The sequence below is a fragment of the Acinonyx jubatus genome, chromosome C1 (assembly GCF_027475565.1).
Source record: "Acinonyx jubatus isolate Ajub_Pintada_27869175 chromosome C1, VMU_Ajub_asm_v1.0, whole genome shotgun sequence".
In the NCBI taxonomy this organism is placed as follows: Eukaryota; Metazoa; Chordata; class Mammalia; order Carnivora; family Felidae; genus Acinonyx; species Acinonyx jubatus.
In genome coordinates this window covers 133671788-133815966 of record NC_069381.1, presented here as the reverse complement: position 1 = coordinate 133815966, position 144179 = coordinate 133671788, and the positions used below count along the sequence as shown (strand labels likewise).

The window sequence follows — 144179 nt, the reverse complement described above, 5'->3', positions numbered from 1 at the left end:
CACGTTCTCCTTTTTTGACTTGAGTGTCTATTGATTCTATCTCTACCTCAACGTTGTATGTAGGGATGGGGAGCAGAGAGTACATAGCCCTAATTGAGTGGATATAATCCTGGAATACACACAGATGTAATAAGGGGGTGAAAATTTGCAAGTCTTGGGAGGAGATGAAAGTATTTCCTATGTTGTAGAAAGTAAATAATTTGTGGCCAAAGGATGAATAGCTTAGATTAGAGATAGTCATGAATTATTTTCTACTCTTTTCATTGAAATTTCCTTCCCCTTAAATCAGGTCAGACTCCAGTGATTTTTCAGCTCAATAGAAGGTAGTTGAAATGTCATTCAACTACTTCTGAGACTGAAGCAAGATCATAAGAAGCCTTTCAGCTTCCTCCCACGGCTCCATGATACTATTTGTACCATGATTTGCCATGTTTGACTACCCCCGCCCCCCAGGGACATACAACTTGGAAAGGTCCTCAGATTACATGGGAAATGAGAGGATCCCAATTGAGCCCAACCTCTTGGCCATTTCCATCAAAGCACCAACATGTAAGTTAAACCATTTTGAAACCTTCAGACAGCCAAGCTATCAGGTAAATATTAACAAGTGAAACCAGTTTATGAAATATGGAGTAGAAGTATCATCCACCTGATCTTTATATGAATTTCTACCCACAAAATTGTGAGATAAAATAAAATGTTGTTTCATACCACTAAGTTTTAGGATGGTTTGGTAGGCAGCAATAGATAACCAGAATATCCATAGTAGAAAAATACTATGCTGTCTTAAAAAAGAGAAGACTAAGGGTCTTATAATGAGGTATAATCATAAAGCTAACCACTGGAATATAAATACAAACCTTATGAAACATCAAAGCCCCAGTGAGAAAAAAAGCTAAGAAAACAGACCACAACGTGAAAGGCTTAAAATGCACACGTATTACAAACAGACAGTGATTTTGCAAGGAATATATGTTTCTGGACAGCAATTTGCCGATATGTATCAAATTTTAAAATTCACAATATATAGTTTGATCTGGCAGTTACACCAGAAAAAAAAAATCTTCCAAAATACATCATGAGAAGTGGTTGTAAAATTTTATGTATAAGGTTATTTATTGAATGATCATTTATGATGGTAGAATTTTGGAGTCATCATTATTGCTTCAAATGTGAAATGATTTAATAAATTGCAGTCCATCATATAACAGAATAATATATGACCACTGCAAAACATGGTTTTGAGAATATTTAATAGCATGGAATCTGCTCAAACTATCATGCTAACTGCAAAAGAGCAGCAAAAATTATAGAATCCCATTTTATAGGAAAACAAAACACAAATTGCAAAAAACAGCAGCAAAAACTATAGAAAACCATTTTAGAGGAAATAATGTCATTTTATGGGAAAACAAAACGCAGATGAATATATGTATATCTATATATCTATGTATACATCTATACACACACACACACACACACACACACACACATATTGAAAAAATAGAAAGAAAACACCCAAATGTCAATAATGTTCAACTATGAGTAATGAGAATAAATGTTTATTTTATTCTATATATTCTGGAGATACCTCTTCTATTTCCATACATTACATTAATATTGTGAAATAAATTATTTAAAAACATCAAATAAATAAATAATTTTATTAAAATTTTTTTAATGTTTATTTATTTTTGAGAGAGAAAGAGAGAGACAGAGAGATCGGGGAGGGGCAGAGAGAGAGGGAGACATAGCATCTGAAACAGGCTCCAGGCTCTGAGTTGTCTGCACAGAGCCCGAAGCAGAGCTCAAACCCGCCAACCGCAAAATCATGACCTGACCTGAAGTTGGATGCTTAACTGACTGAGCCACCCAGGTGCCCCCAAATAACTAAATTGTTAATCAAACTAATGATCTGCCGTCTTCTGCAGGGTGAACCTCTCCACCCTCTCTTTTATAGTTATGGAGAGGATTCCAGAAGAAGTAATGGTAGAAGTAACACAATTAAAATTCACAATTTATGGGGCGCCTGGGTGGCTCAGTCGGTTGAGCATCCGACTTCCTCTCAGGGCATGATCTCTCGGTTTGTGAGCTCGAGCCCCGCGTTGGGCTCTGTGCTGACAGGTCAGAGCCTGGAGCCTGCGTCAGATTCTATATCCCCCCTCTCTCTCCACCCCACCCCTGCTTGTGCTCTGTCTCTCTCTGTCTTTCAAAAATGAATAAACATTAAAAAAAATTAAACAATAAAATAAAATTCACAATTTATAGCCTAAGGAGATATTTTTAAGCAAACTTCTTAAGCACAATTTATTCTCTAGATTTCTGGAATACCTATTGTTCCTGACGTGTCCATAGATGCTAGAAAGTTTTTCTTTAAATAACTACATATCATTTACATGTATTTTTGCTTCTTCAAAATCAAAACCTTGCTCCTTGCTCCTGGAACCATCATTTAGCCAGGTACCACTTCCTGCTAGACATTGAAATCTGAACATGTATCACTCAACTACACGCAGCATGGAAATATCTTACCTCTGACAAACTATGTGATTTCTTTGATCAATGGTGCCTAATGAAACCAAGATACTTTGAATAATACCACCAAGATCCTTAAACATTAAAGAAAGTAAAAAAGAAAGTTTTCTAAAACACTATTCTCTCTCTTGTGTGTTTACTTTGTTTTGTTTTTAATTGTTGGTTCAGGTCCCTTTTTGTACATTAGGTACGTTTGTAAGCTATATTAATTATTTTAGGAAGTTGTGTTACTCTTCTTTTTTTTTTTTTTCCTTTCCATTCCATGGTCTCCTGGGATCATGAAACAGTTAAATTCTCCTCCGAAATCATCATATAAGAGCAATGTCCACAGCAGGAGCATCTGCTCATTATTAGATTATGTGGGCACTAGTCAGGGTAGAACTCTGAGCAGACTAAGGAATAGCAGTGGAAGCATAGTTGTGGCAAAGCAACCCACAACCTGAACTGCCAGGACACAAAATTACCCTTTGGTCTTGGCACGGAGATTGCCTCCATTTTTTTTTCTGTGCTCTCTTTTTACTTCACACAAAAAAACATTCCAACTCATTACTTTACATTACTTTCAGTCAAGGAGCTGAAAATATGAAAAGATTAATTTCTAAATGTCTAGATATTCCATCTTCCTCTAGTTTTCTCATACCCTACTTTCCCACCCAAAAAGGAAGAAGAAAGTGCTTCGTATTTAACTGGGCCTGAAATCAGGAGAGCCTGAGTACCACAAGAAAGTCCGCTGTTTTGATATTTTTGGCGAGCACCAGGGGCGGATGTTCTAGAAACGTGGCCAAATTTTCAACCCTATTTTGCCGACTAACTTGTGAGGTTCTGAGCGTTTGGAAGGAAACAGATAAGCAACTGAGCATCGCGTTTTATTTAAGTAGGACCCGATATTAAGGGCCTTCAGGTTCAACAAAGGTGACATTTTTGCAGCTCGTAGAGTCTGATTGCCTGACTCCATTGACTAGTTAGAGGTGAACGCGCGAGCAGCTCAGATTACCCACGCTAGGCACGGACATACCGCAGAGCCAGAAGTGGATTTCCTGGTGGCTCAGTGAGGCTAGTAAACGAACCCCTGCTCACATCTACACTCCACATCAGATGGTTGATAATCCGGCTCCATGCTTGCTTTTTTGAGAACACAAATGTGAATATGACTTAACTTTTAACTGTAACTGTCCTTTTCATTAAATAAGTATATTCTTGTTAGCAGAACACACACACACACACACTAAATAGGAATTATAGGAGTGTGTAGAGAAAATAGTTGATTCATTTTTTCTAAATAAAACAAAAAAATAATCCTAAAACATTTTGCACATTATACGTTTCACTTGAATTGAGGAAAAGAATGAGGTAATTCTTTCATACATAGAGGGGCAACACCATGCTGAAAAGTGGGCAACTGTGTACTTTCCATGAGTTGAGGATGACTTTTCCGAGACTGACTCCAAACTGCCTCCCCATCAAATTTGTCCTCATACCTGACTTCTCATTGAGATATAATTCAACTTTTTTTCTTCAGTAGCTACTCTGTGCTTCCTTTAACGTGTAGCATTTTGAAATGGAGGCTATTAGGCTACTAGATGTTCAAAACATTAATTTGGACTTGTTCTTTGGATCAGCTAGCAGAACACAGGGAGTAGATCACTGAATAGATGGAAGTTTTTATTTCAAGGAAATAAGGTTTAGATACTTTTTAGATCAAGGTGTATTATTAGCTATAACAAGTGGAGGCATGGTCAGGGAAGTCAAACTTTAGCTTGGCCCTGCGTTCGTATATGTATTTACAAAGGTGAGTGACTTTGTGGTGAGCACAGAAAAATCAAATAAAAGATAGGTAGATTCAAAATAGAGATTCAGATTAAAAATAGGATGTATTGGGGCGCCTGGGTGGCTCAGTTGGTTAAGCATCCGACTTCAGCTCAGGTCACGATCTCACGGTCCGTGAGTTCGAGCCCCGCGTCAGGCTCTGGGCTGATGGCTCGGAGCCTGGAGCCTGTTTCCGATTCTGTGTCTCCCTCTCTCTCTGCCCCTCCCCCGTTCATGCTCTGTCTCTCTCTGTCCCAAAAATAAGTAAACGTTAAAAAAAAAATAGGATGTATTAGCAAAAGACCTAGAGAGTCCAGGAGGTGGTGAAAGTTAACCGAATATAAAACAAATACAAGTATAGTGAATTAAACAGCAGGAATTGCCAATATTGACTCATACTTGTCCTCTTGTATTGCTGAATTGTTTACCAAAATACTTCCAATCTAGAAAGATGGAGCTAAAGAAAGAAAGAAGGGATTAAAAGCCCCATCGCAGATATCATGATACATAGATCTCATCTTTTATTGTATTTTGAGTGAAACCAATATAGTTAAAAGACCTTGGGGGTACTCTTACTGTAATTCAAAAGATCAATAGCATCTAACATAACTGATTATCTTTCTTCCTTAACACACTATTCTTCCCTCACTTTCTTTGACACTTCTCTCCTTCAATTTTCCTCTTATGTCTCTAAATGCTTCTTCTTCAATGTTTCTTTTATTTACTATGCTTCTACCTGTGGTAGTGTCCAGAGGTCAAGCCTTGGATCCTCTCTCTTCTTGAGGTGATTCCACTAATTTCATGACTTCATATAACATCCATTTGTTGACAACTCGCACATATGTCTGCATTCCTGATCTCCCCCTAAGCATCAGATGTAGTATACTATTGCCTGTTAGTGATCTCCATGTGAACTACAAACCCAACTCCTTAAAAACATGCTTCAGACTGCCCTCTAAAACACATAACCTTCCTTAGCCTGCTCCTACATTCATATCCACTCCAATCTCCCATTCTTCTCATTGCTCAGGCCAAACCCATGACAGGTATCCTTGCCTTCTTTCCCACAAATCGCACAACATGCACTTTGTCAACATATCCTATGGGTTCTACCCAGAGGTATTCAAAATCTATTCAGAAAATGTCCCATTTTCTTTTCCTCCATTGCTACCACACTCATACAAAACCACAGTCATTTCTTTCTTTGAGTTTTTGCAATTGACTCCTGACTGGTTTCCCTGCTTCCACCTCTCTTCTTAGTCCCACTCTCTGTTCTTCTTAGCAGGCGTACCCTTTTAAAATTCAAAGTAGATTATGGCATTTCCTGACCTAAATTTTCCAGTGACTTCTCATCCTTTTTGGAGTGAATGCCAAAGTTCTTCTGCTCTCCTATAAAACCTACAGGATGTGGCTCCTTATCCAACTGTCTGAGCTCATCCCCCTGAATTTTACAACTCGTTTCTCAGCCCCCATCATCTACACTGGTCTCTCAGGAACACCTCTAGCCTCAGGGCCTTTTCACTCACATACTGTCTCTCAGGGGAACACCACTCTTTTTTTTTTTAATATGAAATTTATTATCAAATTGGTTTCCATACAACACCCAGTGCTCATCCCAAAAGGTGCCCTCCTCAATACCCCTCACCCCCCCTCCCCTCCCTCCCACCCCCCATCAACCCTCTGTTCTCAGTTTTTAACAGTCTCTTATGTTTTGGCTCCCTCCCTCTCTAACCTTTTTTTTTTTTTCCTTCCCCTCCCCCAAAGTCTTCTGTTAAGTTCTTCAGGATCCACATAGGAGTGACATACTTCCTTTAGGTCCTGCTTTTCTGTAGTACTATCAAAAGGCTTCCTTGACTACTCAATGTAAAAATAAAATCTCTCTCCCACTTCTAATTCTAATAAGGTTGCAAGATTGGGGGTGGAGGAGCACCTAGTTATAGTTATATTTATATTTCATATAAACAATAAATACTTCATTTTTTAAGCATAAATATATCCCAAATAATACACAAGACATACTTCTACTAAAAAAGTTAATAATCCCCAATATTGCACAGGACATGCTTATACTAAAAATTTACTTAATGTCTTGTGAAATAAAAATTGAACGTAATGCCCTGGCAAGTCGAAACCCATCCCAATACTTCCTCTTTTTTTATTTTGCTTTTTCTCCATAGTAGGTATCACCACATGACTTATGACATCGTTATTTGTTCCTTGTCTGTCTCTTGAACTAGGCTGAGGGCAGGGACTTTGTTTTATTCAGTATTGTATCTTATTACCAAAAACCATGCCTGGCATGCAAAGATTTGTGGAATTAATGAATGAATGTTGATACATTACTATGTAGAGCTTGGGGATGTGGTCTGCTTGCTCTCTGATCATCTCCCATGTTTTTCCTCTTTATACCTACCCAGCTCCTACTGGTCCCTTCCCAGAAAAGGGTCAGGATCTCAAGGCCTGGTTCGGCAGCTACGGGCTTCTAGGAAAATTCTGCCTTAAGCCTTCCTGTCCTCTGCACTGTCTTCTTTACCAAGCCTCAGCCAGCCTGTTTTAGTTTCTCATGCTTGCCTGGTGTCTTAACGCAGGAACCAAAGACGAGGGGATGCTTGGTGGGCTGTGTTTTCGGAAGGAAAAACCCTGTTGGATAGTGAATGTCACTCTGAATTCTTTAGAGGTCAGGGCAGAGCTCACAGAAAGTCATTGTTTATGTCTGAAACAAATCTTTATTATGTGATTGAAAATGTTCTCAGTTACTCTAACTTACTTTTATTAAAAAGTTTAATGTGTTTTTATTTCTTAACGGCAGTAGATAAAAAGGTGTCATACAAATATTGATTTAAAATCCTAGCAAGTCTGCCCTCTTTTCTAAATCTTTTTTTGCTCTTTGAACACAAATATATGCATTCATGGACCTGTGTGTTTGTATGTGTGTGTGTGTGTGTGTGTGTGTGCGTGCACATGCAAGTTAAGAATACTTTATGTAGGAAACAAATCACTGTTCCCTTTATTTTAAGGAAAAAAACCCTTATTTCCCAGTTCTATGTTAACAGTGAAATGTAGCAATGCAATGTATTGTCTAATTTATTGAAATTAGTGTTAATAACGGCACATCATATAAAAGTGTGCATGAACTCAACTATATCCCCTGAGAAAACCTGCCACACAGAAATTATAACACATGAAATTCTACAGCTTGAAAATTTAACCAGAAACAAGGTTAAAGTGAGAATATACTTTAATAGTATCAGAACCATTTTACAGGTAAGAAAATATAAGTTTATACACATAAACATCTACTACAATTCACAAAACTGCTGTAATATTTTAATTACGAACTCCAAGTTTCTCAAATTCCAAACAACAACCAGCACTGTAAAGTTGACGATTACAATTATAAGTGCTAGCCATGACATTTCGTGAGAAATAATCTGCTAATTGTGTTCAGTGGTACTTCAACGGCTAAAGTGAAAACTCCACTAATTCGTTCATGACTTTACAGACAGCCTGTTTCCTTGCCAGATATATTTTCCAGACAGTGCTACCAATAGTACTTCTAGCCCTTCAGCATGTCTTGCTTTCATTCTTCACTGAGGGCTATTCCCAAACTTGCTCTTTGAGCCTCACGACTAACCTGATCCCCATCCTCGTCTCCAGGAACCTCATTTCACTTCTTAATTTACAGACCACAAAGAATCATCCCTCTACTTTTAGTTCTACCACATGTAGCCTTCTATAATCTCTAGGCATGCTTCCTTCTTTGAATTTACGTAGCATATTGTCCTTATAATAAAAAATAAAGTAAGCGAAAACTTATTAAGTAAGTATTGTATACCAACTACTTTTCTATGCAGCTTACCAATAGTAACTCATGGAATCCTAATATAGCCTCCGGCATAGGTCCTATTCTTACCCCTATTTTTTACAAAAGGAGACTGAGGCTTAGAGACAGTAATCCAGCCAGAGCATAGCTCCAGAACCCTGGCTCTCACCTACCAGGGCTCCTTCCCTGACTCTGTGTATATGTGTCTCCCCACCTGACTGGGAGATCCTTTAAGTTCAGTGGCTGTTTATTAATAAGTCTTGCATCTCTAATGCCAAGCATGATTCCTACATCATAGTAGGAATGACTTAGTTTCTTGCTAAATTAAATGAAGGAAGGAAAGAAGGAAGAGAAGGAGGGAGGGAGAACTAGAGGGGCACATTACCTTTTTTTTTTTTTAACAACGCACTTGTTATGTTAAACTGTCAGCATCTTCTGAGCCCTCACCCATTTATTCTACCAAAGAAGCAAACAGACAACAAGACAAAACAAATCCTCACACAACCAAAGCAAACAAACAGATGAACTAAGTCCTATTTATGCATAATTCATTTCTTGTAGGATATTGAACACAAGACATACTGAAGTTTAAAGTACTATTCATTCAGTCAACCACTAATGTAATAAATGTTTATTAAATACGTATTTAGCTACCCAAATCCCAGGGTTGGCGGGGGAAGAGCTTGCCCTGTTGTCTTTCTTTCTTCCTTCCTTCCTTCCAGAAAAAGTCATCTTCTAACATATATGATTTACTTGTTTAGTTATATTAATTGGTGTTTTTTAAAGTTTATTTACTTATTTATTTTTCCTTTGGAGAAAGAGAGAGAAAGCATGGGCCAGAGAGTGGCAGAGAGAGAGAGAGAGAGAGAGAGAGAGAGAGAGAGAGAGAGAGAAAGGGAGAGAAAGAGAGAGAAAGATTGAGAGAGAGAAAGAATACCAAGCCGGCTCCACACTGTCAGTATAGACCCCGAGACCCCGATGCAAAGCTCACACCTACAAACCATCAGATCATGACCTCAACCAAAACCAAGAGTCGGATGCTTAACTGACTAAGCCACTCAGGTGCCCCTAATCATACTAATTGTTTATTATTTGCCTTATCTTTCTGCAACGTAGTAATGTCCACTACTTTGCTTTATTCCCTGGTGTATCCTGGCCACATACAACCATGTCTGACACAGATAACACATTCAACGGATATTTATTAAATGAATGAATTGGTGTTGAAAAAAAGCATAGAAGAGCATGAAAAGAGTATGGTGCATTTAGTAAGGAAAAGGAATTGGCAGGACTGGGGTCAAACTGGGCACATATAGGAAAATGTATATTCAAGAGTCATTGAGAAATATGAATGATATTGCCATTAACCAAATATATAAGAAAAGTAACCTAAAGTTTGGAAGGAAAAATTGAGAGTTAAATTTTGATAAGGTTTTAGTTGAGTTGCATGTAGAACATCCATATGAATTTGAGTAGGCAACCAAAAATTCCTAGCTACCTAGGACAATATGCTATGGTAAATTAAAAAAAAAAAAATGATGCTTAGAGATTACAGAATTACTAGTATGCAAAGCCATAAGGATGAAATTATTCAATACCTAATTATGAAAGCCAGTATTTGTGATTTATTTCATAGTTGATTTCTTGCTTTTTAGCCTTCTGTTGCAAAAATATAAATAGGTTGGAATACAGGATTGAAACTAAAAATGAAATAAAATATATTTGTTAGAACTTAGTATGTGTATATGTATATGTGTCCATCTGGCTAACAGTAAGATATTTGGAGTATGATTTGAATGGTCTCTCATTTTGCTGATAGGAAGATTGAAAGGAGCCAACTAATAACTATTCTGTCCTATACATTAGGATTATGTTCATTAATGGAGAAATGGAAAGACTAGTATTGCAAGAGACAATAGATAGGTAGAACAGGTCCTGTAATGAAGAAAATTATGGAATCCAGGAGCACGAATGGAAATTTAAATTTTGGCAAGGAGGAGGGAAAATAAAGAGCAAATATATAGAGATCCTTTAAGGAACAGTAAAATATTGATGGAGTATAATTTTATGATTTTGATATTCCAGGGCAAATATAAGGCCAGTGTTTCAGTCAGGGTTCTCCAGAAAAACATTTCTATATTTCCACCATTTGTGTGTGTATGTACACATACACACACAATTATATTTCAAATAGATGAGACCCATCTCCATTATCAAGGATAATCTGCTTTGCTCAAAGTCAACTGATTATAGATATTAACCCCAATCTAGCAATACCTACATTTGGTTCTGATTAAATAACTGGGCACCATAGTCTCACCAAGTAGGCACATAAAATTAACCATCACAGAAAGATCCTATGCAAAATTCAGGTTGAATAGGAAAGCAAAGAATACAGCTGGTCCCAAGCAGCTCCCAGTACATATCTTACCATTTGTTGAGAAAGGTAGAGGAGGAAAGAATGGAAGAGTAGGAGACAGGACAAGACCCTAATTGAGAAGACAATGGCCTAGTTAGAGTATAAATCAGGACACAGGCATATTCTGGGAGGCTCACTGGACCAGGAAACAGAACACCTGGTTCCCAACTTTACATTTAGTCGTGGTTTAATTTGGTCATACACAACACCATTTCTCTAAGCCTAAATGGAACTGATTACACCTCCTTCTCCTGCATTAAAAGATCATTTTTCAAGTCAAATAAGATAATGCATATGAAAGACTTTAAAATATAAACATCTTTATATATACACATGTATTATTTCTATTATTGCCAATATAAAATGTTATGAGCTGAAGTCTGTCACTCAAATAGAGGTGGAGCTGAGTGAACATATGAACTCAAGAGATATAGCAAATTTAACATTGAAAGGAGATTGTCACCAATGCCACTGTCCACCTTATGTTGCCTATTTTGTTCCCTCAGTCTTATCTTTTGGAGCTGCTCACTTAGAGACCACTGTTGCTATAATAAAGCATCAATATCCAGTTTAAAGTCAAACTGTGATGTGAGTGAATATGTATTGCTTTTACTAGGTTATGGTGATCAATATGGAATTAAAATGTACAAGTTCAAAATGAGACTTAAGTCATTCTCTGAGTGAAGATTTAGCAACAAAGACTGCCAAGTATTTAATCAAAAGGTGATTCATAGTTTTAATCCTATGTTATTATTCCTTCTCCTAGCTTTAGGAATGTTTTAGTAATCAAAATGTCTACACAGAAGACAAATAATTTGAAAGTCTTGAGTTATTGGATGTTCACAAATTATATAAGCAAACTGCATTTAAGCATAATTAATAGCATATATTGTATTGTGATTAATGGGTGAGGGAACAGCAGAAGAAAAATACTTATTTTTTCCCAATAAAAAAGAAACTTCTATGTGTATATACTACTTACTTTAACAAATCTGTGGATCAGGGAAAAGCATTATCATTACTATGAAAATGGGAACACAATTTCTATGTTCAAGTGAAGGGCATTAACAACAAGGATTAAAATCTATATAAACCTGACATAACAAAATGATAATCCAAGATAAAATTTATGAAAATACACATGCTAGCAAGTAACTGTGCTGTGACTAGCAAAGAAATTCTTTCTTTCTTTTAAATGTTTATTTATTTTGAGAGAGAGAGCACTAGAGCATGAGCATGAGTGGGGAAGGGGCAGAGAGAGAGAGAGAGAGAGAGAGAATCTAAAGCAGGTTCCATGCTGTCAGAGCCCGATGCAGGGTTAGATATCACAAACCGTGGGATCATGAACTGTGCCGAAATCAAGAGTCAGATGCTCAAATGACTGAGCCCACCAGGTGCCCAGAAATTATTTCTTAAATAGTTCCTTTAAATAACTACATTGCTAATACATTTGAATACTTATTTACAGATGATTCTTTGGTATAAAAGCTGGAAGATATCCTAGGTAAAATGCTAAAAGAGTTAGAAGACTATGCCAATTAAAGTTTGACAACAAAATAATGAGAAACCATTTCTAAAACCGAAATGTCAATCAATGAGCAAAATACTGTTTAGAATGTTTTGATACCCATAAAATTTCAGAAATATCTTAATTGGGTAAAGTCAATTCTGTGAACCCATATCAACCCAAACAAAATTCTCCTTCACTTGGGTTCTTCCAAAAAGCAGCCTCCTGAAAAGGGTTTTAGGTCAGGTCCTTTATTTCGGGAAATTCCCCCCAAAGAACAATAGGGATGGGAAGTGGAGAAAGCAAAACAGACAAGGGGCAGGAAAAGTAACAGGGAACTGATTACCACTGTGGAGACCAGGGCTCAGTGTTGTGGGGGACGCTGAGGGAAATCATGTCGAAGTAGTTCACCATGGGATTGCTTACCGGAGGCCAGCGGAGAGGAGAGTATTCCTTTGTGGTTCCCACGCCCTAGTGGTCAAAGTACCCTTGAGGATGTGAATTGCCTACACTTCCAGATGTTCACAAGCTCAGCCTTTAACTTGAAGGCTGTAGAGAAACCCTAGGGTAGCAAACAAGAGAAACAGGATGCAGCTGAGGCCAGATATTACCAGGTGCACCTGAGCTAGCTGGCTACCACGGCAATGGCAGATAGGTATGCTGCCAGAGAATGTGAAATAGGGCACCGTGTTGTAAGATTCCCCTTCTTCAAATATTATTGACACAGTTTAAAATCAATGTCGATGGCAATAGGTTTTTCGAAAAGGCCATTTTTTTTTTCAGAGAAAAAAATCTGCTCCACTGTTTTGAGCAGAGTTAGCTGAAAAGAGTCACAGGACTTTAGATGAAAAGTTATCTTGGAAGTCTTCCTGTCAAGGCATAAGCCCTTCTATATTATGGAAAAGGAAGATCCTAGGGGTTTTAATACCACATGACCCCGAGCAGGACAAGACCTAAGTTGTTTTTTTTTTTCTAATTCAGAGCTTTCTGGTTTTTATTTCATACCTGAGATGCATCCATTTGTTCAGCAATAATATTGACTTCATTCCTCCACACACTACATACCTGATTCTGTTTATCTGTCTCAAGTTAAAATGGTATCATTAGACATTTTTTTAGAATCTACCACTACCACTAATGGAGCCAATAAAGAAATATGAATTCAGTTTTACCTCAGGATACATAGCAATTTATTAGTTGTATTTTCATTTTCCTCCATATTTTTAAATAAAGTATTTTATTTTATTTTATTTTATTTTATTTTATTTTATTTTATTTTATTATTTTAGAGAGTGAGAGAGCATGGGAGAGAGGGGCAGAGTGAAGGAGAGAGAATCTTCAACAGGCTTTGGGCTCAGCTCTGACCCATGACCCTGGGATCATGACCTGAGTGAAACCCAGAGTCAGATATTTATCCCGCTGAGCCCCCAGGTGCCCCTTTTTCCCTCCATCTTGAAACATTCTCCTACCTCCGTATGACAATAACATTATACTTTTTTTCTTTTCCTCCCACGTTCCTGACCACTTGGTTTGACTTTTTGGCCTTTACCTCTTTCTTATAATTTCAATATGTGCAGTGTCCTGGGCAGACTGTGTCCCCCTCCTCTTTACCCTCTATCCTCTCCTTAGGCAACCTTATCCACACCACCTGCACACAAAAGCTGTGCACGCGCTTATCTGTGGTCTAGCTCCCTCCTCTGAGCTCCAGGCCTCATTACCCACTGCTCTCTGGATATTTTCATTTGGATATTTCAAAGGCCATGGGCCATACCACACATATGGTTTTACTCCAATCCTGGCCCTCTTCCTCGGCTCCTGTCTCTTTCCTCATTGAAGAGCATCACAGAGTACCAATTGTACAATCAATGAATCCAGGGCATCTTGTTTTTTAAGATTATGCATTTATTTATTTATTTTGGGGGGAAGGGCAGAGAGGGGCGGGGGAGAGAATCCAAAGCAGGCTCTGCACTGTCAGTGCAGTGCGCAGCCAAATGCAGAGCTCGAACCTGCAAACCGTGAGATCATGACCTAAGCTCAAATCAAGAGTCAGACACTTAACCGACTGAGCCACCCAGGTGCCCCTCAGTGGCATCCCATAACATGTCCTCTCCCAAACTCCTAATCCAAATCAAACTCCCTGAATAGTATATATGAATATTTATATTAATAATAGAGATATTGCTTATATTTATAAATAATAAATCAACATTTGTTGTTTATAATACACTAATATTATTGGTTTATTATAATTTTATCATAAATAATTATGTATTGACTCCTTTCTTCTCTCTTTTTTTTCCACATCATCATCCCAATACAAACTCTTATTCCCCTCCTTCTTGGAGTACTGGAGCAAACTCCTGTTAAAAGTACTCGTTTACAGTCAGTGTGGTTTCCCATAGCACAATCAGAATGTTCTCTCCGAAATACAGCTGAGGAATGCCCTATTCTTTTCTTGTGTCCTTTCCCCTTTCTCCTGATTCAGATGTCAGTGGCTGCCCATTGCATTCAGCATGAAGGCTAAAACCCATAGCCTGCCCTCTGCCTGCTTCTCACGCCTCACATTTCCTCATCCCAGAGTTGGGTCATTGCTCCTTCCTCCTGTCCCTCAATCTCCTTCATGCCAGAACTCCTACTGTTCATTTAGATGTCAGTTCAGTCCTGACTTCCTCTGAGGAGTAATTCCTGACCTCCCTAATTAGGCAATACTCTCCTAACATTTTCTTCTTCTCCTTTAAAGCTCTTATGCCAACATAGATTGATACTTTCTTATAGATCTCTGTAATCCTTTGAAAAATGCTGTCTGCCTTCTAGAATGCAGGTTCTCACATCAGGGGGTCTTTTTCACTCACATTACATACATGCGTGTATGTGCACATGCATGCACACAAGACACACACGCGCACACACACACACACACACACACAGGCTCTATTCTGTCCTTCGGCCTTCTGATCCCACAGAAGTGTTAGGTACAGAATGGGCCATTAATACTTGGTTGAATTAACGAACAATATACAGACTGAATTCAAACATGAATTTGATATCAGCTTGTTCTCCTCAACATTAAATGAACCTAAGTGAATTAGATTTTGTTCACAGTATATGTAGATAGTGAGGATGAGTGGAAGGCAGTGGTATATGCATTCAATTCAGCCCAAAGTGTGACTGAATATTTCCTGACATAAATCAAACACAGATTTTTCTGATCCCAGTCCTAATCAAAATTTTTAAAGTTTAATTAAAATAATTCAATCATAAATGCTGGCATTTCTAACACCGTATATCAAGGCTAAGACTAGAGTCAACTTTGTTTAATGGGATTTGGTTATAATTCTAGCCAAAACAAATGTTCTTTACTTTCACCACATAGAAGACATAACGCATGGATCTTAGTGATCTTGTCATAATTATCAGTATGAATAACTGGATTTTATATCCTTGGGAAAAGGTCAAATGTATCTCGTAGCTTCTCGTTTCAATCTTTTCCCCATCTCTTAATAGCAAGAAAAGTAAGTGCCACATGTTCAGAAGGTTGAGTGGCATTATTTAAATTCCATTTAGATGTGCACTACGACAATCACAGATTCCTGGAGCCGTGAATATTAAAACTAAAGTTCTGCTGGTTGCCACTACTTCAGCTCTATAAGTGTGAGGGGAGAGAGGGGAAGGGGGCAGAAGAAGGGAAAATTTTGCAAAGAAAAAAAAAGGTAATGAACAAACTAGTAGAGATTTCAATACACTAGCAGCATATGATTTCCCTGATCTTGAAGATAACATTTGACAAGGCTCCCCTCCAAAGATGAAGGCCTATGATCCTTGGAAGGAAAAGCATATGAGCACACCCAATTCAAAGAGAATTTTTCATTATTTTTTTTACGTGGTCAGCCCACAAGGTGATACTTACTTTCAGCTGATGATAAGGGTTGCAAGTGTGCTCTGGAAATCGTAGTATTCTTATAGGCATGAAAATAAAAGAAAGCAATGCAGGAAGGAAGGGAACATGCCTTATTAAAAACCATCCACATACCTAAAATAGATGCTTCAAAAACCATGGCTTTCTTCTTGGCTTTTCTCTTTCAAAATTGGAAAGGCAGGACAAATGCCCATAACAATAGGGAATGGTGAGGAAACGATAATATAAATATGTATTTTGTGGTCTTTCCTAAAACCTGCATTTTGAGTTGTACTTCATGGTGACTGCTTTAGAAATGTCAATGCCACAACAGACTCAAACTTTTCAAATTTGATCTGTTGCTCAAGACTGACGTGGTGTTCATATAACTATTTTTATTTCTTTTAATAAACTATTACTGATTGCTTCTGCAATTTAAAGTATTCCAAATATGAATGAATAATTAGTATACTTTTCCCTTTAGAGGAACTAATGTGGGAAAGATATGCAGGAATTTAAAACAATGTGGCCTTTTCCCAACACTGAGAAGAAGCCTCTGGAATTATCCTAACACATAAACATCAATAGAAACATCCAGGGAAGTTTCTCCTCTGCATCTACTTAAGCTGTAGTAAAGGTACTAGGCAATTATTTTAGGAATACCAAATCATGTTGACTGACTTCCTCTGTAAATAAAATTTATTTGCTGAGTCCTCAATATCCCACCTGATTTTTTCTAGACATGAGCTTTCAACTATATCAAAGAACTATCAAAAAGAAACTATCAAAAAGGAAAGTGGAACTTTGACTTGGTATTTAATAAATGTTGACTAGCTACAGTTTTATCTAATGTGTGTTCAATAAGTGTTTAATGTTTTTTCAAAGTTGTATTTTATATTATTTGATCAAGTTATGCCTTGATGATGAAATTGACATTTACCTTGAGAGGAATATCCAAATTAGATCCACATTAAAGGAGCGTAAGCAGCCATCATTTATGCTGGGGGATCTATTAAAAATGCACCTATATTCTGTTGCTGCTAACTATATCACTTTGATGCTAGTTATATAGATTGCCCCCGTACACACACACACACACACACACACACACACACACACACACACATGCTTGCATACACACACGTACACACATACACAATCTGTATCAATCTACCAGTCTTATCTCTAGGGAATAACTGACTAGAATGGAAATATTTTTCTCTGTTAATCTATATGTTCTATACAGTTGGAAGAAGATATTAACTCTAGTTTTCAGTTTCCAGAACTGAATGGCTTTTTTTGCAGGGGTGATAATACGTGGTTTAATGACCTCTGTACACACACACACACACACACACTTGGGTGACACACGAGAGAAATCTCTACAGCCTCTATTTCTCCCTTCAGCAACACACCTTGAACCTCTGTTTAGGTCAGTGAGAACTCCAGACAGGAAGTAGGGCCTGAGGAGTAGGAATCTGTAGCAGGTAATTTTTATGGAAACAGACTTTAGAGAGCAACTCAGAAGAATCAAAGGTGAGTTCACCTTCAACCTCTGCTTTGATCAAAGAATAAAGTAAAAACCTTAAAACATTCTTTTTTTAAAAAAAAAACCTTACTTTATAACTAAAACTCAATACTAAGAGCAAAATAAACTTCCGTGAGTCCTCATCTCTTATTTCAACCTTGTGTATCTGGTGCAGTCAGACTCAAAACATTCGCAGGACTCTAGACCAATTTGCCAGAAATTCTTCATTAATTGAAATGACTAGTTTCTCTCAAGAGATATGTTCAAATCTCACTCAGATCAACAGTGGTTTAAAAAAAAAGCCTAACGGTCTAATTTTGTATTTGTAAATTTCACCTCATTTTGTATTAAGAATGTATTAAGTTTGCAAAACCAGGGAAGAAAGAAAAGGCTCAACAAAAATTGATTGCAACCAGTAGTTTTCAGAATTAGTAATGGGTAAAATAAATCACCTAAGTTTCTTCTTGAGGAAATGGCAGGGCATGTCACAGAATAGTAACAGCATTTTAGGTGTTTTTTATTTGTCGTTTTATTTCTTCATTTATTGAACAGCATGTACTGAGTAGTTGGTATGTTTCAGGCAATGTACAAGGAGCTAGAGACAGAGCAATAAGCAAAAAGATATCTGTGCTTTTGTCCAGCTTATATTTTATCAGGAGGGACAGCATTAAATGAAACTGCACAAATAGTTGTGGTGGGATATTTTGAAATGCTAACTCATATTTTGTATATATTTTCCTGGGGCCCTAGGGTTTTTCTGACTTAATCCATTAAGGTCATCTATGGTTTTACTTCTGGGAAGGTATGCCACCACAACGTAAAGAAAAAAATAATGAAACTAAACAAGTCTATTCTTACATTTTCCTCAGGATGAAGCAGCTCAATAGCCCCAGATAACAGCGGCTCCTGGGTGGCTCAGTTGGGTAAGTGGCCGACTTTGGCTCAGGTCATGATTTCAGAGTTCATGGGTTCAAGCCCTGCATCGGGCTCTGTGCTGACAGAGCCTGGAGCCTACTTCAGATTCTGTCTCCCTCTCTCTCTGCCACTCCCCCACTCATGCTCTGTCTCTCTGTCTCTCAAAAATAAATAAACATTAAAAATCAAAAAATAAACCCCAGATAATAGAAAATGTATTCACTCATGAGTTAGAACCAAGATATCATATTTGAAGTTGAAAGACAAAATTCCCTAGAGGATTATAGAGTATACTTTAAAAGCTAAGATATGAATGGGTGCCTAAGACAGATTTCCATTTCCCTTTCCTCCTCTACCCAGTCAGTTTCTAGTAAGAAAAGGACAGCCTACTCCTAGAGTAGGCTGGGAATTAAGTGTGGGGAGACCAGTGCCCTTTCCAGATGGAATCTGAGATGTCAGCAGACCACAGACTGAGAGGTGAGGCCAAGCAGGTGGACCCAGGTCAGCTCAGAAAGTTTTTTGCATCTGATGACAGTAGAATGATTCTCATGTGTGTGGCACCTGGGAGACTCAGTCATCTATAAGTGGTGGGATCGGAGCCCTGTGTTGGGCTCCACACTAAGCATGGAGCCTGCTTGGGATTTTCTTTCTCTCTTTACCTCTGCCCCTCCCTGACTCACACCTGTTCTCTCTCTCTCTCTCTCTCTCTCTCTCTCTCTCTCTCTCTCTCACACACACACACACACACACACAGACACACACACACACACACACACACAAACAACAACAACAAAATAATAATTCTCATGTGTTTAAGTATAACCAAAGCTATAGCAAAGGGCCTCTCAGAGATTCCCATGACCCCAGTGGACCATGGGACCAGCAGGACTGCGTTCAGTGATCTGAGTAAAGGCTAGAAAGAAGTTAGAAAGAGAAATTCGGAATTTCGGAATGGGCTTGGCAGGCAGGACTCAAGCAACTTGTGTGAACTTGGGGGACAAAGATTGAGACATGGGACATCTCAGAAGTTCTCTTCCTTGATGAGACCCTGGTCCTCGGGACCCTGGTCTGAAGCCTTGGATCTGTGCAAGCTTCTTGATACTTAGACTCCATCTTGCTTTGGGTTGTTGTCCTACATTCCCTTCCTCTTACACATCCTGCTTCCCACCTACCTACAGGCGGCCAAAGAGACTGGGACATGAGTCTTTTTCTTTCCCTGAGATCCTCCTATCCTAATCTCTTAATGTTTACTTTTCAACTTTCATTGTGCCTGAGCCTGAGACAGTTTTATCTAATGGCCAACAATGCAGCTTGGCTCTTTACTTATCAGGTAGTTTTTCAATTATTTTGCTCATGCCCTGAGTTCTCTCTGCCTCTCCCAAGGAGTAGGCTCTTGAAATTCAGAGGCTAATACTTTACTCATTTTTCCTTTGCATTTGATGTGTTATCTCTTCTCTGACTTTTCTGGAAAAGGCCAAGGTGTACAAGGAAAAGGGAAAGCATCAGTTAATATTTCAAAACTTCAGCCAACCACATTATTCTTTATACACAAAGTAATAAGCCATGAATATAATTATAGAGTTTACACAGGGTATAAACTTGTGTGAAACAGATTCAGTATTATGAAAGAACTATAAGGAAAGAAAGAAGGAACAACAAAAAAAATCAAGTAGAAATTGTGTATATGTGTTCAAATATGTGCATGGAAGAGATCTGTATTCTTTGGTGTGGCACTGAGCAAACACATTTGGTAGTATAGACCATAAAGTTATCTGAGATAGATCTCAGTGTTGGAAGAAATCATAGAGGTGCCCTATTGTGACCTAGGAATTATTTTGTTATGTTTAAGCACCAAAATTTATGATGCAGGACAGTTTTTCACATCACTATATAAATACAACGTTTTAACTGCAGTTAGAAAAAACATTGCTGAATGCAATTCTAAAATCTTCAAAAAACTTCCACGAAGAAGAATACCCTTCTGTCCCGGTTCTAATCTTCTTCAAGGGTTCTTTCTCCAAAGCTCACTTAGTGTGTTGGTCACATGGCATAGATGAAGAAGTAGTGTACCCAGAGTCACTAATGTTTCACGCATTTTCATTTTACCGAGTTCACCAGTTGTTAAGGTAGCAAGAGAAACACGAGTCCCAGTAAGAAAACACGAGAGTCCTGTTAACTGTCTCTTGATAAACATAAGTCATTGAAAACTTGTGTGAATAGATGACATTTTAAAAGGCAAAATCTTAAGTATTCTTAGCTGACAAATTCTTTGGAAGCTTCTTAAAGGAATAAACTGGCAATGCTCTCGCATTTCATCTTTAAAATGAAAGGCATCCCTGAACTTTCCTTCTTTAGCAACAGACTCCCTTAACCCCTTCCCTCCCTTCCATAGACAAAACAAACAAACCAAAACAAAACACAAAAACAAACAGTACAAGTTAAGATCTTCGGGGCGCGTGCGCGTGTGTGTGCACACATACACGTGCACATATCCACCTCTTTGCCTAGAGCAAGGTATAACCTGGAATATGGATTTACCCTTCATATCTCATTAGTGAAATTATTAATACTTTTATTTTCCTCCTTCGTTTAGATTGCATTTTCGCATGACAAAAATGGATGGTTGGAGCTTAGAAAATGAGAACCTGAATCAGCCATGAACTAGAGCAAAGTTGAAGACAATTAAATATCTCGGGAGTATTTTCGGTAACCCCATGAGCTTTCCTGACAGTTGGTCACTGTACCCTCACTGCATCCTGTGGTGTTATGTTACACACCCAAAGTCCGTGATGCAACACAGCACACCTCCAAGAGTAGTGGTAGCTTTCCTTTTTCTTCTTTCTTTCTTTCTTTCTTTCTTTCTTTCTTTCTTTCCCCCTAATTAAGTGGTTTCTCCAAGCAAGTCGAATGATTTAGTCGTGTGTTGTAGTTCTGGAGCTGTGAGTTCATTAAAGACATTTGGGGGTATTGTTTCTGTGAAGCTGAGCTGCATGTGGCCATTGGATCACATATCCACTTCTCTGCCATGTAAGAAGAAAACATCTTGGAATATAACTATTAGTTGGCTTTGTGGTGTTGGGTTAGTATGCCAGTCTGAGGTTAGAGCACAGATGAGATCCCAAGCCCTGGGCTTTGTATTATATAGTATTGTATTTTTGATGTTGTACTTAAGGGTCAATTACTGTTTCCATTATAAACCCTGTTTTTCAAAGGTTTATAACTCACCAATTTTCATTTTGGTATGCAAGCTGCATGAATATACAGGTTTTAAAAATAGTTTAAATTGAGCAGTGCCATTTTTAGATATAAAGAAGTAAAATGCACTTCTCATTGGTTTCAGTTTGTTTTGGAAGTTTCCAATCTAAAAGTTTATTCCATCTTAAAATGCAACAAGGCTTGTTTTTTTTTTTTCTCTCTCTCTCTCTGTGTGTGTGTGTGTGTGTGTGTGTGTGTGTGTGTGTGTTTTAATGTATTTTTGTAACAGCTATTCACAGGAAAGATGGTAAAAGGAGGTCAGGGGAGATATCAAATGAAACTTCAAGGAGGAAAACAAAATAGATTGTGCACATTTGTGGACAGATGTCATTTTAGTCAAAGTTCTCTAAAACCAAGAAACTAATCTATCAATGTTCCCTCAGCATGGACGCTATTTCATGCTACTATTCTGGCAGGTACCGTGAGGACTAAAAGAGCTCCCTGCCTCAATGTGCTCAAAATCCTAGTTAGAGAAAAATAGAAGGACAGCAATATTAAGGATAACATCAACCTACGTTGAAACATCGGAGTGATAATCATGTGGCTAAGATTTTAAGAGGCAAAGGCAAGGCCGCTTACAGAGTTGTGCAACCCACTGGCATCCTGCAAAAAGAACGAGAGATTCCAATGTGTGGGCAATTGCCCAGATGTGGAAATTTACCCATCTCGGGTCATGCAAGATTTAGAACTCTTTCCCTGGTCATCGGAATTAGAAAATCTCTGCTTAAGGGCAAAATTGTTTTCTCTGTCATTCTCAATGTTTCCAGATGATAAAAGCAAATTTCCCCTTGTATTAATCTAAGCTAAACTTCTTAAAATGGTTGTCTACACTAGCTTTTTTTCTTCTGTCACCCAGCTGTCACCCCTCCGTCAATTCCAGTCTGGTTTCCAGCACCACCACACTGTTCATATTACTCTTGCCAAAGTCACGGTGACCTCCTTGCTGTTGCTGCCAATGAAGAAGTCTTTGGGTTTTTTTCTCTTTATCCAAATTTATCTCAATTTATAAGATGACCGTAGTTTTCTAGCTTTTGTCTCATGATGATATTTGCCATTTTTTGTTCTACCCAGTACCCACTCCCCTCTCCTTACCAATGTTTCTATTTCCCTTTTTGGGAATGTTCCATTGGAATGGAGTTTGGGTGGCAGTTAATTGTCACTTCCCATTATGAAAGTTGAAGGGGTATAATGTTTTCTTTTCCCTAGCACAGGGAGTAGAGCTGTAAGCAGGGCTCAGCCAATCAGATCCTTTCTTCTGGGATTTCAAAGTTTGATCAAGTCAGGCTATAGGGATGATTAAAAGTCATATTCATGCACTGACAGTGACAGAAGACCCCCTCCAAACCACCACCAATTTATGCTTATTCTAGTTTATGCTATCCAGCTCTCCATAGCTTACATTGTTAATGTCCATTTTCCAAGCCTGGTTTTCCATGTTTTCTGCCTTTGTATTATCTCCAGATATTTTTTGATATGTTTAAATTTTGCTTAGGATAGATAGTCAGTCTCTGTTGCTTATAAAAAGAATATAGATTGCTGTAATTTCCAATTCTCTGGGTCCTCTTTTTTATAGCTTTTGGAGATTCATTTTCCTCTGCCTATTCCTTACATATAGTTGCAATGCTTTCAGGTACTTGTTAATTTCCCTCCTCATTCTTCCCTACACTAACTATCCACCCGGGTTATTTCAATTAATTCCTTGACTTCAACTGTCACCCACATGCTACTGACTTCTAAATCTATCCGGCCATTCCAAATCGCTCCTCTGATACTCATAGTTCTTTATTCATGCCACTTGCACTTTTGTTTATTCTATAAATGTTTAGTGAACTTCATAACTTTGGAGCAGATATGGTAGGCAATGGAGTAGCAATTAAGAAACAAAGTATGAGTTTTCCATTTCATAGTGGTCAGTCTAATAGAGTCCATAAGCCTGTGAACTCCATAATTCCATAAAACTCTACGTGTGATTTCATAGGTGACATCTAATATTCAATATCTCCACCCAGACATCTCAAAAAGAGTGAATTCGTTATGTTTCTCTGACATCTGCACTTGTATATTCCTCCTACTGGGCTCCCTGTTTCAATGAAAACATTCAATTGCTTACACCAGGAACCTGAGCTTCAAACTAACTTTCCCTCTTCACTCCATCCCCATCTCTGCACCAATCATTGAAGCATATTTGAGCAACTTTCTCAGTACCTCTAGAATTTGTCCACAGTTATCACTTCTGCTGCCATCCTATGTATTTAGCCCTCCATCCTCCTTCTCTAGGACCAACATGACACAAGTCTCGCCTTTGGTGTCCAAACTGCAGCCAGAATGATGTTGACAAAATCCAAGCCTCTTTGTGATCACATTTTGATCATAACCTTTCACAGACTCCATAAACAATCTCAAAGTTATTGATGTAAATGAGTCAGCAAATGAATTGTGGTCTCTCTCTATGCTCCTTCTACTTGGCAGATCCTTCCAGTTTCATGTGAATGCCAACCAGGCCAGCTCCACTCACTCTTCAGGAAACTTCATTTTCCCTAAGCAGCTTTACTCTTCCTGCAAAGACCAGGTTATGTCCCCTTTTATGGGTTCTTAAAGCATCTTGTTTCTCCACATCCTAACATGCATTACTCTGCATCATTAATTGCTATGTTTTCTGAGTAGATTTCATTAGACTGCAAGGCATTTGAAAGCTAACATCATGTGTCTTTCTACATTGCTTTATCTGTAGCACACAGCAGACCAGGAAACATGGGGTAAAACAAATGAATTTTAGCATTTACATGATCAAAAACTCAATGCCAAACTGTGAAAATATGCGTGTTGCTTTTTTTCTAGGCTTTAAATACTTTGGGTAGATTGGTTTGACTGTTGACAGATGTAATGATATACATCTGATAGTTATGGCATTTATGTTTATAAGCTGTGTTGTATGGCATCAAGTTCTCAGATGGTGAAACAGTAATAGGTTCTAGATTTATCCTTCAATCATACCTCAGACATACCACACGGCACCCTATGCACACCCTATTTGTTTTAAAATTAGTATGTTTGTGAAAATAGTTTAGAACCCATTAGGACTGGCTATTTAAGGCATGAAACATAGCAATCTGGAATCCCAGGTGTGTGATTTTGTTCCTCATAAGGATCCCAGAATGCTGTTTTTTCTCCCATTCCCATTTTCCTCTCCTTTTCTGCCCTAACCTTCTTCAAGGGCAAAGAGAAGTGACCTACAAGGAGACCCAGAGTGAGATAATATTCTTTCCTGCATGAAAAATCATCAGGATCTGCAGCTATCTGAGCCCTGAGACACAAATCTAAAAGATTTCCTTTGAGCTAGAAAAGAATAATTGGAAAAGAAATTATATTGAGTACCTAATATGTGTCAGGTGTTCCACTGAACTCATTGTTTGGCAGGGGGGAGGGAAATGGACCCATGAATTCAACACATTCTAGAGCAATATTGTGATACACGAGGCTTCTTGAGGCCTCCTGAGAACCTTTCAGGGGGTCTGCAGAATCAAAAATATTTGCCTAACAATATTAAGACACTTTTGCCTTTTTCACTTCCATTCTCTCTGGAGTCTACAAGGGGGTTTTCCAAAGGCTACATAATATTTGAAAAGACAACTAGCTTAGTGAAGAAGCAGATGGGAGAACCTAGATATTAAAGAGATTTGCTAAAATGTAAAACAGTGGCACTCTTCTCACTAAATGTTTTGTTTTGGAAAATGTAGCTATCTTTTATGAAAAGCCTATTTATGGCACAGTGATAGATTCATTATTTTTTTTAAATAAATTGATAAGTATTTTTTTAATCTCAGTTTTAATTTTTGGTAGGGTAAATATTGATAGATATGATACCCAACTGTTAAATGTCCTCAATAACTTTTGTGTGGATCAGAGTTCTGGGACCAAAAAATTTGAAAACTGCTGACATGGATAATGAAATAATCCAAAGAAGAGGCATCTATTCATCAATGATATTGCACTGAACATCCCTGGAGCTGAAATAAGTCCAGGTGCGGGCGATGACCAAGTGTGGGCCCCATTCTGCCATGTGTCAGTCAGTCTTCTAGGACTGTAAGTACTAAGATAAAGAGAGGCTCATAACCAGTACATCCATGTAAATATCAGGAGTAGGCTTTCTCTGAGTGGTTGAGGACACGCCTTGCAGGACATTCTGTTGCCTCTTTTTCAGATCATTGATTCAAAGAGCATCATCATTTAAAAAAATTTTTTTTAATGTTATTCATTTTTTTTTGAGAGAGAGAGAGAGAGCAAGTGGGGGAGGGGCAGAAAGAGAGAGAGATACAGAATCTGAAGCAGGCTCCAGTCTCCAAGGCGTCAGCATAGAGCCCAAGGCGGGGCTCGAATTCACAGACCACAAGATCATGACCTGAGCTGAAGTTGTTCTCCAATCTTTTTGCAGCTAAATCTCAGCAGTTGTTTGGGTATCATGCCAAGCAGGTATGTGATCAATGGTCATAAAGTTACCAACTGATTGATCAATGATCTTGCCTAAAGACTGGCAGAGAGCATGACTTCATTGTTGGTCGACTAGTCTATTATCCACGTAGCAAATTACTTCTATGAATAAAAGCATTCAGCTACTCTCTTACTCAATGTAACTGTCTCATATTCTGAAAGAATGAACACAAGGTCAGTGCAAGTGTCCTCAGTGCCTTGGGAGAGGATTTTAGGGTTTCTCTTTTTAATAGACTTTTGCTAAGAGTAGCAAAGGCACCATAAAAAGAACAGTTAACGAAACTTGTTTTCTTCATTACCAAACTTAATATAAATACTTCAACATGAATGTTCTTCTTTTTTTTCTTTTTTAAATTATTCATGAAGTCTTTGCTTGGGTTGGGGGGGGTTGGTGATATACAAGAGAAATCTCAGAAATGATTGCCATAGGAAAGCAGCAATACGATAGTTTTGAACCCCAACTAATATAAGGATGATGCATAATCCAAAAAAATATATATAAGAAAATAAAACTAAGAATGCAGGTTAGTCCTTAATTTGACCTACATTAAATAATTATCATGTAGAGGTAAAACCATAGCTAATTTCAAGGACTCCAGAAGGCTTCAGCTTAAGTAAATGAGATCTTAGATTTTACACTCTGACATCCCTTGCTTTTATTTTTCCCTCAGGTGCAAACTCACATCAGGACCTCTTTCTGTGCAATTAACAAGGTAACTGTCTACCTAGCTGGCATTGCCCCTTTTCATTTTGGGGTCTGCAAGCATTTGCCACTTACACTCAGATCATGTTTTTGTGAGAGGCCACAGAGTGACTTTCTTTAAAGCTATCAAAGCCTTCCTCATTATCCTTTATGGGCTGTGCAGAAAACATCTCAACTATTAGGCATTTCACCGAGTGCAGTAGAATGGGGTTTCTGGCCCCCTCCAGTTCCTTGGGTAAAAGCTCTGTTCATAATCAGTTTCTGGTTTTGTAAATGACCCTCAAGAGGTTCCTTCCGGTCCCACTTCAGTTCCCTTTTTAGTGTCCCATTGATTTTCCAGACTTTAGGAACGTGTCCTTAACTGCTGCTTTTCCACTGGCTCTCTCTACTGAATGCTAAAGGAACACTTTGTTACTTCATACACTGAGACTGGAATATCTTGAAAACTAACACACCATTTATAACAGTACAGTTTACAATAGCATTTCCTGCAGAAAGAAGGTGCCTTTCTCAGAAAGAGAAGGACAATTTCTGCACCCCATTTATTTTCAAAACTACAAGCAACACCCTTGTTTCTTGTCAATAAAAAGGAAGATAGACTAGAGCAGCAATCACAATACATAAATGATATTATTTGTCCCCAGAGTACATACCAAATAGTAATTCACTCAAAGAGCTTGCATGAATTATAAATGGCAGGAAAGCACAGAGAGGGAATCTTGGTCCAGACCCACTCCACACTGCTGTTACCCGAACATTTTAAAGTTAGACTAGCCACACCATATAATGAGCTTGCAAAGGTATACGATTTACTTTTGATTCCCTTCCTGTCCTAATCTCTTTTAAATAATACAGGGACACTATAGAAGCTGTGAATCCAAAGATACATTGATTAAATTTTAATATCGAATAAGCTAATCAATATAGAATCTGAAAAACCTCTTGAGAGTGGCGGGATTTTCAAAAAGATGTCCCATTGGTCTGACCCACTGCTAAAATAATAACAAAAACAAAATCATCAAGAGAACAACAAGAGAAAACCTTGGATCTTTAACTATATGCAGAAGTGGAAGACACAGAGATAAGCTTGCAGAAAACTTGGGCATTTATGTAGCATTTGGTAATGTAATGATGTGCACTGAAGGACTCTGCTTTGACCTGACACTCGGGGCAAAGCCATTATTGTTTCTGTTGCTGAGAAAAAAAAAGAGTATTCATGTTGTAATATAACATATTGTTATATTGTCCAGTTCTTTTCTAGCCTCTATAATAAAAAATCGTAGTCATTTTCCAAAGAAAAGTCGTAGAACGATCAGACCATAAGCTCTATAAATAAAAATATCCCAGAGAATTTCAGTCTTGTCTCAGAGTACAGTATTCATGTGTCCTATTTTCTTATTTTGTCCCTCAGCATTTTCCTTGAGGTTCCTTTGAACAAAATAATCAGGGGGAATTGGGAAGGTAAAAGGGAAGAAATCTTTTCCTCTTGCAGAAAAGAACAATTGTACAGGAGAATTTCTTACACACACGCACATGTGCACACACACACACACACACACACACTGAAAAGCAATAGTTCAGTTGAAACAGAATCATTATCAGAAAGCCTGTGTTAGGAGAAAGAAAAAAAGATATAAAGCCAAAGACTCATCTGAATGATCCTAGTTAAGGGTCTTACCAAAGAGACAGCTTAAGTTATCTTTGAAAACTGGTGAGTTGCCCTGCTTGGCTGAGTTTGAATTGAATGTTCCCAAAGTAACATTTCACAAACAGGGATACCCTTCCATTTCACACTGCTCTTTCTCGAAATAGCAACACCATTTAGCAATATTTCATATCAAGACAATTACATTGCAGAATTATTATAGTCTTAGTGCTTCATTAAAATTAAAAAAAAAGTTAAATCCCTGTTTTGTTGAACACAAGAAATGAATAGTAAATATTGATTTAGAATGAATGCAAACATTTCCCTAGGAGTGGATAATTACTGCCTTTCTATGCAAAACACTTATATTTGAAGAAGCACTTCACTTACTTTGCCATGCGGTATACATTCTTTAGTACATTGTAAATTATACGTTGTCCTGGACAGTGTCTGCTCTATAATTTCTTATGTCTCTACACCAGAGTCAGTATGTAATTTTAAACTACAAAGTTTCTGCCAACTAGGAGAATAGGCTTAACTCTTTCTCTTTGCTGGGTTCTCAAATCCTTACATGAGAAGATCTGGAAAGCCATAGAACAGATGATCTCAGATCTGGGGCAGTTTGGTCTCTGTTTTTAGACTAACAGAAATGCCACTAGTTAACTGGCCACAGACTTACAAAGTAGAGACTAAATGGAATATAGAATGTAGGTACCTAAGCCAGTTTACAGCCTATCTAGAAGACATTAATTAAATAATTAACATTAGAAATGTGGAATGAAGTGTTTCAAATACTTGTTGCAGAAAAGGTTTAATTAAATACGGGGCTGTCGTAGTTAAGAATGTCTTTTGTCAAAATCTTTGATCTTCATGGTTTTGTCCTGCTGCCAAGATATTTGCAACATAGCACTATTGAAATTATGTAAACGATTATATTTTAACCATTTCAATATCATCTAGATAGATGGCAATTTGGTTCAAAGGTTGATGTTAGAATACTTTTAAATGGATTTCTTAATGTAGAAATACTAAGTAGTAAAAAAATTACAAACGATCGTGCACATCATATCATTTTTACCTATAAAATTACCCTTCTCTAAAGTAATAAAATACTCACAAAATAACATATTAGAAAGATTAAAGTACTCACCATTCAATTCCCAGTTTTTATAAAATTGGTTTTTGTTTATTTGTTTGTTTGTTTCTTCCACATGTAAATGATACCATACAGTATTTGTCTTTCTCTGTCTTACTTATTTCACCTGCCATAATGCTCTCAGAATGATGGTTGCCAGGGGCTTGGTGAGGGGAAAATGGGAAGATGTAGGCCAAAGGTTACAAACTCTCATTTATAAGAAGAATAAGTTCTGAGGATCTAATGTACAGTATGGTGATCAGACTTAACAATATGATATTGTATACTTAAAAGTTGCTCAGAGTAGATCTTTAGTGTTCTCACTATACACATGCAAAGAGTTAACTGTGTGAGATGAAGATATGTTAATTATCTTGATCTTGGTAATCATTCCACTGTGTGTGTGTGTATATATACATTACATATAATATATATTTTACTCATATGTATACTCATGCTGTACATTTTATTTTTTTTTTAATTTTTTTTTCAACGTTTATTTTATTTTTGGGACAGAGAGAGACAGAGCATGAACGGGGGAGGGGCAGAGAGAGAGGGAGACACAGAATCGGAAACAGGCTCTAGGCTCCGAGCCATCAGCCCAGAGCCCGATGCGGGGCTCGAACTCACGGACCGCGACATCGTGACCTGGCTGAAGTCGGGCGCTTAACCGACTGCGCCACCCAGGCGCCCCTCATGCTGTACATTTTAAATACATACAGTTATGTTTGTCAATTATCCCTCAATAAAGTTAGAAAATATATAATTTTTTGAAAAAGAAACATTAAGATATATAAGGAAATAAAGTCAAAGAAATGCAAAATTTGGAGTAAAGTTACTCTTTAGGAGATAAATGAGATGAAACCAAGTACTTGTTTATGTGTGTGGGTACAAAAGTACATCTCACTTCTATAGAATCCTCACGTTCAAATCCTGTGGGATTTAGTTATTTATTCTCTCTGGTTTCAAACTTCATATAATTTTCTACGTCTTGGACATATTAAAGTTTACAATATAGGAAAGAGAAACTACGAGGGCAACAATAACATTTCAATAAGATTATACCATTCATAAATGTGTTTGGAAAAGGTCGATCAAATTTTTACCCGTTTCCATGTCATGCAGTATCTTGTGGCATCCATTGAGCTCCTATGTTTATACCCTCTTCCATTTTTGGCTTATTTTAGACCAACTTGCCTGGTCATAAGAACTGCCTGGGGAGTTCATTAAAGAACAATTCTCAAGACCTTATTTCAGAAAGTCTGACCCGATGAGTCTGGAACCGGGCCCAGGAAACTTTCTTTTTTTTTTTTTTTTTAATGCTCCAGATAATGTTTTATGATTAAGTTTACTAAGCATGATTCTAGGCCTTCAGCTAACTTATCCTCAATTTTATGTTTAATCAGTGTGAGCAGTATTTTCACTAGTTGTGCTTTAGGGGAGAAGGGGGAACGTCTTCTCTCCAGCATGCCTGTTGCAGCATTAAAGGAAAGCACAGCTAGGATACAAAAGTAAAACTAATTAACAACAGATCTGTTCTTCAAAGAAGGTATTGACAGAGGTGTATGTCCAGAAAGAGGAAGATGAGTTATTCAAGTGCAGATTGAAAAGGAAGTAGACACAATAAATGAACACAGAACTCAGGGGGCTGGATGGAGAGAAAACAGCTAAGTCAACCATGTCATAAGTGAGTCTGAGCTCTGCTCCTTGCAAATAAACTAATTCCTACAGTTCTCTGAGAATGAACTTAATCTGCATAAGATTAGGTGGATTTTGAGGATGTTAATTTTTTTAAAATGCAAATGACAATTTCATAATTCCATAGAGGGGTGCCTAGGTGGCTCAGTCGGTTAAGCGGTTAAGCGTCTGACTTCAGCTCAGGTCATGATCTCACAGCTTGTGGGTTCGAGCCCTGCATCAGGCTCTGTGCTGACAGCTCAGAGCCTGGAGCCTGCTTCAGATTCTGTGTCTCCCTCTCTCTCTGCTCTTCCCCTGCTCGTGTTCTGTCTGTCTCTTTCTCTCAAAAATAAATAAAAACATTAAAAAAGTAATAATAATAATTCCATAGAAATTATGAATAGAGACCGTATTGACGAATTTACTAGCACAGAAAAACTTTTAAATGCCAGATTTGATCAGAATCATGTAAATCAAGTCCAACCTTGACTGTGTCTCTGTAAGTGGTATCAAGAGGTATTTTGGAAGAGAGCGGGGTAGATGTCCTAGATGATGTCAATTCTAATGTAAGTGGCATTAGTGAACATCAAAGGTATTTTTAACAGTAAATAGTCAAATTTTACAAGTTGTAAAGGTAACAAACAGGTATGTTACTGTGTTTGATTTTGTCCATTTTGTCCCTCCACATTCCTAACCACTCTAATCAGTGAATATTGTAGAATTTTTTCCCTTCCTTAGGGTGCTTATTAATACATAGGCAGTAGAGGAGGTGTGGGCAACACATCAAGGTTCTTACTAAAGGGAAAAAGCAAAAAAACAAAAACCACCGAACAGGATCTGGAATCCAGCTCTTGACAGCCCTTGACTCCACGTGTTCACTGGCTTTAGGAACATTTCCAAAATGTGAAAAGGTAAAAAAGAATGTGCATCTTAGAATCAATAACATGTAGAGCACCTCAAGTAAAACAAACAGATCGGCAGCCCCCTGAGGTTTTAAAGATGTTTATCAAAGAAACTCAAAGACTGATAAATAAAGGTCTAGGAATGGCCAATCCCCAAGTCAATCGCCAGGACGCTGATACCATGTCCGGGTGACCTGAGTTGCTTGAAATCACTTTGCCATAACAGGAGAACCTTTGCCCTCTCAGATGAGGTCTTGAAAGACAATGGACAGGAAGCATATCTCAGAGTAGCCAGACTGGGGCCATGAAATGCTTTCTACCACCAGAACAAAGGGATCCTGCTCCTCCAGTCCAACGGAATACGGTATATGCCAAAAACTCTTGACCACTCCTTCTTGCCTTTACTGAATAGTAATCTTAGTGAATTTATCCACTCATTCCTTCTCCAATGTCCACGGAGTTGGTAATTGAAAATACCATTTAGCAATTGTCATTAGGTTATGAAATTGCCACATCTGTGTCAGATTCCAGGCAAATACACATCCCTCAAATATCCTGAACCTGCATTTTGGACGTACTAAAAAAGTAAGGTGTGGGTTTGTAACTCTTCTGAAAGGGGTGAATATGTTTATAGTATAGAGGAGGGTTGCATTATTTTAGGCAAGGACATTACAAAATTGTTCAGATATGAAAAAGAGCATATGTAGAGAAAAATGGCCCACAATTGGTAACTGGTAAGTGTATATCCACTAGACATATTTGGAGGAACAATCTAGCCTTCATTATGAGAAGGCCACATCATTTTGATATGGATCCTCTAGGAATTCTAGCTGTCAGATCACCTACACTGGAGAGCATATTTGCCAGCATGTGTAGACAGCCTCCTAAAATGAATCCATTGCAGAGGAAAGTAAATCCTGGAGAGGAAAGGGAGATAGTAAAAAGGAAGGGGAAAGAGGGCAGAGGGGAAGAGGAGATAACAGGAACCCATGGATCAGAATTCCTAGAAACATGAGAAAATGTAAGAAAAAGTGTGAGTTGGTTTCCTGTCATGGTCAATTGAAAGAGGCCTCATTAATACAGAATAAATTGGCTTTTGATTCAAGTTTTATAACAGCTTTGCAAAGGTGGGGTCAAATAAGAAAACTCTCATTGACTCCCTGTCGTTAAGTCAGTGAGAGTAGAAAGAGGAAGCAGATTTTGTATTTTCACTTCCACAGAGAAATGGATCTAAATTTACCAGGATGTACAACCAGGAACTATCCTGTTAATGAGGTCAATACCAAACAGCCATAATAACTAGCAATTATTGAATTCTTATTATGGTCCAATCATTACACAACATTAATGATATATCTGTATGAACCTTCCCATCCCCTCAACAACCAAATGAAACAGTTTTACTTGCTCCATTGTACAGACAAGAAAACAGACCTAGAGAAGAGAGACAATTTGCCCAAGGTCACACAGCTAGCTGGGACTGGAACCTGGGCTCCTTGCCCTTACCCATCTATTCCCTTAACCACCATGCCCAACTTGGGACAAGTATACCAAATGGAATACTTCCCAAATACCAATGAAAGTCTTGTATTTATCTTTATCTCCTGTCCAAGTCCAGAATGAGAGAAAAAAGTGTTTTCCCTCTGCCAACAATACCACTAACATTGCTACATTGACATTATTCAGCAAATAACTTTCACTCAGTAATCATGGTGAGAACTTTCTGCCTAAACATTACAGACTGTTTTCCAGTAAGCACAAATCCAACTAAAAATAGACCCCCCAAATTCAAAAGTAGTAAAAGAGGTGGCATTTAATTGCTATTAATTCTACTTCATGATTTACTTCAAGACCTGACTGACTGTTGGACACTAGAACAGAATGTAATTTGCTTGGCTATTACTCAGCATTGATGTTCAAACTTACCCTACTTCTGTCCTTGTGGCAGGACACCATTTCAGAAAGCTGAGTGTTCAAAGGAATGTTACTTCTGCAAACAGCGTTCTTAACGTCAGAGGATAAAGCATCACAGTTATGGGGAAAGTTGTGCATCTATCAGGAAAATATTCATCGGCCTACCCAGTTGGTCATTCCCTTTCCCTTTGGCTATCTGGATATATTTTAGTCTGTATTAAAACATCCGTGAGATCTCCAATCTTAATTATAAACCTTGAGGAAAAAAAGTCCAGTGCAAGTTACTTTCAGGTATAATATTAGAACCTCCTTCTAACTTCTTTGCCTCAAGATTTGCATAACTGTGAAGGCAAAGAAATCAAATCATAAAAATGCCAGATACTACAGATTCGAAATGAAAAGTAAACCAGCCCCATGCCAGTTTCTTCCTACAAGTTCCAGCGGAGACCAAAATCAACGTGACTGAGAGAAGATGTAGTGTAGAGAGAAAATCTCCCAGGATAATCAAGGGATAGATTTCCAAGTCTATTTCCCCCCACAGAACTGTTTTGTTTTCTCACATCAATGAGCTAGAATAAAATGTGGATCCCATGATCAAGCTGGCAGAAGCCATGCTCCCTACCTGGATGCTCGCAAATTGTAAATCACAACTTTACAAGGATTTAACTTTTCCCTTTCCAAAATAATCAAATGTTGTGGTGAGGGGGCCACTAATCATGACAAAAAATATACTGCAAATTCTTTCTTTTGGTGCCAAGTCCAATAAGTTCCCTGAGTGAAATTAAATGCACGATCTTATTCCAAACCACAGCTTCCCTTGGGGATGTTCAAATCTCAAGTGGGGGCTGAAAGGCCAGTTGTATCAAAGCCCAGGGTTACACCCATTTTTTTCAAGTTTTTTGTTTTTTTTTTTTCCTTTTTTAACTACTGCCTGTAGTGTAAATGGCTCAGGCCCCTGCGCTTTCCAGCCCTTACAGTCAGATCAGCGCTTCATACTTTCCATACTCTGCCACAAAAAAAGTGGGCCGGTCACTGACTTCTCTTAGTTTCTCACAGTTCTTGTTTATTTTAAGAGATTCTCTGTTGAACCCCAGGGACAGGGGGGAAAAAGAGGAGGGGGGGGCGAGGGGAGACAGAAATCTGTTATGTTGTAAACAATCACTGGCTACATCTCTTAGATCTGCAGTATCACAGGAATTAGAGATGGAAAAGACCCATTAGCTCATCCTGTACACCCTATGCCAACACAGCACTATTCCCTACTGCAGATTATCTCTTCTGAGAGCTTTTAATATGTTTAAAGGGCAGCCAATGATAACATAGTTCCATTTTATTTCTTTTACTGCTTTGTTCTGTCCAGTCTACAACATGCCATCTCTAAGAATGGCTCCAGGGTGACTTCTCAAAGGACGTTTGACTGCCCATGAAGAATTAAAACAATATTTGTGCTATCCAACAACTATGTTCCATAAGTTCAGCATGGAAGCATCCATAAAAACAAATTTAAAAGAGCCAACATTTAGTCCCAGGGATGGAAATGTTACATGAAAAGCAATTTTGCCATAGACATAGTCTATATAGCTAGTACATTATACCCCAAATACACTGTGTGCATTTGCATATATGTTCACATAAAGTGCACACAAATACTCCTCAGTACCCTGGAGTGTTTCTGTTTCCGAAAGTTTGTGCCAAATGCTGCATAATCCACGAAAATGTGATCCAAAATATTTAAGGTTATGTTTCTCACAATTTTCTTCTTATCTCTCTTAAGTCACACATTTTAAATGTCAACTTGTATGGAGAAATATTTAATTTCAAGGATACTCCTCCATCAGGAAAGTCTTTAACTCTTTCCTAAGGAGTTTTGTTTTTTCTTCTTTGTTCTTACCTTAAGATAATACAGAGTTGCGGCTTCCTTTTTACATGTCAAGCCCTGGTATCCTTACATATTAGACTACCAGTCCTATACATCAGGGAAAGAAACATGAAGTGAAGGAAACCTAGAATGATGAGCGAATGGCTACCATCCCAATCTATTGTCTTTGAAGGCTAATTGGAGATAAATCAATGTTAGTGTTTGTAAGCATACCATCTTATGCTAGTGATGAGAATCCATCCTAATAGAATATGTATTTTTATTATGTTACATTCTAAGGTATATAGTTTTTTTGGTATAATGCAGAATACATTTTAATTTTTAATACATTCAGTAAGTTTTACCATCTTTGATACATAGAGTAGGAAAATATAATTTCTTGGTAGTCTACTAAAAGTCAGGATAGTTTAGTAATCAGGAGTCTGGAGCATGAATTCTTTACAAGTTTTGTGATTGTGGGCACTACCAGTGACTTTCCTATGTGAATTTGGCCAAGCTATTCATTATATTTAATCAGTTCTGAGATGTCATGGACTCTAACACTGAGGATTATTTTATGTACTATCAAGAAATTAAAAGTGATGCTAATTAAATGATGACAGTATGCATAGAATTTTTTAATGCAGTAGCATTATATATGTCAGAGGAATACTGATGCCATTTTGTTTCTTTAAGAGGGTTATACCATCGCCTCTTTTTCCCAAACCACTTGAAATCAGTCTGTAAGTTTTGATTTTATGATTTTTGATCTGAACACAAGGCATAAAACAGCAAGTTTTGAGACTATAAGCAGGAAAACACTTTATAAAGCAATTACAGGAAGGTGGGTAAAATCAGTAAAAGGGTTTAAGAGGCATAAATATCCAGTTATAAAATAAATAAGTCATGGGTATATAATGTACAGCATAGGGAACACAATCAACAATATTGTAATAATTTTGTGTGGTGACAGATGGTAATTGGACTTATTGTGGTGATCATTTTGTAATGTATAAAAATATCAAATCACTATAATATACACCTGAAACTAATATGCTGTTATATATCAATCATACTTCAATAAAAAATAAAAATAAGAAGCAATTAAACTAAACATATGTAGTTGCAACAATCCACATATAACTCAAATGAAGTAAAACAATATAATTATCTATGACCAAGCACATTCATAAACAAACAATAAAAACTATGCCATGACAACAAGCAAACCAATTTTTTTAAACATCAGAACATTCAGCAAATTAACAGGGGGAGTTATGGGAAGAAAATAACTGAGCAATTTTTGAAATCATGCAAACCAATTTTTTTTTAAATTCAGGGGTTGCTACTAACCAGTTGAGTGGTCTCAGGAAATTTAATCTCCCTGGTCTCAATGTGTTAAATTATTTAATTATACAACCTATTGAAGTGTGAGACTTAAATGAAATAAAATATATAAGGGTCTTCCCCTGAAGCTTGATACATAGCAAACACTAGTAAATACTAAATACATTTTAGTTTAGTTTTTTTTTTTCCATTAAAGTGCCAAGGATCAGTGGTGGTCATTTATAGCAAACATGATTATTATGAAGGTGGGAGCAGCAAGTGTGGTGATAGAAACAATAAAATAAAAGGAGCAGAGATTAAGGACAAACCTAATAATTTCTACAAAGGCCTTTATTAAAAGGCAAAGGTCTGTTTATAAAATCAGTGATTGATGGTTTATACAGTACTCCAAGAAAAAGAGCCTCACTTATTCCCAAACAAATGTATATGATAGAGAAATTCAATGTACTTTTTGTAGTTTCAAGAACAGAATTAAATTGGAGAACTTTGGAAGAAGAAAGTTTAGGCTCCATAAGATCTTCTCCATTCTTATTTTGGAGGGCTTTGAGGTTGTTCTTCCCTTGACAAAAGCTCTTCTGATGGCTGGTTCCTAGGAATACTCCCACCCTTCAGAGTCCTCCCTGACCCCCTGGCTAATGGGGCTCATTAAGCCTTTTGCAGAACCCTGCTCATTTTCTTCATAGCTCTAATAAGAATCAGTTGTTGTGTTGTTCACTTATTTGTTTAGCTGGTGACTTAAAGAGTGTCATGGTGGTAGGGTGAAGAGCATGGGCTCTAAAACCATCACACCTGGCTTAAATCCTTGCTCTGCCACTTATTAGCTGCTTCTCTTTGGCAAGTTACTCACACTCTCTTCCTTACCTATCTATGAATGGGGAAAATAACACTTCCTACTTCACAGACTTGTTATGAGGAATAAATGAGTTTATACGTATAAGGTACATGGTAACAAACCTGTAGTATGGTCCCAATAAATAGTAGGTGCTGTTGTTTTGTATTATCTTCCTTTGTGTTCCAAAGCAAATCTTAATGCCTGGCACATAATTGGCACTCAATAAATGTGTATTAAAGAAATGAAAGAATGAATATTCTGAAGAATGTTCCTTATGAGGAGATTTCCAACAATGGAAATCATTGCTCTTTGACAATCTAAGTCTGTCAGCCGACAGAATTGCTGAAATAATTCTTAGAAAGGTTTTAGACGTCATTCTACAATTATGTTGGAGATGTAACTAATTAATTACTAAGGTCTCTTCCAACTGGAAGATTCTGATATTGATCTAAGATAGTGCTCTTATCCCTTCCTCTGTTTGGGTGCTAGTTTTCTTAAAGGTAAAGTTTTTTGACTAGATACTCTCTAGTGTCCATCCTATTCGAACATTCTATGTAAGCGAGTTGAATCTGTTATTACATTTTTCCTTCAAAAATTCCCATAGGAGAGGAGTTTTTCATTTGGCAACTCAAATAACTTGGTTCAATTAGCACCTGGGACAATTTTTCTACCCCAGGAGCAGAGAGCCCTGGCAACTTGTGACTGTGCTGTAGTCACTGCCATTTGGTGACAGAAACATGAACAATCCATTCTCCATGCCTCCTCTTTCCATTACTGGATTCTCCTTTACTTCCCACCTACCGAAGCAATATAGCCTCGTCTTATACGAGCAGCTCGAAAGCAGAGGAATTTCACCCACACAGCTCTGCAGAAATCAGAGCCAGAAAACTCCAATTAGGTCCCTCAAGCCACATCCCTTCCAGAACAAGAACATCCTCTTCAACTGACATTTCAGATCTTCTTCTGGCTCCAAAATAGGGCTGTGCTTCAGTGGTTCCTGTATGTGGTTTGAATAATAGTTTATAAGCATTCTGGGATCCTTCAAAAATAAAGGTTCCATATAAAGTGATATCGCTGTTTTGTTTGTTTTAAAGGTTTGTGAGTGTGTGTGTGTGTGTGTGTGTGTGTGTGTGTATGCACGCATAGGTGTGTTTGCTTTATCTTCCTAGGAATAGTCACAAGCTTTCTCAAAGAAGAGAGTGTACCAGCAAGTCTTTGACCTGCTTTTTTGTCAAACTTCTGATGGTCAGCCATTCAGAACCTGGCTGATTAATGCCCCAATTGCCTTGCTGTCAATGTACAACAGAAAAGTTAGTTTTGTAAGTAGTTCAAATATTATTTAAAGTATTACATGATAATTATTGCTAATATATTTGCTCACATTTTTCTCATCTTAAAGTGTGTATTTATTTATTGTCAATGTGAACTCTGCTTAATTTTAATTACATAACAATACTTTATTGCCTTTGGATATGAAGGCTTGTAACTGTTAATTTGCTGAACATTCAACATTTAAAAACTCTGCTTGTTTCACTGTGCTGAACATACAAATTCAACTTAACATTACTCCAGGTGACAAGAAAGTCAACTGATTCACACAAATGTCAACTACCATTGGGGATGCCGCCCAAATTCTTGGCTGCCATCCAGCTTCTCTTCTCTCTCAGGGATAATTTCATTACTTTTTTGTTAGGAAAGAAACATGAGGATGGGAAACGAAGTCCAAGATGACATGGTAAGTGCTACCTTGCATGCTCCTTAGGGCTTTTTTCTCTTGAAGAACTTAAGGCAAATAGCCTAGAAAAAATATTTCTTTCTACCACACGCACAAACAAAATAAGCAACATTGCACCCACTTTACAGAGATGAAAGCCTGATTGTGGAGACATAGGGTCACTGGTCATTGTAACTTAAATCATAGTCACAGAGACGGGAAAGGGCCAAAATCTGTCTCCTAAGTCCCAACCCATAATCATAGCCAAAAGACCACATTTTCTTGAAAATCACCAGAAATAGAAACTACAAAGCACTCTCCAAAATGTAAAGTGCTACTAAAAGGTATGATAGTGATAAAGTTCTGAACTGGGAGAGTTTAGGCCCTCCGTCTGAAACTATATTAAAAAGAAGAATTATTGCAAGGAGTAATGCGATATATTCTTAAGAAATCGCTATTATTTTGGATGATACAATAAGTTACATATTTATCAGGGACGTTTCATAAACTAAAGATAATTTCCTGATTTTAAAAAGCTGCTATTCACATCACAAGGCTCTGGATAACAGCCGTCTACTCTGACATGTAACTAATAATGCAGAGAAACCCAATTGTGACCCATAGTTGGGAATGAACCTCAACTTCTAAAACATTCCAATTAAACAAGAGTTCAGAGAAAGAAACAGACAGATACAGACTACTTGGAAATTGCTAATTTCAAGCTCTGAACAAAGTAGAACAAGTCTTCAAAAGAACAAACAGAAAAAAGGGGAGCTCAGGGATAAATAGCTATTGAAGAGAACATTGGGAACACAATTTTTGGATCAGTTTAGAAGAACAGACACTGGGTGTAAACTAGCAGAAAGGTTATGTTGAATAAGGGGCCAAGTGAACAACTAAAGGAAAATAATAGGTTCAGCAGTTTTAAAACTATAACAGTAAATAAATAAACTAGTGTGAAAGGATATCAAGATTTCCCTAAAAGGAAGGATTCCTCATAGGAATACAGTCATCGAAAGTAACATTAAGACACAAGCATTGATACTATCTTCACCAAAATATGAATTATTTTTATCTGTCTCTCCGTTTAACACATCTTCCCATTTAAACTCAGACAATGCCTCAAGGTGGGAAAGTATTAATCCAGAATTTTTGCAATTTAGGGACCATCGAGGTGCTAATAGAGTCAGTGAGTCTCATTTCAAGTTCACTTTGAGTAAGGAGGACCACAGAAAGGCTGCTCAGCTCACGGCATTGAGAATTCAAAAGCCTCATATTGGCTTAGCAGGAAGTCTGTAATCAATTATTGCTGCCTACCATGGCCACGGGAGTGGGGGGAATCCAAACCCACCTGCCATTTGTTTGATTTTCTGATAGTCCAACCCTCTGAACTTACCGTTGAGGAATCTGAGACATAGGGAACTTGCATTTAAGAAAAAAGAGCTGAAGTAATTGGCCTAAGGGTATATAGATATTGGGTTTGTTATTCTTTACTGAATGCAGGTACACTGATGTCTAGTTCCTTATCCCTCCTTTCTTCCACTGCATTACAAATGCTGATTATTTGGCATTCTACAGGAGATATAAATCATGCATAGTTATACTTCTGTAATAATATAGTCTTAGTTTATGCTACTATAAAAATCTTAATGCTTAAATACATTCTTAAATTTTTTCAAGCTACTAATATCTATCTTTCTGAAAAAAAATTCTTACTAAAACTTAATTTCTCTCTCTAGGACATTTAATCCAATAAGTGTACTGATTTTCCTAGGTCTTGTTCCTTATTTTTTTTTCTCTTTCCTTCTCTCTGTATAGGGAGTTTATAAATCTAACTGACTTAATCCCATTCAGTGTGATACTAAAACTAGTAATGAAGTGTAGAGGAACCATTAATATACCAACTTCCTCTAAAATGCACAGCAAGGTGCCCTTGAGTAATCTCAAATTACTAGCCATATTCCCTTGAAGCTTACAGCAAGAAGTATGGAATATCCATTGGCCCAGCACTTACCTTCTATAACCATACCCAATATAGAATTACTTTTCAGAAATCCAAATGAAATGTTATGGGTAACCAAATCGTTATTATAATTATAATAATTGGATATCTCATATCCATACCAACATAAAATAATCCAGTACTAACCCAGTTGTTCATCACTTAAATTTCCCCACATCATTTGGGTTTTTTTTTTCACTTTGTGTATAGGTTATATTTATTACAAAACTTACTTGAGTGCACTTGCAAAGACAAGAAAAGCAAATTTCTCTACAAAAGGCTCCCGGTGAGAAAACACACAGACACTGTGAAGATGGGTTGTAACCGAAGTGCCTTATGTGCACTTAGATTTTTTTCAGCATATTTTTCTGTCTATCTTTAGTTGAGTGGTCACTGGGAAGTTAATGGTACGTCTCTGGTATGTGAGCCTTTCTCTGAAAAATCCTTTAACCCAGGCTACCCTTTATAAACTATAGCAGGGGATAGGAAAGTTATAGAGCGTATTTTATGACTGTTATTGCTTTGTCTTTCAGCTGCCCATTGAAGAGATATTTTGGCATGAGTTTACCTATCATGGCAGCGTGGGCCCATTGGGAGGTTGTGATGAGGGGCTCCATTAACCAGTTTCATTATCTCAGGAGACCCAAAGGAATGACACACTCACCAACAGTAAGGCTGGTAAAGCTAGAATGTCAAATTACTTTGCTTTGGGGTCAAATCTTATCAATTTCATATGAAAACCCTTTCTACCTCATGCTGATCAGGGTCTCTGATTTGCAACTGTGTATGTGTTTGATTAATAAAATGTGAAATAAAAATGAATGGATTATTCTGTTTGAACATTAAAATAGTTCAAAACACAGAAAAGACTAATTTATATTAAGGGCTTAAGAATCAACCTAATGTTTTTCATAATGATGATGACGACAACGCACTAGCTAAAACTTTTATAGCATTTACTAAGGCATTATTCTAATGTCTAATGTCTAATGTCTAATGTCTCAGGCATTGTTCTAAGCATTATACATACACTTATTCATTCAATCATCACGACAACCATTACAGGAAAGAACAAGTATTAGCCCACAGTGGAGCTATAAAGTAAGAAGTGAGAAAACAGGGACCATCAAATGACATTCCTGCGGTCATGTGGACGGTAAGTGCTGAAGTAAGCATTTGAACCCAGGCAGTGTGGCCTTAGAAACCATGCTCTCAACTTCTACAGGGAAGTGCTCTGCTTGGAGCCTTACTGGTTTGCTTGTTTGTTTGTTTGTTTGTTTGTTTGTTTGTTTGTTTGTTGTGAGAGAGAGAAAGAGTGAGTGAGAGAGAGAGCACACCTATGGGGAGGGACAGAGAGAGAGGGGGAGAGAGAACCCCAAGCGGGCTCTGCACTGACGCCCAACACAGGGCTTGAACTCATGAAGTGTGAGATCATCACCTGAGAAGACATCAAGAGTTCTATGCTCACCTGCTCAACTGACTGAGCCACTCAGGCATGGGGTCTGATTATTAATTACACCAAAGATAACACAGCATGGTGACTTCCTTACATGTAAAATTAGGGATATTGACAATAGTTTTCTCAAGAGTTATTGATAAGATTTAATAAGTTTTTATTTGTAAGATTATACACCAATACTTGGCACAAGGTGAGTTCTGTGAGGTGTTTGCCAATATTAATAGTAATACTCTTTTAAACTACAAAGCTTTTTTTCTTCACTTGAGTGCAAATCAACCTTCTTACTGGTGTTCAGTATGGGTAACAAATTAACTTTTAAATGACTTTGCTTTTCTCTAGCTACCGATATGCAAGGAAATTCAATTGACTGCCTAAAAACAAACCGTTAACTCACTGTATTGATAAAAGTTCAGGTGAAACACTCCCTTTGCAAGCAGGGAGGGGGAGGGGAAGGGGAGAGGAGGCTATACATTGAGCAGAGGTGCCTGTCACCAGGGGCCTCGATGCTGCTAGGGACTCTTGTTGAGTATTTTTTTCCCCTACCTCATCACAATCACTCCTGTGAGACTGGTAAGTTACCACTAAATCTGTGTGCATAGAAACAAATTCTTAAACTATAACATCCACCACATGATCTATACATTCTTTGGGCTAGCCTATCATTGCATAATATTATGCGGTTTTAATAAAACTCCACCCTTTGAAGCTTTGCTGCGGAGGAGAATAATTCCACAGCAGCTTTGAAGTATGCTCCCTCAAATAAAGGAAGAGAAAAAGCCATTGTTTATTTCACTACTATTTAAGAGTTAATGAGAGATTTGCACCTGTACAGCTGTTGTGGACTGAAACTAGCTCACAGAGTGAATGTGTTTTCTGCTTGAGACAGTTGTAAATGCCTTGAGTAAAAACACTGAGGACTGCTAATGGATAGGTTTATTTTAAAGCATGCCATCTGCTATCAATCATAGAGAAGTATAGGAAGCAAGTTTGGCTGGGCTCCCTCCTTGCGAGCCTGATAAAGACAGGGCTCCAGGACTCAGGAACATTGAGTCCTCAAGAGAATAAAACATCAAACCTACTCAGCAGCTCCACTAACAATAATAAAAATGCCTCTGCCTAAAGGTGACATTCTGAATTTACGATTATTTGTGTCTATAAAGTGTATTCTTTGGCTCCTGACTCATTCTGACTGTCTCACTCTGAGAACAATACATTAAGCCTGCCTGGAGTAAATGGAAATCCTATCCTTTTATTAAACCAGCAGCCAGTACCTGAGACGATCTAATGCCCTGTACGATCGCAGAAGATTTTCAGCTCTGTTCTGTTGCTTTTTTTCAAAATTTTCAGTAAGAAAATTACAAGTGAAATCTATGTCAATGTACAGAAATACATAAATAATGTAGGCAATTTGTGTTTCCTAAAAGACAAATAAAATGAGATAAAATAAAAGAGTGAATTGGAAATCATTGTACTATTCTTATATCATGTGCCTATGACAATGCCATTGGCAAATTACATATTAGAGATATGTGTTAGTAACATTTAGAACCGGTTGCTTAGAGTTATTATGTTTTGTATGCCGTATGGACCAAGTATGTTTTCCAGAGGACAAAACATTATTTTCTCGGAAATTTTCCAGCTGTGGAATCGTAACCAATATTGCTTTCAAAAATGGATCCCAAAGTATTCCTTGAAAAATGTCGAGCCTGGCTTATTAAAAGTGCTGCCTGCTGAAATCCTCAGTGGATAAAATGAGTTGTAGTGGCATTGGAACCTTCCATAGCTTATAATGTTAGATTCTGCCTCAGATCTGTAGCTTAACTTAATTCTACTGTTAGCCTGGAAAACAGAGTTGTGGGTATTTAGGGAAAACCCACCTGGCCAGCAAACTCATGAGCCTAATTAAAGTTAATAGAGAAATTAAAAGAGGAAAACATTGGCTCAGCAGTGGTAAGAAGAAATGTATAAGGCAACAGAAATTCAGGGCAGCGACTTACATTTTTGTATTCTGCATTTGGTAGAGGCATTTCTTCCTAAAGACATGAAAGAGGAAGTGATATTATTTGACTTAGTATGTTTTATGCGCGATCTCTTACAGTTCAATAAATAATTTTCATGCTGAAGGAAATTAATGTTTTAGGTTAAATAGTAAAAAAGTGGAAATACTGATTCAATCAATGAGTACACTTGCAGATCCGCTGTGTGCCCAGCGTTCTACTAGGTTCAGTAATATGAGGAATTTTAGTAAATTAACACTAGTTTATTAGCAGTAATATTAGTAAAAATATTCTCATTATATGTGATATTAGTAAAATGCTTTATCCTCACCCTTTGTGGAGAAAAATGTCTAGCTTTGGACTGGATTGAATTCCAGAGCAATACTATAGTGCCAATCTTAACTAAATTCTTAGACACAAAGCATACTATAAGAGTTCAGAAAAGGGAGAAAAGCAAAGTTTGCAGTAGCCCGAACAAATGGGTTAGGAAGCCTTGTATCATTTCCTTAAAAATAGAAAGAAGACATAACGTGAATAAAAAAGAGCCTATAATTTATACTTACAAGGACATAAAAGATAATTACCTACTGAAATTTCAGCATACTTTCTGATGCAATAAGGGGTTCGATGTTGAGTCGAGTAACAACATACACCTAGGGCAGAAGGAAGCACCGACAATGCTTTAGTCCTTTAATAGCAGTAGAAAAAAAAAATTCAAATATCCATACTGATGAAGCTGGAAATGTCTGCGTAAAGCAGGTGAGGTCAGAGTCAGCACAGCCAGTAAAGGGCACCTGCCTCATCTACACAGACAGGTGCCTCTACCCAGCACACACCAATCCTAGGGTTACCAGATCCTGCAATGTAGCAAAGGAAGCTAGATACCTGGCTTTTAAGTAATACTTCCCTCGCGGCCAAACTAAACACCTTACCACTGGGAGACAGTTCCAGGAGTCCTGCTCGGGGCCCTTCAACAGGCCATGACATAGAGACTCCTGAATGGTTAATTCCAAGAATCCTGAACTTGAGTCTAACTGCTACTAAAAGCTCCTGTATTACATTTGATGTCCTTCTACCCGGTGGACTCACCTAACTTTTCATGAGGCCGGCCCTCATGAATTATTATAGAGGAGCCAGTCTGTTTCTGAATGTGCTGAAGGTTAGTGGGTTTCTTACACCGAATTTCGAATCCCTGACAAATAATAGAGGGGAACACCAATGAAACCAGCACTGTGGTCGAGCCTGTGCTACCACACTTAGACTTTAGTGGCCATATCAGGAAGAGAAATACCTGAAGATCAGTGCACCAATTTGTTTCTTTAAACCCAAATCATTTAATCTCTTTTCTTGCTAAAGCAGTGGTCAATGAATACGGTAAAAGAATTAAAACGACATTCATCAAGTGATTTCTAAAAGATTTTAATGTTTCAATAAAAAGAATGGAGGAAGAACTCATTAACTTAAATATCCCTACTAAGAAATTATAAATACTCACTGAATTATAAGAAAGTTAGGGGCGACTGGGTGGCTCAGTCAGTTGAGCATCTGACTTCAGCTCAGGTCATGATCTCGCAGTCCGTGAGTTCGAGCCCCGTGCCGGGCTCTGTGCTGACAACTCAGAGCCTGGAGCCTGCTTTGGATTCTGTGTCTCCCTCTCTCTCTGCCCCTCCCCTGCTCATGCTCTGTCTGTCTCTCTCTGTCAAAAATAAATAAACATTAAAAAAATTTTTAAAAAGAAAGTTATAATACCAGGTAGGTATTATGTGATGTTTTCACAGTTAATATTTGCAACATAATATTTGCAACATACACGGTGATAAAGGGAAGAGTTTAAACCAAAAAAGAAAAGCCACTCTTGAGTGTCTGGAAATCTTATTTTACTATACTATTTAAAGAAAGACCTATGTGAATTATTTAAACGGTAATGCCAGTTCTAACTACATATAATTCTATGGTATCAGGAAAATGTTTCCAAAAACATTGTGCATTTATTAATTTGGTCAACAGCTAGTTAGTGACGCTTACAAGGTTTTGTATTTGGTGCAGGAAAAAAAATACCTAACTAAAGGATCTTTGTGTTACTGGATTGGAAATCATTTCTTTTAGTTTATTTCCCTTGCATTTAGTCTCAAGTTCAAAGTCATCTATGTTAAAAGTGAGATGCATAAATAGCAACAGATTCAAAGACAGAAGCTCTTGCTGCACACCAACACTTATCAGACATTGTCTACACAGCATGCTAGGCTACTATTAATATTGTGACAACCTTTTCCAATTTAGAATGTCAAACCACCCACAATATGGAGAAACAGGTGACCATTTGGGAGGTAAATATGCCAACCAAATAATCCAACCACAAGCAAAATCAATGACCTACATGTAAACAAAGAAAGAACATTAACAATAAAATGCCATCCGTTGCCTATTGGAACAAGCTACGGGCTAAGGCTTGTTCTAGCTCTATCATAAAGTTACTATAACCTTGATAAAAGAGATATCACCTCTCTGTGTTTCTTGTTTCTCCCCTAGGAAAACAGAGAGAGAAACTAGGTGATCTCTTACCCGTCTGCCCTATCTAAAATCTCTCATTTGTTTCAAGCTATTTCTATGTCTGAGATGGTTACACTAATGAAAAACTTTTTTAAACTTTGATACGGATGTTTTCATAAATTATATTACTTACAGATTAGGTAAGCATTTTTGCATCTAACAAAGAGCATTTTCCTCCTCACAAAAACAGTTTTACCTATATCTACCTAATTATCTACCTATCCATCCATGTGTCCATCCACCCTATCTGGAATGCCAAGCTACAGAGAAAATCACTGCTACAATTTTGGTGTGTTCCCTATGGATCATTTACTTGTGCAGTTACGCATGTATGTATTTATACAAAGCTGTCATTAAACAGTGTCAGTTTCTTATTTTTCTTTTTCCTCCCATCTACATTATGCCAAAAACCCTACCCCCTATCTTCGCAGACTTTTTAAAAACACGACTGCAAAATCTTCCATTAGATGGACATATCACAGCTGATGAACCACTTCCCAAATGTTGGACATTTGTTTTCACTTTTTATTTTGCAGTGAAAAAGCCTTGCTAATAAATCTTAGTGTACGCTCATGAACACTTCCTTAAGATCAATTCCTAAGTACAGACAGACGATTTTTAAAGCTTTTAACTTGTAATGCTACACTGCTACTCAGAAAGTTTGTGTCAATTCACTCTGCCACCAGTGCAGAAGTTTGTCTACTTTTGATTAACACAGTGGTGCATATTGCATCAATATGATAGGTGGCCCATGACAAGAGACTTTACGCTGCTTCCTGGGGAGCAACAGGGGAAGGAGTGCCATCTTCATCTCTAATTTTTTCAATCACCATCTTTGAGTATTCTTGAAAGCTTAAAACTGGGCTCTGTGCCCACCCTTTACACACACACACACACACACACACACACACACACACGCATGAACACACAGCTCCCGTGGTCATACATGTAAGATGAACCTTCTGATGACAGCAAACAGACGCCCGCTGACATACACAATCAGGGGAAGGGAGGACTTTTCTGAGACCCCTTGGTTATAAGCCAGCTGTCAAGGGGCCATGGAGAGGCAGAGCAAGTCTTTGGGGGGATCCTGCCTAGTTGAGAAAACACTTTTTAAGATGATAGGAGTGTTATATGGTGTAGATGGAAAAGATCTTCCCCTTTATCTACTAGAGAAAGAAAATTGTTGCCAGGAAATGAAGTATTTTCAAAACCAACAGCAACAACCAAAAAGAAAAATTTGTGAGTTTTGCCAGCTTACACAAGGAACTCGGCCACCAGTCAAAAGGCTCCGTATCCAACTCAGAACTGGATTCACTTTAACAAAAATTTCCCTCTTCAGCCACCTAAGTGTCTGTTGAATTAGGCAAGAAGCCAAGCTGGGGTAGAAATAGTCACTCACATGAAATGTCCGTTTCCATTTGGATCTCTGTGGCCCTTTCCCATGTCATGGTGAAAAAATGCTTCCTCTGCTTGGATGCTTTCAGGATGCCTTGGTTTGAGGAGGAAGTCAGATCTGCTGTTCAGAAGGCATCCACAGAAGTGGAAGCCACAGCTCTGCATGCTCAGACCAGGCTGTCCACGTTTAAAAGAGAAAGAGGGAAGGGAACGGAAAGGAAAGGAAAGGAAAGGAAAGGAAAGGAAAGGAAAGGAAAGGAAGAAAGAAGAAGGAAGAAAAAAGAAAAGAAAAAAAAGAAAGAAAGAAAATTTTTCCTCGCCCACTCCTACCCATGGTTTTGATGTTGAAAGAAACCTGTTGTGGTTTAAATGACTCGGTCAGTTCTTTTGGGATTTTCCAAAGTTTCCTATAAAAAGAAATCTGTGGGAAATGAATGATTGCATAATCACTAACATATGCCAATTTCTCAAAACCTGTTATCTTTTTGGTGTTTTGAATTGTATTGTCCCAGCTAGTGAATTACTGTCTTCTAATAGTTTTAAGCAGTGATGCAGACTGGATAGTCCTCTCTCTCTTTCTCTCTCTCTCTCTCTCTCTCTTTCTCTTTTTAACCTCTGAAGGGTACCCAGTTAAAGAAAAAATAGATACCACAAAAGGTAAGACCAGGTTGTTTATGCAGCAAAACAAGTGGACAGGGTGATGAAGGGTGGAGAAATGAGGCAATTATCGAGATATATAGTGGGTGGAGGGAAAACTTGATTTCTTCAGTTGCCTGTGTACCTTAAAGAATATTATTTTGAGCCTGACTTAAGAGAATAAATATTTTCTTCTTTGGTAAGTCTAGACTTGGATAAATAGTAAAATTATTTTTTTTATCCATAGTAGACATGAAATTTGTTCACTTTTGCTTAAAGAATATTAAAGTGTCTGGGCCCAGAAAACAATCTTTAAAATTAAAGAAAAGTTGAGGATAAAGCATAAAGGCCAAGGTGTCACACAGAAAGGAGCTGGTGAAGGAACGAAATGGGTACTATTTACTTTCTATGAGGATGAAGATCACTGATGTCTGATATTCAATTGATTAAACGAGTTATAGGTAAAGAATTCCAGAGGCTGCTGTTCTGTTCCTGTGGCTGTACCACAGAGAATCTAACTCACTGCTGGGACCACAGAAATGAATGCTAAAAGTAGACCCATTCTTTATTCTTTATTACTGTTCCTTGTGAAAAGTTGAAGACTCAATGAGATACTGACATTTAGCCAGAGGGACATGTGTCAATACCCTGTAAACTAAGGCTCCCCAGCAGGCATTCAGTTAAATTGGGGACCAGTGGCTCTCAACCCTGGGTGTATATTGGAATTACCCGCGGAACTTTGAAAGTACTAATGCCTCAGGTCTATTCTACGCCAGGTAAATCGGAGTGGGGGGCATGAGATCAAGGCATAGGTTTTGTTATTTGCTTGTTTGTTTGTTTGTTTGTTTTAAATCCTTGAGTGATCAAGGCATAGGTTTTGGTATTGTTTATTTGTTTGTTTGTTTTAAATCCTTGGGTGATCAATGCATAGGTTTTGTTATTGTTTGTTTTAAATCCTTGGGTGATTCTAACATGAAGCTAGGGAAGGGAGCCATTCAAATGCAGTTAAGGCATCTATGACTTCTCTCTCTTAAACCACACCCTATTTGATTGTGGATACATTTTGAAATGTACTATCTGTACAACTAGGTTGGGCTATAAGAGAGTTCATTTGCTACTTCTATGCTCATAATACTTAAAATGATACCTGATTTATAATTAAATAAATTAAATAAATAAACAAATAAATAAAATAAATTAATTAAATAAATTAAATTGAATAAATGTTTATTTAATTAAACATTAAATAAATGTTTAATGCATATTTACAAATACTAGTGATGAGTGATTACAAGACAACATTTTTAAACAGTGAATGATTATTTTAGAAGTGATGAATACATTATAAGAGGAGAGTTTTGGCATAGGACATAATCACAAAGAAAACTTTGTGAAAATGCTGAATCTTTGAAGGCAGTGTGAAATGTGACATGAAAAACTGCATGAGCAGAGATTGAAAAGCCAGTGTTAAGCATTTTGCAGGATGAGGAAACTAAATTCCCGCTGATATCTAGTATTGCCCTCTGCATTCATACCAGAATATTTGAATATGTGTGAATCTACTCAATTTTTTAAAAAGTCTAGAAAATATCAAAAGCTAAATGTGTTAGAAAACATAACGAGCAGTCGCATTAAAGAAGGAAAGGACAGCTAGAAGTTAGCAAATATCCACAGGTAATAAATAACATTTCAGTAGCCTAACTTCATTTTATGGAAATGTTTCCAGTTTAGGGAAAAGCAAAAGAATAATTTATCTTTGTTCCCATCAGAAATTATACATCATTTCTTCACTGATGAGATGGAGATTTGGGTTAAGTCATGGTACAGTTAAGGGAAGTTGTATCTTATTGAAGGTTTCACATTTCATTTGTAGCATAATAATACTGTGTGGCCAAAATTGCCTTTGAGATTGTTTTCAATATGTCTGTCTGTCTCAGTAAGAACAACACGGCTGGTTTTTCCCACAGCTATGTAGCTAATCATTTTTTCTATGAGCATTATATGAAGTGGTTGGCTCATATTTACAAACCATATTGTATATCCCCCCAAATTTTTAAAAACTAGAACCTCACTCAATCTGACAAAACGATCAAACTCAATGAACATTAGGAATCCTATAAGAACTGCAACCACAAGGCACACATCACTTAAGCAGAATGAAGGGGAAGAGCCTCTACTATGTACAGTGTTTTCTTTTTCTCTCTACCTCTCCCAATTCTCTAAAATTGTCCTTATTGTTTTCATGGGGACAATATAATGCAATTAAGTTAAATTTGTCTCTGATGAAATATGAATACAGGCTTTTGATCATTATCATGCTAAGAAGTAGATTTGATGTGGTATACCTGGGCTTCTGTTCTTTTACGTCTGCTCAAACAAAGGTTTTGTGAATGGCTTAGATTAAGAGATGCAGAAGGAAGTATATATTCCTTTTTTTACAATAACATAAAGCTTGGAAGAGAGCGAATATTTTGGAATATAGGGTCAATATACAAACAGATCTCTATAATCTAGAATTGCCAAGGAAGATAAAATTTGACAGCATACTATAAACCTGTGGATTTAAGTTCCAAATATTAGTTAGGCTCCGTATAACAAATACCTAAATTTATATGAAAAAGACCACCTGTTGAATATGAGCCCCAAATCAAAAACTAGAGTGGTAAGAACTCTATTAGAATAATAATAATGCCTAAGCTAATTAAAAACAACCACACAGTAGAAAAGCAGTTTTAGATTTTATGTTTAATTATACACGTAGAAAAGTAGTGATAAGTTGTAATAAAAAATAAATCTGGGGCACCTGGATGGCTCAGTCGGTTTAGCGTCTGACTTCAACTGAGGTCACGATCTCACGGTCCGTGAGTTTGAGCCCCGCGTCGGACTCTGGGCTGATGGCTGGGAGCCTGGAGCCTGCTTCCGATTCTGTGTCCCCCTCTCTCTCTGACCCTCCCCCGTTCATGCTCTGTCTCTCTCTGTCTCAAAAATAAACGTTAAAAAAATTAAAAATAAAATAAATCTGAATCCCCCTGTTCATATCTCCAAGTCTCCAACTATTTTTAACAAAATAAACTTTTAACAAAACACATTTTACCAGTGATTGCCCAATGGCATTTATCAAGGTAAATGAATGAGTCTCACGGCAACTTGGAACTCCTTAAAAGGAGTTTAAGAGCTAGTATCCTTCGTAGCTCTTTCACATGATTCAGACAAAACACAACAAGGAACACTTTGTTGTGGAGCAATGATCATGCATTCACCTTCCAGTGATGGAATTTTAGATTTGGAAAGGACTATAAGCAACCATCCTGTCTAAATTCCCTCTCAGTGAAATACTTCTTTGATAGTGTATAGAATCCCAAACAGGAAGAAATCTTACAAGTTCATTAATACAATTATCAGTAAAGTATTTGAATCTCTTTTAAAACATGCCCTCTTGGTACTCAAGTAGCCGACCAGCTAAGTCACTATTTAAACATGAGTTTGAAAGATAGACCCTTAACTGTTAAAAATTCTAGTGATTCAAATTGACATTTTCAGCCCTGGTCTTTTAAACTCCAAACTGCAATAATCATGTGTCAACTAACCATCTCTACTTACCATATGGAAAACTGAATCCCAATTTTCACTCTTTCCTATCTATTCCTATTGCAGAGTTTTCTTTTCAATTTATATTGTTAACCATTCTGTCATCTTACTTTTCAATGGACGATGTTTTTTAAGTGTATTTATTTATTTTTTGAGAGAGAGAGCACAAACAGAGGGGTAGGGAGAGGTAGAGAGAATCCCAAGCAGGCTCTTCATTGCCCACACAGAGCCCGATGCAGGGCTTGATCTCATGAACCATGAGATCATGACCTGAGCTGAAATCAAGAGTCAGACAGTCAACCAACTGCGCCACCCAAGCGCCCCTAAATGGACTATATAAAGTAATTACTGATATTTGGATTTATGTCTGCCATCACATTATTTGTTTTCTATTTGATCCACTGGTTTTATACTTTTTTCTTGATTTTTCTTTTTAATAAATCACATATTTTTAATCATTTTATTTTAGCCTCTGTTAGCTTGTTAGCTATACATTTTCTAGCTTTCTCTTTAGTGTATTCCATGTAGATTACAACATACAATTTTGGCTTATTACTATCTATTACAAATTTCCTTGTCTTCATAAATGGTGATTCGATTTTTATAGCTACATAAGCCCAACCCTTGGAGTTATCCTTGACTCTTTACTTTCTTTCTCCCACAAATACAACTCATCAGGAAACCCCTTTGGTTCAGTTTCCAAATATATTTAAAATATAGCCATTCCTAACCACATCACTTTTAGCCCTGTAGTATAAGCTATTACCAGCTTAAACTTAGCCTTTTGAACAGCTTCCTCACCAGTCTTTCTGCCTCATTTCCCCACTAGAATCTGTGTTCTAGTTACTGTTAGAGGGATCCTTTAAAATATAAACCAGATGGCATCAGTACTATTCTCCAAACTCTACATGGCTGGCCATCTCACTTAGAATAAACTCTTGAATCCTTACTTTATCCTCCATAGTCCAGCACAATCTGACCCCAACCCCCTCTGTAACCTCATCTCCTACAGTTTTCCCTGTTCCTCACTCCTCTCTAGCCTCACTGGGCCCCTTGTTACTCCTCAAATGCATACCACACAGCCCCTGCCTCAGACATCTGTATATCCACTACCATGGCTTGGAAAAGTCTTCCCACGGTTACTACTTAATCTTCTCTCTAATTTCAGCCATGTCTCTGCTCAATCATCACCTCCTCAAAAAGGGATTTCGTAAACACCTTTTTTAAATCAACATCCCCTCCCTCCTTATCCCCTTCCTCTATTTTATCTTTCCTCTTAGAAAATCTTGATGCCCTAACCATTTGGCTACATGTTTATTATCTTTCTATTTCCCTTTAAATACAAACATCATAGAAACATAGATTTGGCTTCTTTGGTTCCCTCTTTACTGTCTAGAAAAAGGCTTCAATAGGCCCCAATAGAGGCTCACTGGATATTTATAGAATTAAAGAATGAACTAATAAATGATTTCCAGTTGTTGGAGAGTTACATCCTTCCCACGTATTCTTATTTCTCCATTCACATTCTCTCTCACAGTTTTTCCAAAGAACTCTGTATGCTGCATTATACACATCTAGGTTGTACCTGGAATTTGCACTCCTGGAGAATGTGGTCTACACTATCCACAGCTCACTGTCCCTTAGGCACAGTCCTCAGGCCAGGCAAAGGCATCCTCTCCCATGTAACCCAGCTGAAATGCCATCTTTCCCTTTGTAATTATTGGTCTAGCCACCCAAGAGATGCTTGTTCTGGGATCATGCCTTATTACTTATCATCTCAGAATTGGTAGCTGCCTATCCTGGTTTTAAATGAAATTTGCACATGGTCAAAACTGTGCTGCTAAGGCAGAGTACAGCTGAAAGCAACAAGATGTGATATATTATTTTCTCTAAGTAGTCACATGTTTCTCTCGCTCTTTCTCCCCACTTCCTTTCTCTCTCTTTTACTCTCTCTCTCTCTCTTTTCTTTACCAGATGGGACAGAGCTGTCCAATGGGCATAAAACGTAAGCCACAAATGCAAGCCATTTAAGTTATTTTAAATTTTCTAGTTAACCACATTCAAAACCTAAAAAGAAAAAGGAAAATTATGATAATATATTTTATTCAATAAAATATATATCTGGGCATTATGAATCTAATTTGTAATCAATATGATGATATAAGTTCTTGTATTAGCTATGCAGGGATTGTAACCGCCTGGCTACGTCATGAATCTTTTTAGGGTGTTAAAGAACAGGTTATTCCCACGCAAAGTGTTCAAAACTGTGATTCTCAAGGTGGTGGGGGCCATGTGAGGGAATGAAAGGTGTGAGTTGGGATAATCTTAAAGATTTTTAGAAATGTTCATGTAGAGAGAAAAAAGCATGCATGATTTGAAAAAATGCCCCAAACAGTTTAGAAGTCGCCCCATTTCTTCTCCCAAGCTGAGAACTAAAGTGGAAAAGAGAATCCTTCCAGTAGGAATAGATAATTAATAAGGACTCTTTAACTTCCAAAATCCAAAGATCATGTGACATGGAAGTTTGGCACCCTCCCAGCCCTCTCCTAAATCATCACACATCATGTGACACTCATTTTTCCCAAATAGAAGTGTACGATGACATCCTTAATGTCCATTTTAGCTAAATACATCCCTTTTGGCCTAATGTGTGAAACATATCTAGATTAATGATCAAAGGCTATGAAAAAAATGACAGCCACCTTCCCTTTATTGCCCTCTCTCTCTGCTGGCTGTTCTCTAGCACAAGATTTTCCACTGGATAACACCTGGTGTCTGTGTCCTTTTAACTCAGGTTTTTAACCTCTTTAGGTTGAAGTGGAAGGGGTGGCATATTAGAAAAAAAGTTACAGGGAAAGCCAAAATCAAATCTCAAAGAGTAGTCATGCCATTGTGGGACAATTCTGATTTGTATTTGTTTTCCCACATTTGATATCCCATGGTAGAGCTGTCATGGGTAGGGAATGGTCCAATAAGTTGACCAATGGTCTGTGAATTCATGTATTGGCGTCACCTTAATTCTGCTCTGTGACTTGATCCCTCCCTCTAAGATTTACATTGTAACAGTAGTCTTGACATTTCTAAGTTGTTCTGTAAAGATACAATAACCTTATGCAAATAAATATTTTCAAAATGCTTTGGGAAAATAATTTAAATATCATCAAAAGGATTTGTTTTTTATCATCAGATGCTTTCTCATTTTCAGATGATGAGCAAAATGACAGAGACGGAATGTTCCTGAATTTTTTTTTCATATGCAAACTGCTCGATTTGAGATTAAGAGTTTAGTGGCACACAACAGCCTATGTAACTTTAAATGTCTTCATTACTTCAAATCCAAATTTAAAATTCAGACACCTAGTGTTACTTAAATGTACCCAGGTTTTTGTGGTTTAATAATAACATCTGTTTTGGTTTTTCAACCACAAAAGTGCGTTTAATCTGTTCTTCCTTTAGTTGAACTTTTCACATCTGCTTCGGCTTGATTCCCATAAGCTAAAGACCAGATCTTTTCCAAAAGTAGGAAGTCTACCTGTACCACTGTTGTTCCAGCTCAAAAGATCTGTTTTTAATACCAGCTGAATATTTCAAAAGAATAACAAAAATAAACTGCTTACCCACAATGCACTTCTTATGCTTTTTGGCTTACAAATCAACGTGTGGTCACTTTATGAATGCAATGTTGGGCAGAAATTTTAAATTAAAACAGTGAATTGTCGGATCACACATACCCAGGTAGTCCCCCCCCCCGCCGTCCCCCCAACTTTTTTAATCATGGAAAAAGAGTGTATTTTATTCAGTTGATGATTTGTGAGAAAGTTACACCAAGGATGGACAGTGGCTTAAAAACCCCAGTGGTTTATTTTGGACACATACCTAATGCTTATCTAAAGCCCATGGGTCTTGAAAAGTAGGCCGGAAAATGTTGCAAGGACAACATTACTTCACAGATTTTCCACAATTGTTGCTGCTGCCGGACTTCAACTCTCCTTCTGTCCTGTTTATAACCACTCCTGAGTCACATACCTAAAATCAGACTCTAAAACAAAATCTTTGGAAGACCCTTTGAAAAACAACCATGGAAGGCACTGAGAAGAAAAATTTGTCTTCACTGATGAATTTGGTTGAGAAAGTTCTTGAATAAATGAGTGCCTGGGTTAGATATGTGTTAATTGTTTTTCTCAAGTGGAAGGATTAACTCTCTTTTATCAGCATTTACATGAGATTGAACAAAGCTGAATGTTCCGTCTTTATTTGGACAAGATTTAATTGATATCAAGTTAGTCTAATTATTTTATTTTAGAAATTTATTTTTGAATATGTGAGATGCACGTAATTATATATTTTTTCTGACACTTGATTATGTAATTATATTTGGTCCTGTTTCCAGGACAGAGTAACACAGCACACTGCAATTAGTAGGTGTTCAACCCGTGTTTGGTGAATGAGGCCTAATGAGGCAATATAATGGGGAGAGCCTGGTACAGTACCTTTGTCTATGCAAACAAGACGGTTTCGTGATGTGAATAATTTCCCAATGTCTAACATAAGTAGAGGCTGTCAGTGGAGATGATTCGACTTCATTCAAAAAATATTTCTTGGTTGTACAATATGCACAAGTCACTCCGAGAGCCACTATAAGAAAGACAAGGGTGAGTAGGAGCTTTACAAGGTTAAAGGATAAGCTGAGCATGCAAATTATTAAAAATGCTTTAAGAAAAATAACCAAGCAGTGCTACGGTACAGCTAGCATTTGACACAGGCCTTGAAAGAAAAGTCATCAAAACTTTCAGAGTTTTGAATAGGACACGGGCAGGAAATGAAAAGCAAGAAGGGAAGTGATCTGGTAAGAAAGCAAAAGATTTCAGGTCTAGAGAACAGTATTAGGGAAAGTGGGGAATGACAAGCAGTCTAGTTTGTCTGGAGCACAGGCTTAGAGAGAAAGGATTAGGGGAGGATAAAGATAGAAAAGTGGCTCAGTGGCGTGCCGTGGAAAGCTTTAAACACTATGCCAAAGAACTTGTCCATAATTCAGTAGGAAATGAGAACCTAGATCTTCAAATCAGGTTTTCTTAATGTGATATTCAAATAATTACCGCAAAATTTCAACCATTTTGCCAGCATAGACAGGACCAAAGAATTAACATTCTTTTCCAAACTCGGTCAGATACATTTGGTATAGTTCCTCATTCATTTTTTGTTTAAAAGAGAATTCATGAGCATGTGTGTGTGTGTGTGTGTGTGTGTGTGTGTGTGTGTGTGTATGGGGGGTGCCTCCCCTATTTCCTGATCGTAGGTTAGTTACTGGGCTTGGAGATAAAACAGAGAAGGCTCTTCTAAAGTTCATGAAGCAAAAACACACATTCCCTGACAGAGACAAGGACATCCTAAAAAAGTATGAGTAGAAAAACCATACTTGGAGCTTCTTGTGCCCACGCAAAATTACGTGCCTGTCATGATCTATTAGATTATTGGCAGCTGTAAGAAGCTCCATATATAGACCATTAGTCAAAAGACAGTAAACACAATATTATTAAAAAGAGAAGAAACAAAGATCATTTAAATTCCTTTTACTTTGTTGAGAGAGTCATAAAAGCAACTATATAAATCATAATTGAGAAAAGATCCATGATATAAAAAATAGGAGTGATGGCATGCTGAGAAAAGTAAAATTTTGTTTTTTCTAATCATTATGCCATATACTATGAATGTAGATCATACCTTTACTAATTAAATGATTTACCTTTTACTGAGCCATAACTGTGAGTTGAGTCTAGACTATAAAGATGAAAATTCTTTGATATGTCTCAAATGTCTCAAGCCAGTTTACTATTTTTAACCCCATTTTCTCCACCCCCAAGCTGGCCCACTTCCAATGTTCTCTCCCAGCTAAGTAATACAAAGCACCACTCTTGATCCCAACCTCACTTCCTCTCCCATATCCACCTCATCATAATGTCTTACAACTTTACTCATGAGGTATTTTTCAACCCCATCCTATCATCAGTTCTACCGTCCTAATCCAAACCACCATCATACCATATGTAGACAATTGCAATAGAAAACTATCTCATATACTTGCCCTTCTCCAATTCATTCTCCACACAGCAGGCAAATTGATATGAACTTGTCACCACATTCTCCCCTCGTCTCTATCCTCTCCCCTTTCTCTCAGGATTTTACTCACTGTTGTACCTCTAACATTTAGCTATCAGTAAAATTATTTCATTATTTAATTTAATTTAATTTGATTTAGAGGTACCTGGAGGGCTCAGTCTGTTAAGCGTCCAACTCTTGATTTCAGCTCAGGTCACGATCTCACAGTCTGTGAGATCAAGTCCCACGCAGGACTCTGTGCTTACAGCGTGGATCCTGCTTGGGATTTTCTGTCTCCTCTCTCTCTGTCCCTCCCCCAACTCACATGTTTGCACATGCTCTCTCTCTCTCTCTCAAGATAAATAAACATTTGAAAAATTGTTTAATTTAACCAAAAGATGTGCTCACTCTCCTCAAATGGGAAGAAAGACTGATAAGCAAATCATGGGATAAAGGGGGTAACTAGAAATGGGGAAAGGTTGGTAATTTTGCTCTTACTCCCAGAGGTAACTAAATTTCACAGGGAAAATAAAGCATTCTCTTCCACAAGGCAACATTATCTTTGCTTCTTCTCAGGGTTCCCATGATTGCTCATCGGTTTGGTATTCTGGAGCGGACTTGATTCAGAACATGAGAAACCAAATTCTTTAGAAGTCAAAAGTAAGTTTTTAAACCTTCATTCATAAAAAATTCCCAAATATTTTATAGCTTTCCTTAAAAATCTCCCACAGTTCATTGAGTACAGTACTTCCAGAACTGTCACGACCTCAAACCTGGGGGAAGGCTGCTAGTGAGGAGGCTACCCACACTCAATTCTTAACTTCTATTTCAGAATTCCACAATGCATTTTCACTTCTCATGAAGGATTAAAACCGCATCATGATAGAACAATCTGTAAGAGTCATAATGCTTTTAACAAGTAAGAAATGGATTAAAAAGCACTTTATGTCTTGTTAAAGAAATCCCCCGTTCCTCAGAAGCACTTTTTAGCATCTTATTAGTGGCATTTGATCTGACTGACATATTGACCGGCAATTTGAACAGAAGACGGATCATTTCCATTTATATCACAAAGGGAATATAAATTTGTGACTGTAAATTCAAGAGGGACAACTTCCAAAGAATTTCTTTAGAATAACACATCTTACTTTAAAGCAGCTTTTAAAGTTGTTTTGGATTCTGCCTCAGATTCTTTAATAAATCAGTGTCTACAACTATACTTAGTACTAACCTATTGTTTTTATTTGGCTTTGCAAATAGACCAAAGTAGAATTGGTCTTAAAGTGAAAGTAACTTAAAATACCTGCCCTCTCCTGGTATCAACAGGAATACTATGTTAGTAGTTACAACATTACGGGGTAGTGTTGTTGTTCTTTATCTTGTGTTTTTGTGTTTCCATTTTTGCTATTTTGTACCCCTCGCACATCAACACTCATTGGGTTTTGGTACCATAATCTCACTGGCTAATGACTCCTCAGGTTGAAGATGACACAGTTATCACATCTCTTCCTAAAACTCCTGTGAGAAATGGCCAAATAAGTGTGACTGTAACACAATAGGAAACGTGTCACCATTTCACTGTTAACGTGAAACAATGAGCTACCAGTCAGCCCAACAGCTGTAGGACATACTCAAGTATTTCCTTTCTACCATACTATTAAAGCTCTCAGTGTCTAGATTACTACCAATATTAATTACTCACATACTATTTGGTTTTATTTTCATTGTTTACAGAACAAGGAAGGAATTGATTGCAGGTCTGTAAAGGAAAATATGTATGTGTGTGTGCATTTTTTTGAGTTCCAATTCTATCCAAGAAAAATCGCATTTCAGATCACGGATGTTGTGTGAATAGTTTAAAGGATCCAACTTGTTTTTCTGGAACTGTAACCACACAAGAGGTAACTTCTTTGTGGCACTTAGGGATTTATCACCTAAACCTATAGGTTCATGCATTTCCAGTGTATTGATCTTTATTTTGCAAATGTTTCAGCAGCATTTACTATCATTGAAGTAGTGGCAACATGTTCTACTTAAGATCAAACAATCTCCCGAAATCTGGCAAGATTTAACAGAAATTTAAAACAATACTTTCCAGGGAAAACGCTAACCATCTGCAACTGTTATTGTTAACACTATTCTTTTCTCTTTTTTCTTCCTATATTATTTATACTTCCTGTTGCTCTCAAAGCTTTCTATCTATCATTAGCAATTAATTGTAAACAAATGGTTGGAGAGGATGTTTACGCTTACAATTTTTTTTTTTCCTAAGTCAAACAAATGCTGTATCCTGTTTCAGTCACATGAATTTCCCGTCCCCAGACAGGTCTACCTGAGCTCGGCTGAGAAAAATCCATGGCAGAACACAGAAATGATTGCTCTCAGAAAGGAGGGGTCTTTTCTACAATAACATTCTTGGTGGACTTTCAGTAGTTGGATGGATTTTTTAAAGGAAAAAGAGCTAAACAGGCTAATAAGGACTTCTTTAAATTAATAGTTTAAGTTAGTGCTATTTAGAGTAGAAAACACAGGCTCAGATACATTTGCACGTAAAAAGAAATTGAAAACATCAGAAAGTACCCGGTTGCTTCCTGTTACTTTGTCCTAAGCACATAAGCCCAGCTACACTGGAGGAAGTGGTCTTACACCAAATTATGTCCCCATTTCTTAGTTTTTGTCATAACCATTGGGATCCATCATCCAATGCCACCCACTTGTATCTCTGCCAGAGTGAGTGCACAGTTACTTGTTCAATGCTGCAGTAGAGTTGCCTCTTTGATGTTGTTCAGCCACCATTTCCTTTCCATTCACTTTTATCTCCGTCCTGGCTCTCATTCCTGCAGTATCCTCCTTTCCAGATGGTCTCCATCTCCCCTTCAGAAGTGCCCAAAATACTCCAGCTTCCTCCTCTTGATCTTTCTCCACCGACAGCCATGTTATCCTTCAGGATTTTAATACCAACCTACCCCCTGCTTTAATTATTTTTATTCACCGATTATTTTTATGGGGAGAAGAAGGAACACAAGAGAAGATCGCAAAATCCTTAGGAAAATTGTTGCATTATTAGTCATACTTCTCAACTATTTTCTGGGATGTCTGGTACCTTTTTTACCCAACATGTTTTCAGTAACTATTATTTATTGGGAGCAGTAAATGGGGATTCAGGTATAAATAAAACATGATTAATGAGAGAAGGTAAATGAGATCTGGACATTACATGCGGGACGGGCACTGAACACTCAAGGGGAGAACAGTCAACTGTGCTTAGAGGAATATCATAAAAAATTCATGTAGTTGGGTCTTGTAGGCTGACTAGGAGTCCAGCAGGCTGATCATGGGTAAAGGCTACTCCAGGTAAGGAAACAGTGTGGAGATAAAGATATAAAGCAGTATGCCATGTGTAGAGAATTGTTAGTAGTGTGTATGACTATAGTGAATCTCCTAAAAGAAGGCGGGGGAAATCCAACAGATGAATTTTGAAAAATAGATACCCAAAAAAGGGTCTCTCATGCCATGATATTCCAACTTTTCTGAGAGGCAACGGCAAACATGAAAATGTTTTAAACAGGCAAAATATGTGACAATATCTGCACTTTTAATTAATTTTTACGACTGCAGTGTGGTGAATGAATAGAAGAGAAAACAAATGGACGAAGAAACCTCATAAAACACCAATATAATAGCTCCAGTGTGAAGGGCTAGAAGTCTAAACTAAAGTAGTATCGTTGGATTAGGAGAAGAGAGAAGATACAGTCTAGCATTTAGGCTAGAAGAGAGCCTAAGGCCATGTTGGGAGAATAACACAGAAAAAAGAATCTGAAAGTTTGCAAATCTTTGATTTGGGAAGTAGGGATGAGACGGTGTCGGTTCTGATTTGAAGACATTGAACCTGAAGTGCCAGTAGGCGTCTGAGTAAATCTGACCAGGATACAAATAGAATTTAGGAGCAATGACTCGACCGCAGGCAATAATTTGGGAATATAAGTTATCTGATGACTATGGACCTCAAATGTATAAATTAGGAGCCTGGGAAAAAGTGTGAAGAGAAGAGGCCAAGCCTCAGTTCCCTAAAAATACCAAAGTCTTCTGTCCACTGCAAGCTGGGGGGTCTACAGTGAATGTTAAGAATGACTGAGCACAATTTCCACAAGGTAGGGTGGAATTGACAAGGTCAAGTGCCTTTGAAAAGTATTTTGAAAAAATGAATAGAGAATGTTGATTGGTAATTAGAAAAATAAGGAAGGTAAATAATGAAACAGTATGATATATTACTCTTGAGTTTGAAGGGAACAAAGTGATAAAAGATGATGATTCTCATGGGTCAGTTATTTTTTAAGATGAGAGAAACTGTAACATCAGGAATGGGAAAAACCAGCAGAATTTAATGGAGGACGAGGACATACGAAACGATTACCAAACAGCATAAGTGCTACGATAGAAAATAGAACTGCGGGAGCCCCGTGGGAACTATAATCATCTCCCCCCTTCCATGAAAGTGGAGGCCAGTAATACTTAACTCTAAATTTACGAATAATAACTTCCAGGGGGTAGTGTTGGCATGTGCACACATGCACACCAACACGAAGCACAAAATTCTATTGATGTCTTATTAAAAGCCACCACAGGGCTCCTGGGTGGCTCAGTCAGTTAAACGTCTGACACTGGATTTCAGCTTAGGTCATGATCTCACTGTTCAGCAACTGAGCCCCGCAATAGGGCTCTGCACTGTCAGCTTCAGATTCTCTCTCTCCCTCTCTGTCGGCCCCTCCCCTGCTTGTGCTCGCTCTCTCTCTCTCCCTCAAAATAAATAAATAAACTTCAAAAAATAAAAAAAAGAAATTAAGTGATCCACCACAGTGTTTCAATTACCTATTTTCCGAAACAAAGTGATTCATAGAGAGAACACAAAGGCGTGTTAGGAGTAGTGCAGTGAAGTGCTCTCCTTCAATCAGATGCAGAACATAAAGCCTTGCCGAGGTTCCCTGGGGCGCCGAAGTCAATCCAAACACGGGGGACAGAGTGGCACAACAGTACAGTCATTTGAACTACAGCAGGTTTATCCTCATGACTTGTCACCTTACCTGGTCAAAGTCTAAGTTTCAAGTGTATAACTCAGCTGTAAGGAAGAAATGTGCTGTGATTTGGATTTATCCCAGGAACCCTGACTGCAGACACTGTTCTTTGCCGTCAGTATCGCTTTATCTTACTTGAACAGACACTTTTCAGAATGTTGACTTGTAACCAGTTTCAGCTCTGTTACATATTGAGTATTAAATACGCCATGCCCATCATAAGTTTTGACAGAAGTTGCGACGATTTTCTTATTGCCCGAGAAATATAAAAATATATTTGGAATTTTATTCTCTCCCTGAAAATAGTGTAAGAAGACACAAGTTTGGTTTTCCTGTTGCTGTTCTCTTACTGTTTGGGTTGTTTGTGTTTTTCCAGGGGTTGGAGCAGGGGGGGGGGGGGTGGGGAATCTTAAATTTAACTTTCCTTCCTAACTAAGCAAAAACAAAGCTTGAGTTTTCAGCCTCAATTCACTTCAAATCTTTCACCCTAGTCCCACTGACACTGTCACTTCAAAATCACAGCATAATGCGGCACACTGTTTTCCAGTGTCAGTAAAACAAAAGCTTTATTGAATAAGTATGTGTGAAAATGGCTGCAAACAAAAACATCTCCACAGGCAGCACCTGATTGGCTCACAGCAATGCTCTCCATTGTCATATCAGAGCTCAGCAAGTAACTTCCTAGCATATCGGACTAACGTTTCTTTCAAAGTGGTTGTCTTTTTCAAAAGAAGAGAGCAAACAAAGAAAATTAGGATACATATTTTCCTAGCCAAACCTGGGAATAAACGGTCTTCTCAACGATAAGAAGATAGACTGCGAAGATACATACTGGCCTGATACCTCTCCTCCCTCTCTACATACTTTTTAATACATTTTTTGAAAGTGACTTCTTCCCTTTGTAAAATCTTCAGGGGCCCGGGCTAAAGTTTTGCTTTTAACCCAGGGATAAACACGGGTGCATCTGTTCAACTACATATTTTATGAACATTCTGTCTCCACCTACCTAACAGAGAATTACAGACTTCTCTCTTTTGCTCCTCACCCTTGTCACCCAGCGCACTTTGCCGTATCCCATGGCTAAAACAAAAATGACTGCAGTAATACAAAACTCAGCACTACTGGGGTAGCCAAGTCAGAGAGGACACAACTGTGCTAAGGTCTCTATCATTTCCTATGTTCTCTCATTTTCCCTCTGCTTCCAGGGCAGCTACTCTCCTAAGTGGTTAGGGCACTAAAATCTGGAATCTCACGAATCACAATTAGTTTTCCTTCCCCCCGCCCCCCCCCCCCCCCACCCCGACCTTAGCAGCCGGGCCGGCAGCGGCAGCAGCCAAGCCGAGGTCCCTACCTAGTCGGAGTTGCCTCTAACTGCTCACGTGGTCATGCTGTCAGGAAGACTGTCCACTGAGTTTTGCCTGAGCCGAGTTTGAATTTCTGTGTTTCAGGGATCTGTGTCTTGTCACCCTGCTATAACCTCATATTTTAAATTACTTAAAAAGTAGCTTCAAAAATCATCTGTGATAGAAACAATCTGATACAAACGAATATATTTTTTTTCCAGTGAGTTATCTAACAAGACTTCTAGATGCAAAAGCTGACTTTATAAAGACTACACTAAAAGTGCTCCATGCATGGTTATTTCCACTCATTACACATCTTTAGAAAAATATACAAATGTCTTCAAAGCAATGGCTTAAAAGGAATCCATTCAGGCTTGTGAGGCAAAAGCAAAAGAGTGGGATATTACAAATAGTGGGAGAAGCTAAGTGCTATTAACTATGATCAGGTGCTTAATCTACAACAAGAGATAATACTTCCAAAAATACAGACTTGGATACAGATCTTCCATAGAGTTCATGGAATGTACACTTAATGTTTATTCATTCATCCAGCCATTCATTCATTCAACAATTATTTATTGAGCATCTACAATGTGCCAGACACTGAACATAGATCTGGAAAAATAACAGACAAAGCTCCTGCCCTTCTGAAGTTTACATTCTAGTGGGGAATAAAAATAATTAAAATTGCAGATATAAAACAGAGAGAAGTCACATTAAGTACTAAAAGCAAAAATAAGTGGGGTCATGGGACTAGAGATATAGGAAATACTATTTTAGATAGATGATCAGGGAAGGCCCCTTGGAAGAGGTGACCTGTGAGTAGAAAACTGAATAAAGAGAAAATATGAGTCCTGCAACTGACAGGATTGAGAAAGAGGAATTGAAATACACAACCCGTAAGCAGGAAATGGGCTTGGAATGTTTGTGTAACAGTAAAGATGTAGGAATAGAGAGGAATGAAGAGGAGATAAATTTGAGGTAAGAGAAAGGGGCTTGAAGGCCATAGGAAGGATGCTGGATTTTAAGTTAAGTGAGTTGGAAAGCCCCTGGAGAATTGTGACGCTCAGGGGAGACATGACCTAATAATAGACACACACACACACACACACACACACACAAGTTCTCTAAGTTCTCCAAACATTCCTGTTTCCAACACACAGGGATTTGTTGGCAATTTATGCTCTCCATCGGCTACTAGCTTGAGCATTCAGTGATGCCAATTTCTGCCCTTCAATTTATTGAATGTCTGTTTCCTTCAACAGAGAAAACAGAACAAACAAAAGGGTCAAGGGAAAGATCATTACACTCATTCATTTTATGTCATCTTCTTACACATGCTCTCACGTGGACCCCCTAAAAACTCTGTTAGGAATACAGAGGAGTTCCTCCGTGAGGAAACTGTGGTTGTCCTTATTTTATACATAAAAAAAACAACAACGAAGAGTTAAATTTCCTTGAACAATGACACATCAGTGGAGAGTGGAAGAACTAAGGCTACAACTTAGATATTCTGCTGCTGAGTCCAAGACTCATTCCTATACACAAGACAGTCTCTCAAAAGAAAATTAAATCAGGTCACTCTTCCACCTCCTTCCATATCTCACTCAACAAAAGCTCAAATTGGACATAAGTAGAAGAATTCTCATTTAGGAAAATATAAACTCATTGTGAAATGAGATGAGAGCAGGTATATTGTATTGTTCTCCTAGGACCGTAACTATGATATTTGTAATATGCCCGACAGCACCTTGCAAAATCCTGAGCAAACACATCCACAGTACAGCTCACTGACTAACTGAAAGGGGGGGGGGGGGGAGACAGAGAGACAGAGAGAGAGAGAGATTGAGAGAGAGAGAGAGAGAAATAGAAGATGTAAAAACTTTCATGTCAAGGAAAGAATAATATTCATCATCTTCATAATCTCCTTCATACTTCACAGAGATAAAAGTAACATACATTTACAAATATTTTTCACATACACTTCATCTTTAGGTAATAATCATACACTTTATGGACAGGATCATGTAACACTATTTAGGAATAAATAACTTCCTTGTGGGAAAGCTATATATTAAAGGTCTGCGTTAAGAACCACTTTTATGATTAGATCATTGTCATTTCTGTTCAACATATATTGAACACCAGTTAAGTGCTTAGTATACTTTGTTAGATACTGAAACTACAAAGATGAATCAGATTGTCATACAGTATTTTTGGTAGACCATGTTATTTTGTAATATTAAGAACATGAGGGGTGAATAGAGGAAATAACATTACCTTGGGCACGACTGAATAATTTTGCTCACCATTCCCCTTTTCCTGTCCTTCCCAAACCTCCATCCCTGAAATCTTCACTTAAAGCCCATTAGGGCCTTTTCCTATTTTGCTGTTTCAATTCCACCACCCAACCCATCCAAACTCCACTTTACCTCTTCTCTATCTTAAAAAAGAAAAAATTAGGGGAAGAATACTGTGAAGTAGGTTGTTATCTCTACCTAAATAGATCCTTAATTCTCCATGTGGTAGAAAGATAAACACAAATTTCTCAAAATAGCCTCTGGCCAAAGAACAGGAGATGCCCAGAGTCAGTAGTTCTGAAACTTTCTCATAGAGTAGCCAGAAGATATTGGCAAGAAGATATTAAAGCCTCACTAGACTAGCTATATCATGAGCCATAGAGAAAAGGTCAGCCATGGAGGAAGAAACTCCAGCCCAAAGAAGCAACTACACTACTAGAGGCCAGAAAAACCAGACCAGGGGTTTGGTCTTTATTGTGGTATTTTTAAAATTCTAAAAACACTAAAGCAAAACCTTTGAAACCGACAAAAATAACTTTATAGACACTCTGGAATTCAATCAGAGATCTACAGACACCAGGCAAACACCCAACCAAGAAAATCCACACACAAAATAGTGGAGAATTTCATGATGCCTTTACTCATGCTTGTCCCTCCCTCCCAGTCTGGGGGTAGAAGCAGTCCAATCGGTCTCCAGTTCCTTTCGGTGACCTGGAGAGAACCAAGTGGGAACAATTTGAAACTTTCTGACCTGACTCTAAGCTGCCTGAGGCACTGTTCCATGTGTCACCCAACTTAAAGCACAGATGGACAAAACTCAGATCTCAGACTAGCAGCAACTGCAGAAAGCAACAGTCATGACTTGTAAAAATTGCAAGAATTCTACAGGCCCACAGACCCTTGAGGCAAGAGATTAAGGGTGGAGGAAACAAAAACTCTGGATCTGAAAAATATAACTGAATGAAAAGATATACAAGAGGGGTTCCACAGTAACCTAAACAAACAGAAAAAAATGATGCAGTGAACTTGAAGACAGGTCACTTGAAATTATAGAATCTGAAGAGTATAAAGAAAAAAATGAATTAAGTAAAGTGTACAGATTCTAAAGGACTTATGGGAAACCAGTATACACATTATGGGCATCTTAAAAGGAGAAGAGAAAGAAAAAGTTGTAGACAGCTTATTTAAAGCAATGATTGCTCAAAACTTTCCAAATTTGACAAAAGACATTGATATACAAATACAAGAAACTCAATGTCCTCCAAGTAGAATAAATTCAAAGAAATGACATCAAGACACATTCTAATCAAGTTTGAAAAAAAAAAAAGACAAACACAGAATCTTGAAACTAGCAAGAGGAAAGTGACTTGGAATATACAAGAAATTTTCAATAAGCTTGTCAGCAGGTTTCTCAGCATAAACCTGGCAGGCAGGAAGGCAGTGGGATGATCTATTTAAATTAATGACAGGGGCACCTGGGTGGCTCAGTCAGTTGGGTGTCCAACTTCGGCTCAGGTCATGGTCTCACAATTCGTGGGTTTGAGCCCCTCATTGGGCTCTGTGCTGACAGCTCAGAGCCTGGAGTTTGCTTCAGATTCTGTCTGTCTCTGTCTCTCTCTCTGCCCCTCCCCCCTCACACTCTGTCTCTCAAAAATGAATAAACATCAAAAAAAGTTTAAAGTAACGACAGAAAAAAAAAATCAAGCAAGAATTCTGTCTCTACCAAAACAGTCCTTCAAAAATTAGAGAGAAAATAAGACATGCCAGATAAACAAAAGCTGAGTAAGTTTATTACTACTAGACCTGCCACTAGAAATGCTAAAGACAATCCTTCAAGTTGAAATGAAAGGCTGCTCGACAGTAACTCAAAACCGTATGAAAATATCAAGTTTTTGGTAAAGGTAACTATACAGACAAATATACAAACCTCCTGAAATCAACATTAACTGAAAAGTTACCAATTTGTAGTGAAATCACTTGTCAAATGAACATCATCTCCACTCACTCAAAGAGTTATAAATAGTGTTAAGACCACAAATGATATAAAGTTGTTCTCACTTAAAATTAGTCTTCTAAAATTTCATAATACCCTGGAAGAGTTAGAAAATGGGAGTAAAGAAAGCAAAATTTATACTGCACAGATAATTACTGAACAAATGTGATGCCAACAGACCAGTGTTGGTATTGATAAAGTAACCCTGCATTGAATTTTCCATCTATATGCAATAAAAACAAAGAAAATGAAGATGAACTCTAAATGCTTTCTTTGAAACAAAATTATACATGGCTATTAATTAAAGGATTGGATGAAATTCCAGGGAGAAAGCTTATAATGCTTTCCTAAAGTTATCAAAAAAAAAATGATCTTAAACGATGTTGATGTAATTACTGTAATATATTTGGTTATAGGCCTATCTCCTTGATTTGTCTCCTAGTAGTAAAGATTCAAAAATAATTAAGTCAGCCACTGAAGAAAATTTCAAAAAAAATAAAAATAAAACATACATAATGGGCACCTAGGTGGCACAGTCGGTCAAACATCTGACTCTTGATTTTGGCTCAGGTCATGATCTCAGGGTTGTGAGATCCAGCCCTATCGGGTTCCATGCTGGGCATAGAGCTTGCTAGGATTTCTCTCTCTCTCTCTCTCTCTCTGCCCATCCCCTGCTTACACTCTTTAAAAAAAAACCCTTAAAATCCAAAAGATGAAACATATCCTATAAGATTATTTTTAAAAGATCAACTAATTTTTGGTAATTTTATGTAATTGTCTTCATTTATATATATTTTTTATTTTTAAATATTGCTTTATGTATCACTTTAATTTTCTGTGTTAGAGTATATACATAATATTGATAGTTTTATAAATTTAAATTTTATTTATGCTTTATAATATTTAGAAATGTTTATATTTGAGATGTATTAAATATTTAGTTTTATTAATCTTTTTTATTTAAATATTGATTGATGGACATTTTGTTTTTATAAAATACAGTGAGAAAAATAAATCCTGGTATATGATCGTTATACTCTAAATTGATGATTGCTATATCCTAGAAAAAGTGGAAGAGACAGACATATGAGATGATTTTAATACAAAGTCTGAGTGATCTGAGGACGTCAGAACCATATGGTGACACGAAAAAGTCAGGAACATCTATGATATTAGTAGGTCCAATGCACTACCAGTTTTTGAGGTCCTCGTTCATATTATAGCAAATATGTTGATATGCTACCACACATCACAAATGAATGTAATTTTTATATAACTCAAATATGTAATATTGGAGTTGAGTTGCAATAGCAGTTGATTGGTTGATATAATGACATGTCATGTTCTTAAGTAATTAAACATTTATTCATTTTAAGTTTGCAGTTTTTATTTTCCCTCCTTTTGGTTGTTAACTTTTATAGTAGGTCTTTATTGATCCCATAGGTCTTTTCCCTATGCCAATATATCTAGAGGTTAAAATCACCCTGGGAATAATTCTTAGAAAAAGAGGTAAGATGCTTGAGATGACTTCTGAAGAATAAGTCTTGGAATAGTGATTCAAGATTAGGAGAGTTATTCCAGGCAAAAGGAACAGAATGAGCAAAAGCACTGAGTCATATAAAAGTGAGACGTGCACATGGGCGCCTAAGTGTTTCAGTCAGTTGAGCCTCGAACTTCCACTCAGGTCATGATCTCATGGTTGGCGAGTTCGAGTCCTGTGTCAGGCTCTGTGCTGACAGCTCAGAGCCTGGAGCCTGCTGTGCATTTTATGTCTCCCTCTGTCTCTGCCCCTCCCCCACTGATGCTCTGTCTCTCTCTGTGTGTCAAAAATAAACAAACATTAAGGGTGCCTGGGTGGTGCCCAGGTCATGATCTCGCAGTCCATGAGTTGGAGCCCCACATCAGGCTCTGTGCCTACAGCTCAGAGACTGGAACCTGCTTCAGATTCTGTGTTTCCATCTCTCTCTGTCCTTCCCCTGCTCTCTCTCTCTCAAAATATATAAATGTTAAAAAAAAATTAAATAAGCATTTAAAAAACATCTTAAAAAAAAGTGAGATGTGCCCAGGCAAACTACAAACTTTTTCATGTTACTAAAATGGGAAGTCACACAAAGGGGGCTGGAGGGAAGGGTGTGAAAAGCTTCAGATGAGAGGTCTGAGATTAGTCTGGCAGAGGCTACCCCTGAATTCAGTGGAATGACAAGGCCAAGTATTCACATGGCTCACCTTGGCAGCTAAATAAAGATGAATTCAAACGAATAAGTTAAAACGCAAGAACATGGATTAAAATATTTCTGCCATATCTCAGGACAATAGTCTTGAAAGATGGGTGCATGGGATGTACTTCTCTCAAGGAGAGTACCAGACAATTCATTTAGAGAGAAAAGGAATTGAGATTCTATTTCTAATTGTTTTTATATTTTCCTTCAAAAACTCTCACCTTTTGGCATTCATCTTGTAACGTATAAAATTATACATTTTATGATGTATATAATAAATTAATATACCAGTTCATTTATAAGCTATATAAACTGGAAACCAAGGCTCAAAAAGGTTTAGCAGTGGGGGAACTGAAAAACAAAAGCTCAGAGACACCATTGTTCTGGGTAAGAGTGACTAAAGTGTGTTCTAAGCCATGGAGAAATACAGATAAAATTGTGAAATGTTTAGGCGCTAACAGCATCAGCGTGTGCTGCTTGTTTGGATGCAATGGTTACGACTGTCACGCATACACATATGAACATTCCTACATGTTAGTAGGAAAGCAAGGCTAGAAGTGAATCTAGGGTTACGAGGTGAGGCAGAGTAAAGCAGCTCTATAAAATAAGAATTAGATCAGTGGAAGGCAGAGGTATTCTAGTAGCAAATTAAAAGCAGATGGGGAAATACTATGTGAAAATTCTTTCTGCTATGAATCAAAAAATACTTTTTGATGGGAATTTGAAAACAAGAAAAATGTTCTTGCACTGCAGCATCAAATATTTAGGTTAGCTAACAGAAAGAACCTTGTCAGTGGTCATGGTCAAAAACTAGGTGTTAACACAGAAGTAATCATTTCTACTCACTCTGGTGTAAAGGTTCATTCTGGGTCTTTGTGGAGAACACATTGAAATATCTTCTCTTAGTTTAGTGTTCTTCTCAGCTGTCAAAGAGTTTACATGGTGCGTTTAATACCTCTAAATCAGAATCTTCCTTTCTCTAGCTTATCATGCATGAACATCTTAATTAATTATTTGACAATTCAGGCTTATATGCCATACGAAGTAAAAAATTATAGATACTTAGGAAGGACATGTGTTAACTATTGCAGAATAGAGGACTAGACATTTTGCAGAAATCATACATATGTTTTGATCCAGCTATCAAAAACGCTAGTTTCTGTAGGAATTAGGGTATGTTTCCAAGCAATATTAAATGCTCTGATATCATCAGGGTGAAAACTACAGGCTCATTCTGAAGTGATTGGTAGATGTGGCTGCCTCTGCTATGATACGATTCAGGACTAACAAAAGTAGTCGCACGCCCAAAACACATTCCCCAGTGATTTGCTCCCACACAGTCTGATATTCTCGCAACCAGGGATATTTTATTTAGAAAACGAAAACAATGTCCTCGTCTTCTGAAGGTCACTGTTAAACTGTACATTACCCTGAAAAAGAAGAAAGGCCTTGGGGACTGTCTTCTGTCTTATCCCTTAACATATCAACATGGGTAACTCATTTCCATCAGCCAGTTGTAAACTTGGGAGGCATGGAAGCCCAGCCTTGAGAAGATAAGATAATGGGGGATAGGTAAGCTAAGGGAAACCTTTGCCTCCTTTTTCACAACAGCCAACAGAACAGGCCTGCGAGCTCTTCACTCAGGAGATTCTACGTTTATAAAGACTATAAGTAAACCTATAAAAGATGAATGTATATACAGCAGAAACTCAACTAGGAACACAGCTTTCTTATATATTGTTTGTATTTGGGTTTTTTTGTTTCTTGGTTGGTTTTGTTCATGTTTTTTAAGAGAAAGAGAGAGAATGCAGGTAGGGGAGGTTACGAGGGAGGCAGAGGGAGAGAATCTTAAGCAGGTTCCACACTAAGTGTGAAGTCTGATGCGGGCTGGATCTCACAACTGACCATGAGATCATGACCTGAACCAAAATCAAGAGTCAGATGCTTAACTGACTAAGCCACCCAGACACTCCGATTGTTTGTATTTTGAAATAATCCAAGAATAATCTAGTTTTTACATTAATAATTAATGTTATTAGTATTCAGTATTAATATTATGAATGGCATTAATGATAATATACTATAAAATAATCATATAATTTTAATTATAACATAATTATGTTATATTATGGTATGCTATAGTTATGTTATATGCATATTATAATATTATTTTAGCAGGATAACAAACATTGAGTGTCTATAGCGAGTATCTAGAGAGCAGAGTCCAGTATAAAGTTTAATTTAATTTTCTTTAAATTTGTTATCCTAAAAAGTTAGGCAAGCTTATTTGTATTTTGTAAAGTATATGTTGATATTGAATATGCTTATGGGGAACTTACAATGCACGGCACTAGTTAACAATGCTTTTCTATGAAATTTATTAACACTTGGTACCATATATAGATGGCTAACTGCACCAGGGACTGTGTGTTCACTCCACTTTCTCATTTCATCCTCACAAAATTTGCTTTACAGAGGAGAAAACTGAGGCTCAAAGAGGAAAAAGTCACATGGTCCAGGTTGCAGAAACAGGAAGCAGCACCACTGGAATTTGAACCTAGATCTGAATGCTCTGAACCAGAGCTCCTTCTTAGACTCATTATGGAATTTTTAATTTTGGACATATCACTTGTCATGTCTCAAAAGTGTAATGTCAGAGGGAAAAGCACAAAGTGATATAAATTGGATACAGCTATTGCCCTCAAGGAGATTATAGGCTAATTGGAGGATTAATATATATAAACATGTAGACATATTAGATAAATATGCATATACGAAGATACAAATTGTAAGTCTGAGTTGAGGGGCCCATGATTGTGCTAATGAATTTGAGACATTATCTTCCATCCTGTATAAATTTACAGGTTCTCTCATGGCAGAGACTACAGGCATATTCTGTTCACTGCAAGAGCACAGATTCCTGGATTCAAGGGTATGAGGTTGAATACCTCCAGTATAACATCCTTATGAATGGAGTTGTATTTCAAGTATGGTAACATATTATCAACTGTGACAGTGTGGAACTTTTGAGAAGTCAAGGCAGAATGTGACATGCAAGATTTGGGGGAGGTTAAACTTCTCTCCTGGGGAAAGGGGACAGGAACTGTAATAAGCAGGACAAGATCTCTGATCACATGTCTGGTCTGATACCTGTGAACAGACCGAGGAAAGGGAAGTTGGGTAAGAAGGCTCCCGGCTTGCAGGGCAGTTCTGAGAAATTATCAGGTCAGAGGAAGAAGCTCTGAGTCTCAGGGAGAGGGTCCGCACTAATGTCCTCACCATACTCAGCCGCTGGTGGTAGCAGCCAGGGAATGCATGGTCTTGGAGTTCACAGTGGGAGCAGCTAGGGAAGCCTGTCAACTCTGCTCCAAGCAGTAGGCTCTTCTCTTGAAGGAGACCTGAGCTGCACGTATCCATGGTTGCCACATCTTAGAATCCAGCATGCAACAAGGACCTATAAAATGATGCTTTTAGTGCCCCAGCATACTTGACAGTTCTTCTGATGGCAGGTGAGTAGGCCTGAAGCATGACCCTGCTATCTATTTGAGGCTAGACCACTCAACCTGCTATAATACATGGTGTGTGTGTGTGTGTGTGTGTGTGTGTGTTTTATTTTGAGAGAAGAGTGGGGGAGGGTCAGAGAGAGAGGGCAAGCAGGCTCTGCACTGTCAGCACAGAGCCGGACATGAGGTTCAAACTCATGAGCCGTGAGATCATGAGCTGAGCTGAAATCAAGAGTTGGGCACTTAACCAACCTAGCCACCCAGGGGCACCTATATAGTGTGTGTTTTAATCATGAGAAGAATCCTGTGTTTGTCCTTTGGGAAATACTCAAACTCTTTTCTGAGAATCAAAAGGTATTTGGTGGCAAAACAGGATGTTATTGGCAGAAGAGAGGCGTGAAGGAAGAAACGAAGGGAAGTAAAGGCTGTGGGGTGCTAGTGCTCACTGGCCAAGAGGGTGATTGAGCACTTTACTGGCTGACCTCTACCTTAAGGAACCGGCTCGTTCAGACCTAGATGGAGCCCGCCTGGTGTCTTCTCTACACATTGTCATATGCAAACGTTTACCTTTATTGATGACCTATGGATAACACATCTTTTTTTCTAGATCCATGAATCCGGTGAGATATTAGAAGCCATCCCCATCCTAGATGCCATTATAAATGACCACCCACACTTGTAAAGAGTCTTCAGTTTGCAGACACATTGACATTATTTTGAATAAGATCAAACAGCTAGCAAGAGAAAGAATAGGCTAGTATTATTCAGCTACCATTTACTTAATAATTTCTAACTGCTACACACTAGTAAGCTCTTTGGATGGATGGATGGATGGATGGATGGATGGATGGATGGATGGAGATAGTCTGTATATATAATATGTAGTCTCTCTCTCTCTCTCCTTATCTCTTTGCTAGCTGTTTGATCTTAGGCGATTCCCTTAATCGGATTATTAGTTTCCTGAACTGTAAAATGGGAGGAATAATGGCACTGCAAAGTGCTGCTGAATTGATTAAATATGATATTCACTGTGACACCCTGGGATCACTGTCCAGCATTAACTGTTGAACAAAATTTAGCCGTCACATACATATGATGTGCATACATCTTGTCTCACAAGTCCCACCTGTTCAAAATAATGTATCAATTATTCCTCAAAACCGATGGCTTGGGGTCTAGTGTGCCATCACACTCAGAGAGACTAAGTAACTTGCCAAAGGTCAAACAGCAAATAAATTGTTAGCAAAAATCCAAACCAGAACTCTTTTCACTCCAGAGCTAACATTCATGGGGCGCCTGGGTAGTTCACCTGGTTAAGCGTCTGACTTTAACTCAGGTCATGATCGCATGGCTCAAGAGTTCAAGCCCTGCTTGGGCTCTATGCTAACAGCTCAGAGCCTGGAGCCTGTTTTGGATTCTGTGTCTCTCTCCTTCTCTGCCCCTCCCCCAGTCATACTTTGTGTCTCTCTCTCTCACACACACACACACAAATAAACATTAAAAAAATTTTAATAAAAAAATTTTTTAAAATCAACATTTATTCTACCGCATGGCGGTACCAAATTTCATAAGTAATTTGTGAGTTCTCAGCCACTACACAGGGTAGTGAATCAATGTCTACACAGATATTTAGCAAAGAAAATGGAGCTTCTAAAGAGAAATTGATGCTGTGAAGTTATCCAGGTGGCTATCATTTTTAAGTCTAAAACATCCTCACATCTGGCACCTGAGTGGCTCGGTGGGTTAAGCATCTGACTCCTGATTTCCACTCGGGCCATGATCTCGCAGTTTCCTGAGTTCGAGTCCCACATCGAGCTCGGCGTTAACTCTGAAGGGCCTGCTGGGGATTCCTTCTCTCCCTCTCCCTTTCTCTCTCTCTGCCCCTCCCCAGCTCGCACTCTCTTGTCTCTCTCAAAACAAATAAATAAATAAATAAAAATGATTTAAAACATCCTCACAATCCTGGTAGTTCAGTAGATGCTGTCATATAACAAAATCTGAGTCTTCGTAATTTAGCCTGGGAAAAGTTTAAATCTACAGAAAGTTTATCAAAATCATGTTTTCTTGTAATTCAATTCCCTAAAAACTAAGAAATAATGTTCAGTATCATGAAATTTGGGGGAAGATGTCCCTGAATAAACTACGAAATTATTGACAAAACCCAAAATCATTAGACATGAACTGGTCAATTGTTCTTATTTATGAACTTTGGTTCACTGAGATATGATTGAATACATTCACTGAATTCAATTCAACAAATATTTATTGAGCACTTCCTACATAAAATCTGTGGCCAAAACCTGGGAGAAAGAAGTTCCCCTGACCTCAAGGAACTCTGCCGTTTTATACAGGAGAAAAGCTATGCACAAATGGAAACAAAAGAAGGCAGAATTTGAAAGGTGCCAAAATACCAGTCACCCACAATGTATTCTAGGAACACAGAAGACAGACATGAGTTCTTACTAGAGGAATCATAGGTTGCAAGGATTTAAGCCTGACTCCTGGTACCAAAATCTGTATTAATTATCAATTACTATATAACACATAGCCCCCCAAACGTCATGGCTTAAGCAACATTTATCATCTCAACAGTTTCTGTCACACTTCCTGGTGGAGCTTGGCTGGATGCCCCTACCTCAAGATTTCTCACAAGGTTGCCATCAAAGGGTCATCTGGGGTGCAGTGTCTTCTGAAGGCTCGTCTGGGAGACAGTCTGCTGACATTCATGCCAGGATTCAGTTCCTCTCAATCTACTGGACTGCGAGCCTCTGATCCTTCCTGGCCATCAACTGAAGGCCTTCCTCAGATCCTTGCTATCAGAGCCTTGCCATAGAATAGCTCCCAGGATGGCAGCTGGCTTCCCTCAGAGTAAAAGAAGAGAGCAAGAATGAACAAGATCTAAATCACAGTCTTCCCACAGTTTAATCTCACAAGTGACATCTCAGCCTTTCTGCTATACTATGTTCATTAGAAATGAGTCACTCGGTCCAGCCCACACTCAGTGGGAGCCATGAATGCCAAGAGCCAAGATCACGGGGGCCATCTCCAAGGCCGCATGCCAGAGTATACCTTTAAAGGATAGATAGAATTTCAAGTGGTAGAAATGCAAAGAGTTGAGGAGCACAGGTTTCAGGAAGAGAATGCACGCATACCTGGAAGGGAGTACATATAGAGCTTTGCTTCAGAAAAGCAGGTAGCCACTCCAGTGTAGTGAAAACATGAATGCATGATGCGTATGAGAAAAGAAGTCTTTATAAAGTGGGTCAGAGTTAAAGATTGTCATGCTAACAAGTTAGAGCTTTCTTTTTTTAAGTTTGGGAAATTTTTTATTCTTTTTCAACTTCACGGTAACAGAATCAGGTATGCCTCCAGAAACATAGTCCGGAGGTCCCGTGGAAGACAGACTCGAAGTACAAGATGTGGTGTGGACTCAAAGGATACTTTAAGGAAGCTACCCTGAAAGACAAAGAGCGACTCTTAAGCCTCAGACTTGAACAGGGGCAGTAGGAGGGGGAGAGAAAGGCTCTACTGTGACAGCATAGCTATGCTTTACTGTGCATTTCCTAGAAAGAACATTTTTTCAACTTCTGATTCTCAAAATACCTAATATTATATGGATTTTCAAAGGTTTTTCAGTTTCTATTATTCTTTCCCCTAACTCTTTCATGCCCTGCTGCAGGGCAACTGTTACCTATTGAATGTCATGCTAGCAAAAACATTTGATCTGAACCTTGCCCATTTGGCCCCTGCTGCCTCAAAGAAGGAAACATATGACCTGTCTTTGATCACACTTTTTTCCTAAAATGAAAACATCCTCCAATATGTGATTCTTATAAAAGGTGAGTGTTAAAATTCTGGGATAAACCACATTTAAGCCCAGGGACTCAGTTAAAGTTAATGAAAACATACTGGGATGAGAGAAGCTGTTGCAAGCCTTCATGGATATTTAATTCTTTTGCAAACATCAGAAAACCTGTCCAGCCTCAACATAGACAAAAGCTGGAATGAGTGCTCAATTAGTAGCAGTTTCTCAGCATTTTGTCCAATTATCTAATAAAGAAAACGAGAACCTCGGTACATAAATTTGTTCCATTATGGAAGTAACCTTCAGTGAGTAAGCCAGTCAGCTTTATTATTCAAATCATCAGTGTGATGCTTGTAAAATGAAACAAAGGCAGCTCTTTAATGATAAATATTACAATACAGCTACTTTTCACATGTCCCCCCCACACACATTGTGAACCATTCGCTGAAGTATAAATAAGAGACAACCAACTGACAATTCAGATACAGGAAAAATAGACAAAACCCAAAACAAAATGGATTATCCAGTTACCACTCTGACATTATTGCCGCTTTTAGGGAACAGCTGACTTTAGTCATCTGTTTCCATCATCTGCTCTATTTTCTTTTACAGACTTTTGCGGAACTTTCCACAAGAGCTGCTGGGTAAAAATCAGAGATAGATAAAAGTGTAGAAGCAATCCTTCAAGTTAGTCCCCCTTCTCTCTTTAATTTCAAGGAGGGATGCAGTTCTTAGGAGGGTCCATTCTTTGACAGATCATTCTGAGGCAGAGACATGAGACTCTAGGGCATCAACAAGGTCATTGCCACGTTCACCCCCGTGCTGCAGGCTGAGAGCAAACGGATGAAGGCCCAGAAACAGTTTAAGAGATAAGCTGGGAGGACTTAAGCCAGAGTCAGGGCTTCTGGAAATTTAAAAGCAGACACATATCACCAGAAGAATTACCATTAGCACTACTCACATACATTCTTGTATTGGCTCCTTACCTTTGGACACATTTTTTTTCCCTCTTGAACACAAAGAACAAGCTGTACACATGCCAGCAGCTTCCCAGAGACAGATTTGCCTGATTTGGACAGATACCTTTCACAGAATCCCTATCACCTTTGCAAACTCCTGGCTTCCAGCTCCCACACCTCTCACTGATTCTCCCTGACTCACACCCAAAAAACCCCTCATATTCCAGACATCATAATAAAAATCACGCACATCCATTTTCAGCAGCACCTGGTAGAAGAACTTCTTCTTTTTTAAATAGTTTTTTAAAGTTTATTTATTTTTGAGAGACAGAGACAGAGCACAAGTAGGGGAGAGGCAGAGAGGAAGACACAGAATCTGAAACAGGCTCCAGGCTCTGAGCTGTCAGCACAGAGCCCGACACAGGGCTCGAACCCACGGACCGCGAGACCATGACCTGAGCCAAAGTCAGAGGCTTAACTGACTGAGCCACCCAGGTGCCCCGAAGACCTCCTTCTCAATTGCAAAGAGCATTTGACTTTCCCCAAGATCCTCAAGATCTTCCGTATACCTGGCCTCAGCTTTCCTTATACCAACATTTTTAAATCTCCCTCCTCTTTTATTTATAAATACCTCCCTGAGCATGTTCTAAGTAACATTACCCTAAGAGACTCAGCAAATGCCACAAAAATGGCATGGTCCCTGAAACTGCAATATCTATTCGGAATCTCACAACACAAGTTGCCTTCCAGTGACAGTGAAACAGTCATCCTGCTTAAAAAATGCTATGCTATTAACTGCCAAATAACATTATTTTCAGCAATGCACCCACAAATTTTCTGACAAGCTAGTATCTCACATTCACTCACACTAGCCTAACGGATGCTGCAACGACTGGGAAGGATTTTTAAGATGTGGCATAATTTCCCTAGATTTTGGAGTAAATCCACACCCTGGCATCACAGATGTCTATGACCCCCAGCTTTGAGAAAGACACAGGTGATTTAGTTTCGGCTATTTTCAGGTGAAGGACGGCACTCCGTGGACTCCCCACTCTCCATCATATGAAAAGGATGCTAACTATATTTGTTTTTATCTAGTCTATGAATCTGGTCACCTTAAGAGATAAAATACAGAACCAAGAATCAGAGTCATGTGCAATGGCTCCCTTACTGAATTCTCTAACTCACCATCATGCAGACTTTTCCAGAAAGCATATGCCACCTTGTTTGTAAGCCACACTTCAGTTAACATATGATCCTCCTTCAAAATGTTGTCAGGTAATTCTATTCTCTAGCAAAGTAGTTGAAATAATAAAGATAGTTACTCACACTTGAAGGATTTTCCTCAAGGGCAATCATCTTAACAAGGATTTTTTTTCAAAATTAGCGAATCTGCAGTTCTATTAAAACATTGTGACTCTAGCCCTGCTCTCCTCACCCCAGAAAAAGAAGAGTAAAGACAGGTTCCCATTAGAGAAAAAGCTTAAAAGGCTAAAAAAATCCCAACAAATTCTCAAATATTCCAAAATGACATAAAGGTACAAATACACATTTGGTCCTCACTACATATCAACCTAAGATTGTGATTTAACTAATTATCCCGACATTTCTAATACAGACAATTATTTCAAAAAGTTTTGTACAGAGTGGGCATGTAATAAAGCTTCCTTGAAAAGTCCCCCGGTTAGAAATATACCTGCTCAAGATGGATTATTTTTAATCAGATGACGATTGGTAGTTGGGAGCTGAATATACAGTTGGCACTGGTCACAGGTAGGTGTTCTCTTTTCACAAGAAATATTCTTTAGGCATTAATGAATTTCAATTGGGTTTTTTTGTTGCAATTTAACATTTTAGGTTAGTTTTTGCATGGAATAACGTCTCAATTGGTGTTCCGATACATGCTGTGATCATTCATGAAGACCAGGATAGAGGGCCACTCATATTGTTCCATGTAACTGAGAGTGTTTTCAACTTTTTTTCTCTTCTACTGAAATAGCATGTATCTTATTTTTCATGGCATTGGCTAATATAAACTGGGGCCTGTCGTGTGCCAAGATCGTTGGATTTATTCTCTTTAATCTTCACAAGGTGGTATTATTGTCCTTAATTTTACAGATGAGAAAGCTGAGGCTCAGGCAACGAGTAGGGAGCTGTGCTGGGATTCGGTCCCATCTGGTCACACAGCTCACGCTCCCTCTTCTATTCCACTCTGCCTACATGAAGAACACTTTAAAACTCAATCAGGCCTTTAAAGAAAGGGAAGTAGAATAGTGCCAAAGATTACATTTCCCTATACTTATCTGCAAAGAACCTCAGAGTTAGCCAAAGTTTTTTCATCCCTTTTGCTGAGTTAAGTCCAAATGAATTCTGTACAGCAAGCAGGTGACGACGCAAACATATACATAAATATACACTGACACACATATCCATAGAAGTAAATTTTCAGAAGGAATAAATAGATGTGTTATAGCACCAGCAAGTGATTTTCAAGTACATACAGAGTACTCAGTACTGTGCTAGGTACATGGCAATTAAAACCAGATGTAGACATCCCAACGTGAAGCTGATAACATTGACAGGGACACGAAAAAATCAAAGGACATGCAGGCACATATGCAACTTTATCTTGAGCAAATAGTAATCTTGAGGAAAGGGCAAAATCATAGGACACGGGAATTTCGTGGCTTTAGTAACGGATACAGTATAAATCGCAGATTGTGCATCTTTGAACTTTGTTGAGCAATTTAAAAAAATCACATTATTTCCAGGTATGTGGGAAAGATTTGGAGCGAGGGGTGCAATTTTCAAGCGTTCTTTAAATGAGAGGAGTGAGGCACTCTAAGCTCTTGAGGGAGACAGGTAGAAAGTACATTCTGAATGAAGACACTGAAGTTAGTGGGTTGAAAAGACAAAGTGGGTGGTGAGGAAGTCTGCCTGTGAAGAAGTGGAGGAGGCATTTATTATAAGCAAAGGATATGTCAAAATTACCCTTTTTAAATAGATGAATTAATGTCTAAACCCATAAAGGATCCAATTTACTGAAGATTATTGAGTCCCTTATGGAAATCCAATAGTGATTACAACCGAGAGAGCTGTCGTTCTATAGCCTGGTACGTATGTGCCATATGTGTTTATCTTTTTCACTAGCCTACTTACATGCGATAAGACTACAGCAGCTTTCAAGATGAACATTTGACAAGCCAGCTCACCGCCGACTGACACCTCCATTTCAGCTGGCCTGACATATATAAAAAGAAATTGAATGTTTATCCGTGTGCTTTCCGGATTTGACATATGTGCCATATAAGAGTCACAGAAGGAAACTTCAGAAAAGAAATCAGGGAATGAACTTGTCAGTTTATTAATCAAAGTTTACCTGCTTCACATTACACAGAGACAAATTAAGCTGGCTACTACGGTACTTCGAAAACATCTGCTAACAAAGTCAGAAGTAATGATAAACAAACGAGTTCCCTTTGTGGTTGATTTTCATCCAGCTGCATTTAATTATAATAACGCTATCAAAGAGAGCTTCCCATTAGCTGCTAATTCAGAATGACTTCAGAAGAAACTCCCAGAGCCCCCAGTGATATCCTTCCAACTCTGGCAACTTCCTCATCTCTGCCAGTGTTTGTGAAGAGACATATTAAAGAAGTTTGGTTATCAGTCCCGGCTGTTATTGACAGCCAAGATGGTATGCAGCAGTTTTTTGGGTTTTTTTCTTCCCCTAAGACTACCTTTGCAATAACGTGACCAATTAAACTTTAAAAATGACAACATTTATGACATCCGTAGTGTGGTCTGACTTTAGCATAAGATAATGAACTACCTCTTATTGAGGAAGGGAAAATCTTATTTTAATGCATATTTCAAGTAAAATGCAACCTCGGTCCTGTTATTTATTGATCTATAAACACCACAGCTAAAAATGAAAGTGACACTGGTTTTTCAAATTCAATTAGATTGGTTTTTAAATAAAGAAATATCCGAAGCCTCTCACAAGAACACTATTTCTATCCAACCTGGTGAGGAATCCCCATCAAACCTTACTTATTGATCAGCATTGGTTCTTACACATTCCCGAGTATATATTCTTCCTTTGAAAGTTCCCAGCTTGAGGCAGGAGGGTTGGAAATACCAAGGTAGCGCCTCTCTTTCTCAGGCTTTTCGAGTATAAGCATGAGCGATTCCTCGCCCAAATCTGGCGTCTGGCCGGCCAGGAAGCAAACACAGAGTGAAGAGCTTGCATGTGCCAACAAGGCTCAGCTGTCTACGTGCCTTTGCCTCCCCAGCCTGAGAGTGTACTGCATCTCATTTATTTGTCTTGGGGTGACCTGGTGAGGTACAGTTAAAAGTGGACACGTACAATTTGGAAAATGGTCCACATTGATTCGGTACTAACCTGTTTGACAAAGCACCAAGCCACAAGTAGAGACGTTTCATGAAGAAAATCATAAATGTGAAGTAACCCAGATTGGGAATGGTAGGCATTTGCCAGCATTGGATCTGGCCAAGCTCCAAGGACCCATGTCATAATATATTTTCCTAACACCTGCAAGAACTTATTCAATTATGAAGAGTACACGAGATTAGGAGAGAATGGAAGAAATTTCTGTTCATCGAAAATGTTGGTACCTTTGGAGGGTTTTGTTTGCGTGGTTGTTTGTCTCTTTCTTTTCCAAGGAAGAACACAAAATATCTCTAAGTTAGACGAATTTGTAAACTTCTGGGCCTCCTTTGCTATGTCAAACCCTCAAGAAGCCAGTATTGCTTATGAGAGTTTCTTGACTTATCAGAAGGAAAAATGGAAGTGAGAGAGGACACCATCGCTTTTAAGTGTGCTTCGTGGAAACTTACTTCCAGTCACCCGTCGGAGTAAGCATATGACATTAATTTCATCCTTGGCACAAAGATCAAATGATGTTGCCAATGTCATTGTTCTGTTTATAACAATATTTGTGATGAACACTGCCCTCCTCCAATTGGCTTGAGAACAAGCATTATTCTTCTGTGTTGGTTTCACAAAGCTGGGGTATGTCCTATTTCAAAAAGAATGTGCAGGCAGGAGCATGGCTTTTGGTGGTAGTCGATCAAACTAAGGATTTTCCAAATGTTGTTTTGCCGGAAGTGCATCGATGCCTACAGCCATTCTTCTACTCTAAAATTCTCCAGGCTGAGAGCCTGAGCAAATGTAGGCACGGGACAATCTTTTCAAATAAGACTTCTTCTCATATCTCTTTCCCTTTCTCTCAACTAACCAGACTAATTTTGCAGTGGGATAAACATTTGGGGGCATGGAAGCCTCTCTGGTATAAATCTGGTATAAATCTTAATACCAGAGGGTCTTAATAGGAAGGGTCTTCTAAGTAAACTGGCACGTCAGTTCAATCTCTCTAATTATCAAATTCATTGCCTTAATTTTAAAGAGTATTTAGGGGGCATCTGGGTGGTTTAGTCTGGTAAGCGTCCGACTTTGGCTCAGGTCATGATCTCACGGTTTGTGGGTTCGAGCGTGCGTCGGGCTCTGTGCTGACAGCCTGGAGCCTGCTTCACATATTGCCCCTTATCTCTGCCCCTCCCCTGCTCATGCTCTCTCTCTCTCTCTCTCAAAAATAAATAAACATTTTAAAATGTTTTTTTTTAAATAAAAATAAATAAAGAGTATTTGGTACTGGACCTCATATTCTCCTCGATAGTATATATCTATCTCTATAGGCTATTCTTACAGCTCATATAAATCCCTGAGTATGCAAATATACTCATAAGTTCCATTTTAGAACATTAATAAAACCCTTAGGATTGTACCATTATATAAATACATAACTGAAAAAAAAAAAGCTCACACAATTTTCAGAAAGCTCCAGCAGGCAAAAAGCAAATAAACAAACAAAAAAGAAAACAAAACAAAACAAAAAAAACCCTTCAGTACATTTGCAGATCCAGGATGGTGAGTGGGTCAACTTGTGACCCTGACCTTTCCATGCCTCAGGTTCTATATCTTTAGCTCAGGAATTACACTTGCTTTAATCTCATTCTTGCTTTTTTTTAATATTAACCGAGAAAATTGACTGAAAAGTACATCTTACTCTTGGCAGGTAAGGAAATGGCCATTATAAAACGTAGACTGTGAATACAGAAACAAATGGGATAGGTGGTCCACACCGGAAGTCTTGTACTTCTATTACGCGAATCTGTAAATGTCTAGAGTCAGTTACAGGTGCTGCCGGGGAAGCAGAAATTGCAGCCACTATCCCTTAGGCTCAACACCTCATTCAGCCACATGGCTCCAGTTTTTTCTCCTTTTTATATTGCAACTCTGAACATGAATCTATTTGGGAAAAATGTTTACTGCTTAAAAAAAAATAAAGTCTATTCATGGAGTTATACTCATTTTACAGGGAAAATAAAAGGAAACTCAGGCATAAGTGCCTTGCCTGTATTCGGTATTTATCAGAAAGAAGAAAATAAGAAAGTTAAAAAGATTACTATGTCTTCTGTCTCCAAGTTCAATGTCACCTGTTTTGTGGTAGTTATCAAGAAAAAAATGATGATTTCTTATTATGTTTGACACCACAACTACATTTTATTACTACCTATCATCTTATCTTTCTCTAATTGTTGGCCATTGCCAACCATTCTGCAACTGTTGTAAATTGTTTTCTTGACTTCACAGCATTCCAATGTATTTCTAATCAATCTGTTTCTGGACATCACAAAATGGTAAGGTTGCAAGTTGCTCTGAGAGAATTGAGAACAATTTATTTAACTTATTTGGCATGTTGATTAAACGTCAATATGTAAATGTGATTGCTTAATAAATACCACTTATTGATGTTGACTTCATCTGCCATGTCTTTTGCAGCTTAAAAATCAGGCTCAAAATTATTCTAAATTGTGAACTTACTTTCAAAGTAATATTCAGCCAACAAATACTTTCTAAATACTTCCTCTATATGTATAAGTAACCACTAACCATCTTGATTTTCACATGGCAATATGGGAAACGTAGGTGCACAATTATATGTAGGTGTGAATATCGACATGTTATTATAGTTCAAAGGAAAAGAGATATCTTTCCAACCAGTCAGGTAAGTACATTTTGTAGAAGTAGTGGCTTTATAGCTGTCCCAGAAAAATGGATGGGAATTTTCTAGTATCCAAAACATCTCAAGTCTCCATCTCCCATTTTTTCTTTAAAACTCCTGCAAGATCTGGTGTTCCCATTTCTTATCATTTTGGCCTCTGCTTGCCATCTGTCTCTCTCCCTTTTAGACTAATGCCTCGTCTAGACTCACTCATGGACATGGTCTGCCAGATCACCATGAATTTGGGTTCCTCTGCCTATAGGCCAGTACACTCCCTATTCATGCCAAGCCCAGGTCCTTCAGCCCACCTGCCTAGTGCCTTGTTCTTCAAATATTTGAGAGAAAGAATGATATAAGAAATAGGCAAATATATTCAGAATGATTTCAATGAGAAATTCTTTATTTTTTCCATTAATCACTCCATCTAACAATACTCTGTAATCTTTCCTTCTCTGTCCTTTGAAGAAAACTCCCAAGACTTTGGATTCCCTTCAGTATTTAAAATATAGTCTAGATCAGGGTTCCTGGATGGCTCAGTCAGTTAAGCCTCTGAGTCTTGATTTTGGCTCAGGTCATGATCTCACAGTTCATGGGATCAAGCCCAACATCAGGCTCTGCACGGAGCCTGCTTGGGATTCTCTCTCCCTCTCTCTCTCTCTCTCTTCCCCTCCCCCCACTCTCAAAATAAATAAATAAACTTTAAAAATATCTATATCTATATAGATATATAGATATGGATAGATATATAGATATAGATATTCTAGAACGTCTGTGATGACGTTCCTGCAATAGAGAAGGATAGCATAGTTTGTTGTTTTATTACCCACCCCCTCCTTTTTTTTCATTTTCACTGCTCCTTTTCCTTTCTGCGGTTTCCAGGTTTCCCTTGCATCACAACATTGTTGGGCTGTCAAAGGGGATACATGTGAGGTGAAAGCATGAGGGGTAGTCATCCAAATGCCGATCTTTGAATTTGTTGTGGGTTCTTCAGGGCTGCCATCTCCCAGAAGTTTCCTAAGATGGATGATACATTCTACAGCTGACTTCTTCTCTCTCTCATCTCCTGCTCCTGGGTCTGCATGGCAGTTTCTTACTGGCGCAGTTCCCATGGCACAGGAAATCTCTGAAGCTTCCACTTGATCCATGGGATACTCACACACCCTTGTCATGGAAAACACTGATGGTGCAGACTTCCCTGATGGCTCTGTCTCTTCTTCCTCTGTGTTACAGATGCTCTATTTCTCTCTCAGAATTCTGTTTGAATAATTTTAAGCAAACTCTATGAGTTATACATGTGTAACTCCCTTTCAAAACTTTTACTTTTCTCCACTCTGATGTCTGTGCCAGCAGTGGCCTCATGAACTTCTAGGGCTCAGCAAGCTTTCATCAGGAATGGAAGATGTCAGTCTTTCTTTTTGGTACATACATTAATGTTTATGAGAAATTTCTCCATGGTCCTCAGTAGGTTTGGAAGGACAGGGAGAAGAGAAATCAAAATGTTCTCCCTCGATGCCTATACCTTATAACTCATTGAATGCATTCCAATATCTACTCATCTGCATACATCAGCAGGATGATGAGGGGAGCTGCCCTTTTTGGGAATATAGGGCCACTTGTTGCCTATTTTTCTCAGCTTTTTCTCCTCATAAAAAAATTCTGAAGCAACAGAAGAAATGCCATTCAATGTTGTTTACAATAATATTTGTGTAGGAGGGTACGGACAAAAAGGCTGAAGGGAGATGCCAGTCTATGGAAATAGAATTTTATTCAAGAAGCTATGAAATAGAAACAAAGTTTTCTGAGCAAGACACTGCTAACATTGCACTACAAAACTGAATCTTTTTTGCTTAACTCTGTTGGTTCTTAAAGTTGAAAATTCATTATTTTAATAATTTTTTCAAATATTTTGCTTTCTTATAAATGTAGTAGCCATTTTCCCAAATATTCCCAGTCTCTTTCTCAACAGAAGTTAGAATTGGATTTCTCTGCCACCTTGGAAATAATATAGCCACACAACATACTTTAAACTACAATATGTTAATGGCAGCTAAATCATACTTAATGGTGAGAAACATCAAGATTTTCCACTAAGATTAGGGACACAGAAAGGACTTCTCTCCCATCACTCTTTTTCAACATTATACTAGGGGTTCTAGCTAATGTAATAGGACAAGAAAATGAAATAAAAGTTATTCAGACTGAGAAGTAAGAAACAAAACTGTCTTTGTTCACAGATGATGTACTTATCTGTGTAAAAATCCGGAAAAATTTTTAAAAAATTGAAAAATTCTGGAACTATTGAAGGATTATAGCAAAGTTGTAGATGTAAAAGTCAATCACTTTCCTATGTATCAGCAATGAATAAGTGAAATTTGAAATTAAAACACAATTCCATTTACATTAGCACTCAAAAGAAATTGAAATACAGTAAAACCTTGGTATGCAAGTGTAATTCATTCTGGAAACATGTTTATAATCCAAAGCATTTGCATAGCAAAGCAAATTTGCCCACAAGAAAAAAATGGAAACTTAGATGATTTGTCCCACAACCCAAAAATATTCACATAAAAGTGATTACAATACTGTAATATAATATAAAGTAATAAAGAAAATATAAAGAAAATAAACAAATTAACCTGCACTTACCTTTGAAAACCTTCTTGGCTGGTTTGAGGGAGACAAGAGAGAGAAGGGCTATTATATAGGATGACTTTCACTGTCACTAAGAGATGTTGACTATAGTACAGTATTGATAAACTCTTGTCATATACTGTATGTAATGTAACTGGCAATAAGGCAGCAGAGTAAAGGGGTCTATATCTGCAGACAACCTGACCTAGAGTGAAGCAAAGCATTCCTAAGCTTACTCTTGTTTGGAAAAGCAAAGTACTTTCCATAGGTGCTTTGAAATGACAAAAAATACACTAGTGCCAGTTGTGGGTATCTTCCAGTGTTCTGAAAAATCACTGATTTCTACCAAACACCACAGCCTGAGACCAAGCATCCAGGCATGGGAGACAGTCGCCCACAATCCCGCAGCAAAAGAGAGAGAAGAACCATTGCTCCATTGTGATCATGTGGCATTTGGAATCACGTACTACCCACATAACAAGACATTGCTTGTTTGTCAAGTTGAAATTTATTAGAAATATTTGCTCATCTTACGGAGCACTAACAGAACAAGTTACTTGCAATCCAGGGTTTTACTGTATTTAGATATAACAAAATATGTACAAAATATATGTGAGGAAAACTACAGAAGTCTGTTGAAAAAAATCAAAGAACTAAATAAATTGGAGAAATACTCCACATTCATGGTTAGTAATATTCAGTATTGTTAAGATGTCAGTTCTCCTCAACTTAATCTATAGACTCAAGTAATCCAAACCAAAATCTCAGTGATTTTTTTATGGATATCAATAAATTCATTTTAAAGTTTATTTGGAGAGGCAAAAGACCCATAATAGCCAACACAATATTGAAGGTGAACAAAGTTGGAGGTCTCACACTACCTGCATTGAAGGCTTACTATACAGCTATAGTAATCAAGACAATGTGGTATTGTGAAAGAATAGATAAATAGATTAATTAAACAGAATAGAGAGGCCAGAAATAGACCCACATAAATATAGTCAAATGATCTTTGACCAAGGAATAAAGGCAATACAATGGAGCAAAGATAGTTTTTTCAAGAAATGGTGTTGAAACCACTAAACTTAGGCATGCAAAATGAACCTAGACACAGAGTTTACCTTCTTTGCAAAAATTAACTCAAAATGAGTCACACCTAAACATAAAGTGCAAAGCTATAAAACTCCCAGAATATAACAAAGGAGAAAACCAAGATGACCTTGGATATGGTGATGACTTTTAAGATATAATATCAAAAGCACTTTTTTTTTAATTTTTGAGAGAGAGAGAGAGAGAGAGCACACAAGTAGAGGATAGGAGCAGAGGGAGAGAGAGAGAGAATCTTAAGCAGTTTCCATACTCAGCATGGAGCCCAACCTGGGGCTCTATCCCATGATCCTGGAATCATGATCTAAGCCGATACCAAGAGTTGGATGTTGAGCCACCCAGGTGTGCCCCAAAGGCACAATGTATGAAAGAAATAATTGATGGGGCACCTGACTAGATCAGTTGGCAGAGCATCTGACTCTTGATCTCAGGATCATGAGTTGGAGCCCTACATTGGGTATAGAGATTACAAAAGAGAGAAAGAAAGAAAGAAAGAAAGAAAGAAAGAAAGAAAGAAAGAAAGAAAGAAAGAAAGAAAGGAAGGAAGGAAGGAAGGAAGGAAGGAAGGAAGGAAGGAAGGAAGGAAGGAAGGAAGGAAGAAAAAATCAGAATTGGTAAGAAGGAAACTGGACTTCATTGAAATTTAAAACTTTTTTTTTTAAGTTTATTTATTTTGAGAAAGTGAGATGGAGTGCAAGCAGGGGAGGGACAGAGAGAAAGATAGAATCCTCTGTGCTAACCCCATGGAGCTGGATGCAATGTTCAGTCTCATGAACCATGAGATCATGACCTGAACCATCATGACGTCAAGAGTCAGGAACTTAACCAACTGAGCCACTCAGGTGTCCCCAAATTTAAAATTTAAAACTTTTGCTCTGTGAAAAACAATGTCAAGAGGATGAGAAGAGAAACCATAGACTCGGAGAAAACATTTACAAAGGACATGTCTGATAGAGGACTGTTATCCAAAATATACAAAGCATTCTTAAAACTCAACAATAACAAAACAACACCCTAATTATAAAATTATTTAAATATCATAACAGACACCTCACCACAGATGGAAAGGAAGTATATGAAAAGCATATGTGACAAAGAAGAGATACTACACAATATGTCATTAAGGAAAGGAAAATTAAGACAATAATGAGATACCACTGCAAACCTATTAAGGAAAATGGTACAGCCAGTTTGGAAGAGTGGCAGTTTCATATGAAAATAAAAATATTCATACCATACTATCCAGCAATAGTGCTCTTGGCATTTACCAATATGAGTTCAAAACTTATGTCTCCAAAAAAGCTTGCACACAGATATTAATAGAAGCTTTATGCATAATTGCCAAAGACTGGAAGCAAACCAAGATGTCCTTCAGTAGATGAATGGATAAGCAAACTGTAGTCTATCCTTTTACTTAATGCTAAAAAGAAATGAGTTATCAAGCCATGAAAAAACATGGAAGAAACTTAGATACATATTACTGAGTAAAAGAAGCCAATCTGGAAAGGGTATACACTGTATATTTCCAACTATGAGACATTTTGGAAAAAGAAAACTATGAAGACAGTAAAAGAATCAGTCACTCAGTGTTTAAAGGAAGAGGCATAAATAGGTGGAGCACAGAAGATTTTTAGGACAGTGAAAATCCTCTACCCTATGGATGGATGATGGATATGTCATCAAATGATGACTGTTCATCATTATACATTTGTCCAAACTAAGAATGTAAAACACCAAGAGTGAACTGTAATGTGAACTACAGACTTTGGATGATTATGATGTGTCAACGTAGGTTGAACAATTGTAACAAATATACAACTCTGGTGGAGGGTGTTGATAATGGGAAAGGTTATTCAGGTTGGGGCAGTGACCATATGGTAAATCTCTAACTTCCCCTTAATTCTGCTGTGTACCTAAAACTGCTCTAAAAGAAATATGTCTTCAAAAAAATGTGTTCTTTATGTACTTTGGATATCAACACCCTATTGGATATATCACTTACAACAATCTTCTCCCTTTGTTGCCTTTTCAGTAGGTTGCCTGCCTTTTCATTCTGTTGATGGTTTCCTTTGATGTGCAAAAGCTGTTTAGTATGGTGTAGTCCCAGAGTATAGTTTTGCTTGTTTCCCTAGCCTGAGGAGACATATACAGAAAAATGTTACTAAGGCTGATATCCAAGAGTTTACTGCCTATGTTTCCTTTTGGGAGTTTTATGGCTTACATTTAAGTCTTACATTTAGATCTTCAATCCAACACCAAAATAATCACCACCACTATCATCATCATCACCATCATCATCACCATCATCACCATTGTCTGATTAAAAAATGGGCAGAGGACCTAAAGAGACATTTTTCCAAAGAAGACACAGAGATAACCAACAGACACAAAAAAATATATGTTCAATATCACTAATCATCAGGGAAACCCAAATCTAAACCACAATGATATATCATCTCACATCAGTCAGAATGGCTAGTATCAAAAAAGACAAGAAATAACAAGTGGTGGGGCACCTGGGTGGCTCAGTTGGTTGAGCGCCTGACTTCAGCTCAGGTCATGATCTCACTGCTCGTGAGTTCTAGCCCCCAGTCGGGCTCTGTGCTGACAGCTGGGAGCCTGGAGCCTATTTTGGATTCTGTGTCTCCCTCTCTCTCTGCCCCTAAGCCACTCACATTCTATCTCTGTCTCTCTTAAAAGTAAACAAACATTTAAAAAAAAAAGAAAGAAGTGTTAGCAAACATGTGGAGACAAGTGAAGTTTTATGCACTGTTGGTAGAAATGTAAATTGGTGCAACCACTATGGAAAACAGTATGGAGTTTCGTCAAAAAATTAAATAAGGAAATACCATATAATCCAGTAAATCCACTACTAACTATTTACTCAGAGAACACAAAAACACCAATTCAAAAAGATATATGCACCCCTATGTTTACTGCAGCATTATTTATAATATCTAATATGGAAGCAGTGTAAGTGTCCATCAATAGATGAATGGATAAAGATGTGATATATATAGATATAGATATATCTATATCTATATCTATATATATATATATATAATGGAATATTGCTCTGCTGCAAAAAGAATAAAATTTTGACATTTGTGACAACATGGACTGACCTAGAGGTTATTATGCTAAGTAAAAAAAAGACAGAGAAAGGCAAACATGATATCATATCACTTACATGTAGAATCTAAAAAAACAAAACAAATGAACAAACAAAAAAAACCAGAAACGGACTCATATATCCAGAGAACAAACTGGTGGCTGCCAGAGGGAAGGTGGGTGGGGGATGGGTGAAATAGGTGACGGAGATTAAGAAGTACAAACTTCCAGTCATATAGTTAATAATATTGTACTAACACTGCAGGGTGACGTATGATAACTACACTGATCGTGGTGAGCATTGTATAATGTATAGAATTATTGAATCTCTATGTTGTATACCTGAATCTAATATAACCTTGTATGTCAACTATACTTCAAATAATTTTAAACAGGACAAATAAATAAAATACAAAAAAAATGCGAATGGAAGTGACATATGTATGCTTTAAGAGCCAGAGTATGATGTGTAGTGAGCTCTCTGTGTTTATGCCACAATAACCAGAGTGTTCCAGAAAAATGGCTATCTTATCCTGGTGCTATAGACTGAATGTTTGTGTCCCTCCAAAATTCATATGCTGAAACCTAATGCCTAATGTGACAGTGTTTGGCAGTGAGGCCTTAGGGTGGTGATTGATTAGGTCAGGACAGTGGAATCCTGGTGAATGAGATTAATGCTCTTGTAAAGGTGACCCCACAGAGCTCCCTTACCATGTTAGGACATGGTAAGAAGACACCATCTATAAACTAAGAGGCAGGTTTTCACCAGACACTGAGTCTGTCAGTTTCACCAGACACTGGGTCTTGATCATGAACCTCCCAGATTCCAGAACTGTGTGAGATAAAGTTTTGTTTAAGCCACCCAGTCCATGGTATTTTTGTTACAGCAGCCAGACTAGGACCAAAGTGAGGACCGCATAAAGCAGAATCTCTACCCACCCTATAATTCATATTCAGCAGGAATGAAAAAGAAACCTTGCTGTTTCAAGCCACTAAAACTTGGGGACTGTTCGTTTCTGTAGTAGCACTCACCTCTTCTTACTGATGTAATGAGTATATAAATATTAGTGCACTCTGGCTAAATTCTCCAAATTCCTTAAACTTCTCTACAGTATTTCCAGCCCTGTACTACTCAGATAAAACAGATTTCCCTTTGTATATCCTATCAACTGTTTAAAATCATGGCATAAATTAGTTTCAATTTTCAGTTATATGCCTTATACAACTAATGTCTTAATTGTATTTATCACTATGTCTTAATGTCAATTAATGTCATATACAAATGTCTGGTTTTTCCTCAAGAGTAGTAGGCTTTTTTTTTTAATATTTTTAAATGTTTATTTACTTTTTGGGAGAGAGAGAGAGAGACAGAGCATGAGTCGGGGAGGGGCAGAGAGAGAGGGAGACAGAATCTGAAACAGGCTCCAGGCTCTGAGCTGTCAGCACAGAGCCCGACGCAGGGCTTGAATTCAACAGACAGTGAGACCATGACCTGAGCCGAAGTCAGACACTCGATTGAGTCATCCAGGCACCCCAAGAGTAGTATTCTTTAAGAGACTAGTCATGGTAGAAAGGTAGAACAGACATTGGACTTTAAATTCATAGATCTGACACAATATGAACAAGGAACAAGCCTAATAGAGAAATTGACATTGGAAGGGATAATGTTCACCTACTTTTTTTGAGAAAGGATAGAAAGAGAACAAACAAAAGGGGTCTGAAAAAAAATATGTACAGGATAGGACAGTGAATATTTAGGTAATAACCTCAGTTAAATTAGAAGCAACTTCATCTCTTGTAAGTCCTAGATGGGGGCAAAGTATGACAAGAGGTATCCTTAATTACACCTGTATTTACTGAGAAATATTATTCCTTTAAGCCTATGAAGAATTAAATTATGTCTAAGTAAGTCCCTCTCTAATTGGAGGGAACATCTTCCAGAATGAAATATAGTAAATAGAATAACCATATGGTAAGTACTTCAAGAAAAGTACACTTGTCTCCTAGAATTCAGTTTAACTGCAAGAGATAGGTAACTTTTAAAAAACAAAGGCAGGTTCCTATGATTAAAAGGAAACATTTTATCACAAGAATAATATGAAGGCCATGATGTATTAGTATTCCAATCAGGGGTATCTCTTTTTAAGCCCAGTGAATTTCAAAGCAACACACATTCCTGGAAAAGCTCCTATGTGTAACTTGCTTATTTCACAATGCTGGTCATCATCTCAAATACCATTTATCCCCCTAATTTATTCACAAATTTAGAAGAACGTCTTGCTGCTTAAAAAATCTTAAACCTAGCCTGCAATACTGTGAAGCAGATGAATCCTTCATGCCTCTCCCTATTCAACTATTATTTCACAATGTTTTCTATACATTAATGTAAGCAAATGCAGCCGACCCACATAAGTTATCTGATGGACTCCACTTTTATGTTTCCACTGCTGCTGGCCTCTACTTAGCTTCACCTGGGAGAACCTCTTATTATTTTCTTTTCCCTCCACTAATCTTGTTCCCTAATATACTTCAAAACCATGTTCCAAACATGTGTCTACTGGGATGTCTTGCTTAATTAATCCAAGCCAATTCTGGTCATTGTTTCATTCTGCATTGCATCAGCACTTATAGAATTATGCAATTTCATTGTTACAAGAAGACATTTTGTAGGTGAAGAGACTGAAGCCTAGAAAGATCAAAGCTATTTAAGGAAAAGTCAGGGTTCAAATATAGGCCTCATGTTTCCATGTTACCTATGGCATATTTTGTACTCTTGATTGACTATAGGTTTGATATTTTTCATAAGTTGATTTAGAGAGTATTTTTTTCACACAGTGTACAGAGTAATTTTAATTTTTGTTTATTCTAGAGGGTGAGAGCATGAGTTGGAGGAGAGGGACAGAGAGAGAGAGAGAGAGAGAGAGAGAGAGAGAGAGAGAATCTCAAGCAGGCTCCACGCTCAGCACAGAGCCTGACACAGGGCTCAGTCACACGATCCTGGGATCATGACCTCAGCTACCAGGTGCCCCAGAATATAGTAATTTTAGATATATTTTTAAAATAATAGTAATAAGATCTATCATTTATTAGGAAATGTATATTAACACATTTGGTCCTGAAACAATCCAGTGAAATATGTATAATTATTATTTTACAAATTGAAATTTTGTACTAGGAGGGGCTTAAGTAACTTTTCTAAGACCACAGGAGGCTCACCTGACATTCAAGCACAGGTGGTCAAGCTTCAAAGCCTATGCTCATAGCCACATTACTATAGAGACATATTTTTTACGCTGTACCCAAATAAACCAGAATATATATCTCCAAATAAGTGTAGACTCTTTCAAGTCAGTTGTCTTGAAATATTACACATTTATGCTAATGATACTGATATTTCCCCAGAATATTTTAAGATCTGAGCTTCTGGAATTAACAAGAAAATATTTTGTGCACTCTTGTGAATATTGTCAACAAAAGCAAACCCTCTCCTATGTAGACAAATGCTGTTTTGGAACTAGTCAGAAGTCAGTCACAGCAGAGCTAACAAGTGAGATGGCTAATTAAGTTTTATAAAATCTTATTCAATAAAAAGTGCACTGGGAATATAGAATAATAAGACTGTTTTTGGTGGAATGATTCATTCATAAGTTTTCCACATTAAGACAAGAATTCCAGAAATATCTTGAGTAAAGTTAGCATCCCATAATGCCTAAACAGACTCTAATAGTAAACACGTGCATTATTAGCACTTACTTCTGCTTCCAGCAACAGCCCCTATTTTCTTTGGAGACTTCATGTAGTCTTATTGATACTCATTGCTGGAATCCAACAATGGGCATGTGACCCAGCATTAAGCAAGGCAAGCAATCACTGAATGCCGTAGCAATTGGTTCAGAGGTGGGCACATGACTGAAGCTTACTACACAGTCAGGGTGACTCTGAGCCTCAATATTCTTGCAACCATTCCCCACATGGAGTTGTGAGGCCGTGAAATTATGGCCAGAGGAGTCAGCCTACTACAAAATGAAAACTGAGCATGAAACCAAAATGTGGAGAGGAGCAGAGTCCAACTAAGGGATTAAGAGAGACCAAGTCCTGAGAACTTGGTTTGAGCCCCTGTGTCAAACTAAGCTTGACGCGAGCAGTGCCTCTGGACTTTCTGGTCATTAGAGTGAACAGATTCCATTTTCTGTCACTTGCAGAAAGTTTTAGCTAATGTACGTTGCAAGGTGGCTGCATAAAAAAATACCACTCACTGATTATTTCTGTGACCAGCTCATCACTCTGTAGTCACCCCTAATGGCTATGGTATCATTTTTATGCACAGTATAGAGTATAAGTCTATTATGATGTAATTCTGAAAAACTTTTAGAGCAAGGTATTCTATTTTCACTCAAATGCTTGAAAACACATCTGACTTACATGAGTTTAATCTCAGAGTTATCCACATAGCATTACCTTTATTCTATGAGACTAAAGAGGTAGAGGAAGAGTAGAAAACAAAATTTTATTCATATACATATTTTTCTGTATTACACACTAATAAATTAAGCTTGCATACAGGGATGCACTCACAACGCCTTTTTAAAACTATCTTTAAACTTATGACTGAGAGCTGTAACAAATACTCAAATATCACAACTGTTGATTTTGAAAGTCAATTTATCTAGGTAATCTGACACATAGTTAAGCATCTTAATCTGATTTTATGGATATGATTTGAAAGTCACCCACAATTGAGGTCGAGCATTTGTATCTAGCAAGACAAAATTATACACAACCAGTCATTTTATAGTAACACAAATAAAAATCAAGTAAAGTGGATAAAACAGCATACAATATCTAGAATTATTATTATATTATATGACATAACATTTAAAATGTCAAAATAACAAATATATTTCTAAGAAGACTAGATATATCATCCAATTGCTGCCCAAAATATACAAAAATTACCTTTTTTAAAGTTTTATTTATTTTGAGAGAGAGATGGAGAGAACATGCATGAGCAGGGGAGGGAAAGAGAGGGAGAGGGAGAATCCCAAGCAGGCTCTGCATTGTCAGTTCAGAGCTGGACACAGGGTTTCAGCTAGGGAACCATGAGATCATGACCTGAGCAGAAACCAAGAGTCAGAGACTCAGCCACCTGGGCCACTCAGGAGCCGCCTATTGTTTCTTATTTAAACTGAACACTCCAACTTTTCTAGATTGCTTCATCACCACCATCATATTTCTTTACCACCTCTAGTGATAAAAATTGCTCTGTCCTGTGATATATAAGTTACACTAAATTTAATTTTCACACATTCACGTGAGTTATGTTAACATATTTTTTTTTAATTTGGTTTCTATTTCTTTAAAAGAATGCATTGAATACAGTAGCTTTCAAATGAAAAACAATTTGATCAAAGAACAAACCAATATGAGTGATTTAAAACTATTTTAGTAAAGTCTGATACTCTTTAGAATTGAGAATATATATGAGTATGAATATAATATAACAATATAAAGCAGTAAAGATTCTCAGGAAAAATAGGAAACTGAGATAAAATAAATTTCTCTAAGAAATGTCATTTCTGTGTCATTAATGTTATATTCTTTTTAAGTCAAAGAAAAACCACTACAGATGATTTTGGATATTCTGAAGAAGTTAACTTTCCCTTTATAATGTAAAACTTTTGAATTAAAATGGTTAAACAACAACTTCTCCTTTCCTCTTTACTAACAGAGGCAAAACCTTCTATGCTCCACTTTGAGCACCAACATCCCAATCCAAATTTCTAATGAGGGGCCTCGAGCGGTCTGAACCAAGCAGTAGAACTAAGCTTGCCACAGGTTGGGCTCAAGGAGGGTCATATAACCAAGTCTAGGCCACTCATGGATGCATGCTTCCCTGATCACAGTAACCCATTCCTTGGGGGCAGATGACATAAATTGGTCCAATCAGAATACACTTGAGATTTTTTGTTCAAGATTCACAAAAGAGAGACACTTCTCTTTCTGGACTTGGACAAGAAAACTGGAATTTCATTTCCCCAGTTACTGTATCTACACAAGTTTACCGAACGCTACACTGATTTGGTTTTTGTTGTATCTATAGAGAAACTAGAAAAGTGGTATTTGCTATTTTAAAGTGAATTTTAAAACATAGATAGCCAACTGAAATAATTAAATCTTAGTAAAATAAAAATAAAAATCGTTTGTTATCTACATTTCTTAGGAATGTGTACACGGAGATCTAGTCAAAACATCGGCAAGACCTTTACTAGTCAAACTGGAAACAATAACAAAAATGAAAGTTTCTTTCTGGTAACATATATTTAAATAAGTAATGTGTTATGTTTGTAAACAATCTTGTATCTATGTTTTAATACAGTAGAAACCATATTCCATACAACAATAGACATACACAGTATATTGACAATATTCACAAGTTTTGTGAATCTCCCTGACAAGTGTTGAAACAACACGTGAATTCCACTTCTATTCCTATTAAGTGCAATCTCTGGATATCATAGGATGGGACAAAGTTTATAAAGGTAAACATTCTTGGCAAAGATAGCACTTAAAAAATAAAGCCACCAAGGCATCTGTTAAATATGTTGTTTGGTAACTACAAGAATATTGGAAGTGTACGATTTCAGATGCCTTGCTCTCAATACCTTATTTTTCACTCACTTTGTACGAAATATACCACTCACATCAGGGCAATATTTTAGGTCTCCTTGATTTTTCTAGATTATTCCACCACCTTTCTGATCACCTTCCATCTCACAAAGCAAAAAACCTATTAGATTATCCCCCAGACCTTTCATTTCTAGAATAATCTGTACTCTTGACAGCCACAAACTACTTGAGAGTTTGTGTTAATAGGCACCTGACATCATTTTCATAAGTTTTTTTGACACTATCCTTTAATTAACAGGATGGAGACTGAATAAGCCTGTCAGATGTTTCAACAAAATAAGAAGGAATATATTATAAAACCACAAAAGTACATTGATTGTGTATACAAAGATATATAATTAAAAAGTACAAATCAAAGATGGCTATTTTGCACTTGACTTCAGTTATTTTGCACATTTGTGGCCTAGTAGTATTCATTGTTAAGGATACGATTGTATGCATTTAGAGTAGATCTGCAGTATGCAATTTTATAGTTTAATGAAAATAATCATAGTTTGAGTAAGTAGTATGAAGTGTATCTGATGCTCCTTACCCCAAAATTAAGCTCCAATACAAATTATCATGATCTGGTTATATTTGGAATGGGTTCTAGCAAGTAATGATGATTCTCAAAGTGCAAAAAAAAAAAAAAAAGGAAAAAAGGAAAGAAAGAAAGCATTTCAAGCTATTTTTTTCAGATTTCATCTTTAATTTCTCTATAAAATTGATACAATTTCCACTGTGATCCAGTATGTGCTACTGTGAAGATGGCATTAATGTGCTGTCAGTTTGACAGCTTACTTTAACTTAACACCATTTGGTGAAAGAATGCATTTTTAAATCTTTTTAAATATATCATATGCCACTGTTGCTACTTGCTCTTAATTTTTAGACTATCAAACAGTAATGCTATGCGCTAATGCAAAACTATACACGTCCCTACTCAAATTCTTTACAATAGCTTCAACTGTCTCCTTTGCAGATATTTTTTAACTGTGTATCAAAATCAGAGTAATAGATATGTTTTCTTTTTTTTTCCCTTTTTTCTGTTTTTTGAAATGTAAATGCTTTGATTTCTGCCCGTAATGGACATGCACTTGAATCCACCCAAGGGCTCCTTTGAGGGATAAAAGGGTTCTGGTAACATATAGTCATTCCATGAACTACTAGATGATTGGAAACAAGGCTTGAGTAACTCTAGACGAAGTGAGGTATCTGATGAGAAAAATCATGACTTAGTTCCATATTTTAAGCTCTTCATTCCACTAATCCCATCAATTCACTCCTCCAACAGACACTGAGAACCAACCAACCAATCACCTGCTAGGTGATTGCACTGCTCTAGACCAGTGCTGAAGATGACGAGGCCTCAACAGAAGATGTACAATTAGGTTGACCATGACACTAGACCATCAGGAGTGCTACACAAGCAATGCACAACCTCCTACTACAGCTTACAGAAGGACATCGGACACACGACGTGAAGTCTAAATCCCAATGCCACAAACCAAGTGTGTGCCTAAATAGATTCCAAATGTCCCAAAGACTAAACCTTGAGTAAAAGAAAAGTATTTTCAGATCATGAAACATTACGGGTCATTTAGATACCTCTCTCCAATTTGTTCCTAAATTTGACTATAAAGTGTACCTGAAAGTTAAAATTATTGCTCCCAAAAGGACTTACCCAACAGTTATTTGGAACACCTTATTAAAGGAGTCAGAGATTCTTCAACACAGAAGTCTGTCTTGGTTTAAGTGTGATGATTCCATTCATCATAAACACATGAAAATTATTGGCATGGGTATGTAGAGCCTCTCAAACCCAACTGCTTAGGAAAAAAAAGAAAAAAAATATATGTTTTTCTTTTTCTGTTTTCTTTTAGAGAGAGAGTATGTCAGCAGGGGAGGGACAGACTGAAATGGGGAGAGAGAATCTTAAGCAGCCTCCATGCCCATCATGGAGCCCAACGCAGGGCTTAATCTCAGGACTGTAAGATCACGACCTGAACTGAAATCAAGAGTCAGATGCTTAACTGACTGAGCCACCCACTCATCCAGAAAAAATATTTTTTGAAACAACTTTCCTTTCCTACTAATCAGAGTTTATACATAACAGAAACTTCTTTTTTTATTTATTTCTTAAAATGAATACTTACTAAAAAGACACATTTGATTCTTTTTGTCTACTACTGATTCTTGCTAGGACTATTGTTTGTCAGGGTATTGATGCTCATTAATTGTATGAACATAGGTTTGACGTTACATACACCTGGCTTCTACTTCAATCCCATTACTTTTACCTGCTAGGTGATTGCAACTAAGTTATTCAATCAGCTAAGGTTTGGTTTCCTAATTTGTAAAATAGAGGCAACATTTCCTTCCCAAAAGATTGTCATGAGGATTAGTTATATAACAAAAAATGCCTAGAAATTGCTCTGTATCATTAGCAAGTTGTCCATAACATTTGATACTATTGGATGCCAAGTACCAAATAGGGAATAAGAAAAAGTCATTTTCTAGATAAATCATTGCCAGGGAAGCTCTAGTTAACTAACTGTATACCAAAGAGGAAACAATACTGTTTTGCTTTTGTTATGTCAACATTTTCTAATTACTAACATTAGCATCAGTTTCGCCACCCATTGGTACCTTGATTCACTATACGCAGCGAATGATAATGGTATCATTAGGATTATATGGGAAGCTTTTAAAGAACTCAGGTTCCTGGGTCTCACCTTAAACCAACCAAATCAAAATCTTTTGAGGTGAGGCTAAGTAATGTATGTTTGAAATTGCTCCCCAGGTGATTCTGATGCTCAACTAAGTTTAGGGAACACTGCAATAAATGACCCAAGTCAAGGTTAAGTACAGTAATACAAAAAAAAAAATACCTTCGTGTTTAACCTACTTCGAAGATTTCGGTACAAAAGACTGACCTCGATCTAGCTGAAGAGCAATTAACTCCTATCTGTCTTTATTCATCCATATAAAAAAGGGCAGGGAAAGATAACACTGGGTCAGTTAAGCACCCTTTTCATAAAGCTTTTCTTAATGTGCTATTTTTATGTCAATTTGCCATCATCTAAAACCTTAGAAGCATTTTTCTAAAAAAAAAAATAGGATGGGGGATTTAAACATACCTAAGATCAGAGGTTCCCTGCCGTTTTTACATGCTGCTACCATGCATGGGGGAAGGGCAGGGTGCTGTTAAAATACTGATGCCTGGGACCCACGTTGAGCCAATTCTCATTCAATTGGTCTGGGTGCTCTCTGGTGACTCTAGTGTAGGGTTCAAACTTCACCGCTGTTGTGAGTAACAGCTCATCTTGAGAATGATGGGCTTCACCAGGAATACTGGCCCTCTATCCACCAATGTGGTTTCCAAACTCCACTGGTCCTCAGAGTCACTGGGGAACTTTATAAACACTAGCAGTTCCCAAAAGGCCAATTCAGTAACTATGAAATAGAGTCATGGAAAGTGTATTACTTAAAATTTCCCCACATATCTTTAATAGTAATGATAATAATTATAATAACTAAGATCCATGGAGCATTTATATGCCAGGCAATGTTCTAACCCCTTTGCATATATTAACTAATTTAATCTCTTCCATACAACCAGTGAGTAGAGGGTCATTGTCCTCCTTTCACAGTTGATATTACTGGGGAACAGAGTAACTTGCCCTACAACACAGAGACCCAGGGTTTGTACCCAGGCTGTGAGATATCAGAGGTATGCTTTTAATGCATATGTTTTTATTAAGATAGATGCACATTATGTTGTCAGTGAGGAAATCCACATGAAAAAAAAGCAATTATTTCAAGAGAACTTAAAACCAACACAATAAAATCATTAGCAGAGCCACCTACCCATTAATTACACCAGCCATAAAACACCTATATCTTCTAAAAAGGGTGAACTGTTTTCACTGTCAATCCTTCTTCTAAAACCTTTGCAACTATAAAGGTCAATGGCTAACGTTGGACCTGGTCATTTTCTAGATCAACTTTTTTACTGCTTTTATTTTCTTTGCTGGATTGGTTGCCTTTTGTGTATACCCATGATATGTTGGCAGTGAGCTGGTACCGAGGTAGCTGGGAGCTGGGATAGCTGCCATGGTCCTTTAGTCCCTTTGAATATCTGTCAATGTCCGGTTTTTTTTTTTTTTGTTTTTAATTTGAGTATAATTGGCATACAATGTTACATTAGTTTCAGGTGTACAACACAATGATTCAATAAGTTTATATAATATGCTATGCTCACCACAAGCATAGCTACAATCTGTCGCCATACAATGCTATTATAATGCCATGGAGTATATTCCCTATGTCATATCCTTTATTTCTGTGACTTAATTATTCAATAACTGGAGGCCTGTATCTCCCAGTCCCCTTCACTCACTTTGCCCTTTCCCCAACTCCCTCCCCTCTGGCAACCATCAGTTTGTTCTGTGTATTTATAAGTTCTCTGTACTTATAAGTTTGATTCTGTGTTTTGTGTATTTGTTCATTTATTTGTTTTGTTTCTAGATTCCACAAATAAGTGAAATCACTAGGCATTTGTCTTTCTCTCTCTGACTTATTTCACCTAGCATAATACCCTCTAGGCTCAGCCATGTTATTGCGAACGGCAAGATCTCATCCTTTTTATGGCTGAGTAATATTTCATTGTGTGTGTGTGTGTGTGTGTGTGTGTGTGTGTGTGTGTATGTGTGAGTGTGTATACCAATCTTCTTTATCCATTCATCTATCGATGGATGCTTGTGTTGCTTCCATATCTTGATCACTGTAAATAATGCTGCAATAAATATAGGTGTATATATCTTTTCAATGTAATGTTTTCATTTTCTTTGGGTAAATACCCAGTAGTTTGATGTCCAATTTTAAAAAAAAATTTTTAATGTTCATTTGTTCTTGAGAGAGAGAGACAGAGTGTGAGTGAGGGAGGGGCAGAGAGAGAGAGGGAGACACAGAATCTGAAGCAGGCTATAGGCTCCGAGCTATCAGCACAGAGTCCGACACAGGGCTTGAATTCACAAACCATGAGATCATGACCTGAGCCGAAGTCGGACACTTAACCAACTGAGCCACGAAGGCGCCCATGTGATGTCCAATTTTAAAAGAACTTGTCATTCTCTCTCTTTGAATATATGTGTACACATAACATAGACCAATGGGCTATTTCTGGGTACATAGTGCAGTTCAGAGACCATAGCACTTAACATTTGTTTATTGCAAACAAAATTATGAACCCAGGAAACCATATATGCTTAGTTTCACCAACCAGCAGACTTGAACATCTTTTCTATGCTGTCCTGTACTCTAATTTCCTAAGTAACATATTCCCTTACAACAATTATGTCCTCCCTAATGAAACCAACCCTTCACTACATGACCCCAAATTAATGTTTATGTCAGTAGGATCATTTTCTCTGGAATTTCTGGCCATTTGAATTATAATGGTTACTAGCCAATCAATCACAGTACTGGGTGTGATACTTTTGGATTCTCAAAGATTCTAATGGTATGCTGTCCAAAATGGTAACCACTAGCTACATAGAACTACTGAGCACTTGACATGTGACTAGCTTGAAAAAAGATGTGCTATAAATGAAAATACATACTGAATTTGGACAGTATGAATAAAATACCAAAACTCACATCAATAGTAATTTTAATTATTGTACTTTGAAATAAAAGTGGAGGCGCTTAATAAAATACATTATTGAAATTAATTACAACGGTTTCCTTTTATTCCTTTGAATATGACTAGAAAACACAAAACTACATATAAGGCTTGAATCTGTGGTTCACATATGTCTATTGGAAAGCATTTATCTAAAATACCAATGATTCTTCTGGCAGCTCCTGTATTGTGACTGTGCTACTTTTACAGCTGGGTGACATGAAACAAGTTACCTAATTTCTCCATTCCACAGTTACTTAGCTGGTCCCATAATGCTATTGGCTAAGCTTTGCTGTAGCAGTGACATGCTAGCATGCTTTCAAATTCCCAATACAGAACCAGGTTTCTCAATGATCTTTTCATACCCTCTCGCCTACCCATCCCCAAATGTCGTCACAATTTGGCAGCAAAGGATAATGCGGACATTCTTTTCCATTCCGTTAGAAGAGGGACAACTCACTCTCAATGAAAATGCACTTGAAAATGTTAATTTTTCAACTTTTCCCTCCCACTTTCTACTGGGACCGTTTATAAACCACTTAGAAACTTCTTCAAATATAAAAATTGGATAGATGCCGGTTTATCCAAGTTTCCAGTTAATAACTAACCAGTGATCAGGTGTTTCAATCAAAAATGATTGAAAGAGTGTGTTGAAGAAGTAGATTAAAGTGAAATCAATCAATGAATCAATTACTTGCAGCATCTTTAGGTGGTGGAATTTAAAAGATATAAATGAAAAATAAATTATCATTGTAAAATTATTAAATTCAAATTCTAAATAAACTTTCACCATTTTATAGTGTTTCACATTAAATTTACAGCAGCAAAGATGTCATTACTTTTAATCAATTGACAGAACTAATTTGAGAATAAAATACAGTTAAGCACCTGGCAAAAATAACTTAATATTACTTATGATCCTATTCATGTGATGATTTTCTCTTTACCAGAAGTTTTCTCATCTGTATTACTCAAAGAATTTCATACTTTTGATAGGTGCTGTCACTTAAAAAGTTTGATATTAAAATCCGGGGTGGAAATGTGTGAAATTCTGCATTTCCATAGTTTTTTTTCCACATCAACAAAAAAATTAAATTACCCTAAGCACGCATACATACTAAATATTTATTTAGAAAACACCTGAAAAAAAGAATCCATATGCCCATAATCTTTAAAATAGATTTGGGTAAAATATCCATTAGTAGTAAAACCGTGTCATTGGTTGGCCATGTTATATGGTGGGAAGTGGGGGACAGTGGTGCAGGGTAGGGACTGGTGCAAAGAAACAGTCATCTTGGAGATTTACTCATATTCTTAATAGGTAATTTTAAACCAAGAAATGTATGTATGCAGACATAATAAGGGAAGTGAATGCCTGCTCCTATTCTCCCCACGAAGGAGTCTCTAATCTGGTCTAGCTTGTAGGAGCGCCTAACACTCTCATTCCAGTACTTGGTGCACAATGTGTTCACATGCTGGAAAGAAGAATTAATTGACTGGCATAGCTTTATAATGAAATAATGCAAAGACTATTTAGCAAACTCAGTTATTTCTAAATTTATCAAAGATGGTCTCCATGTGTTAGTCAGTTGCAGGCAGTTATTACAGAAACAATAATTCATGTACCCAAACTGTCTGTCTGCTTAATTCAGAAAGGCAGCTCTTTGGACTTTGTTTAAAAGACACCTATGAACTTTTTAGGAATTGCATTTTGATAAATATTTAATGGAAATGTGGTTTGCACGTGGCTAAAGCGTAAAGAACAATCCCCACATAAGACTCCAGTGCAAAAATGAATACCTAGAACACCGAGTTAGCTTTAAAAATATCAACAATGCTACTAAATTACTGAGCAAAGAAGAAAACAGATGAGAAAGATCAATATTTTCACTTTCTTTGAGTACAGGTGAAATAACCTGATCTCCTTGTTCAATGATTTGAATTGCCAATTTATTTTCAACCATGCATGTGATGACCTTTTGAGAGCTATATACTATTTCTCTGATAATTGAAAGGTCAAGACATGTCCCCTTAAATCTCATACACTTTAGGGCATGTGTATCTGCCAACTTCACAGGTTATTAGTGTATAAGTAGAAATAATTAAAACAGCATTCTAAACCCCCCAGAGTCTGAACAAAAAAATTCAGAGGAGCATATGAGTATAAGGGATAGTTCAGGAGTGGGGGATAATGAAAAAACATATCAAAACTTTCTCCTGCCTTAAAAAGTGTGATTAATACTATTGAGAGCACACTGGGCATCTCTGTATTGCCTGATATCAATCATGAAATCCCCAAATACTCCAAAGGCTCTTCTAGCAGCACTTTCAACCCATCAGAAACTACCAAGTAATGGACTTTTCTGAAAAAGCCTGTCTTCATGTGATTTCCAACTCTGTTTCAATACCAAATAGCACTGAATGCTTATCAGATCTAATCCAAACTGCCAAGAGCTCAGAATTCTGCCCATCTGTCACTAGGTTATTGGTTCGAGACAATATTAAGACAAAGAACAAGAGACAAAATCAGTTGGAAAAATTTTTTTTCAACTTTTGATCCTTTTCTTTATTGTCTATTGACCGGCAAGCCACGTGCTTCCAAACAAATCAACCAACTTACCTCGGAAATGAGTTACCACACACAAAAATGAGCCCAGCTATTTTGGGATACTCACTCAATCTCTCCTTTTTCCTCTCTTCACCCCTCCTCACCTCACCCTTTTTCTCCTACCCAGTGATTTTGGTGTGAAAGAAATGCCAAAAACAAACACAAGGGAACTCGCAGGAGTATAAGTTCTCTACCTATGTGGACTGTTTCACTGAAGGAAAAAGGGAATTTACATAAAGTTAAAACAAAGTTTTATGTCAAGTGTACCATTGATATTACAGAATTAAAGGACGTCTCTATTATAATCTTCTTTTCTATTACATTGTGTCATTAAAATATAGGACACCAGCAATGAAACTAAAAAGTAAATCTGCACATATCCTTATCCGTGCAGGGAAGCAATAAATCTCCCTCGTTGATAGCAGCTGTTCTACAGCTATCATTTGAATAGTACAGCTGCCACAACAATATCACATTTTATAGTTAAAAAGCAGTCAAAACTTTAATGTTACAGTGGAGGTAGATATACACTGCACTATAAATAAGCATTCTCTAATGAAGAAGTGAAGCATGTTTATTTTTTTCCTAGACATACCATTGAATAACATATCTCACCTACTGCAATCTGTCATAATAGAACTCATTATACTTGAACGTCTATAATACAAAACTCTGATTTATACTAATTAGGCTGGCTTTCATTGAGACATATGAGAACTTGAAAATACTTGGCCTGAGAGGCAAACTTTACTTCTTTCTTTAAAATATATATATTTCCACTTCTTGCTTCAAAATACAAGCCTAATGGATCTTTGGAAGGATTTGGTGCTCTTTTCCTTCCATGTATTTTAAACTTGTGGGTTTGATTGGCAGAGGTGAGAGTTACATGCAGTTTGGGGAAACTCAGTTTGGCAAATGCTTAAACCTAAAATGACTAGCTGTGCAGCAGGCTTATTCAGAGCAATGTGATCTCAGTCTAAAGATGGCATCATGAGTGGTCTCTCCCTCAGTGCCTTATGGGATGTAGTTTTGGGGCTGGTCACTTGCTGCCAGTACAAAAGTTTAGCCCTCCACACACATTTTAAAGAGACCAGCTTCCTCTGAGGGAGTAAAAAGGGATGTGAATATATATGCAGTAGCCCCGCCATATCCACAGGGAATATGTTCCAAGTCCCCCAGGGGATGTGTGAAACCCCAGATAGTATTGAAGCCTATATATACTATGTTTTTTTTTTCCTATACATACATGTCTATGATAACATTTAATTTATAAATTAGGCACAATAAGAGATTAACAAAAATAATAATAAAATAGGACAATTGTTATAAATACTGTAATAAAAGTAATATGAATGTGGTCTCTCTCTCAAAACATCTTATTGCACTGTACTCACCCTTCTTGTGCTGTGAGATGGTAAAACCCTATGTGAGGAGATGCAGTGAGGTGAATGACGCAGGTGCTGTGACGTAGGGTTAGGCTACTACTGACCTTTTGACGATTTTTCAGTAGGATCATCTACTTCCCGACCACAGTTGACCTTGAGTAACTGAATCACTGAAACCATGGAAAATGAAACTGTGGATAAGGAGAGAGTACCGTACCCTATGCCAAAACAAAACAAAACAAAACAAAACAAAACAAAACAAAACAAAACAGAAAAAAGTCAGGAAGCATTTTTATATATATTTTTTGAAAAGACAAAGTTTTTGCTATTTCATTAGCTGGTCAGCTGATATCAAACAGGATGCTTAAACAAACATGGAGAAAACCATGAAACTCTGCAACTCATCTTTTAGAATGTATCAAATCTCTCCATCAATGAGCAAAGACAGTTTATGCTAGCCAGTCTGAAAATTCTGATAAAGGAGCCACTATACCTTTCGAAGTGTTGCACTTTACAATTTTGGTGTGGTCCTGTCACATTATGCTCATTAATATGTGGCAACACCACAGTCCTATTTTAAAGGGGAGTACCTCCTTCTTCCTCTGTGCCACAATGGGTACCTTTGGCACCAGAGAAGCCACTTGAAGTAAAATGTCCTCACACCATGAGGTTTGACACTTATGCTCATAGTATTGCTGTCTGAAATGCAGCAAGCCAGCACCAAAACTGCTAAAAATGAAGCTGTAAATGTAGAATCTATAAGCACGAGGAAAACCTGTAAATGAAGTTCCATTTCTAGGCTTTCTTCAATTCACCAATTGGACTACATCACTGTTACAGAATCATGCAAAACCAAAAAAATGTTGTTGGTGTATTTCATATGCCAACCCTCTGTGGCAGAGTCTGTCCAAAGGTGTAACTCAGAAGCACTGATTGTGGAGGACATGTTGCAGTAAGAATCAACTTGGTGAATTGGACTAATTTCGAATTTAGTTTGGAACTGGTCCAAATGATCCAAGAGTATGCACTGGGACATTGGGTACATTGATAATTTGGGCAAGCAATTTTAACAAATATTTACTAAGTTCCCACTAAGTCCAAAGCCCCAAATAAATGCTATGTATTTACATAGATACAAATAATGCTCAGTGTTTCTGTAATATCTACAAAGTATAGAAAAAGATTTTTCCATAGGTACGCATAAAAAGAGGCTGAGCATTTTAAGGGCAACATGTTTCTGGTTCTCAGAGATGAAGTGATAATTAAAGAACACCAGGACATTTTACGAGAGAGTATCACACACATACTCTCAAGTGATTTTCACGATCACCACAAAAGGGGGATGCTATATATTCCCTCGTTTTGCACATGGAAAACTGGAGCTCATGTCTGCTACTTGGTTAGGAGAAGGGCTTGAAAATGAATGGGTTTTCAATACTCAGAGATAGTGAAAAGAATTTCAGTCTTAGAGATCGGCATGAGCAGAGGTCAATACTCATGAAAACACTTGGCTTATTGAAGCAAAAGTGAGTGGTCTTGTGTCCTGGTGCATAGTGGATGTGTGCTTAGGAGCTGCAGAGGCACTGGGTGAGTGTAGCAGAGGAAAAAGAGAACAGGGTGATAAGAGTAAAGCCCCAGGCTAGAACTTTATCTGTTGATCAATCCGTTTGGAAATGGGGCCATGATCTCAAGGGAAAAGAAATACAGTTGAGATGGGGGGGGAGTGTTTTAGTCAGTTCAGGCTCCTATCACGTCCCACAGACTGGGTGGTTTAAACAACAAACATCTATTGCTCACATTTCTGGAAGCTGGAAGCCTAAGATCGGAGTGCTAGCACGGTCAAGTTCTGGTGAGAGCCCTCTTCCTGGCTTGTAGATGACCGCCTTCTCTTCACCTGGTGGAAAGAGAGACATCTCACCTGTACCTCTTCTTATAAAGAGACTAATCCCCTTCATGAGGGCTCCACCCTCATGACCTAATTACGTCCCAAAGGGCCTACCTCCAAACACTGTCATGTTGGGAATCAGGGCTTTGACATATGAATTCTGGGAGGATACAAACATTCAGTCTATTGCAGGGAGAAAGAAAGAATGAGGTGTTAGGATAGCTCAATAAATACTATAGCTCAATAAATACTTCTCTTAAAATACTTATTTCCCTTCTGTCTTGTTCCTGAGATCTTTATCTACTTCTCCATATAAATTTCTAGGTACAGCTGCATTTTCTATGAAGTGAGCCATTTGAAAAAGAAATGCTAATATATGCATTAATGTATGTACACACATATATATATATTTCTTTGTGCGTGGGTATGTGTATATATATATATATATATATATATATATATATATATATATACTATATATATATATATATAGTATGTTATCTTAACAGGGTGGGAGTAGCCCTTCTGAGCCAGAGCATACTATCCCACAAAGAATAAATTCAGAAATAAATGGCTGTGTGTGTTTCTGTGCCATCCTGAGATAATCAGCTCCTTTGAAGGAGCATTCATTTTTTTCCAGACCCCAGAGGCACCATGTACTGCCTGGAGACATTAATACTCCCATTTGTCCCCAGGATACCTGGGAGAATCTTACTATGCAAAAATATTGTTGAAAGCTTTAGATAAAAGGGAGTGATACACAACAAATCTACAGCGGAGAGAGCTCTCTACAACCTCAGAAGAGAGAAAGACTCTGGGCATAGGAAACAATTTGCGCTTTCTGAATTTTTGATAATTTAACAGTCAGTGTGGCCACAATTTTGAAATTAGTCTGATCTCCCATGTACTGAAAGGCTCATCTATAAACAGAGAGTCTCAGAGAGAACCTGATGAGGAATGAGGTATGCTAGGGAAACACCTTTTCTTATAGGTGGGACTGTTACTAACTTCGAGGAAATCATCTAATCACAATTTTAAAACTTCAGGCCCATTGTCAGAGAGCCTGATTTGCTGCCTTTTCATTCCTCAACTTAGTTTCATGAGAAATGCAACGGCATTGTATGAATACCTACGATATCATCAGATAATGACAAATACCTTTTGTCACATTATAGTCTAGGTTGCTCGTTTTGTATTTACAAGCAAATTGTTACTCAAAATATGAAACACTGGCATTTAGAGAAATACAGAAATTACTCACTTCCCTGTAATTCTGCATGACAAATTAGTACTGTGCTTTAACTCTAATAAATGTAGCTGTAGCAGAGTTTTCATAAACATTCTTGAGATGTTCTTCTGGAGTAGCTTTATTTTGGCACCCTACTTTTCCTGCTTAAACAAATGAAAAGGTTGGCTGATATTGTCAAAATACAGCACTTCTGGTGAACCAAGAGCCATTTATTAAAATAATGTATTGATGCAGTGTCATAAAATACAAAATCATATTTCTGCAGGAAAAACCTATTACCTTAAGCCAAGATTATTTTATTTTAAAAGAAAAATTATTGCAGTTGTGGATTCTGAAAGTAATATGATGTGGTTCAGACCTTGGCCTTTCACGGTGGCTTTTAATGCACCATGATACGTTATGTAAAAAAGATATTTGTATAATTAACAAGTGTTGTCTTTGTAGAAATGCATTAACTGAAAGTAGATTTTGAATATCTTATGACTCAAAATTACTAACTTAAGAACAGAAATATGATTTTTCTCTAGTTGTAGTAAGGCTTTAACACATAGGCAAGTGCAACAACAACCAAAACACACTCGCGCGTGCACACACACACACACACACACACTCCTCTTGGAGGGTCAGGGCTCTCCAGAGCTGACCATTTTCCTGATATCATTTTAATCTTGTCCTTTGTCACAGCACTGCACTTTTTGCTCTAAAGGTTTCAGCACTAAAAAGTGGGGAGGTGAAGCCATAGTTCAATTCAATTTATTTTTATATTGCCTCTCATATGAAGTCTCTCAAAACGCTTTACAGTAAGAGATAAAATAATCATATAACACTTGCCCATATTCGAAACAGCAGCGATCACCCAGACAGCAAAGGGGGAAAGCTGTGCACAGTCATGGGTCAAAGTCCCTGGTGAAACACCCCTCGTTTAGAAGCCATATAAATGAACATTTCAGCAGAGTGACGTGGCCATATAATATCACTCGCCAAGCCCTATATTCTCAAGGGAGAAGTAAGGGGCTTCATTTTTCGATTCAAATAGAGCATTATCTCTCCTAAAGCCCTGGTGATCTCAACTAGTTGACCAGTTTCCTCTCATATGCAAAACTAAAGAGCCAAAGCAGGAACATGCTTTCTTTCTATTGTTGCCAATTACTTTAATCACACATGATTTATGGCTTCCTGGAAAGCAGTTGTTCTGGGGCACCTCTTTTCCTTGTCTGTGTTCCATATTTTGGCCCCAAGAGGTAAAGGGGAAAGGCTGGTGGAAAGACTAAAATGGGTGGTCTTCCTTTTAGTCAACCTCTAGCGCACGTACACACACACACACACACACACACACAGGAAATACTTACACTTGAGACTTGAAAACTCAGAATGAATCAGTGACAGTCCGGGGCAGGAAGAAGGAATAAGGGAGGATGATGGAGTAAGAATTTTTGCTAGATAAGGCAGCCCAAATTAAATAATAATTCCCACTGGAAAAAAAAAAAAAGCAAAAACAACTGTCTGGAAAGGATAATGAAAAAGCCAATCCTGGCAAAAGGAAATTAGGTCAAATCGATATATCAAGTTTGTATAGCACTTTTAATTTACAGAAGGGTTATTCTACACTTGATGTAAGGAAATTGGAGATGTTACTATTCTCTGAGAGTGATAGAGTTACCCAGCATGGGAAGAACATACAGTCAGCAGTGGAAGCTACCATATTTACAAAGATGTTCTTTTACAGAGCAAATAGCAGTTTGAAATTACGAGGCCCAGTGAAAGTAATTGTCGAAAAAGAAGCTTCTCTCCAGACCCCCAACCCCATCACATAGTTTTTCAAGTACAGAGATCCAACGTTTTCTATCGAAAGCATCTTTTTTTTTTCTTTCAAAAAGTGCAAAAATCAAAAGGATCCTCTGGCTTCAGGAAAATTCACAGTATTCATATCAGTAAATAATCCAAAATCTGTTTAGGAAGCATGTTTCTAAAAGGATATGAACCTTTTCTATCCTCTACTTCTTTACTAGAGTCACATCTTTATAATACATAATAACAAACAGAATATATTGTAACTCATTTCTTGACCTTTTAATATTTCTGTCACTGATTGTCAGAGTTGAGAACTACTCTCTATCCTGAGGTGATGGATTATTTAATTAACCATTGACCTTTTCCCAACATTTGTTGACAATGAGCACAGTCCCATGAAAGCTGCCTGCTTTGGATATTGGTCAATTCTGTGTTGTTTATCAATAGGAGAATGCCATTTTTCATAACTTAGATCAAATAACTGAAATTACTTTTTCCCATTTATTTGTCCAAATCTATTTTCAAATGGATTTATGTCTCTTTCCTTTTAACTATCTGTTAGAAAAGAACAATAGGTTTATTATACCTTTTCAAAACAAATCCCATGTTAACAAACAAACATGTCTGATGGAATTTAATTCAGTCAGCCTACAAAAAAAATGTTTTCTAGTTATGAATCTTTTGGACAAAATTGCAGCGATTCATTTCCAATGGTACACACCTGTCCAGGTTCCCAGTTTTTTTTTGAGAAAATAAAATCTCCCAGGAGAGTAAGGCAGTCCCTTGGAAAAACTCATATAGTTGTTTATAAGTTCCATTCATTAGAGAGGGAAATGTTCCTGCATTTTTCCAAGGTCTTCATAGAAGGTCAAAAAATTTGTGGGAGATTTGGGCTAATTAAATATGAAAATTAGAATCTTTCATTTGAATGATAGACTTATTTCTATACTTGGGATAAATAGCATCTTCCTGTACTCCTTTCAACAGTCCCACACCTACCCACTTTTCTTCTAGAAAGGCTTTCCATCTTGGATGCAGGGGTGAGAAGAGAACATTGCAAGCCCAAGCCAGAGTTTTCATGGAGAAAGTTCGATTTCTGCAGACATCTCTGCCCCCAGGATCAAGTATTGTGGTAAGAAAGGGAAAGTGTTCAGAGGGTCCAGACTGGCCTTTCTCTCTGTTGGCGGTATTACTACATATTCGGCTCTCAAAGATTTGTTTGAGTCCTCGAAGATTGATTGAGGGCATGTCACAGTGTTAATGGGTTTAGAATCAAACAGTCCTGAGCTTAAAATTTTAGTTATTTTCTGGGGTACCTGGGTGGCTCAGTCAGTTGAGCGTCTGACTTTGGCTCAGGTCATGATCAGGTGGTTGATGAGTTTGAGCCTCGTGTCGGGCTCTGTGCTGGCAGCTCAGAGCCTGGAGCCCGCTTTGGATTCTGTGTCTCCCTCTCTCTCTGCTCCACCCCCGCTTGCACTCTGTCTCTCTCTGTCTCAAAAATAAATGAACATTAAAAAAATAATTTTAGTTACTTTCTTTTCTGGGTAATATCGTGTACCTCATTTATTTCTTAATGCCTCCATTTCCTCACCTATAAAATGGGAATAAAAATAGCCACCTCTCTCACTTACTGTAAAGTTGAATGAGATAATATATGCAAAGCTCATGGCAAATAGGAAAAACCCAGTAAAACAAAACGGTTCTAATGTAACACTGAATTTTCCAGTTTGTCATGTAGACATGGCCATTATCTCTGCAGAGTGGAATACAATGTATTAGAGATGTTTCAGCAACAATTGAAGTCCATTTTCATCTCCCTGGAGTCTACAGTGTTTAAAGACTTGACATTATGGAAGTATATTGTCTTCATTAATTTATGTTAATTTTTAATGTTAGTGTGGCAGTATGGGATAATATATACAAAAGCCTGTGTGTATGTGTGTGTTTGCTTATACAAACAAACACACACGCGCACACACAGATATTGCAGGGTAAAAGAGTTTTGACCCTAAGAAAGCAGATTTTCATTAAAGCCTAAACCTAGGACATAATATAAAGCATTAATTGTAATAGCAGCTTTTTTTTTTTTTGCCTGACAAGAATAAGAATTCTTCAAATGAAAGATGTTTGGAAATTAGCAAAAGCATAGTGTATCTACTGATCATATTTTATGAAAATGCTACCCGAATTAAATGATAGAGCTTTACAATTATGTCCAAGGAAACGGCACATGCAAGCTACCTTTGTGTTGCTTTCTTATATATCTGTTAATCATGTTAATTCCCTCTGGCATCTATCAGTTTCCCTTCAACGCCAAGAGCTTATCTCCTGTTAGAACAGAACTATATGGGCATATCATCAGATATCTAGATGGCTAAGCTGTACGTTTGATACATGGGTGACGTTAATGTAATATTATGATGGATATCTATTAGCACGTACGTCACCAAAACATAGACTCTCTAACGTCTTTGACAGTGGCTGCCCTTTCCATGTCAGTGTCAATCCACGCCAGAATCACAAGAATGAACAAATGTGACAGGAGAGGCTGTACCAATTATAGATGAAGGGATACTATCTACTCCCACTATTTGATGTGATTTATTTGGCGGTCCTTCTGCATTTGTAGGCAGCAGATTGGAGCTGTTTATGAAGTGACAAATGGTACTCAATGACATTGAATGACTCCTCCAATCAATTTAACTTGTCTAAAAAGTGGTCATGAATCGTGCTATACATCCAATGGTAGCGGATACAGAAAAGTTTCAACTTTCTGCCCTGAAAACATATACTCTAAATACATACATTAAAGAGTGAAAGAAATAAGTAGTAAAATTAGTTTATTGAAGTCATAATTTCTTTCAAAAAAATTTTTTTTGAAAAACATGTTTCATAAGGTTTTTCATCAAGGATTTTTTTTCAGAGAAGTGATATTTTTTATTAATTTGAGAGAAATGCTTTTTTTTTTTGGAGGGGTCAGTTTTCTTTTGGAGAAGGGGTAGCACGTAGTTGTCTACATAAATGCATAACTCTGTGGTGAAAAAGTAAAACAGTTTAATGGGGGTTGTCAGTGAAATAACTAGGGCCGCTATTATATAAGAAGCCTTTGGGCTTCTAAGTCCAGATATCGACTGAAGTTTCCAATGATTATTTAGCCCTTTTTAACAAAACTATTTTGGTCTAAGTGATTTTATTGATGAATTTATTGAATTAATTATAAAACTCCAAGAAATAATTACCTCTCGTGCACGGTTTGATCATACAAACAGAAGTCATTTCCCTTAAACACCGGAGAAATACATAGGCTTTTATACTTAAACGTGTTTTCGTCTCGCGCGTATAACTAGCAAAATGGAATAAAGTCGCCGGCCCGGCTAACCTCACACAAGTGTATTTACATATTTATTTCAATTTATTAGATGCAGGTAGTCTTTTCCATACTTAATTCAAACCACTACTGCTATAAGCCAAGAATGATTTTTTCCTATCTCTCTATTATTCAAATTTATTAAACAATATTTCACATTTGTTTGACACCGTGTCAAACTCAGAACTCCTAAAGTACTGCTGCAGCTTTGGAACTGTTATGCTTTCTCGGACTTTAATCATTTTTGGCAAGGCTCCACTTCCTGTCAGAAAGTGAAACAGCTTTGGAATGTCATTTTCACGAAAGAAAACAGAGAGAATCCGAGAGGAAGTTCTCCTCCACTCCAGATCCCCTAAGATACTCAAACACGCTCACAGGAGGGCTGGAATACATCAAACATTAGCAGAGGGAAAAGGACACAATTTTCCCACATTAAAAATACATGGATAAAGTTGAACTTCTGCTAAAAATAGTTCCCATGACTAATCCTATTAAGTTTAAAAAATTGGGCAGTATCTTCCTTGAAGCAGAATTACTCTCTGCCATCGCACTGTGCTGCTGCCTACACCCCCAAAGCCAGCACCCCTCAGTGCTAGGCCCTCCGCTTTCCCTTTGTAATCACATTAGGGGAAAAGGGAGAGAGAGAAGGCGATCGGACAGTGCCTTTTATTCAGGTCTCAGATATCAAAGGAAACCAAAAAGGAGATATAGAGACCAAAATTATCTCAAAATACCAAAACTTCTGAAGAGCAATATACTGTCCTTATGCATCTGCAATGTTTTCTTACTCACTCTTGGAGGGTCCCCAGGGAGCAATGAGATTGCAGAAAGCAAATGAAGATTGCTCCGACTTATGCCACTTCAAGGCCTAGACGGTGTTGGAGGAAACACTGAGCAGCAAATGGTGCAAAGTCTGTACTATTTTGGACACACAAGCCCCTGGGTTTTGTCTCATGTAACGACCACGTTAACTGGACAGAGGAGAGGAGAGGATGAAAACGAATCGTGCAAAGTGCGCGGCAAGGCGAAAAGATTCTAAACCAAGTACGCACGTCGCGAGGAAGCCGTCAGGGCTCTCACCATCCTGCAGGTCACACCGATAATCAATGTTACTTTGTTGTAGAGGGGAGGTATGGGAATATAAAGTAGTCACTGCAGAAGGAGTCATTAGGTACCATGATATTGGCATATGTTAGCTAAGTGATTAGCAATGGTGAGGTTCAGCTGCAATGAAACCTAAACCCAGCTGATGCCATTAACACGGTGGATCTAATGAACCCCACAGACCACATTAAAGCAGAGAAAGCAAAACGACAATTGGAGAATGGCTTTTAATGAAATCATCAATCCAAAAAAGGAGGGGGATAGATGTCATTTAAGAAGGCTTTGTGGAACCACCGGACAATCACTTACTCAAGCACTAGTTTTTAAAGGACAGGCAGGTAACTTCCCTTCATTGTTTAGAAGACACTTTGGGCCTTGTTTTTAAACAATTGGTCCATCTTTTTAGCTTTGCATTAGCATGCAGAAAATGAATTGCCCAGCTGATTGAGATTTTTCCACACCGTCGCCATAATGTGCAAACGCCCATAAGTCATAAAGAAAAGATCCTTTGTTACAAGTTCTTAATTGAATTGTACATGTTTAAGGGAATCCATAATTCACAGCCACTTGAACATTGGATCTTATCCTGTAAACATGTACTTCTTTGAAAACTGGGACCTACAATTCCATCTATACGTAGTTCTGCCCGGAAAGGATTCATTCACCTTCAAGCTAACCACTTTTTCAGTCTGCCTCACACATATAAAAGGTTCTAGCCTAATAACTACCAAAGCAATGAAGAGGGAAAGTTTTGATGTTTCCCAACAGAAAGTAACTCTTAGGTTCACAAGCAGTATAGTGAGTAGCAAGGAATGTGGGTGCCAAAGCCACACCGCCTGGATTTAACTCTCAGCTCTGCTACTTACTAATTCGAAGGTTGTAATTTCTGCGGCAACGTTGGGCCAGCAAAAAAAAAAAGAAAAACTATAAGGAATTAGGGCAGACAAGGAACAACTGAAAGTAGCAAAAAGTGGTTTTTCTTCCTCTTTTGCGCATCAACCCTATGATTTCCACAATGCTGAAGTTAATATTGTTAGTTATTTACTTACTTAGTGAGTTTATGAGTTGAGTTTTAGCCATGGCCTTCTATGGATGTACACGGTTTGTCCTCTGCCTGAACCATCTAACAACAAATCTGAATCACTGTCCCTCGGGGCCAGCAAGATCCAGAAGGCTATGAATTCAAACTTTCAGAAACTGTGTTCAAAGCATGTATGTCAACAAACAGAAACAATTAGCAAAGATAAACCGTTACTCTTTAAAGCAGAAACACTCCACATCTAGAAAGGTTGCAATTTTATAAGCCATTTATAATGTTTCGGGGCAGCATGACCCAAGCTCAGAAAACTCCAGGTTCCTATTTAAGGAGCCAAATTACAATAGATAGTTGCATTGTAAATTTTCAAATAGGCAAAGTAATCATCATTTTACAACAAAGGGCATAAGCCCATTGCGGCACGTGTGGTTTCAAGGTTACTCTGTGTTCTATGAAGATATAAGCCTATTTCTCTAGGCTTAGGGGTTCAAGCTGTGATTCAGATTCCTGTGTTCTAATTCTATTTGGCCACTGACTAGCTATATACCTCCTTAGTTAATCTCTCTCTGCTTGATTTTTTTTTTTCATGTAAAGTCAGAACAATAATCATGGCTACCTCATGGGGTGGTCGGAAGAACCGAATGAAATCATGCACACTGAACACTTAAAACACTGCCTAGTATGCAGAGACCCCACAGTAAGCATCAGCTGTTGTAATTTATTATGCTAGATATCATTGTACATGTTTATCACGTTATGTGAAACGCTCTCAATTCCAGACTCCTGGGAATCAATTCTCCTTCCTTTGTGTCTATATGCACATCAACTAACCTCTGTTGCAACTTCCAGCATGAAAAAGTCTTCTCCCAAGACCCTTCCCAATTCCTCCACATCAGTAATGGCCCTGAATCTTAGGAAGCCAATGAAAGCATCACCTCTTCTTTTTGCTACTTGCTCTGTCCTGCTTCTCTTCTAATTTCTTTGGTGACTGACTATGATTCTTAGTGATCCCTATACTCAATAGTCATGCCTTGAAACCGAGGAGAACCTTTCCCACAGCATAAACATGTCTAGCTTTTTTTTAGCCAGCTAAGGCCATCAACAGATGATTCCAATGGCATGCTTACTTTACAAGTTTGCTTTTGTGTTGGCTTCTCCACAAACCCAGTACCGCGGCCTAATCCCAGATTGCTGAAGAATGCCCGTAGGGGAATAGTCACCAAAGATGACTCTGATGAACAGCTTGCTGCAGCTCTAATGGTGAGACATATAAAATGCATCATACATTAAATTTAATGTTGCCTCATTAGTCTTAATTAGATTCCTACATTACACCAGGATTATGGTTTCTCCGTGTTTATGTTTTCTCCTAAAATTGAGTCTACCCCAGATAATACTTCAGTGTACTTTTTAAACCTTTGAATAAAAATGGCCAGCGATGGCTTAATATCAATAATATCCTCGATCTGATGAAAATAATATCAAAAGACAGGCAAACTAAATTATTATATGTCTAAGGAGTTTCATGTCATTCATAAAGCCCATAAAAGAAGTCTTGTTACTCAGAAATAAACCTAAAAACTGCAAACATTTGCTCACTAAGAAAAGTAATTGGTCTATTATTTCCTTTATTCCCCTTTCTATCGTTATGCATAATATGGAATATGTTTTTTTCAATAAAAGAATAGTTGTTTCCCTCCTCTTCTTCTCCCATTTCATAGTTTAGCCTCTCCTTTTATTGGCATCTACTATGAAGCCTTAGCACATTTGGTATTATCATGAAAGATAATTTGGTATTAGCTATGAAAGAAGAAAGGGACCTGAGAAACCACAGAGCACAACCATTTTTTTATAATAAAGGAGTCATGGCCTAGAAGTTGTGGACACTTGTGGTGGCTTGGAGATCATGGGGGATCCATGACCAGAAGTCAGGTTTCCTGGCCCACAACTCATCATATTTCTGATCAGCTCCATAACGCATCGGAGAAAATAGTCTGCTTCCATTGTTCAAAAACACCCTGTAGTGCAAGGCTCTCAATTCCTAACTCTGAGTTCACATGCTCATGTCGCTGCACACCTGAACAGTTTCTGAAGTACCTGTTGTTTGGCTGCATTTTTGCCAGTAGTCACAAACTCATAAAATGAAAAGCCAAGGAAAATACAATGCAAATCAGGTCTGCCAAGAATTCTTCAATTCCCTGTCACTGGATAACAAAAGGGTTGGTGGTATGGAAGTCTTTAGAGATTACATCTCATTGATATCTATTTATGAGTCATTTATGGATTTTAACCGACATTAAACAATGGATTAAGAAATTCAGTCCTGCTATAGTTGGGATGGACATCATTAGGTCTGATCTTATTCTCCCTCTTGTGTCCCTGGGTTACCCACTACCCTCCAGCAATTGCTGAGATCGGGTCAATGCCACTGCACAGTAACGTTTCATCTGGCAGGAAAAGATCAAGCAAGGAAGTTATCAAGATTAGGGGCTGAAGAAGGGAATGAGAGCGTGAAGAGAAGAATTCAGAACCAAACAATATTCATGTGTAATTTGCGAGCATTAGTTTAGCATGGAAAAAATTTAAAATTTGCCAACCCCGTGGGGCGCCTGGGTGGCTCAGTCAGTTAAGCATCCAACTTCAGCTCAGGTCATGATCTTGCAGTTCACAAGTTGGAGCCCCGCGTCGGGTTCAGTGCTGACAGCTCAGAGCCTGGAGCCTGCTTCAGATTCTGTGTCTCCCTCTCTCTCTATCTCTCCCCAACTCATGCTCTGTCTCTCTCTCTCTCTCTCCCACAAATAAACAAACTTTTTAAAACACTAAAGGAAAGGAAAGGAAAGGAAAGGAAAGGAAAGGAAAGAAAAGAAAAAAATTTGCTAGCACCTTGAAGCTGTGAGCATGAAGAACAGATAGCCATGGGGAGAGCTGGGAGGCTTGGGAAGAACCAGTGAGCACAAGAGATCAAAGCACATTTTAAGACATACAGCTTTCAGATAATATCATTACATTCATTTCTGTAATCTACAAAATTTGGAAATAAAGACCTATGTGCAAAACTAGCAAAGTTACCTATATGTTTGTTGAGGAATTATACCTATCATGAGTCACTTTCCATCCCTCAATTTAGGTAACTAGTTCTTCATTTAATGACCCCTTATAACAGCACCCTGGATACATATTCTAAATCCCGGAGTTCCTAAAAAGTTTTTAAAACTACCTCTAAAGCAATGTTAACCTTTGCAGTAAAATAAAAACAAATTATATTCAGTGAATAAAAATGTTGCTTAGATAGTGGAATATGTAGGGAAAGGTTATATGACAGTTTTCCGAACTACAGAAAAACATTTAAAGAAGATGAAGACATATGTGGTATAACTGCTCATGGCTTAAAATTATGTAATTCAATATATAGTCATAGCATTTTTAGTTTTCATATTCTAGAAGAATATAAGCTTTAAAAAGTGATTCATTAAATACCCCAGAAAAAAAAAATCTCATGAACTTTTAACAAACTTATACCGTGAGAGCCGATTCTATAGGCATGTAATGGAAATGGACAGTAGCTCTGCTATTAAACTTTTGGTTTAGTAGCAAGCTATCAAACCACCCGCAAAACGTCAAAATATTCCATCCACCTCAGAGTTAGAGATGTCTGACTCTCTATGATTTATGGAAACATTATTTAAAACGTATTTTCTGTTCATTTCTGTCCAGTGCTGCACCTTTTATAAACCTACTGATTAATATCAAACAGTGAACAAATCTGACAAGCAGGATTACCAATCTAACAAAACTGTTTATAGTGTGAATGAAAAAAGCACACCATTTCCAGGCAGTGTACTTAATAATACAATCCTGTTGTACTTAAGTGGTGAAGGGATTACTTAACTGTCAGAGTTTCTTTAACTGTTAAGAGTTGCCACATTAAAGACAGGCTATTCAAAAGCACCAGAAGAATGTGTCATGCCACTTTATTCATCATTATCATAGTTTTATATTTAAATATAACATAATTGATGTGTATGGAAATAAAATAAATTCAACTGTTTGAAATTAAATTAGCTTCCCCTAAGGCATTTTTATGGTAGAGAATAAAGAATTTTCATACACAGATTTAAACTCCTTTTTTATAAATATTATATAATTTTGGTTAAATTATATGATATCAATATATATTATAGTTTATATTGAACATTTTTCTTTAGAAAAGGACCTTTGGTGCCTGGGTGACTCATTTGGTGAAGCGTCCCACTCTTGTTTTTAGCTCAGGTCATGATGTTACTACTCAGGAATTTGATGGCCGCCTTGGGTTCTGTGGTGACAGCATGGAGCCTACTTTGTATTCTCTGTCTTCCTCTCTATCTGCCCCTCCCCTGCCTGCTTTCTCTCTCTCTCTCTCAAAATAAATAGCCCAAAGTGCTATTTCCATGATAATTTCAAATTGTGTTTTTGTTAGTATAAGGACACAAAATTTAATTTTAAGATGACAATTTCTGTTAAATTAGTTTAATGAGCTTAAACGTTAAGTCTATAGAAGCAAAAGAAGCTATAGAAGTTTTACAGAGTTTAAAGTATTGACTATTCTTTCACATCTACATGTTGTTCTTGAGTTTATGTACATGGAAATCATAAGAGAAAAGATTTCTGTAAATTTACACAGTAAGAAACAAGAAGGATGTGGGGAAATAAAATCCCAGGACCTAATTCATTTTTCCTCAGAATGAATAAAATAACTCCTGGCAAAGAGAACATCACCAAAAATGGTGGATTAAGGAGCTCCATAGATCCATCCCTCTGTGAAAGCAACCAGTAAGCTGGCAAAAGTTTTCAGAATCAAATCTTTTAAAACTCTGGATACTAATACAAAATCCTACAACAACCAGAGAGTGCTTAATGAACAAAGAAGTTGCTAAATTTTGGCATTTAAGGAAATCCCTGTTAAGTCAGTAGCTGATTGCTGAGATAGTGGGAGAAAGACTTCAATGACCACACATGACAAAGGATACAGTCTTTGCAAGAGTCATTTGGAAATGTTACTAAACAAATGGACAATTGTAGTCCCCAAAAAGTCACAACAGCAAAACTCTGGAGAGGGAGTAAAATCTGATTTCCAGAGTTGCCAAATCTTAATATGCAAATGTCCAGTTTTCAACCAAAAATTATGAAACATGCAAAGAAATAGGAAAGAATGGCTTACTCACAGGATAAAAAGAATTATGCAGAAACCATAACTGAAGACACCCAAAGATTAAACATACTAGACAAAGACTTTAAATCAACTGTCTTCAATATGCTCAAAGAATTAAAGAAGCCTATACACAAACAACTAAAGGAAACCAGGAGAATGATGTCTCAACAAATAGAAAATATCAACAAAGAGATAAACATAAATAGAATTAAATAGAAATTCTGAAATTGTGCAGTATAATAGCTGAAATGGAAAATTTACTACAGGGATTCAACACAGATTTGAGCAGGCAGAAGAAAATCATCTAATGTGATGAACGGAAACAAAAAAATAATGAATACCAGTGGGGTGTCAATATACACAATATGGGATTCCCAGAAGAAGAAAAGAGAAAGGGAAAGAAAAAATGTTTGAAGAAATAATGGCTGAAAACACTCGCAATGTGGTGAAAGAAATGAATTTATACATCTACCGATTCTAAGTAGGATAAATGCAAAGAGATCCACACCGAAATATGTTACAATCAACTGTTGAAAGACAGAGACTCTTGAAAGCATCAAGGGAAAGATATGACTTGTCATGTACAGGGATCCTCAATAAGACTAGAAGCCAGTTTCTCATCAGAAACCATGGTGGCCAGAAGGCAGAGGAATGACTGTTAAAGGGTTGAAAGGGGGAAAAAAAAAACCTGCCAATCAAGAATTCTATGTCTGGCAAAACTATTTTTGAAAAATGAAGTAGAAATTAATACAATTCCCAGATAAACAGGTCAAGAGAGTTCATCACTGATAAATGTTTCCTGTAAGAAATATTAAAGGGAGATTTTCAGGCTGAAATTAAAAACATTAGATAGTAACTGAAAGCCATACAAAGAATTTTTTTTAATTAGTCATGATAACAACATAGGAAAATATAAAAATTAACATTATTATATTTTCATTTTACAATGCCTTTTTTTCCTATATAATTTAAAAGACACATATGTAAAATAATAATTTCACATCCATTTTAATGGGCACACTGTATGTAAAAAGATGTGATTTGTGACAATAACAACATGAAATGGTAGGAATAGAACAATAAAGGAGCAGAGTTTTTGTATGCTATTGAAGCTATTGTAGCTTTGGTTGCTATTGGTATCAATGCAAACTGAATTATCATATATTTAGGATGTAATTATATTCTCAAGCGTAACCACTAAGAAAATAACAAAAAGAAACTCAGAAAAGAAAGTGAGAAGAAAATCAAAACAGGACACTAGAAAAAAATTAACTAAACAGGAAAAAAAGGCAGTAATAGAGATATTGGGGAACAAAGAATATATAAGATATGTAAAAATCAACTTAAAAATGGCAGAATGAAGTCCTTCCTTATAAGTAATCACTTTAAATGTAAATGGATGAAACTCATCAATTAAAAGGCAGAGATTGGCATAATGAATGTTTTTAAAAAGAAAGCATGATTGGCCTATCTGCTACTTACAAGAGACTCACTTTAAATATAAAGAGACAAATGTTTTGAAAGTAAAAGGATAGAAAAAGATATTCCATACAAATAGTAACCAAAGGAAAGCAGGGATGGCTGGAGTAATATCAGACAAAGTAGTTTTTAAGTCAACTATTGCTACAAGAGACAAAGAATTTTACATATTCATAACAATTCTAATACATCAGGATTTAAGACAACTTGGGCATTGCTAAAATATAGCAGAATTTATGAGACCCACATTCCTCTATTTAAAATGCAACATTAGCTACCATTTCCTTGATGGTAGTCCCTAAACTGCCAATGTAAACCACTTTGGAATATTTTTTATTGGTGTATTTCTGAAAGAGGAAGATAATTGATAGAAGTAGCATTTCTCTGGTTTCTTTTCTTTTTTTTTTTTTTTTGTTTTTTTTTTTTGGTTTGTTTGTCTATCAATCTTCATACCCCAATTTTCTCCCAGAGGCATCACCTGGCCCTATATAATCCTCTAGTCTAAATTTCCTTGGTAAATCCACCCAAAGAGAAGATTGATTTTCACAATTAAGTCTTTTTCTTTTATTTATGATTTTTATGATTTTTTTTAAAAACTGTTCTACTTGTGAAATGTACCATAATATTTGTCATCTTTACTAATTGAGATCTTTGTACACTTATATTGCATTGATAACCACAGAACTAACCTACATACAATTTTTAGCATAATTAGTCTACTAAGTCATTTTATATTTATTAGTAGAATATTCACAAGTGGATTAATCTGAATCAAATATATATAAAGTAGCAGATAAAATTAAGTTGTTGATGAAATATTCTATCTCAGTTGATTACCAATTAAAAGAATAACTAAGTAAAAATTACTTTCAGTGAAGTTTATCTTCAGTTAAATTTTGAGGTTTGCTTCATTGTTCCTTGTCATTTCATAATAGATTCATGAAAAATATATTACTTGATTTTTTTCAAATTTCTTGGACAAGTTACCTTACATTTTGTTTCATTTTTTATTCATTTTAAGCAAACTCATTAAAGCAAACTCATCTTGTAGATGACTAAAAGAATAATAAAATCAACTTCCCCCAAAAAAAGAAATGTATTGCTTTAGGAATGTTAAAATTTAAATTTTAAAGAAAGCCTAAATTTTTCTGTATTAATTCTCAAATGTTTGGACTCCCTTCTCCATTTTGATGGAATATATATTTAAGATTTATAGTTTGCCAGGTACAGGGGTTGGCAAATAACATATGTTGGCTAGTTCTTATGTTTGTCTTGAATATTCTTACTATTAGAGGTGCCTGGGTGGCTCACTCAGTTAAGCCTCCAACTTCAGCTCAGGTCATGATCTCATGGTTTGTGAGTTCAAGCCCTGCATCAGGCTCTGTGCTGTGTCTGCCTCTCTGTCTGTCCCTCCCCTGCTCATGCTCTGTCTCTTTCTCTCTCTCACTCAAAAATAAATAAAACATTAAAATTTTTAATAAAAAAATAATAATCTCAATTTTATAACCTTGAACACCTCAGTAATATAGACTATATTACTCAGTAATATATTCACAGTAATACAGAGTAGCCAAAACCACTTGAAAATCATATCATGTGAGTTAGTATTAGAAAGAGAAGCTGTGAAGAAGCTTTCTTCTATGCAGCTTTTTTTGTGGTCTTTCTCCAACTATAATCAAACTACTTCTCTAGAGCCCAGGAGCTTCTGGGCCCTTCAGGATGTTGCTTCTGTAGGTATAAGATATCTGGGAGATACAGGGAGAAGAATTGGTCATGGCAAAGTCGTTTCCTAGAAGAGAAGCCAAGAGTTGCTAAACTTAGTTCTCTCTACCACTGTAGAGAAGACTAGAAATGGAATGGCCTCCATTTATTGCCCCAAAAGAGACCAGAATTCACCAGCAGAACACCACAAACTTGCAGATGTGAACTACACACCTTTCCATCATGTGAGGAATTGCCACTGTACAAGGCAACCAGAAGTCAAGCTGGCACCAAAGGGTAAGGAGAGTAATAACCTGGCAAATAAAAATTATAGTGTTCCTCAGGGACCATCTAAGCAAACACAGGAAGCAGTTTCTAGCAAAGGATAATCACAAAGGATTGATGAATTTATCCACCACAAAATAAACTGTAACTGCACACAAAATGATCCAGTTACATTAGGAACAAACAATCTAACTAGGAAACGAGGTTATTGAATTTTAAAGTTCAACACAAAAATTTAAGGTGAGTATGTTACTGAAATTTGAAAAACTTTCATGAGAGTGCAGAAAATAATTCAAAAAAACAGAACAAAAACCAAAGACATGGAAATCATAAAGAAAAAGCTAACAAACTTAGAGGACTTCCCCAGGAGATATATAGATAATGCTGTATAAAATATTTTCCATATGAATTATAGAATTGAGTATAAATATAAAACAATAAAAATAATAGAAAAATTTAGGATATCATGTATTTTACACAGTGTTAGGCCAAATGGTTGAAAAAGGGGGAGAGAGGAAGGAAGTATTTGACTATGCAAGCTTATCTTAGGTTATACAGCAAAAGATAGCATAAATAAAGCCAATTGTCACATGTTAGAGCTGGAAAATGATCTGCAAATAATATGAAAGTTTATAAATAAAAACCATAATGTAGCAGTTACAAACTGATGCAAAAAATATAAGTACCCTACACATAGTGCTTATTTATTGCTGTAAAATTGCCCCCCCAATTTAGAAGCTTAAAATAACAACATTCATTTTGTCACAGTTTCTGTGGGTCAAGTATCAAGGAGTGCCTTAGAAAATTCCTCTTGCTCTAGGTCTCATAAAGTTATAACAAAGCTGTTGTCCATTACAGACTCATGATGTCTCAATTAGGGAGGAGAGGTCTGCTTTCAAAATCACTCACATGGCTTTTGGCAGGTTTCATTCCCTTGCCACATGGGCTACTCCATAGAGCTGCTTCATGACATTACAGCTGACTTCTCACAGGGTAAACAATGCAAAGTGAGCAAGAGAGAGCACTCAGGAAGAAGTCTGCAGCCTTTTTGTAACCCAATCCCAGAAGTGACATGCCATGGTTTTTTTCTGCATTCTATTTGTTAGAAGCTAGTGACTAAATCCAGCCCATATTTAAAGGGCAGAGTTGACATGAGGGTGTAAATATCATGAGCCAGAGATCATGAAGCCACATTAGAGGATACCTCCTACACTGGGAGGTGGATTAATAGGCAAAGGATTCACAGGATGAGCTAAGGATTCATAGGCAATTGACAGAAGAGTGAATCTAAATTGGAAAAAAAGTAATAAATATATTAATATATATATATATAAAGATTTTTAAAGTGCTAATTGAGGAAAGACATATTAAAGTAATTAATAATGAGTTATCACTTTATACCTATAGAATGACAAACTTTGTATAAATTTTTTAACGTTTCTTTATTATTGAGAGACAGTGAGACACAGAACGTGAACAGAGGAGGGGAAGAGAGAGGGGGAGACACAGAATCTGAAGCAGGCTCCAGGCTCTGAGCTGTCAGCACAGATCCATATCATGAGGCTCAAACTCACAAACCACGAGATCATGACCTGAGCCGAAGTCAGACGCTTAACCAACCAAGCTACTCAGGCACCCCGAGAATGGCACTTATTTTTAAAAATAAGTGTTGTTCCTACTAGAAATTTGAATTTTTATAACTAAAAGTTTCTAAAATCTGTATCTATATATCCATATTTCAAACAGAAATTCTACTTCTCTTATTCCATCTTATAAAAATAAAACCAACAATATTTAGAGGAATGTGTGCAAAGACATTATTTGTAATAGTTCAAACCTGAGGGAAGGTAGGGAGTAGGATGAATGATTATTTATTAGGAGCAATGGCTAAATAAATTATGATTCATCTTTATCATAGAATATTAGGTAGTCTTTAAGAATAATTAGTTAGATCTGTACCAGCTGTCTTAGAGGGATTTCTGATGAAATGTTATACAAACAAATAAACATAATGTGATTTCATGGTGATAAAATAATTGCAATATCTATTTATCTATCAATTATATAATTGCATATATTTATATATAAATTTACTATATGAGAAGGGGAAAATAAAGAGGGATAAATACCAGGTTGTTTACATTGGTACTCCTGGCAAAAGGAAAAAAAAAAAGGTTGATTTGGAAAAGAGAATGGGGTAAAAGCCAAAAAAATAGCTGCATTTATATGTATATTTAAAGTCAACAGGAATTTTATATGCATACAAGTATATATTTATATATTTAGCTGAATATATATTTATTTATTTTAAAGTTTATTTATTTATTTTCAGAAAAAGAGAGAATGGTGGAGGTGCAGAGAGAGGGAACGAGAAATTTTCAAGCAGTCTCCACATCCAACACGGGGCTCAATCTCATCACCAATCATGACCTGAGCCAAAATCAAGAGTCTGACACTTAATTGACTGATCCACCCAGGTGCCCCTAACTGTATATATTTAAAGTCAACAGAAATTTTTAAAGTATGTCTGTGGTTACATTTATATAAAAATAGAGATATAGATAGATAAATAGATGATAGATAGATAGATAGATAGATAGATGGATGTCTATGTACCTATGCATATATTTGAGCGTGTACCTGTACATATAGAAATAAAGGAAAGGATGGACAAAAATGAAACAAGAACGTGTCACTCTTACAAGCTCCTGAGAACCTAAAAAAGAAACAAGCAAAAAAAGTTGCTGTGTCTACCACATTTTCAGTCCAGCAGCTCTTTCTTGTGAGTAATTGTCTTAAGCAGGAGAGTTCGACCATAAATCACACATGCATACGCCATCAGAGCATATTGAGTGGGAGAATCATCTCCAAATAATATAGGTGAGAGGTCTGTGGCACAGATTTGAGCACATTGCCCTTTTACCGGAAAACAGTTCCCCTCGGTTTTATGCATTCTTTTATGCTAAAGCACTCCAATGTGGTTTGGCTTATGAGCTGATGGATGATATGATTTTTAGAGTAAACTACAATTGATAAACAGGAAAATTGTAACAGCTAGAAAGGGTATGACTTTATTAGGCAAACAAGAAAAGACAACACAAAACAAAGATATTTAAAATCTGTGATTATTGCTTTTCTTCTAGAAAAGTAAAGCGTTTTTAAATCACAGGTAAGAGGAGCCAAGATTATCCACACTATAGAGCATAGAGCTTCACATCCCAGCCATAAGTAAAGAAAGAGGTAATATCTTGTGTTTCATACCAATCCAAAAATAAATTTAATTCCCACAGTTAAGGTATAATGCCAAAGTTTATTTACAAAGCATGTGAAAGTTTAAAAATAAGTAAGTAGAGGTGAAAGGATATTCCTAAATTGCAATCTAACCTCAGAAAACTTTCCCTGACCACATCACATTCGGATCATCTTAGCCATCTTTGGAGAGAGGCTTTGAAAACCACCAGTTCCCACAATGCTGTAAAACACCAAGAAACAAATAATATTTTATTATCCAACTTGCCATTAAAAAAGATTTCTGTCTTAACATATTTCAAGCTCTCATTGACTCAAATGAAAAGGGCCTTTTTACTGGTGCTATTGTGGAAGCAATTCCTCAGTCTCAATTCACTCTTGAGCAGTCTGCTCTTAAATGCTTTTACATTATGCTATCTCCTTTCAATATGGTCTATTTACAATAGAAACAGAGCATGGTAACCAATTCCTGAATCTTTCTCAGAGACAAAACATTCTCTCTACCCAGTTTCCCTTACACTTGACACTACATCATACCGCCTCCATTAATGACAGGCCACACCTAACACTTTCCCATAGACTGCAATTCCACTCTAATTATGTTACTTCACATCGCGGGTGAATGGAACAACTAAAATTTATATGCATACTAGACACTACTTCCTATGTATCCATTCTTCAGAAAGGTTTTCAGAGTTGTTAAGAAAGAGTAAAATGAGTAAGTATTGACCATGTAAAAAACTTCATTACGTAGGTCACACACTAATAAAAGAAAAGTTCTAGGAGATAAGTGTAACCCAAAGAAAAACATTTCCTAAGCAAATGGAAAGATGAGTAATTCATAAAGACCTTGCAAACTCAGAAAAATATTCATCCATGATTAGGATATTCAGAAGCAAAGCCTCAGTAATAGAAGGAAGAAACCTGTAAACTTTATATTTACAAAAGTATGGTTAAGCACAAGTATTTACAGGAAAAATAATTTGTGGTACATCAAAATTGAAGATGAACTTTTAAATAATGTTTTATTTATAATATTGTCTAGATTTTTTAATACAGTAATAAGAATACAAGATCCAGATATAAAACAATTATAACATACACGGAGAAAATTCCTTATAGAGGAAAAAAAACTACAAAATGTTAATTCTTAGGTTTGAAGAAATTCCTGGAAAGTGCTGAGAATTGAGCCTTGGAAATGACAAAGGTATGAAAAATGTCACACAGCTAGCAAATCACAGAACTAAGATTCAAGCCTGGCTCTGCCTTCCATGCTCTTAACCACTCTTCCATGTGCTCTGACCCTTGGATCCTGCCAAAAAATAACTTTCAATAGAGTAGGAAGATAAAATATGGCTATTAATTTGGATCTATAAATAAAGGAGGAATGACAGTTTAGGAGAGTTTTAGGATTTTGAATCTGTATAACTGGGAGAATTATAATGCCATTAAAGGATAACAGAGAAAAAGAGGTGATTTGAGTAAAATGACCAACTGCCTTTTTCCTTTGTATAGGCCCTCTGCTCTCTCAAATGCTGCCAGTCACTTTCATACTCTCCATGCAGGCAAATAGAAGTTATCTCCCTGGGAAACATACCAAACCCACAGAAGACCCAAGGGTCTGGGGTCCGCAGACCCAAGGATTCTGGGGTCCCCTCATATTCCCCAAAGAAATGTCCCAGCCAGATAAACTTATAGAGGGAACCACAGTCAACAAACCCCATCCACATGCTCAGAACTTTCTAGAAACCTGAGTGCCCCATTCTAAATATTAGCAGATAATTAAAAATATCTGAGCATCTAAAGAAATAGTCTAACATGAGAAAGACTGAAATAATAACAAGAAAAGTGGAAGCACTTGAGGATACACATTTTATGAAAAAGGAAAATTTGTTTAAAGTTTTAATTAATATTCTCACAGAGATAGAAAGAGATACTGCATTCATGAAACAATAGTAAGTAGCTATTAAAAAGGAATATTCAAAAAAGGAATTCTCAGAGAAAAAAGTGCTCTTGAAAATTAAAAATACAATAGTCGAAATTAAAACAAAAAAGTGTAGAAGATAAGGTTAAAGAAATCTCTCAGGAAATAGAAAAGGACAGAAATTAGGGGAGAAAAGTAAGAAAGCTAGAGGGTCAGTCCAAGTGATCCACTATTATTATATATATTTTTATCCAAATAACTGGAGTTTGCAAATAAATCATCTTCAAGAAAATATTCATAAGTAGATGACATGAGTTTCCAAGTTGAAAGAACCTACTACATGCCCACCATACTGGATGCCATTAAATACACAGCAAGGCAAACCACTATTAAATATCAGAATATGGAAAGCAAAGGAAAACTGTTACAGTGTCTAAAAGAAACACAAAGAAGTAAATAAAAGTAAGACTTTGAATTTATAGCGATGTTGGAAGATAAAAGAAAGCAAAATACTGTCCAAATCCTAAAAGAAAGTGATTTTCCCAACCTAGAATTTTATAGAAAAATATTACTCACATAAATAAATGTTTATATATGAATATTCTCAGAAACCATTCTCTCTCATGTATTTCTTCTCAGAAAGCTCTTAGAGGATGTCCTTCAACACAAGGAGGGAAAAGTTGGCAGAGAAAGACATTGAACTGAAAACAGAATTAACACAACAAGAGAGCAAAGGGCACCAGGTACATAAGTAACCTCCTCAGATGGGAAGGGGTTAGAAGCCACTGAGAGAGTGGGGAGGAGGGAGGGAAGCATGGAGGGAGGGAGATGCCACTAATAATATTACTGATGCCCTCAATGATATGGGAGGAGATTTCATCAAATGGAGTTAAATTTGGAATTGAAATAATGGTAAGTACTTACTAGCAAAAAACTAAGCAGAAGGAAAAAAGGGGAAAGAAAAATTGGCATATATACATTATCATATATATTACATAAATATATATACACATAAAATAAGGTCAGATGTGGATAGGATTTACATAGCCATAATAATATAAATACTATGTACTGATCTAACTCAAAATATTACAAGATTGAGAGTAGGATAGGAAGAACCAAGGTATTGGTGTGGGAGGAGAGGAATGATAGGAAAGAGAGAGCTAAATCCTATTTTCCAGAGTTAATTTCAGAGCTAGTACCTAGAGCTAAATGTATGAGACATAAAACTACGTACATATTGTTCATACAGAGATAATAGAGTTGGGATTCATTGCTTTCAGGGGAAGAAAGTCAAAATGGATAATCTGACTCTTAACAAACATGAATTATTTGATGCTTTAAAGTATATACACTAATCTATCACCAATAGAAATAAAAACTTCAGCGCAAGAGACAGAAATGCCAAGCTTCTCTCTGGAAGAATGATGTTGACTTACTTGGATTTTCAAGGAAGGCAAAGATGAGATCCAAGAAAAAGGAAAAAGGAAGGCATTCTAGTGGAGCAGCCCAGATCCAACTGCCAAAATGCTAATCTAAGTACTTAGCTAATATCTACTCTTCTTGGTTTGCTTTCGTATTTTTTAAAGCTGATTTTTATTTATTTTGAGAGAGAGACAGAGCATGCAGGCAGAGGGAGAGGGAGGCAAAATCCCAAGCAGGTTTCTCACTGTCAGCACAGAGCCCAGTGTGGGGCTCGAACTCACAAACTGTGAGATCATGACCTGAGCTGAAATCAAGAGTCAGATGCTTAACTGATTAAGCCAACCAGGCACCGCTGCTTTTGTATCTTTTATGTTTGTGTGTGTGTGGTGTGTGTGTGTGTGTGTGTGTGTGTGTGTGTGTGTGTGTGTGTGATTCTTATTTTTCTCAGTTTGAATCTTTTCACTGACCCAAATTTACTTCCAGTTCATTTTCCAAATCACTTAACAACATAACTTTACCACCAGAAATCATTGCAACGTACCACGAAGTACTGCAGTGGGAACCAAGATTAGGTTCTAATGCACCCACTTAAAAATTCTATCCATCATTAAACTCCTCATTGAATTTTCTTCCCTGAAACTGCATACAATGGGTAACTAATTGGTTAAACTAATAGTACAAATAAGTGAAATATAAGGCCAGTTTCTTACCACTTCTACTTATATGAGCTTCAAACCAAAAACCTTGAGAAGCCAAAGACATCAAATATTTCAGACACTGGAATAGGTATGTACATAATCTTTATTTTAAAACCTTCTAGGAAATTAAGACTAACAGCATTATCTCAAGAGGGTAATTAGAAAGATATTATAAAATTTTATTTATTTGAGTAAAAAAGAAATACATGTTCTTAATATTACTCATAATATGTTTGTAGACTCTTGATGGATTCTAAAGGCAGTCCTTTCAAGATAGAGGATGCAAGACCGACATTCCTTTACCCTCTTAGAAAAGGTGTCCCCTCCTTGCCTGAGGTCCTTGGCTGGTCATCAGAACCAGAAGAAGAACCAATGGTCTGATTTCCAGCCCAGAGCTGATACCTCTGATTAAAAAATAGACTTTTCTCCAAATCTCTAACCAAGATGCTTTCTCTGTTCTCTAAAATATGCTATACATTCAGAAAAAACGAAATATAAAATCCATGTGGAGGGCACCTATTTTATTTTATGAAAAGCTATTATAACATGAATACAATAATAATAAGAATTTAATAAAATAAACATAAATTAGAAATTAACAAAAAAACTGTCGAGTCCAGTGATTTCATTCTGAGTAATATCAAAGAACAAAAAAGATACAAAGAACACAAAAGATACAGATTAAGTAGGCCCAATATTTTACTACATGTACTTAGTAAAGTCATGAGAGTTTAAATACACCCAAAACTAAACATTCTCCACTTTTCTAATTATTGAATCTCAGAATGACCTATTTTTTTCCGGATAATAAGTCTTCATATTGAGAACTGTATTACTCTAAAGAAACTTAGGATTATATGTAAAGATAGAAAGCCACCAAAGCATGTAAGTCATTGATTTTAGTATATTTGTGTCTTTCAGAAAAACTATAATTCACCATAAACATCTTTAACTCAAACTGGTTTAGTATTCTTTACTTTACCATATGCTTTATTAAATTAGTAAAATGAATGCATAAGAAAAAGAGATTGATATGGTTAAGTATTTTAAAAGTAATAGTGTTGATCATTTAGCAATTAATAGCCTAGATTTCAACTTATACTATCATATTGTGCTTTCCAGAAGCAATGCAAACTCTAGATACTTAGAATGTAAAGGACATTGAGGAATTAAACTATAGTATAAAACAAAAAAATGTTTCAAGAGTACATTTAAAATGTGTTTGAGGGGTTTGATAACTAATTAATACTGCTAATTCCCCACATTTGGAATTTTCCCCATAAATACACACATGTCTACACATCTTTCATAAGTCTTCACTATGATTATTGCACAATAGAAATTGTAAGAAATAAAACAGTAATACCAGTGAGAAAGAATTTCACAGAAGATACTGATTACATTTGATATGGTTTGAAAACTGGCTTTGAGTGAGTATCTGCTTAGAGAAATGCTTGGAGAAAGAATGTCCTTGGGAACAATCATAAACAGAAAACTCTATAGACTGGATTTACAAAGAAATAAATATATACATAGTCTATAAAGGCAATGTCTTGAGAGCTATGCTGGCAATTTTCCAGGAGCCCTGGGAACATGCCTAATTTCCATCTAAATTTGCACACATCTTTATTGCAATCTCATACCCTGTGAAGATTTACTCACTCTCATGTCCTTTGGCGCAAGGGGAGAAATGAGATGTTTCTCTCTCTGTCTCTCTCTCTCTCTCTCTTTCTCAGAACAGTCAAATCAGTGATGTCCTTGTAGACCATCAGGAGTCTAAATTGCATTCCTTAAGACCTCTCTTCAGCATCACTGATATTTAAAAAATGGAAAAAATGCAGTCACTTCACAATTGGGAATAACAACAAATAATTTCCATGCTGGGAATTGAACTGTGCAAATGCATCACTGAATGAGGCTACATCCCATTGTAATCTCTCTGTAACTCATCCCACCTGTGCATGAAAACCCCATATTATCAAATAATTTTGTTATGAGATTTCTAAACTTGACACCTCTTCAAAAGGACCACGTCTTGAATGTCCATTTGAGAGAGTATTCCTCTCGGTTTTTTCCTATCTTCCCTTCTGTTGCCTTCTTCCTCTCAGAGTCAACTGTTCAATCCTGGAAAAACCCTTCTGGATTAGCTGCTATTGTGTCATGGCCTTCTACCAGCACATTTACTGTGAAGCTTTTTGAGAAATACTTCAGGGTTTCTTTATCGACTTCTTTGACTCCTCCCACTCTTTTGTTATCTGTTCCTGCTCCCACAAAGTATGGAAAATATTTACTTAAATGTCACCAAAACTTGTAAGTCATCAAATCCAAGTGTGTCCTTCAATGCTTATCAACAATGATATCAAAGGGTGCCTATTTCAGCCCAGATCATGCATGATCTCACAGTTCATGAGAGATGAGCCCAGGCCGGGCTCTGCACTGACATCGCAGATCCTGCTTGGAATTCTCTCTCTCCCTCTCTCTCTCTACCCTCCCCCCCCACACACAAATTTACAAAATTAAAAACAAATGAATGATGGTGAAGATAATTATGATGCTGCTAACAATGATCCTGATAGCTGGCCTCACTGAAGGAAGGCAATGCCTGGTGCTGCACTCAGCATTTTCCACATGTTAGCACATTCATTCCACCACAACCTTTCCTTTAACAACAACTTGTAAACAGTCTTGGAAACACACAGAATCTTCTTTTACACTATGTCTTATCTGCCTACTCCCTTTCGTTTCAGTTGTCCAAGGGAAGAATTGCATTATTTTTACTGGATTTAAAAAAAATTAATATTTATTTATTTTTGAGAGAGATACAGACAGAACACGAGGGGAGGGGCAGAGAGAGAGGGAGACACAGAATCCGAAGCAGGCTCCAGGCTCTGAGCTGTCAGCACAGAACCTGACATGGGGCTCCAACCCACAAACCACAAGATCATGACCTGAGCCAAAGTCAGAAACTTAACCGACTGAGCCACCCAAGCTCCCCACTTTCACTGGATTAATTGCAATTCTCATATATTAAGAGAAAAAAATAAAACCAAGAACTTAGAATCAGAAAGTCCTAAATATGAACCACAGCTTGGGCCCTTACTGTGTGTTCTTGAACAAATTATTTTACCTTTCCATATATCTTAGTTTTCTCCTTAGAAAAGTGCACATAATAGTGTTGTGTGGATTAAATGAAATCACAGATGTAGCTCAATAATAAAGTGATTCAGAAAAAAAAAGCCTGTATTATATTAACAACCTCAATTCTTGACCCCAGATTCTTCCCCAACCCACTTATCATGAAGCAATTCAAAAAATTTTCATGACTTCTTTTCATGACTAACTTCCCTTAAGCTTCCATGATTTTATCCAGAGCCTTCTTCTCCAGATTTCCTTTCCATTATACTGTCTCTCATTTCTCCATCCCACCAGCAACCCTAAATCCCAATGGCTCATTTGACATGACTTCCCTTATACCTCCCTGCCTTTTCTTAAATATTTCTCTCCCCTCAATAGTTCTCTCAATATACTTTGACCTCAATATTTACAATCAAAATTCAATCCTTCCTTTAGGATAGAGATAAAATTTCAGACAATCAGAATTATTGCTTCTTAGAATCACCCAGCTAAGATGAATTTTTCCTGCTTCTGTGTCCACATACTAGCCTAAGCTCTATTTATGAAAATCTGCCCTTGATTGGCATTACTTACTTAACTGTATGTCTCTCCACAGACAGAAGGACCCAGACATTACTGGTCCTGTTTCTGTTCTCTCATTTTACCTATCCCGTGCCCTACACAGAGTAAGCACTTGATAAATGTTAGATATATTTAAATAAGTTAATCTTTTCAGACTTAATATCCTCTATAAACGATGACAGGAAAAAAATTCAATTTTTTTTTTAATTTTTTAATGTTTATTTGTTCTTCAGGAGGGGTAGAGACAGAGAGAGAGAGAGGGAGACACAGAATCTGAAGTAGGCTTCAGGCTCCAAGCTGTCAGCGCAGAGCCTGACACGGGGCTCAAACTCACGAACAGTGAGATTATGACCTGAGCCAAAGTCAGACACTTAACCGACTGAGCCACCTAGGTGTCCCCCAATTGCAATTTCCTTAATATCAGAATCTCCTCCCAAGAAGACTTTCCTCTTTGCTGAAGGCATACTTTGCTGTGCTTAATGGGATGAGGCACCCATACAAGAAGTATGAGACCCATAAGGGGGCATATTTGGAAAAACAACAGATGATCTAAAAACTGCTTTCTAAGGATAGTTCGTTTAGTTAATTGCAGGCTTTGTCAGTGATTAGAGCATAGGAACTTGAAAAAGGAGCTGACTTTCTTTTTTAAAAAATTTTTTAAATGTTTATTTATTTTTGAGAGAGAGAGAGAGAGAGAGCAGGGGAAGGGGAGAGAGAAACAGAGACACAGAATCCAAAGCAGGCTCCAGGGCCCGAGCTGCTATCACAGAACTGGATACAGGGCTCAAACCCACCAACCATGAGATAATAACCTGAGCTAAAGTCAGACATTTAACTAACTGAGCCACCCAGGCACCACAAGGAGCTGAGTTTCTTATGCCAAGAGAATAGATTTGAAAGAAAGAGGGTTCGAGGGAAGACAAGGAATCTATCCATCTGGGAAGAAAAGAGATGTTTAATGGCCATTTTTTCCACATGTTGCCTGATGTAGTCCAATATACATTTCCTTTCCAACACGTCCCCACCCCTCGCCTCCCACCCCCACCATGAAGTTGTCAGTAAAATTCCTTATCACCTCCAAAGCATTGTAAAGTTCAAACTGGTTCAGCAGGGATTTTGTCGATGAACTGAGCCTCCATCAAAATGGACACAAGATAAGAACTGAATGGATCAGCCATATATGGATGATATTTATATAATGTTCTATAACTATACTGTGTTTCCAGGAGATGGGGATATAAAAATTTAGTGTAATGATGACCATCATCTGGTCTCTTTTTTTTACTTTATGCCCCAAATCCTATGTTTGCCTGAGTTGGTATCATCACCACTTAGCCAAACATTTATGGAGAACCTGCGAAAGATAGTACTCTATTAAGTAGAAAAAAATCTACTATTTTTACTAATAAAATCTCCTACTGACAATATGCCAGGTACTGTTCTAAAAGTTTATTATCTCATTTAATCCTACCTGTAACTCAGTATTACAGTATTCCCATTTTACAGGCTTAAAGGCTTAGAGAGGTTGAGTAATTTGCCCACAGCTAGTAAGAAACAGGGTCAGGGGTTAAGTCTGTTTTCATCTACTTTAATGCAGATGTTTTCAACCACAGTATTTACTGCTATTAAGGGGTCCCAAAGGTGTGTAACATATAAACCCTACCACCAAAATAGTTACAACTCATTTAGGCAAATTAAATAAATATTTCTTGAATGACAACCCAGAATGTTTGGATTTGAGGTCCTAATTTCAATTTTCAAAAATAAAAAAATAGAAAGATACTTGAGACTTAAAAATTCTGATTGCCTCAAAGTCGAAGTGTAGCAAGTATTTTCAACCAAGCGTGGTGGGCCTGATCATCTTTAGACAAAAGGAACACCAGATTGACCACTGTGCTGAATAGCATTAAGTAACCCAAATAGATTGGCTTCTTTGGTGAACCACGTATATGCAATCCAAAAAGGTATTTGGATATTTAAGAATTGTCTACCTTACTTTTTTGGCCTTCTAGTAGCCTTTTAATAAATAACTTACTAGATTTAGAATACTTTTTCCCCAACTGCCCACAAATAAATACTGTATATAGTCTAATATAATTTTTAATTTCCTCTGTTGTTCTGGGTTAAATGGCTATTATATTTTCACAATTTCATTTCGAGGTAGTCCTAAATTGTAAGCCAGTAAATTGTTGTGTTTCTACATTATGAATTTCCTAAGACAAACATCATAATTGTGTTTCTTTTCCTACTAAACAGCATCACAGTTTATTCTTGGGAAACATTTAGATGAGAGGAAATCCCTAGGAATTATGCAGAAGTGAATTTAAAGTTGATATTGTTCAAGCAAAGGAAAATCAGAAACTTTGATTGGGAATGGCACAACAATTGCTCTCCGGACAGACTTATAAATTATATAAATAAATAAAAATTAATTTAAATAAAGATCAGATTTCCATGAGAACACATAACCAGAAATTCAAAGTTAATGTAGACATTAAATATTGCTTCAGGAATAAAACAAAGGCCAAATGATCTGAGATAAAGAAATGCCAGTTGTATATTGAATTGAAAAACAAATAATGTCCTCTTATTCAATCTGTACCAACCTTAATTGCATAATGGGATTTAAATTTATGTGACAGACATAAGTAAATTCACATTGTTGTACCTTGTCACTTTATTCCAAAAGCAAATATGGCTTTCACCTGAAGGAAAGAAAGTTACCAGAATGTAATATTGGAGAATGCAATCTTTTACATGAGAAATCTTAGTAGTTTATATTAGGTTCTCAATATGTTGGTATGGTACGCAATTACCTGATTAGATAGGTTTGTTTCTTAACCCTGTTTTATGTGCCCAGTAGACCAGAATGTCTCTTTTGGAGCTTAAGATACAAATTACCTAATTAAGACTTACACTCTGTAATAAAATCACATATACGAAATCTATTCAGTACATAGATGGTTATCCTAAATATTCCATTGTTTTGTTTTTTATAGAAG

General features: G+C 37.2%; 1 long non-coding RNA gene across 1 annotated transcript; it reads right to left on the bottom strand.

Annotated features, from left to right (window-relative positions):
- Nucleotides 1–42954: 42954 nt before the first annotated feature.
- LOC128314024 (uncharacterized) lies at nucleotides 42955–130884 on the bottom strand. Its single transcript, XR_008295330.1, has 7 exons — nucleotides 117342–130884; nucleotides 115584–115706; nucleotides 113100–113168; nucleotides 112898–112994; nucleotides 111205–111318; nucleotides 45941–46009; nucleotides 42955–45392 (listed from the first exon to the last, which is right to left on the bottom strand). It is a non-coding gene; the product is annotated as an uncharacterized LOC128314024 (long non-coding RNA).
- Nucleotides 130885–144179: the final 13295 nt, after the last annotated feature.